We start from the raw sequence: 143821 nt of genomic DNA on the forward strand, positions 1-143821 counted from the left end.
TTATTAACTGCACTTTTACAGATGATTGTGGTGGAATGTTGGAAAATTATGGTAATTATCAGAACAATGATGCATCTATATCATGAAATAACTCAGTATGTCAAAGATCAAATGAGTGGGAAGCTCCAGAGAGGAAAAAGTGGTGAAAAATGACTCCATCATAAATCAAACTAACCCGGTCCTGCGTCACCTGTCACTTTATTTCCTGTTATATAATATAACCTGACTTATAGATGCACGGAGCATGTCGGGGTCTGGGGGTAGAAAGACACTTATATAACCTGACTTATAGATGCATGGAGCATGTCGGGGTCTGGGGGTAGAAAGACACTTATATAACCTGACTTATAGATGCATGGAGCATGTCGGGGTCTGGGGGTAGAAAGACACTTATATAACCTGACTTATAGATGCATGGAGCATGTCGGGGTCTGGGGGTAGAAAGACACTTATATAACCTGACTTATAGATGCATGGAGCATGTCGGGGTCTGGGGGTAGAAAGACACTTATATAACCTGACTTATAGATGCATGGAGCATGTCGGGGTCTGGGGGTAGAAAGACACTTATATAACCTGACTTATAGATGCATGGAGCATGTCGGGGTCTGGGGGTAGAAAGACACTTATATAACCTGACTTATAGATGCATGGAGCATGTCGGGGTCTGGGGGTAGAAAGACACTTATATAACCTGACTTATAGATGCATGGAGCATGTCGGGGTCTGGGGGTAGAAAGACACTTATATAACCTGACTTATAGATGCACGGAGCATGTCGGGGTCTGGGGGTAGAAAGACACTTATATAACCTGACTTATAGATGCATGGAGCATGTCGGGGTCTGGGGGTAGAAAGACACTTATATAACCTGACTTATAGATGCACGGAGCATGTCGAGGTCTGGGGGTAGAAAGACACTTATATAACCTGACTTATAGATGCATGGAGCATGTCGGGGTCTGGGGGTAGAAAGACACTTATATAACCTGACTTATAGATGCATGGAGCATGTCGGGGTCTGGGGGTAGAAAGACACTTATATAACCTGACTTATAGATGCACGGAGCATGTCGGGGTCTGGGGGTAGAAAGACACTTATATAACCTGACTTATAGATGCACGGAGCATGTCGGGGTCTGGGGGTAGAAAGACACTTATATAACCTGACTTATAGATGCATGGAGCATGTCGGGGTCTGGGGGTAGAAAGACACTTATATAACCTGACTTATAGATGCACGGAGCATGTCGGGGTCTGGGGGTAGAAAGACACTTATATAACCTGACTTATAGATGCATGGAGCATGTCGGGGTCTGGGGGTAGAAAGACACTTATATAACCTGACTTATAGATGCATGGAGCATGTCGGGGTCTGGGGGTAGAAAGACACTTATATAACCTGACTTATAGATGCACGGAGCATGTCGGGGTCTGGGGGTAGAAAGACACTTATATAACCTGACTTATAGATGCACGGAGCATGTCGGGGTCTGGGGGTAGAAAGACACTTATATAACCTGACTTATAGATGCATGGAGCATGTCGGGGTCTGGGGGTAGAAAGACACTTATATAACCTGACTTATAGATGCATGGAGCATGTCGGGGTCTGGGGGTAGAAAGACACTTATATAACCTGACTTATAGATGCATGGAGCATGTCGGGGTCTGGGGGTAGAAAGACACTTATATAACCTGACTTATAGATGCATGGAGCATGTCGGGGTCTGGGGGTAGAAAGACACTTATATAACCTGACTTATAGATGCACGGAGCATGTCGGGGTCTGGGGGTAGAAAGACACTTATATAACCTGACTTATAGATGCATGGAGCATGTCGGGGTCTGGGGGTAGAAAGACACTTATATAACCTGACTTATAGATGCATGGAGCATGTCGGGGTCTGGGGGTAGAAAGACACTTATATAACCTGACTTATAGATGCATGGAGCATGTCGGGGTCTGGGGGTAGAAAGACACTTATATAACCTGACTTATAGATGCATGGAGCATGTCGGGGTCTGGGGGTAGAAATACACTTATATAACCTGACTTATAGATGCATGGAGCATGTCGGGGTCTGGGGGTAGAAAGACACTTATATAACCTGACTTATAGATGCACGGAGCATGTCGGGGTCTGGGGGTAGAAAGACACTTATATAACCTGACTTATAGATGCACGGAGCATGTCGGGGTCTGGGGGTAGAAAGACACTTATATAACCTGACTTATAGATGCACGGAGCATGTCGGGGTCTGGGGGTAGAAAGACACTTATATAACCTGACTTATAGATGCATGGAGCATGTCGGGGTCTGGGGGTAGAAAGACACTTATATAACCTGACTTATAGATGCACGGAGCATGTCGGGGTCTGGGGGTAGAAAGACACTTATATAACCTGACTTATAGATGCACGGAGCATGTCGGGGTCTGGGGGTAGAAAGACACTTATATAACCTGACTTATAGATGCACGGAGCATGTCGGGGTCTGGGGGTAGAAAGACACTTATATAACCTGACTTATAGATGCATGGAGCATGTCGGGGTCTGGGGGTAGAAAGACACTTATATAACCTGACTTATAGATGCATGGAGCATGTCGGGGTCTGGGGGTAGAAAGACACTTATATAACCTGACTTATAGATGCATGGAGCATGTCGGGGTCTGGGGGTAGAAAGACACTTATATAACCTGACTTATAGATGCATGGAGCATGTCGGGGTCTGGGGGTAGAAAGACACTTATATAACCTGACTTATAGATGCATGGAGCATGTCGGGGTCTGGGGGTAGAAAGACACTTATATAACCTGACTTATAGATGCATGGAGCATGTCGGGGTCTGGGGGTAGAAAGACACTTATATAACCTGACTTATAGATGCATGGAGCATGTCGGGGTCTGGGGGTAGAAAGACACTTATATAACCTGACTTATAGATGCATGGAGCATGTCGGGGTCTGGGGGTAGAAAGACACTTATATAACCTGACTTATAGATGCACGGAGCATGTCGGGGTCTGGGGGTAGAAAGACACTTATATAACCTGACTTATAGATGCATGGAGCATGTCGGGGTCTGGGGGTAGAAAGACACTTATATAACCTGACTTATAGATGCATGGAGCATGTCGGGGTCTGGGGGTAGAAAGACACTTATATAACCTGACTTATAGATGCATGGAGCATGTCGGGGTCTGGGGGTAGAAAGACACTTATATAACCTGACTTATAGATGCACGGAGCATGTCGGGGTCTGGGGGTAGAAAGACACTTATATAACCTGACTTATAGATGCATGGAGCATGTCGGGGTCTGGGGGTAGAAAGACACTTATATAACCTGACTTATAGATGCATGGAGCATGTCGGGGTCTGGGGGTAGAAAGACACTTATATAACCTGACTTATAGATGCATGGAGCATGTCGAGGTCTGGGGGTAGAAAGACACTTATATAACCTGACTTATAGATGCATGGAGCATGTCGGGGTCTGGGGGTAGAAAGACACTTATATAACCTGACTTATAGATGCACGGAGCATGTCGGGGTCTGGGGGTAGAAAGACACTTATATAACCTGACTTATAGATGCACGGAGCATGTCGGGGTCTGGGGGTAGAAAGACACTTATATAACCTGACTTATAGATGCATGGAGCATGTCGGGGTCTGGGGGTAGAAAGACACTTATATAACCTGACTTATAGATGCATGGAGCATGTCGGGGTCTGGGGGTAGAAAGACACTTATATAACCTGACTTATAGATGCACGGAGCATGTCGGGGTCTGGGGGTAGAAAGACACTTATATAACCTGACTTATAGATGCATGGAGCATGTCGGGGTCTGGGGGTAGAAAGACACTTATATAACCTGACTTATAGATGCATGGAGCATGTCGGGGTCTGGGGGTAGAAAGACACTTATATAACCTGACTTATAGATGCATGGAGCATGTCGGGGTCTGGGGGTAGAAAGACACTTATATAACCTGACTTATAGATGCATGGAGCATGTCGAGGTCTGGGGGTAGAAAGACACTTATATAACCTGACTTATAGATGCACGGAGCATGTCGGGGTCTGGGGGTAGAAAGACACTTATATAACCTGACTTATAGATGCATGGAGCATGTCGGGGTCTGGGGGTAGAAAGACACTTATATAACCTGACTTATAGATGCATGGAGCATGTCGAGGTCTGGGGGTAGAAAGACACTTATATAACCTGACTTATAGATGCACGGAGCATGTCGAGGTCTGGGGGTAGAAAGACACTTATATAACCTGACTTATAGATGCATGGAGCATGTCGGGGTCTGGGGGTAGAAAGACACTTATATAACCTGACTTATAGATGCATGGAGCATGTCGAGGTCTGGGGGTAGAAAGACACTTATATAACCTGACTTATAGATGCACGGAGCATGTCGGGGTCTGGGGGTAGAAAGACACTTATATAACCTGACTTATAGATGCATGGAGCATGTCGGGGTCTGGGGGTAGAAAGACACTTATATAACCTGACTTATAGATGCATGGAGCATGTCGGGGTCTGGGGGTAGAAAGACACTTTCTTTTAATAACATAAAAAAGGGCTTTTTGTGTTAAACATAAGTACTGGATGAGACAAACTCCAGGAGCTGGTTAATTATACCTAACTAAACTAACTAGTTCTCTAGACTTGTTGTTACGTAATTCCATGATTGTAAAAACTTCCTGTAAACTTTCACATTATATGACATAATAAAGATGATACTATCATTACTATATTAGTATCATATTATTGTCAGAATGACTCCTATTATTATTTCCATAATAAAAAGAATCTATTAGGAGATATTGATTGTATGTAGTGAATGTGATAATTGATCATGTGAGGTCTGGTGATGATGATGTGATGATGATGTGTGAGGATTGTTGTCTTTACAGAAGTTTACACACTGCTTTGGAAGTTTTGTTTTTTATTTCTATTGTTTTTATTTTCATGTTGGACTGAAGGTTTTGATCCAATCAGCGTGATCAGAAAGATGTTGATGCAGATGAAGCCTCTGGTTTGATCCGACTTTGGAACTAATGATGCATTTTAGTTTTTGTTTGTAAACGTCTCAAAATCAAAGTTGTGACCAAATGAAGGAACTTTTTTTCATTTCCAAAGCTTTAGAACGTGTTTCTTTCCTCTGTTTACGGCCTTGTTTGGCTGTTTATTCATTCAGCTTGGAGTTACTGCATACGGATGATAAAACATGAGGGTTGTGTTAAATGTCCCGACAGCGAGCGGAGCTGTGGAACGTTCTGTTGGACTCCCTCCGGGCTTTAAAGGGTTAAATATTAACTCAGACTAACGGTGAAAACTGCTTCAGACAGCAGAAACGGCCGGACCTTAATGTGTGCACTGAGAAACCTCTGCAGGTCTCACGTCGGCTCTGATCCTGCTGCATGAATCATTTCTGCCCTTTATTCCCATGATCCAAAGCCTCCCCCACGTTGTCCCCCAGCACGGTTCCAGGGAATTCCAGGGAATTCCAGGGAATTCCAGGCTGTTTGCTGCCGCAGGCGGCCGCTCGGACAACGTCCCGGTTCAGCCCACGTTTCTCCACAGTTCCCCTCGTATCGTCCAGCTCCATCTGAAAACCAGCAAAGATCTGACACAGACCAGTAAGTCCACTGGGAACCCTGCAGGTCTCAGTCTAGAGGCAGAAACCGGACTACAGACGAGTCCGGGTTACAAAGCGGTCTTCAGCAGATCAGATCCAGCAAAGACCTGAACCAGGATCTGATGGATGCATCTGGATCTCCAGCTGATCCATCTGCTGCTCGAGGGTCTCCATGGAAACCAGGCTTCAAGAAGCCAGAAAAGGCTGAGGTCACATGACCCAAAACCGGACTGCAGATCAGTGGATCCTCCCAGAACCAGGACCTAAACGGGTCCGACAGGGACCGGATCCTCCCAGAACCAGGACCTAAACGGGTCAGACGGAAAGTCCTTGAGGGATCCCGGAGAACCTTTCCTGGAAAGTCCTTGAAGATCCTGGAAAACCTTCCTGGAAAGTCCTTGAAGATCCTGGAGAACCTTCCTGGAAAGTCCTTGAGGGATCCTGGAGAACCTGTCCTGGAAAGTCCTTGAAGGATCCTGGAGAACCTGTCCTGGAAAGTCCTTGAAGATCCTGGAGAACATGTCCTGGAAAGTCCTTGAGGGATCCTGGAGAACCTGTCCTGGAAAGTCCTTGAAGATCCCGGAGAACCTGTCCTGTAAAGTCCTTGAAGATCCTGGAGAACCTGTCCTGGAAAGTCCTTGACGATCACGGAGAACCTTTCCTGGAAAGTCCTTGAAGATCCTGGAGAACCTGTCCTGGAAAGTCCTTGAGGTATCCTGGAGAACCTTTCCTGGAAAGTCCTTGAAGATCCCGGAGAACCTTTCCTGGAAAGTCCTTGAAGATCCTGGAGAACCTTTCCTGGAAAGTCCTTGAAGATCCTGGAGAACCTTTCCTGGAAAGTCCTTGAAGATCCTGGAGAACCTTTCCTGGAAAGTCCTTGAAGGATCCTGGAGAACCTGTCCTGGAAAGTCCTTGAAGATCCTGGAGAACCTTTCCTGGAAAGTCCTTGAAGATCCTGGAGAACCTTTCCTGGAAAGTACTTGAAGATCCTGGAGAACCTTTCCTGGAAAGTCCTTGAGGGATCCTGGAGAACCTTTCCTGGAAAGTCCTTGAAGATCCTGGAGAACCTTTCCTGGAAAGTCCTTGAAGATCCTGGAGAACTTGTCCTGGAAAGTCCTTGAGGGATCCTGGAGAACCTGTCCTGGAAAGTCCTTGATGGATCCTGAAGAACCTTTCCTGGAAAGTCCTTGAAGATCCAGGAGAACCTTTCCTGGAAAGTCCTTGAGGGATCCTGGAGAACCTGTCCTGGAAAGTCCTTGAAGGATCCTGGAGAACCTGTCCTGGAAAGTCCTTGAAGATCCTGGAGAACCTGTCCTGGAAAGTCCTTGAGGGATCCTGGAGAACCTGTCCTGGAAAGTACTTGAAGATCCTGGAGAACCTTTCCTGGAAAGTCCTTGACGATCCTGGAGAACCTTTCCTGGAAAGTCCTTGAGGGATCCTGGAGAACCTTTCCTGGAAAGTCCTTGAGGGATCCTGGAGAATCTTTCCTGGAAAGTCCTTGAAGATCCCGGAGAACCTTCCCTGGAAAGTCCTTGAAGATCCTGGAGAACCTTTCCTGGAAAGTCCTTGAAGGATCCTGGAGAACCTGTCCTGGAAAGTCCTTGAAGATCCTGGAGAATCTTTCCTGGAAAGTCCTTGAGGGATCCTGGAGAACCTGTCCTGGAAAGTCCTTAAGGGGTCATGGAGAACCTGTCCTGGAATGTCCTTGAAGGATCCTGGAGAACCTGTCCTGGAAAGTCCTTGAAGATCCTAGAGAACCTTTCCTGGAAAGTCCTTGAAGATCCTGGAGAACCTTTCCTGGAAAGTCCTTGAAGATCCAGGAAAACCTTCCTGGAAAGTCCTTGAGGGATCCTGGAGAACCTGTCCTGGAAAGTCCATGAAGGATCCTGGAGAACCTGTCCTGGAAAGTCCTTGAAGATCCTGGAGAACCTGTCCTGGAAAGTCCTTGAGGTATCCTGGAGAACCTGTCCTGGAAAGTCCTTGAAGATCCTGGAGAACCTGTCCTGGAAAGTCCTTGAGGGATCCTGGAGAACCTGTCCTGGAAAATACTTGAAGATCCTGGAGAACCTTTCCTGGAAAGTCCTTGACGATCCTGGAGAACCTTTCCTGGAAAGTCCTTGAAGATCCTGGAGAATCTGTCCTGGAAAGTCCTTGAAGATCCTGGAGAACCTGTCCTGGAAAGTCCTTGAGGGATCCTGGAGAACATGTCCTGGAAAGTCCTTGAGGGATCCTGGAGAATTTTTCCTGGAAAGTCCTTGAAGATCCCGGAGAACCTTTCCTGGAAAGTCCTTGAAGATCCTGGAGAACCTTTCCTGGAAAGTCCTTGAAGATCCTGGAGAATCTTTCCTGGAAAGTCCTTGAGGGATCCTGGAGAACCTGTCCTGGAAAGTCCTTGAGGGGTCCTGGAGAACCTGTCCTGGAATGTCCTTGAAGGATCCTGGAGAACCTGTCCTGGAAAGTCCTTGAAGATCCTAGAGAACCTTTCCTGGAAAGTCCTTGAAGATCCTGGAGAACCTTCCCTGGAAAGTCCTTGAAGATCCTGGAGAACCTTTCCTGGAAAGTCCTTGAAGATCCTGGAGAACCTGTCCTGGAAAGTCCTTGAAGATCCTGGAGAACCTTTCCTGGAAAGTCCTTGAGGGATCCTGGAGAACCTGTCCTGGAAAGTCCTTGAAGATCCAGGAGAACCTGTCCTGGAAAGTCCTTGAAGATCCTGGAGAACTTGTCCTGGAAAGTCCTTGAGGGATCCTGGAGAACCTGTCCTGGAAAGTCCTTGAAGATTCTAGAGAACCTTTCCTGGAAAGTCCTTGAAGATCCTGGAGAACCTTCCCTGGAAAGTCCTTGAAGATCCTGGAGAACCTTCCTGGAAAGTCCTTGAGGGATCCTGGAGAACCTGTCCTGGAAAGTCCTTGAAGGATCCTGGAGAACCTGTCCTGGAAAGTCCTTGAAGATCCTGGAGAACATGTCCTGGAAAGTCCTTGAGGGATCCTGGAGAACCTGTCCTGGAAAGTCCTTGAAGATCCCGGAGAACCTGTCCTGTAAAGTCCTTGAAGATCCTGGAGAACCTGTCCTGGAAAGTCCTTGACGATCCTGGAGAACCTTTCCCGGAAAGTCCTTGAAGATCCTGGAGAACCTGTCCTGGAAAGTCCTTGAGGTATCCTGGAGAATCTTTCCTGGAAAGTCCTTGAAGATCCCGGAGAACCTTTCCTGGAAAGTCCTTGAAGATCCTGGAGAACCTGTCCTGGAAAGTCCTTGAAGATCCTGGAGAATCTTTCCTGGAAAGTCCTTGAAGATCCTGGAGAACCTTTCCTGGAAAGTCCTTGAAGGATCCTGGAGAACCTGTCCTGGAAAGTCCTTGAAGATCCTGGAGAACCTTTCCTGGAAAGTCCTTGAGGGATCCTGGAGAACCTTTCCTGGAAAGTCCTTGAAGATCCTGGAGAACCTTTCCTGGAAAGTCCTTGAAGATCCTGGAGAACTTGTTCTGGAAAGTCCTTGAGGGATCCTGGAGAACCTGTCCTGGAAAGTCCTTGATGGATCCTGGAGAACCTTCCCTGGAAAGTCCTTGAAGATCCAGGAGAACCTTCCTGGAAAGTCCTTGAGGGATCCTGGAGAACCTGTCCTGGAAAGTCCTTGAAGGATCCTGGAGAACCTGTCCTGGAAAGTCCTTGAAGATCCTGGAGAACCTGTCCTGGAAAGTCCTTGAAGGATCCTGGAGAACCTGTCCTGGAAAGTCCTTGAAGATCCTGGAGAACCTTTCCTGGAAAGTCCTTGACGATCCTGGAGAACCTTTCCTGGAAAGTCCTTGAAGATCCTGGAGAACCTTTCCTGGAAAGTCCTTGAGGGATCCTGGAGAACCTTTCCTGGAAAGTCCTTGAGGGATCCTGGAGAATCTTTCCTGGAAAGTCCTTGAAGATCCCGGAGAACCTTTCCTGGAAAGTCCTTGAAGATCCTGGAGAACCTGTCCTGGAAAGTCCTTGAAGATCCTGGAGAACCTGTCCTGGAAAGTCCTTGAAGATCCTGGAGAATCTTTACTGGAAAGTCCTTGAGGTATCCTGGAGAACCTGTCCTGGAAAGTCCTTAAGGGGTCCTGGAGAACCTGTCCTGGAATGTCCTTGAAAGATCCTGGAGAACCTGTCCTGGAAAGTCCTTGAAGATCCTAGAGAACCTTTCCTGGAAAGTCCTTGAAGATCCTGGAGAACCTTCCCTGGAAAGTCCTTGAAGATCCAGGAAAACCTTCCTGGAAAGTCCTTGAGGAATCCTGGAGAACCTGTCCTGGAAAGTCCTTGAAGGATCCTGGAGAACCTGTCCTGGAAAGTCCTTGAAGATCCTGGAGAACCTGTCCTGGAAAGTCCTTGAGGTATCCTGGAGAACCTGTCCTGGAAAGTCCTTGAAGATCCTAGAGAACCTGTCCTGGAAAGTCCTTGAGGGATCCTGGAGAACCTGTCCTGGAAAGTACTTGAAGATCCTGGAGAACCTTTCCTGGAAAGTCCTTGACGATCCTGGAGAACCTTTCCTGGAAAGTCCTTGAAGATCCTGGAGAACCTGTCCTGGAAAGTCCTTGAAGATCCTGGAGAACCTTTCCTGGAAAGTCCTTGAGGGATCCTGGAGAACCTTTCCTGGAAAGTCCTTGAGGGATCCTGGAGAATCTTTCCTGGAAAGTCCTTGAAGATCCCGGAGAACCTTTCCTGGAAAGTCCTTGAAGATCCTGGAGAACCTGTCCTGGAAAGTCCTTGAAGATCCTGGAGAATCTTTCCTGGAAAGTCCTTGAGGGATCCTGGAGAACCTGTCCTGGAAAGTCCTTGAGGGGTCCTGGAGAACCTTTCCTGGAATGTCCTTGAAGGATCCTGGAGAACCTGTCCTGGAAAGTCCTTGAAGATCCTAGAGAACCTTTCCTGGAAAGTCCTTGAAGATCCTGGAGAATCTTTCCTGGAAAGTCCTTGAAGATCCTGGAGAACCTTTCCTGGAAAGTCCTTGAAGGATCCTGGAGAACCTGTCCTGGAAAGTCCTTGAAGATCCTGGAGAACCTTTCCTGGAAAGTCCTTGAGGGATCCTGGAGAACCTTTCCTGGAAAGTCCTTGAAGATCCTGGAGAACCTTTCCTGGAAAGTCCTTGAAGATCCTGGAGAACTTGTTCTGGAAAGTCCTTGAGGGATCCTGGAGAACCTGTCCTGGAAAGTCCTTGATGGATCCTGGAGAACCTTCCCTGGAAAGTCCTTGAAGATCCAGGAGAACCTTCCTGGAAAGTCCTTGAGGGATCCTGGAGAACCTGTCCTGGAAAGTCCTTGAAGGATCCTGGAGAACCTGTCCTGGAAAGTCCTTGAAGATCCTGGAGAACCTGTCCTGGAAAGTCCTTGAAGGATCCTGGAGAACCTGTCCTGGAAAGTCCTTGAAGATCCTGGAGAACCTTTCCTGGAAAGTCCTTGACGATCCTGGAGAACCTTTCCTGGAAAGTCCTTGAAGATCCTGGAGAACCTTTCCTGGAAAGTCCTTGAGGGATCCTGGAGAACCTTTCCTGGAAAGTCCTTGAGGGATCCTGGAGAATCTTTCCTGGAAAGTCCTTGAAGATCCCGGAGAACCTTTCCTGGAAAGTCCTTGAAGATCCTGGAGAACCTGTCCTGGAAAGTCCTTGAAGATCCTGGAGAACCTGTCCTGGAAAGTCCTTGAAGATCCTGGAGAATCTTTACTGGAAAGTCCTTGAGGTATCCTGGAGAACCTGTCCTGGAAAGTCCTTAAGGGGTCCTGGAGAACCTGTCCTGGAATGTCCTTGAAAGATCCTGGAGAACCTGTCCTGGAAAGTCCTTGAAGATCCTAGAGAACCTTTCCTGGAAAGTCCTTGAAGATCCTGGAGAACCTTCCCTGGAAAGTCCTTGAAGATCCAGGAAAACCTTCCTGGAAAGTCCTTGAGGAATCCTGGAGAACCTGTCCTGGAAAGTCCTTGAAGGATCCTGGAGAACCTGTCCTGGAAAGTCCTTGAAGATCCTGGAGAACCTGTCCTGGAAAGTCCTTGAGGTATCCTGGAGAACCTGTCCTGGAAAGTCCTTGAAGATCCTAGAGAACCTGTCCTGGAAAGTCCTTGAGGGATCCTGGAGAACCTGTCCTGGAAAGTACTTGAAGATCCTGGAGAACCTTTCCTGGAAAGTCCTTGACGATCCTGGAGAACCTTTCCTGGAAAGTCCTTGAAGATCCTGGAGAACCTGTCCTGGAAAGTCCTTGAAGATCCTGGAGAACCTTTCCTGGAAAGTCCTTGAGGGATCCTGGAGAACCTTTCCTGGAAAGTCCTTGAGGGATCCTGGAGAATCTTTCCTGGAAAGTCCTTGAAGATCCCGGAGAACCTTTCCTGGAAAGTCCTTGAAGATCCTGGAGAACCTGTCCTGGAAAGTCCTTGAAGATCCTGGAGAATCTTTCCTGGAAAGTCCTTGAGGGATCCTGGAGAACCTGTCCTGGAAAGTCCTTGAGGGGTCCTGGAGAACCTTTCCTGGAATGTCCTTGAAGGATCCTGGAGAACCTGTCCTGGAAAGTCCTTGAAGATCCTAGAGAACCTTTCCTGGAAAGTCCTTGAAGATCCTGGAGAACCTTCCCTGGAAAGTCCTTGAAGATCCTGGAGAACCTTCCCTGGAAAGTCCTTGAAAATCCTGGAGAACCTGTCCTGGAAAGTCCTTGAAGATCCTGGAGAACCTTTCCTGGAAAGTCCTTGAGGGATCCTGGAGAACCTGTCCTGGAAAGTCCTTGAAGATCCAGGAGAACCTGTCCTGGAAAGTCCTTGAAGATCCTGGAGAACTTGTCCTGGAAAGTCCTTGAGGGATCCTGGAGAACCTGTCCTGGAAAGTCCTTGAAGATTCTAGAGAACCTTCCTGGAAAGTCCTTGAAGATCCTGGAGAACCTTCCCTGGAAAGTCCTTGAAGATCCTGGAGAACCTTCCCTGGAAAGTCCTTGAAGATCCTGGAGAACCTTTCCTGGAAAGTCCTTGAAGATCCTGGAGAACCTTTCCTGGAAAGTCCTTGAGGGATCCTGGAGAACCTGTCCTGGAAAGTCCTTGAGGGGTCCTGGAGAACCTGTCCTGGAAAGTCCTTGAAGATCCAGGAGAACCTGTCCTGGAAAGTCCTTGAAGATCCTGGAGAACTTGTTCTGGAAAGTCCTTGAGGGATCCTGGAAAACCTTTCCTGGAAAGTCCTTGAAGATCCTGGAGAACCTTTCCTGGAAAGTCCTTGAGGGATCCTGGAAAACCTTTCCTGGAAAGTCCTTGAAGATCCTGGAGAACCTTTCCTGGAAAGTCCTTGAAGATCCTGGAGAACCTGTCCTGGAAAGTCCTTGACAATCCTGGAGAACCTTTCCTGGAAAGTCCTTGAGGGATCCTGGAAAACCTTTCCTGGAAAGTCCTTGAAGATCCTGGAGAACCTGTCCTGGAAAGTCCTTGAAGATCCAGGAGATCCAGAATGAAGACGTGGTCCAGATCTCGAGGCTACGGGACCAGAATGAAGACGTGGTCCAGATCTCGAGGCTGCGGGACCAGAATGAAGACGTGGTCCAGATCTCGAGGCTGCGGGACCAGAATGAAGACGTGGTCCAGATCTCGAGGCTGCGGGACCAGAATGAAGACGTGGTCCAGATCTCGAGGCTGCGGGACCAGAATGAAGACGTGGTCCAGATCTCGAGGCTACGGGACCAGAATGAAGACGTGGTCCAGATCTCGAGGCTGCGGGACCAGAATGAAGACGTGGTCCAGATCTCGAGGCTGCGGGACCAGAATGAAGACGTGGTCCAGATCTCGAGGCTGCGGGACCAGAATGAAGACGTGGTCCAGATCTCGAGGCTGCGGGACCAGAATGAAGACGTGGTCCAGATCTCGAGGCTGCGGGACCAGAATGAAGACGTGGTCCAGATCTCGAGGCTGCGGGACCAGAATGAAGACGTGGTCCAGATCTCGAGGCTACGGGACCAGAATGAGGTTTTTCCTCGTGGACACCTGGCGGTTTGGTCTCGACACATCCACCAAGCAGAACTTTCTTCTCGTGCGACTCTGAGGAGTGTGGTGTGATTGGTCGGACGTGTGAGGTGGGCGTGGTTATTGTAGAAACGCGTGTAGCGGAAATTTGTCGCATTTTTCCAGATGCAGTTTGAACGGAGAGTTTTGATAAAGTAGGAAAAGGTTGCGTGTTTTTTATCGACAGGGACGAGTCGCCGCGCTACAGACGAAGTTTCCTATTTACTCTGAACAATGTTGTTTAAAAGCAAAGACTCCCCCTGGTCTAAAGCCTCCAGACCGGTCCATCTGGTCTACAGCCTCCAGACCGCTCCATCTGGTCTACAGCCTCCAGACCGGTCCATCTGGTCTACAGCCTCCAGACCGGTCCATCTGGTCTAAAGCCTCCAGACCGCTCCATCTGGTCTACAGCCTCCAGACCGCTCCATCTGGTCTACAGCCTCCAGACCGCTCCATCTGGTCTACAGCCTCCAGACCGGTCCATCTGGTCTAAAGCCTCCAGACCGCTCCATCTGGTCTACAGCCTCCAGACCGCTCCATCTGGTCTACAGCCTCCAGACCGCTCCATCTGGTCTAAAGCCTCCAGACCGGTCCATCTGGTCTACAGCCTCCAGACCGCTCCATCTGGTCTACAGCCTCCAGACCGCTCCATCTGGTCTAAAGCCTCCAGACCGGTCCATCTGGTCTACAGCCTCCAGACCGGTCCATCTGGTCTACAGCCTCCAGACCGCTCCATCTGGTCTACAGCCTCCAGACCGCTCCATCTGGTCTACAGCCTCCAGACCGCTCCATCTGGTCTACAGCCTCCAGACCGCTCCATCTGGTCTACAGCCTCCAGACCGCTCCATCTGGTCTACAGCCTCCAGACCGCTCCATCTGGTCTACAGCCTCCAGACCGCTCCATCTGGTCTACAGCCTCCAGACCGCTCCATCTGGTCTACAGCCTCCAGACCGCTCCATCTGGTCTAAAGCCTCCAGACCGCTCCATCTGGTCTACAGCCTCCAGACCGCTCCATCTGGTCTACAGCCTCCAGACCGCTCCATCTGGTCTACAGCCTCCAGACCGGTCCATCTGGTCTACAGCCTCCAGACCGCTCCATCTGGTCTAAAGCCTCCAGACCGCTCCATCTGGTCTACAGCCTCCAGACCGGTCCATCTGGTCTAAAGCCTCCAGACCGCTCCATCTGGTCTACAGCCTCCAGACCGCTCCATCTGGTCTACAGCCTCCAGACCGCTCCATCTGGTCTAAAGCCTCCAGACCGGTCCATCTGGTCTAAAGCCTCCAGACCGCTCCATCTGGTCTACAGCCTCCAGACCGCTCCATCTGGTCTAAAGCCTCCAGACCGCTCCATCTGGTCTAAAGCCTCCAGACCGCTCCATCTGGTCTAAAGCCTCCAGACCGCTCCATCTGGTCTACAGCCTCCAGACCGGTCCATCTGGTCTACAGCCTCCAGACCGGTCCATCTGGTCTACAGCCTCCAGACCGGTCCATCTGGTCTACAGCCTCCAGACCGGTCCATCTGGTCTACAGCCTCCAGACCGGTCCATCTGGTCTAAAGCCTCCAGACCGGTCCATCTGGTCTACAGCCTCCAGACCGCTCCATCTGGTCTACAGCCTCCAGACCGCTCCATCTGGTCTACAGCCTCCAGACCGCTCCATCTGGTCTACAGCCTCCAGACCGCTCCATCTGGTCTACAGCCTCCAGACCGCTCCATCTGGTCTAAAGCCTCCAGACCGGTCCATCTGGTCTACAGCCTCCAGACCGCTCCATCTGGTCTACAGCCTCCAGACCGCTCCATCTGGTCTACAGCCTCCAGACCGGTCCATCTGGTCTACAGCCTCCAGACCGGTCCATCTGGTCTACAGCCTCCAGACCGGTCCATCTGGTCTACAGCCTCCAGACCGGTCCATCTGGTCTAAAGCCTCCAGACCGCTCCATCTGGTCTACAGCCTCCAGACCGCTCCATCTGGTCTAAAGCCTCCAGACCGCTCCATCTGGTCTACAGCCTCCAGACCGGTCCATCTGGTCTACAGCCTCCAGACCGGTCCATCTGGTCTACAGCCTCCAGACCGGTCTGTCCGGTCTACAGCCTCCAGACCGGTCCGTCCGGTCTACAGCCTCCAGACCGGTCCATCTGGTCTACAGCCTCCAGACCGGTCCATCTGGTCTACAGCCTCCAGACCGGTCCATCTGGTCTACAGCCTCCAGACCGCTCCATCTGGTCTACAGCCTCCAGACCGGTCCATCTGGTCTACAGCCTCCAGACCGGTCCATCTGGTCTACAGCCTCCAGACCGGTCTGTCCGGTCTACAGCCTCCAGACCGGTCCATCTGGTCTACAGCCTCCAGACCGCTCCATCTGGTCTACAGCCTCCAGACCGCTCCATCTGGTCTACAGCCTCCAGACCGCTCCATCTGGTCTACAGCCTCCAGACCGGTCCGTCCGGTCTACAGCCTCCAGACCGGTCCATCTGGTCTACAGCCTCCAGACCGGTCCATCTGGTCTAAAGCCTCCAGACCGGTCCATCTGGTCTACAGCCTCCAGACTGGTCCATCTGGTCTACAGCCTCCAGACCGCTCCATCTGGTCTACAGCCTCCAGACCGCTCCATCTGGTCTACAGCCTCCAGACCGCTCCATCTGGTCTACAGCCTCCAGACCGGTCCATCTGGTCTAAAGCCTCCAGACCGGTCCATCTGGTCTAAAGCCTCCAGACCGGTCCATCTGGTCTACAGCCTCCAGACTGGTCCGTCCGGTCTACAGCCTCCAGACCGGTCCATCTGGTCTACAGCCTCCAGACTGGTCCGTCCGGTCTACAGCCTCCAGACCGGTCCATCTGGTCTACAGCCTCCAGACTGGTCCGTCCGGTCTACAGCCTCCAGACCGGTCCGTCCGGTCTACAGCCTCCAGACCGCTCCATCTGGTCTACAGCCTCCAGACCGCTCCATCTGGTCTAAAGCCTCCAGACTGGTCCGTCCGGTCTATCCGGTCTAAAGCCTCCAGATCGGAGCTTCATCAGATCTAGGGCTACAACTAACGATTATTTTACTGGTCGACTAATCTGTGAATAATTTTTTCGATTAGTCAGGATTATTTCTGTCACACCTGCCATCTGTGCTTCCAGTTGATGCAGCTTTTTATTTTTCCAAGCTCCAGGATGTTTCACCCCACTCTCTTCATTTGCATCATGTAAATATCACCCAGATTTCCAGTCCATCACAACATAATGCTCTTTGGTAAAGTAAAATGACTCCTGAACGAGTTGAATATCAAATATAAACTTAACAGCTTACTATGAATTTATTTTGAAACAAACGTATTTATCATGTCATATCTAAACTACAGAATTTACCTCAAACACAAAACAAAACAAATAAAATATTTTAATTGTAAAATCGTGTCGGTTTATTTTCTCCTTGTTTCATCATCCGGGAAATTTCCAGGAAAAAAACAAAAAACGACAGGAATGACAAAACTAGGTATCTACTCTGTAATACTAACTAACCCAGAAACCATGACTCCAGGGTGCTTTCTCTTCACATGGATAAGTGTCGTGCTGCCGCGGTACGTCAGCTCTGCGTGGCAGACGACACATTTCACCTGTTCAGACAGGTTGTTTAGCTGGAAAAACTCCCAAACTTTAGAGCACGAGGTCTAAAGCTGTTTTCACTTGACTGTTTCGGTTGTGCCGCCATCGGTCTTGAGTTGTTCTTCGTTGGTTAAGTAAATGACCATACTGCCCCCTGCCCTTCCTGTGGGGCTTTGAGTCATTTTACTTGATGTTTACAGTTCTTATACTGTCTGAAAAGTCGTGGCGTTAAGTTGCCTGGCGCAGCGTTTTATCAGCAAAGCCGTTGCGGCCGTTTAGAACACGACGCGTCGACATTTCGCGTCAATGAATTTTTATTGTCGACTTTGTCGACGAATCATTGGAGCTCACCGTGCCTGAAAGGCCAGATTATCCAATGGGCATTTTGGGTACAGGCCCAGGGGCCCACGTCCACTTAGGGCCCATGTGGGGCCCAAGTAGAGCATATACCGGCTGTTTGGACATAAAACAAAACGAACACAAAGGCCAGATAGTTCCACCACAGTGTCTAGCGTGTTGCTACTGGTACTGGAGGCTATTGGCTGAAAGATGTGAGAAATGCCGTTTCAGTGTATCATTAACAATTTTTACAATGTTGTGGTGGGGAAGGGGGCCCCTGGAATACTCTGGGCCCAGGGGCCTGTGCACTTTTAATCCGGCCCTGCACGCCTGAACCGCTCCCTCAGCGACACACCGAGCTCTCATGGCTGACGGACCGAATGGATTGTAGTCGGTTTGTTTGTTAAGGATATTTATCGTTGGTTTTAGCTGCATTTCTGACATTTTCTCACAAAATAAAAGTGATATTTATAAGTTTCAACAAACAATTGTGATTTGCAGGTGTTTCCACTGAACAGCGTTTCGCGCATTCGCCTCAAATCTCGTAAAATCTCTTTCGTCTCACCAGATTTTACGAGACTTGAGGCTAATACATGGGGTTTTTAACTTGTTACGACTTTTCTAAGCTGTTGTTTGTTCCACAACCCGCCCTCTTTACCGGATATGAACTGGTCGCATGACCCCATACATCACATCTGGGGACATGCAAATACTAAAAAGTGTTTCCATTACACCTTTGAGATACATTTCTGTATCCAAACGGGTAGAAAAACCTCCTCATGAGAGTGTAAAAACTTTTTTGTAATATTTGAGACTTTTTTCAGTGTTGGTGTTTCCATAAGCAGTTTTTTTCTTGCAATATTTAGTTTTTGTGAAATTAAAGGAAACGCGCCGATTGTCCAAATGTACCTTCATAAAGCTCCAAATGGTTCAAAACTCAGCAGCATGCATCATCACCAGGACTCCCTCTCTTCACCACATCAGCCCTGTCCGACAGCCGCTGGCCACCGGTTAAATCTAGAACAGAACTTACAATCCTCCTGCAGACCCTCCACAGCCTCCCCCCCCTTGTCTGTCTCACCTCTGACATATTGTCCCACCTCTAGGTCATCCTCCTCCATCCACCTCACTGCTCCCTCCTGCCGTCTCAGCACCATGGGGAGGCGAGCATTCAGTACCACCTCTGGAATCCCCCCCACCCCCCCCCCCACCACCACCACCACACATCTGTAACACTGACTGTTTACATCTGTTCAAATCCATCCTCAAAACACACCTGGCTGTCTGTAATCACCGTGGTTTTATGTTGTATTTTATTGCTTCTTATTGTTGTTTTAAGCAGCAGCCTGTTTTTACTGAACAGTGTCCTTGTGTGACCTGATACCATCTTCTACTTAATATTATTATTATTATTATTATTATTATTATTATTATTATTATTATTATTATTATTATTATTATTATACTTGCAGCAGGTACGTAGAATTGATCAACATGATTATAGCACCAAACCTGAATCTGAATTGAAAGAAAGTTTGTGAGTTTCTGCGTTCACGCAGCATCTGTTGGAGCTCATAAACAGACTTTTTTGGAGGAGTCTGTTTTTTCCGACTTTGTGCAACTGGAGCTCTGACTTCCTGGTAGTGACGTTACCTTTTCTAGGATGCTCAGAATTCCAAGAGAACTTGAACGCACCATAACACAAACCTGCTTTAGCAGTAATCGGTGGGTAATGGCGACCACGGCGTGTCTTATGACTGAAATGGAAACTCTCCAGGCAACAATCCACGAACTGTCTGTTTACACAAATTTGATTTCTTATGTCCATTTAGTTTTTTCTTATTGTAGTATTGTTACCACCCTTTTTATTTCCTTTTTCTGTAGTTTTGTTTTGACATAATTTAAAATAAATTCAGGCAATAAGGTGTTAAATGTAAATAAGTTAACAATAAAGCAGCCGTTTATAACTTATTTACACTGCAAAGTTAATTTAAAAAAATTTTTTTTTTAAAGTTTTATGTACTTTGGATGCTGTTTGTCTCCGGAGACATTCAGTGAACAGAAATACACATTTTAATATTTAACAGGTATTATTTTCAGCTTGGCACGCGGGACAGCAGCGATGGGACGGTCCTGATCATGCTGAATGCAGCAGTTCATCATTAAAATGGATTTCTGTACAGCATGAAGAAGCCTCCGACTGAACATGCTGATGGGTTTGCTGCTCATGTTCAGCAACTTGTGCTACCTTCTCTCTCACCTTCGTGGCTCAGCAGGAAGAAGAGTGCATTTTGACGTCATTTTGTCATGATTGACGTCACACCGCCGCAGGTACTCCGGCCTCGCGCAGCGGAGTCCCTGGAGGGACCGCAGAACCTGGACTGGAGCAGATGGAGGGTCGGGGGAAGGAACCTCCCCCAGGAGGAGTTTCTCTCCGTCAGACTTTATGACTCAACGCCGCTGATGAACGGAGCTGTTTCTGCGTTTCACCTCCAGCCGCTGGGTTGGAATCCCTCCGCCAGGATTTTCCCGTCAACTAGACCCTGAGTGCGGATCTCTCCAGGTCCTGATCCGGGGTGTGGAGACTCTTCTACCTCTTCTGCTCACCTGAATCTGTTTGATGAAGCTTAAAGCAGTCTGGGGAGACAGGGAAGTCCTCAGCTGGTGGTTTTTCAGGCCCGGGACGGACTGCGGCTCCAGGCGGACCGAGCAGCCGGCCAGACCTTCGCTCCTGTCGGACTCAGCGAGTCGTTCAGGTCCGTCTCTGCAACTTGTTCCATCAGGGTGAACTTTCTGTGTTTCAGGCTCCATACAGGACTTTAGTCTGTCCTGTCCAGGTTTCATGTCCTGCGCGTGCAGAAAGTCTGCAGAAATCACGCGCACATCTTTCTGTGCGCGTGATTTAAAGTGGATGCGAGTTTCAGAATTATCTCTAAAAAGCTGCAATTGTCTCTGAAAAGTACTTTTATTCTGAAATCTGGCTTCAGAAGCTGCACTCTGACGTACAGAAATATAGAAAATAAACTACATTTAAACAACTTTAAAGTTGTTTTTTTAGACAGAAGCTCCTAAAAGTTTTTAAAAAGTGATTTTACTACATTATGATGAGAGGAGTAATACTTTGTACCTGTCAGCCTAGAAAGCCTTTGCTGTAAATATTCTGTAAACAACTAAAGTACTTTAAACGACTCACATAGTTGAATAATTTGCTGATTTTAACTTCATTAGTCAGACTGAAGAAATCCACCTCAGTTTGGTCTGTTTATTATCAGATAAAAGGATTAAAAGCATCAGGTTTTATGGCTGGAAGCAGCAAATGTTCATGTTTCCTGACAGAAAATGGACGACTTACTCAATCCGTTCAGCTTGATTAACTTGTGAACATCTGGGAAAATTTTTGTGTGTCCAGGCTCGGTCGTCATTTCCCACCATCACCGTTCATGTTGCCGTGAGGAGAAACTGATATATGTGGAGTGTGTGTGAGGAGTGTGACTCATTTTTCTGGACGGTGTGCAGTCTTCTTGTCATCGTGCAGGACAAACAGCTGTGATTCTGTTTCACCGTCTACACTCCGGCCTTGTGTCGCCTGCTTTGTGCTTCATGATGAAACAAACTGTTGCAGGTTTACGGCCTCCTGCTGGCTCGCTGTGTTTCCCAGCTCTGATGGATGGAAGGCATCCACCAGGACATGGGAAGCAGGCAGGGCTGCCAGCAGGCTGCAGAATCTGGTGTGTGGGTGCTGCCTTCAACATGGAGGCTCTAAGATGTGTGAGATCAGGTTCAGCGTGTCGGGGTCCTGCAGACTCATCCAGGTCTGCTGCTTCCACTGGGAAGGAATTCATCCTGCTCGGGTCAGCAGAGGAGACGAGTGGCGGGTTTCCTGGAGCAGGGGTTCTCTGATCCAGGTTCCTGGTCTCAGAGAGGACTGTCCACATGTGTAGGGCTGTGATGATATGCTTTAGTCCCGATTCAATTACGATTTTTTTGGATGCCGATTCGCTTGAATTTGCTATTTTCACAATTCTTCGAAATTGCTGATTTTTCTAGACTAAAAAGTACAAAATTGTTCTTTTGCTCGTCATTTTCCTTGATTTCAGTCAGGAAAAAAAACAACACTCTAGCCAGACCATCATTCTGCCAAAGAAGAAAAGAAAAAGATAAAAAATGAAAAACAATAAAAAAAAAAAAAAAACAATAAAAATGACAAAAAAAAAAATATCATGGATTTTTTTTTTTTAATTTGGGGGGAAAAAAATTCACAAAAATCCATTTTAAATTTTGTATCAAAAAATTTCAATTTTCAATTTTTTGCTGGTCCCAGCATGGCGCCTTGAGGAACACCACTACTATTTTAGTTCATTGAGATTTATAGTTGTGTGTAGACACAAAGAAGAATAAATATGTTAAATATTTCAAGAGATATTTTACAGAATAAACATGAAAATAAAGAAATAAACAAAAGGAATAATAAAAAGTAAACATGTTAATAAATGTTTAAAGATAAAAAAAAAAAGTAAATTGTCAAATAGAAAAATGATTAAAAGAAGAATTAAAATATAGAAATAAATATGGTAAATAATGTTTAGTATATCAATAAAAATGCAAAAAAAATACAAAGGAAATGTCAATTACAAACTGTTATTACATCATGAATATCTAAAATGTACAAAAATGTTAAGCTAAATGAGAAATATGTGAAAATATGCAAATATTAAAATAAAAACTAAACTTAAAGAAACTAATCAATAATGTTTAACATTTACAGTTTTGGGTAAAATGATCATCCCGGTGTTTATTGTTTACTCGGCTTTCTGTGGTTGTAAACAGCAGTTTGTCAGTAAGGTTGGTGGAAACAGACATTGCTAATAGAGTAACAAACGGATTAACTTCCACTTGAGTCATGTGACCCCTCCTGTCTGTCTGATGACCCTTTAGAGGCCCCGGGCCATCGTTTGGGAACCTTGGTGAGCAGGTCCAACAGAACCGCTTCCTTTCTCTGCTCAGCTAAATGGAACTAAAGCTCCAACGTCGGCGTGTTTCCTGTGTTTTATCTCCAGATGTTCCACATCTGCAGCTGGAATGAGGGTGTGGTCACAGTTCTGTTGTGGAATATTTTATACTACTATACTATTCTATATTACTCTATACTATTCTATATTACTCTATACTATACTATTCTATATTACTCTATACTATACTATTCTATATTACTCTATACTATTCTATATTACTCTATACTATTCTCTATTACTCTATACCATTCTATATTACTCTATACTATACTATATTACTCTGTACTATTCTATATTACTCTATACTATACTATTCTATATTACTCTATACTATTCTATATTACTCTATACTATTCTATATTACTCTATACTATTCTATATTACTCTATACTATACTATATTACTCTATACTATTCTATATTACTCTATACTATACTATTCTATATTACTCTATACTATTCTATTTTACTCTATACCATACTATTCTATATTACTTTATACTATTCTATATTACTCTATACTATACTATTCTATATTACTCTATACTATTCTATATTACTCTATACTATACTATTCTATATTACTTTATACTATTCTATATTACTCTATACTATACTATTCTATATTACTCTATACTATTCTATTTTACTCTATACCATTCTATATTACTCTATACCATTCTATATTACTCTATACTGTACTATATTACTCTATACTATTCTATATTACTCTATACTATTCTATTTTACTCTATACTATACTATTCTATATTACTCTATACTATTCTATATTACTCTATACTATTCTATATTACTCTATACTATACTATTCTATATTACTCTATACTATTCTATATTACTCTATACTATTCTATATTATTCTATACTATACTATTCTATATTACTCTATACTATTCTATATTATTCTATACTATACTATTCTATATTACTCTATACTATTCTATATTACTTTATACTATACTATTCTATATTACTCTATACTATTCTATTTTACTCTATACCATTCTATATTACTCTATACTGTACTATATTACTCTATACTATTCTATATTACTCTATACTATTCTATTTTACTCTATACTATACTATTCTATATTACTCTATACTATACTATATTACTCTGTACTATTCTATATTACTCTATACTATACTATTCTATATTACTCTATACTATTCTATATTACTCTATACTATACTATATTACTCTATACTATTCTATATTACTCTATACTATTCTATATTACTCTATACTATACTATTCTATATTACTCTATACTATTCTATTTTACTCTATACCATACTATTCTATATTACTCTATACTATTCTATTTTACTCTATACTATACTATTCTATATTACTCTATACTATTCTATATTACTCTATACTATACTATTCTATATTACTCTATACTATTCTATATTATTCTATACTATACTATTCTATATTACTCTATACTATTCTATATTACTCTATACTATACTATTCTATATTACTCTATACTATTCTATATTATTCTATACTATACTATTCTATATTACTCTATACTATTCTATATTACTCTATACTATACTATTCTATATTACTCTATACTATTCTATATTATTCTATACTATACTATTCTATATTACTCTATACTATTCTATATTACTCTATGCTATACTATTCTATATTACTCTATACTATACTATTCTATATTACTCTATACTATACTATTCTATATTACTCTATACTATTCTATTTTACTCTATACCATTCTATATTACTCTATACCATTCTATATTACTCTATACTGTACTATATTATTCTATACTATACTATTCTATATTACTCTATACTATACTATTCTATATTACTCTATACTATTCTATATTATTCTATACTATACTATTCTATATTACTCTATACTATTCTATATTACTCTATACTATACTATTCTATATTACTCTATACTATACTATTCTATATTACTCTATACTATACTATTCTATATTACTCTATACTATTCTATATTACTCTATACTATACTATTCTATACTGCTTTTATACAGTTCATGCAGCGTGTGTGTGGAGGTTAAAGCAAGTCTGCAGCAGGAGGCCGTACTGTGTTCACAGCATTAATTAAAGAGGTGTGTGTGTGTGTGTGTGTGTGTGTGTGTGTGTGTGGCATCGTCTGCCGTGCTGCTCGTCATGCTGGACGACTCCACCCTCGACCACATGCACGTGCTGCGTGTGCACGGCGGCGCTGTGGAGCTGGAGGACGGACTGTAATGACAGGCTGGATGTGTTGGCAGCATGGCGGCGCTCAGCTGATCCCAGGCTGAGTGACGGGAAGGCTGTTCTGGATGTTTACGTCGTGTTTGTCTGGTGAACGTCAGCGCTGGGAACTTTTTAGGGTTTTGATAGAAGTTAGAGAAGATCTGATGATGCTGCAGCCGCTCCGTTTTACACTCAGGGATGGAATGGAGCTCCTGGAGCAGTGACCCAGTGTAACCAGTAAGTCCAGTTCCGCGCAGCGTGGACGGGAATATCTGATCCGACCAGCTGGAGTCTTCATCATGAGAACTTGGATGCTGGACGGAGCGAGACGTGATGTCCCAGACCTGCTGGACTGGATTCAGGTCTGGGACATGTGCAGGCCAGTCCAGTCAAACCATCATGCAGGAACTGGTGCTGGTGGTCCAGCTACATGAGGACGGTCCCACATGAGATCAGTCCAGGTCCCACTGCAGGATCTGGTCTCAGGATCAACATCCTGGTACCTTTGGCCAGCACATGGAGGTCTGGTTCAAGGAACCGGCTCCCCAGACCATCATGACCCATTGCCAAACTGGTCCTACTGAAGGCTGCTGGTCTCCATGAGAACCTGATCTCACCCATGGAGACCACCGGGAGCCAACCAGCCAATCAGGAGGCCCGGCGTTGGGATGTGAGAGACCCCCCCCCCCCCCCCCCCCCCCCCCCCCCGGCCCCCCCGGAGTCTGTCTGGACCACTATAGTCCAGCGTGTTGTCTGGACCACTACAGTCCAGCGTGGCGTCTAGACCACTACAGTCCAGCGTGGCGTCTAGACCACTACAGTCCAGCGTGTTGTCTGGACCACTACAGTCCAGCGTGTTGTCTGGACCACTACAGTCCAGCGTGTTGTCTGGACCACTACAGTCCAGCGTGGCGTCTAGACCACTACAGTCCAGCGTGTTGTCTGGACCACTACAGTCCAGCGTGGCGTCTAGACCACTACAGTCCAGCGTGTTGTCTGGACCACTACAGTCCAGCGTGGCGTCTAGACCACTACAGTCCAGCGTGTTGTCTGGACCACTACAGTCCAGCGTGTCGTCTAGACCACTACAGTCCAGCGTGTCGTCTAGACCACTACAGTCCAGCGTGTCGTCTAGACCACTACAGTCCAGCGTGTTGTCTGGACCAGTACAGGCCAGCGTGTCGTCTAGACCACTACAGTCCAGCGTGTTGTCTGGACCACTACAGTCCAGCGTGTCGTCTGGACCACTACAGTCCAGCGTGTTGTCTGGACCAGTACAGGCCAGCGTGTCGTCTAGACCACTACAGTCCAGCGTGTCGTCTAGACCACTACAGTCCAGCGTGTTGTCTGGACCACTACAGTCCAGCGTGTTGTCTGGACCAGTACAGGCCAGCGTGTCGTCTAGACCACTACAGTCCAGCGTGTCGTCTAGACCACTACAGTCCAGCGTGTTGTCTGGACCACTACAGTCCAGCGTGTTGTCTGGACCACTACAGTCCAGCGTGTCGTCTGGACCACTACAGTCCAGCGTGGCGTCTGGACCACTACAGTCCAGCGTGTCGTCTAGACCACTACAGTCCAGCGTGTTGTCTGGACCACTACAGTCCAGCGTGTTGTCTGGACCACTACAGTCCAGCGTGTCGTCTGGACCACTACAGTCCAGCGTGGCGTCTGGACCACTACAGTCCAGCGTGTTGTCTGGACCACTACAGTCCAGCGTGGCGTCTGGACCACTACAGTCCAGCGTGTTGTCTGGACCACTACAGTCCAGCGTGTTGTCTAGACCACTACAGTCCAGCGTGGCGTCTGGACCACTACAGTCCAGCGTGTCGTCTAGACCACTACAGTCCAGCGTGTCGTCTAGACCACTACAGTCCAGCGTGGCGTCTGGACCAGTACAGGCCAGCGTGTTGTCTGGACCACTACAGTCCAGCGTGTTGTCTAGACCACTACAGTCCAGCGTGTCGTCTAGACCACTACAGTCCAGCGTGTTGTCTGGACCACTACAGTCCAGCGTGTTGTCTGGACCACTACAGTCCAGCGTGTTGTCTAGACCACTACAGTCCAGCGTGGCGTCTGGACCACTACAGTCCAGCGTGTTGTCTAGACCACTACAGTCCAGCGTGGCGTCTGGACCACTACAGTCCAGCGTGGCGTCTGGACCACTACAGTCCAGCGTGTTGTCTGGACCACTACAGTCCAGCGTGTTGTCTAGACCACTACAGTCCAGCGTGTCGTCTGGACCACTACAGTCCAGCGTGGCGTCTGGACCACTACAGTCCAGCGTGGCGTCTAGACCACTACAGTCCAGCGTGGCGTCTGGACCACTACAGTCCAGCGTGGCGTCTGGACCACTACAGTCCAGCGTGTTGTCTGGACCACTACAGTCCAGCGTGTTGTCTAGACCACTACAGTCCAGCGTGTTGTCTGGACCACTACAGTCCAGCGTGTTGTCTAGACCACTACAGTCCAGCGTGTTGTCTGGACCACTACAGTCCAGCGTGTCGTCTAGACCACTACAGTCCAGCGTGGCGTCTAGACCACTACAGTCCAGCGTGTTGTCTGGACCACTACAGTCCAGCGTGTTGTCTGGACCACTGCAGTCCAGCGTGTTGTCTGGACCACTGCAGTCCAGCGTGGCGTCTGGACCACTACAGTCCAGCGTGGCGTCTGGACCACTACAGTCCAGCGTGGCGTCTGGACCACTACAGTCCAGCGTGTTGTCTGGACCACTACAGTCCAGCGTGTTGTCTGGACCACTACAGTCCAGCGTGGCGTCTGGACCACTGCAGTCCAGCGTGGCGTCTGGACCACTACAGTCCAGCGTGTTGTCTGGACCACTACAGTCCAGCGTGGCGTCTAGACCACTACAGTCCAGCGTGGCGTCTGGACCACTGCAGTCCAGCGTGGCGTCTGGACCACTACAGTCCAGCGTGGCGTCTGGACCACTACAGTCCAGCGTGGCGTCTGGACCACTACAGTCCAGCGTGGCGTCTAGACCACTACAGTCCAGCGTGTTGTCTGGACCACTACAGTCCAGCGTGTTGTCTGGACCACTACAGTCCAGCGTGGCGTCTGGACCACTGCAGTCCAGCGTGGCGTCTGGACCACTACAGTCCAGCGTGTTGTCTGGACCACTACAGTCCAGCGTGGCGTCTGGACCACTACAGTCCAGCGTGTTGTCTGGACCACTACAGTCCAGCGTGGCGTCTGGACCACTACAGTCCAGCGTGTTGTCTGGACCACTACAGTCCAGCGTGGCGTCTGGACCACTACAGTCCAGCGTGTTGTCTGGACCACTACAGTCCAGCGTGTTGTCTGGACCACTACAGTCCAGCGTGTTGTCTGGACCACTGCAGTCCAGCGTGTTGTCTGGACCACTACAGTCCAGCGTGGCGTCTGGACCACTACAGTCCAGCGTGGCGTCTGGACCACTACAGTCCAGCGTGGCGTCTGGACCACTACAGTCCAGCGTGTTGTCTGGACCACTACAGTCCAGCGTGGCGTCTGGACCACGACAGTCCAGTCTGGACGGAGACCACCACCATCACCGCCTGTTTGGGCTCAGCTGTAACTGGGAAAACTGGTCGCGGTGGTTTTATTTAACAGTTAACTGTGTTGCTGTGAGGTGGAAGCAGACGGTGTCCTCTCTGCAGCTCCTTTCTCCGTAGAGACAAATGGAGGACATGTGTGCTTGGGGCAGCGTGCTCGTCTGGCGCTGCAGCTTCATGTTTGTCCAGGTGGTGAAGGTGATGAGGAAGCAGGAGCAGGGAGGAAGATCAGCTGCTCTGAGTGAAGCTGGGAATGATCCTGGTTTTATTTCTCTGCAGCCTGAAAGAGGCAGGAAGCTCCTGCATGAAGACACGATGGGACCTCCACGCTCCATCCTCCTCCTCCTCCTGCTGCTGCTGGTCCAGCTCCAACAGGCCCAGTCCAGACCGGCCACCGAGGACCCAGACACAGGTAACACACTCCACAGGTGGCGGGAAGTACAGCTTGTGCTTTGCCTTCCTGACGCATGACAGATGTGCAACAAAGTTTACAAAGAAAAGACTAAAAAAGACTTTTAGATGTTTAGATCTGAACATATTATTTCTTGGATCATTTTTACTTAAAAACTTCAGAGGGAAGACCCAGCTTCTCCCCAGCAACACTCTGCAGATCCTCTTCGTGGATCCCGGGCTCTTCCCAAAAATCCAGGGTCTGACCCCAGTAGGATGCCCCAAATATTTCACCAGATCTCCCAGAATGCTCTCTCTTCTATCATCGTCGTCTCAGGACCAGCAGCGTGGAACTGTGATGGTCATGTGACCCTACAGCTGGTCTTTTCCAGCATTTCACCTGGACATGATGATGAAGACACTTCCTGTCAGACTTTCCACCAATCAGAGAGCTTAAACTGACGGTAACGTCCAATCAGGAGCAGCCAAAGATCAACAAGTGATGAGAAAAGCAGGAAAATAATGATCCTCTATGGCTGGAATAAAGCCAAGAAGACGTTTGGGATGCAGCTGAGGTGGAGGTGCTGCAGTGAGGAGAGCAGGTAGATAGTAGCAGGAAGACGTGTGGAAACATGGAAACAGTGTGTGTGTGTGTGTGTGTGTGTGTGTGTGTGTGTGTGTGTGTGTGTGTGTGTGTGTGTGTGTGTGTGTGTGTTTCAGACGTGAGGGAATGATGTGCAGATGAGAAAAGGCTTGATCACTGCTGATCTATGTGTGTTATTTCTACAAACTTCTGATTGCTCTTTATGCTGCTTTATCTGTTCATACATTCATTTTACATCATTTTAGCCTCAGAATCTGACAGCTGAGGCTGGAAACATCACGTTTCCATGGAAACGTCACATCTGTCGGCTGACTGGGGTTAACAGTGACTGGAGTTCTGGTTCTAAAGGATGAGATTATATATACATATATGTATGTATGTATATATATATAAAATCAGTTATATATACATACCTGATTTCAGCTTCTCATGATGATAAGTGATCCTTTTAAAGCTGATCTTTGCGGACAGTTTGTTGGTTTATTTTAATGTATTTTACAAGCTTAAAGTGAGGAAAATGGTGGATAAAAGCTTCACATGTAACAGAAAGGGCTGAAAAGCAGTTTTTCTGCTTGGAACAGCTGATGTTTGCGAAGCTGTCTGGCATCAGATGGAAGCAGGAGAACGAGCAGAAGTCAGTGGTGTTACTGGTGTTTCTGAACTGGTCTGTCTGGGACCTGTCCTGCTGACTTGTGTTTGATGACTGCTTGCCTGGATATTGTCTCAGTCTCTGCTGTTATGTAAAAATGCTGTAAAACTTTCCAGTGAGCGAAGTTCTTTTCGGGGAAAGTGGCATTTTCTTGGTTTGGCTGTTTTTGGTGGGGCGGCATGTGAAACTGGTTAAAGAGCTGGTTCCTGGTGTAACCATGGTGCTGGTTGCGGTCTGCATATCCTGTCCAGACGCAGTAATGGGGACACATGCACGCAGTCTGAGTGTGTTACGTCCACTCAGACACAAGCACGGCTCTTCACAGGACACGCAGCTTCCTCACCATCTTTGGGCAGACATGCGTGGAAATATCGTGACATCCTGCAACCATCTGGACTCCAGCTGACTCGGCATTCTGCCGTGACTGAGCTCATAAACTCTTGTTTTTGTCTCGGCTGAGAACACATCAGATTTAGCCTTTCTGCTGCAGCGTCCTCTCGTCAACAAGGCTGGCTTTCAGGACGTTTAAGCTCTCTGAAATCGCACCACTTCCCCCTGCGTTCCCCCTCCTCTCAGATCCGGACCAGACCAGATATTCCTGATCAGGTCCAGAGCTCACCATGTCTGCTGGATGTTCACCACAGTCTGCACATTCAGACCAGTCAAAGAGGATTTCTGCTCATTCTGATGCAACATCTTCTTTCCTGACTGAAATACTTCACAATGTGTGAAGCTTTCTGTATTGATCCAACAGATTGTAGTTCTGTCAGTTAAAATAGTTTGGATTAATCTCATCTGAAATATTAATCCAATAAAATACATAGAAGAAGGATGGAAGTGAAGGTTTAGCAGTGGAGAAAGTTTCTGCTTCGTGGCAGAGACAAGCTCGTGTTTGGGTTCGGAAACTCAGCATCAGCGTTCAGACTGTATATAAACAGGTGTGAATCTGGATTCTCTCCAGGGTTCAGTCAGTAAAAAAGTCTTGAAGTTACATCAGAGGTTTCAGCCGGCTTGATGTTCTTTCCGTTTGGTTTCATTGATCTGCCGTGTGACTGGCAGCAGAAGAAGACAAACCTCTTCTTTCCTCTCCTGTTGGAGGAAATAATCTGGTCCTTCTGACGTTTAAAGTAACCATGGAAACTCTCCGTCCGTGGACTTTGTCCTTATTTAATCGTGTCCGGTAACTTTCTGACTGGAAGGATGTTTGTGTTTCTGGAGTTAATGATGCAGGGCAGTGGGGAAGTCTTAGAAGTGGTTGGACGTAGCTCTGCTGTGGCGACAGCATTTCTGCTGCTTCCAGCGAGGTCAGAGGTCAGTCCTCTAACGCCATCCATCCTCTGAGACCTCTGATTCTCCTGCTAAACGTTCCTTCTGAACTTCTTTTTGACCAGATGCAGTGAAGTCGTCTGAAGACGAAGAAGACGACGAATCCTCGTCAGAGGAAAACAAACTGTCCAATGAGCTGTCCACCAGCAACGAGAAGCTGCAACGTGAGTCTCCGTCAGTCTGTCTGAGAGCAGAGCTAAATGACGATGTGATGTTCACGCCGTGCTGTTGCCTCGCTAGCGTTGGGGCCGCAGTGGGTGGCGCCAGAGAAGATGGAGAGGCAGCTCCTCGTCGTTCCCGCCAGCAAGACGGTCAGGTTTCGTTGCCAAGCAACTGGAAGTCCAGTCCCCAACCTGCGCTGGTACAAGAACGACAAAGAGGTCCAGAAAGACCAGCGAATCGGAGGGTTTAAGGTGTGTTTGATGCGGAGCGGAAACTTGTTTTCATGATTTCAATCAACTTCCACCACGTGTCCTCCATCTTTCAGATCCGGGACCACACCTGGACACTGATCATGGAGTCAGTGGTTCCCTCGGATAAAGGCAACTACACCTGTGTGGTGGAGAATGACCATGGGAGCCTCAGACATACCTACCTGCTGGATGTACTGGGTAAGACCTGGTTCAGGTGGAAGTAACGACATTAAAGAGGAGAAAACATTTTCTCCATCTACCACAGAGCAAACCGAAGATATCAGAAAGATAAAACACATCACATTCTCTCCTGGTACTTTTCCTAAATGCATCTCTTTGAAGGAACCAGTAATAACGCTTTCATTTGTCACATGACTCTCTGGAAGCCTGAAAACTGAAAAAAAAAACTTTATTCCAAACTTTTAGACTACCTGTTCTCACATGAATCACCTTTACACTGTGCTCCCTACAGCTTACTAATGTGAATCTCTACATGTTGTCACCTTCTCACATGGATCTGGACCGGACCAACGCAGAGCGGTCTCCTCACCGGCCTATCCTGCAGGCCGGGCCGCTGGCCAATCAGACAGCAGTTGTCGGTACCAATGTGCAGTTTGTGTGCAGAGTGTTCAGCGACACACAGCCTCACATCCAGTGGCTCAAACACGTCACCGTCAACGGCAGCAGAGTGTCACCGGACGGATCCCCCTACATCCTGATTCTCAAGGTAGCTACAGTTCACCCCACACTTACAGTCCGGTTTTAGTCCAGATCCAGTCCAGTCTCAGTCCAGCTACAGTCCAGTCACGGTCTATTTTCAGTCCAGTTCTAGTCCAATTTCAGTCCTATTCTACTAGTAAGTAAGTAAGTAAATTTTATTTATATAGCACCTTTCACAGACAGAAGTCACAAAGTGCTTCACAAAAAAGCAAAATACAAAAATAAAATACATATAAAAAGATACAACAAAAACACTGTATATAAAAATAGACAGAAACTGCTGGTCATAACACCCCTAATCTACACAGCTGGGTATGCCTGCCGAAACAAGAAGGTTTTAAGATTGCACTTAAACACATCAACAGACTCAAGCGAACGTAGGGAGGCTCTAAAAGTGAGCACCAGGATTTTGAAATTCACACGAAAAGAGACAGGGAGCCAATGGAGAGTTTTCAGAACTGGCGTGATATGAGCCCTTCGGTTGCAGCAGAATTTTGGACCTGCTGCAGACGAGACAACTCTTTTTTGTTTAGACAAGAAAACAAGTCGTTACAATAGTCTAAACGAGAAGACACAAAGGCGTGGATAATCATCTCGAGCTCACGTTTGGATACCATTGTTCTAAGTTTAGAGATTTTCCTCAGCTGAAAGAAACAATTTCGAGTGAGCTGCTTTGAGTGATGCTGTAATGACATTTCCTTGTCAAAAATTACTCCAAGATTTCTGAGACTTGACTTACAAGACAAGCCGTGAACACTCAAATACTGTTTGATCCCTGGAACAGCTTCATCAGGGGCGATCACCAACACCTCAGTTTTTTCTGAATTAAGTTGAAGGGAATTTGGGCCGAGCCATTGTTTAATTTGCACTAGACAGTTCATTAATGAGTTCAGTTTCTGAATCTCCGAAGCCTTAAAAGAACAGTACAGTTGAATGTCATCAGCAAATAAATGGTAGGAAACATCATCAAACTCCTGAATAATCCTTCCTAAAGGGAGGACATAGAGCAAAAACAAAATCGGACCCAAAACAGAGCCCTGTGGTACTCCACACAGAAGATCAGCAGAGTCAGATAGAATATGGTTAGCTGAGACACTAAAACTCCTGTCTGATAAATAAGATGAGAACCATGCTAGGACAGAGCCAGACAGTCCGACCAAGTCATGTAGTCTTGTTAGCAAAATCTGATGATCAACAGTATCAAATGCCTAGGAGAGATCTAACAAGACAAGTACCGTGCATTTCCCAGAATCTGCAGACATCATAATGTCACTAGACACTTTCAGCAGTGCAGTTTCCGTTGAATGATGTTTGCGGAAACCAGACTGGAAAGTGTCAAAAATGTCATATTTTTGCAAGAAATGCAGCAGCTGCTCGGAGACCACCTTCTCTAAGATTTTAGACATGAATGGAAGTTTTGATATTGGTCGGTAATTCTTAGGATCTGCGGCATCCAGATTTGATTTTTTAAGAAGTGGTTCAACAATGGCATGTTTAAAAGCACTGGGAAAAACACCAGTGGTGAGTGACAGATTGATCACTTTAGTAACCCAGGGGCCAATGACATCAAACACTTTTAAAAAGAGTTTAGATGGCAGCACATCAGATGAACTAGAAGACAGCTTCTAGTTACTCCAATTATAGTCCATTTTCAGTCCGGTTCTGGTCCAATTTCAGTCTTGCTCAAGTTCCAGTCTACTTCTTGTCCAATTATAGTTCAATTTCTGTGTAGTTTAAGTCCAATTTCAGTCCAGTCTCAGTCCAGTTTTAGTCCAGATCCAGGACCGTTTCAGTCCAGTTTTAATCCAGTTTTGATCCAGTTTCAGTCTATTGACAATCTAGTTTTAGTCCAGTTTCAGTCCAACATCAATCCTGTTTCAGTTCATTTCGGTCTAGTTCCAGTCCGAATTCAATCCAGTTAAAGTCCAGATCCAGGATGGTTTTATTCCAGTTTTAATCCTGTTTTGATCCAGTTTCAGTCTATTGACAATCTAGTTTTAGTCCAGTTTCAGTCCAATTTCACTCCACTTCGGCCAACATTGTTTCATATTTAGTGAGTTTCAGCAGCTTTTTTAACCGATGATGATGATGAAGCATCTTTAATTCAAACAAGTGAATAAAACCAGGGACGTTAAAATCAGAATCATGGTAGCAATAAAAAGTGGCGCGTTAGAATGGCAGCAGGTATCCAGACCTGCTCCCACCAAATTGGATGTGAGTTTGATCTTGTGTCGGTTGCAGGATCACACGGTGCTGACTGCCAGGAGCTTCATTCAGCCGTTCCCTCAGCAGAGTGACTCTGAGGGGATTGTTGGTCTTAACATTTCTCCTGTCAGACATCAGGTTTGGACACCACAGATGAAGAAGTGGAGGTTCTGACTCTGAGGAATGTAACTGTGGAGGATGCGGGACAGTACACCTGCCTGGCGGAGAACTCCTTCGGCGTGTCCTACTACTCTGCATGGCTCTCCATCCTGGACGGTGCGTTGGCTTTGAGCTCATTTTCTGACAGGTTTCTGCCTCTGCTCACGTCACCTGTCCCTCCTCAGACCTGCCGCCGTCACCGCTGCCCTCACCCAACTACCTGGAGATCTTCACCTACTGCCTCGGGTTTTCTGTCATCCTCATCCTCATCGTGACAGTTGTCATCTGCAGGCTCTGCTGCACCTCGAAGAAAAGTGGCTACCACAGGCAGCTGGCCGTCCAGAAGTTGGCTACTAGCATTCCTCTGAAGAGACAGGTGAGTCCTCTGTCTCTGCTTTGTCTGCTTACTTCTGTCCAATGATGCTAACCTTGTCTGTCGGTCTCTGCAGGTGTCAGGCGAGTCTTCGTCCTCCCTGCAGTCCGGGATGTGCCTGATGCGTCAGTCTGGTCTCTCCAGTGCAGCTAGCGCCACTCTGGCGGGAGTGTCGGAGTACGAACTTCCCTATGATCCTGCTTGGGAGCTGCCGCGTGAGCGGTACGACACCAGAAACACATCGTCTTCCTCACTTTTTAACCACATCAATCGGCTCCAGACGTATAACCACTCCAAAAGACGTGTTTGTAGGGCGATCTGCACAGGCAGAGGTGGACACTGATTGGTTAAAAAGCTGAGAGCCCCACCCTCCCACACAGCCTTCCTGACCAGTTTTCATCTGTTTCTCGCCGCCTGCTGGTGTCACAAGGAACTGTGCCTTCTGTTTCCAATATAAAATAACAAAACAGCAACAGGATTCACAAACATGTGAAACAGGTACCATTAAAACATGCATTTCAGTGGTGAAGCGTTTGCTTTTACATAACGTGTCTTTTACTGTGTGGAAAATGAAGCTGCTCTTGATGAGAACCCCGGTACAGGATGGAACATGAAGTACAGGGGATGTTTGCACACACTGGGAAGCAGTAATCCTTACAAGCTCCTGAATGAGCTTTGTTCCAGAGAAAACAGCGGTGTTTCTGGATCTTGTTCACAAATCGCTTCGCCTCAGTGTAATCGCGCTTGAACCTGCGTCTGTGGATTTCAGGGTGAACTGTGTTCACAGACTGATTTCTGGAAGCTTCCTGAGTCCATGCAGGGATTTCCAGGAGAGAATCACCTGCATCCAGCCTTTTCCCCAGAATACAAAGATTCCTTCTAATTCTCTAAATCCATTGTCATTGTATACTGTAGATGGTGAGATCTTCAGAGTATTTTCCACATTTCTAGGCATTTTGTCTCAGATCGGTGAATCTGTCTGTCGTTCCATCTTAAATGATTCTTTCATATCCAGTCGTGTGACTGAAATGTTGCCAGTTAACCTGATTAGTTGTAAAAAGCTCCTCCAGATGTTACTTTTCCAGCTTTTTGTTGCTCCTCTTGTAGCTTCTTACAGACGTGATGCTGCATCAGATTTTCAGTTGGCTCATAATTTCCATGGAACGATAAAATGTTTCATGGTGTGACGTGATGTTTATCTTCTACTGGGGATAAAATGTTCCCGGATGTTTGCCCTTCAGCCTGCTGACTGGTTGCTTTCTGCAGGCTGACGCTGGGGAAGCCTCTGGGCGAAGGCTGCTTCGGTCAGGTGGTGCTGGCCGAGGCCGTCGGCATCGACAGAAGCAAGCCCACTCGTCTCACCAAGGTGGCTGTGAAGATGCTGAAAGGTGAGCGGGAGGCTGGGATGCTGAGTGTGTTCCTGCAGAGGCTGCTGCAGACTGCTTGACTTACTATGATGAGCTGTTGTTGTCCAGCTGACGCCTCGGAGAAGGACCTGTCTGATCTCATCTCTGAAATGGAGATGATGAAGATGATCGGCAAACATAAGAACATCATCAACCTGCTGGGCGCCTGTACTCAGGACGGTGAGTGTTTGGCAGTCGCCACGCTGGCAGAACTGTGTGGGATGTGTTTTTCTCATTGCCATGGTAACCTGAAGCAGGCCCTCTGTACGTGGTGGTGGAGTATGCCTCGCAGGGGAATCTCAGGGAGTATCTGCGCTCTCGCCGGACAGCCGGGGTGGAGTACTGGAGCGGGTCTCGGCAGGCTTCGCTGGGCAGCGTGGAGATCAGGGACCTGGTGTCTGCTGCGTACCAGGTGGCCAGAGGAATGGCGTACCTCGCTTCTAAGAAGGTGAGCCGCTGCAGCATATGCCTTTCCGTGTTCAGGTGAAAAGGCGTCATGTCAGCAGGAATGTCACAGCTGTCCCCCCCGTCAGTGTATCCACAGAGACCTGGCAGCCAGAAACGTGCTGGTCACCGAGGACAACATGATGAAGATCGCTGACTTCGGTCTGGCCCGAGACATCCACCACATCGACTACTACAAGAAGACCACCAACGTGAGCCTGCAGGGTTAAACCAGACTGAACGTGATGAAATGAGGACATGCTGACGTGTTCTTGTTCCTGCAGGGCCGCCTGCCAGTGAAGTGGATGGCTCCTGAAGCGCTGTTTGATCGCATCTATACGCACCAGAGTGACGTGTGAGTTCCTCTGAACTTACTGCTTCCCTTCAACCCTTTAAACTCCAAGACGTTCATTCCTGTTTGCTCCACCTGGTTGTGATTAAACTAGATATTCTTTTTTTAAGCAGAAACACCTAAAAGACCCTTTTGGGTGTAAAAGTGTTGTCCAGAAGTTAAATCAGCATCTGTTTAGTTGTTAAACATGTCTCACTTGCAGCTGCAGCTGGAAATGTGCTGTTCCCAGCGCTGGACATCACAAATATCATGCTACTGCGAACACGCTGTCTCTCCAACACAAGCTTTCATAGTGTCTGATTTTCACATGTAAAACTGTTCAGGGATCCTCAGTCCTGGTCCTCGAGGGCCGGAGTCCTGTAGGTTTTACAAGTTTTCCTGCTGCAACACACCTGACTCAGATCAGTGGGGAATGAAACGACAAGAGAAGGAAAGCAGAAGGGTTCATTCTGGCAACGTGAGAGAAGGCGTATTCAGTCCTGCAGATCTGCTCTGGCAAACTGACTGACGAACTGACTGATTGGACTGACGGACAGACTGGTTGACTGACTGATGGACTGATGGACGGACAGACTGGCTGACTGACTAACGGACTAATGGACGGACAGACTGGCGGACTGACTAACGGACTAATGGACGGACAGACTGGCTGACTGACTAACGGACTAATGGACGGACAGACTGGCTGACTGACTAACGGACTTATGGACGGACAGACTGGCGGACTGACTAACGGACTAATGGACGGACAGACTGGCTGACTGACTGATGGACTAATGGACGGACAGACTGGCGGACTGACTAACGGACTAATGGACGGACAGACTGGCGGACTGACTAACGGACTAATGGACGGACAGACTGGCTGACTGACTAACGGACTAATGGACGGACAGACTGGCTGACTGACTAACGGACTAATGGACAGACAGACTGGCTGACTGACTAACGGACTAATGGACGGACAGACTGGCTGACTGACTAACGGACTAATGGACGGACAGACTGGCTGACTGACTAACGGACTAATGGACGGACAGACTGGCTGACTGACTAACGGACTAATGGACGGACAGACTGGCTGACTGACTAACGGACTAATAGACGGACAGACTGGCTGACTGACTAACGGACTAATGGACGGACAGACTGGCTGACTGACTAACGGACTAATAGACAGACAGACTGGCTGACTGACTAACGGACTAATGGACGGACAGACTGGCTGACTGACTAACGGACTTATGAACGGACAGACTGGCTGACTGACTAACGGACTAATGGACGGACAGACTGGCTGACTGACTAACGGACTAATGGACGGACAGACTGGCTGACTGACTAACGGACTAATAGACAGACAGACTGGCTGACTGACTAACGGACTAATGGACGGACAGACTGGCTGACTGACTAACGGACTAATGGACGGACAGACTGGCTGACTGACTAACGGACTAATGGACGGACAGACTGGCTGACTGACTAACGGACTAATGGACGGACAGACTGGCTGACTGACTAACGGACTAATAGACGGACAGACTGGCTGACGGACTAATGGACGGACAGACTGGCTGACTGACTAACGGACTAATAGACAGACAGACTGGCTGACTGACTAACGGACTAATGGACGGACAGACTGGCTGACTGACTAACGGACTTATGAACGGACAGACTGGCTGACTGACTAACGGACTAATGGACGGACAGACTGGCTGACTGACTAACGGACTAATGGACGGACAGACTGGCTGACTGACTAACAGACTAATGGACGGACAGACTGGCTGACTGACTAACAGACTTATGGACGGACAGACTGGCTGACTGACTAACGGACTAATGGACAGACAGACTGGCTGACTGACTAACGGACTAATAGACAGACAGACTGGCTGACTGACTAACGGACTAATGGACGGACAGACTGGCTGACTGACTAACGGACTTATGAACGGACAGACTGGCTGACTGACTAACGGACTAATGGACGGACAGACTGGCTGACTGACTAACGGACTAATGGACGGACAGACTGGCTGACTGACTAACGGACTAATGGACGGACAGACTGGCTGACTGACTAACGGACTAATGGACGGACAGACTTGCTGACTGACTAACGGACTAATGGACGGACAGACTGGCTGATTGACTAACGGACTAATGGACAGACAGACTGGCTGACTGACTAACGGACTAATGGACGGACAGACTGGCTGACTGACTAACGGACTAATGGACGGACAGACTTGCTGACTGACTAACGGACTAATGGACGGACAGACTGGCTGACTGACTAACGGACTTATGGACGGACAGACTGGCTGACTGACTAACGGACTTATGGACGGACAGACTGGCTGACTGACTAACGGACTAATGGACGGACAGACTGGCTGACTGACTGATGGACTAATAGACGGACAGACTTGCTGACTGACTAACGGACTTATGGACGGACAGACTTGCTGACTGACTAACGGACTAATAGACGGACAGACTTGCTGACTGACTAACGGACTTATGGACGGACAGACTTGCTGACTGACTAACGGACTAATGGACGGACAGACTGGCTGACTGACTAACGGACTAATGGACGGACAGACTTGCTGACTGACTAACGGACTTATGGACGGACAGACTGGCGGACTGACTAACGGACTAATGGACGGACAGACTTGCTGACTGACTAACGGACTTATGGACGGACAGACTGGCTGACTGACTAACGGACTTATGGACGGACAGACTGGCTGACTGACTAACGGACTAATGGACGGACAGACTTGCTGACTGACTAACGGACTTATGGACGGACAGACTGGCGGACTGACTAACGGACTAATGGACGGACAGACTGGCTGACTGACTAACGGACTAATGGACGGACAGACTGGCTGACTGACTAACGGACTAATGGACGGACAGACTGGCTGACTGACTAACGGACTAATGGACGGACAGACTGGCTGACTGACTAACGGACTAATGGACGGACAGACTGGCTGATTGACTAACGGACTTATGGACGGACAGACTGGCTGACTGACTAACGGACTAATGGACGGACAGACTGGCTGATTGACTAACGGACTTATGGACGGACAGACTGGCTGACTGACTAACGGACTAATGGACGGACAGACTGGCTGATTGACTAACGGACTTATGGACGGACAGACTGGCGGACTGACTAACGGACTAATGGACGGACAGACTGGCTGATTGACTAACGGACTTATGGACGGACAGACTTGCTGACTGACTAACGGACTAATGGACGGACAGACTGGCTGACTGACTAACGGACTTATGGACGGACAGACTGGCTGACTGACTAACGGACTAATGGACGGACAGACTGGCTGACTGACTAACGGACTTATGGACGGACAGACTGGCTGACTGACTAACGGACTTATGGACGGACAGACTGGCTGACTGACTAACGGACTAATAGACGGACAGACTGGCTGACTGACTAACGGACTAATGGACGGACAGACTGGCTGACTGACTAACGGACTAATAGACGGACAGACTGGCTGACTGACTGATGGACTGATGGATGGACTGGCGGACTGATTGACTAACGGACTAATGGACGGACAGACTGGCTGACTCACTAACGGACTAATGGACGGACAGACTGGCTGACTGACTGATGGACTGATGGATGGACTGGCGGACTGATTGACTAACGGACTAATGGACGGACAGACTGGCTGACTGACTGATGGACTGATGGATGGACTGGCGGACTGACTAACGGACTAATGGACGGACAGACTGGCTGATTGACTAACGGACTAATGGACGGACAGACTGGCTGACTGACTGATGGACTGATGGATGGACTGGCGGACTGATTGACTAACGGACTAATGGACGGACAGACTTGCTGACTGACTGATGGACTGATGGATGGACTGGCGGACTGATTGGACTTACTGAGTGAGAGAGTGGGCAATAGGATGTTTGATGAAACAGGCTCAGAAACGATGCATCACAATAAAGACATATCCTGCTGGTGAAAATGTCTGCAGGACACCCAGTTAGGCCAACATTTTGCCCTTGTCTCCGTCTGCTGCTGCAGGTGGTCATTTGGAGTTCTGCTGTGGGAGATTTTCACCCTCGGGGGGTCTCCTTACCCAGGCGTCCCTGTGGAGGAGCTCTTCAAGCTGCTGAAGGAGGGACACCGCATGGAGAAACCCTCAGCGTGCACTCAGGAGCTGTGAGTTCTGGTTCAGCAGCAAACAGCGGGTCTGATTGGTCCGAATTCAGAAAAAAAGTGTTGGCATAAGGTTAAAGAAGGAGAGGAGGAACCGAAGGAGGCAGGTGAGAGAGTGAATGGTTGAAGGAGAGAAAGTGAGCAGAGAAAGATGAATAAAGAAATAAATTAGAGGAGGTAGAGGATGGAAGGATTGATGAAGGAAAGAGGTAGAGGATGGAAGGATTGGTGAAGGAAAGAGGTAGAGGATGGAAGGATGATGAAGGAAGGAGGTAGAGGATGGAGGGATGATGAAGGAAGGAGGTAGAGGACGGAAGGATGATGAAGGAAGGAGGTAGAGGATGGAAGGATGATGAAGGGAGGAGGTAGAGGATGGAAGGATGATGAAGGAAGGAGGTAGAGGATGGAAGGATGATGAAGGAAGGAGGTAGAGGATGGAAGGATGATGAAGGAAGGAGGTAGAGGACGGAAGGATGATGAAGGAAGGAGGTAGAGGATGGAGGGATGATGAAGGAAGGAGGTAGAGGATGGAAAGATGATGAAGGAAGGAGGTAGAGGATGGAAGGATTGGTGAAGGAAAGAGGTAGAGGATGGAAGGATGATGAAGGAAGGAGGTAGAGGATGGAGGGATGATGAAGGAAGGAGGTAGAGGATGGAAGGATGATGAAGGAAGGAGGTAGAGGATGGAAGGATGATGAAGGGAGGAGGTAGAGGATGGAAGGATGATGAAGGAAGGAGGTAGAGGATGGAAGGATGATGAAGGAAGGAGGTAGAGGATGGAAGGATGATGAAGGAAGGAGGTAGAGGATGGAAGGATGATGAAGGAAGGAGGTAGAGGATGGAGGGATGATGAAGGAAGGAGGTAGAGGATGGAAGGATGATGAAGGAAAGAGGTAGAGGATGGAAGGATGATGAAGGAAAGAGGTAGAGGATGGAAGGATGATGAAGGAAGGAGGTAGAGGATGGAAGGATGATGAAGGAAGGAGGTAGAGGATGGAAGGATGATGAAGGAAGGAGGTAGAGGATGGAAGGATGATGAAGGAAGGAGGTAGAGGATGGAAGGATGATGAAGGAAGGAGGTAGAGGATGGAAGGATGATGAAGGAAGGAGGTAGAGGATGGAAGGATGATGAAGGAAGGAGGTAGAGGATGGAAGGATGATGAAGGAAGGAGGTAGAGGATGGAAGGATGATGAAGGAAGGGGGTAGAGGATGGAAGGATGATGAAGGAAGGAGGTAGAGGATGGAAGGATGATGAAGGAAGGAGGTAGAGGATGGAAGGATGATGAAGGAAGGAGGTAGAGGATGGAGGGATGATGAAGGAAGGAGGTAGAGGATGGAAGGATGATGAAGGAAGGAGGTAGAGGATGGAGGGATGATGAAGGAAGGAGGTAGAGGATGGAAGGATGACGAAGGAAAGAGGTAGAGGATGGAAGGATGATGAAGGAAGGAGGTAGAGGATGGAAGGATGATGAAGGAAAGAGGTAGAGGATGGAGGGATGATGAAGGAAAGAGGTAGAGGATGGAAGGATGATGAAGGAAGGAGGTAGAGGATGGAAGGATGATGAAGGAAGGAGGTAGAGGATGGAGGGATGATGAAGGAAAGAGGTAGAGGATGGAAGGATGATGAAGGAAGGAGGTAGAGGATGGAAGGATGATGAAGGAAGGAGGTAGAGGATGGAGGGATGATGAAGGAAAGAGGTAGAGGATGGAAGGATGATGAAGGAAGGAGGTAGAGGATGGAGGGATGATGAAGGAAGGAGGTAGAGGATGGAGGGATGAATGGAGGGAGGAGGACAGGAAGGGTGTATTTGATGGAAGCTGAACAAAGCAGAGTGTGTAAAAGCAGAAACAGGCGAAGAGAGGTGGAGGCCTGAACCGGACCTGATCCTGATCTGGACCCGGACCCTGATCCTGATCTGGACCCTGATCCTGATGCAGATCCAGCAGGCTTGACGTTTTGCATGTTTTTCCAGGTATGTGATGATGAGGGACTGCTGGCATCCGGTTCCATACCGCAGACCGACGTTCCAGCAGCTGGTGGAGGACTTGGACCGGACTCTGTCCCTCATGGCCAACCAGGTACCGTCCTGAGGATTCGTTCAGCACAGCAGAAAAACCAGAAAGGATCAGTTAAATCAGCTGCTCCGTTCTGACTCTTCTTCCTCAGGAGTACCTGGACCTGTCCGTCTCTCTGGTCCAGTACTCCCCGGTCCAGTACTCCCCGATCAGAGGGTCTGATTCCTGCACCTCCACATAGTCGCCATGGAAACATTCCCCTTCATCCCCAGACGAGGCTGCCGGGTGGACGAAGGGGAGGATCTTAGATGAGCTGCTTCACTGCAGCTGATGTGAGGAACATCTGGACTGAAGTGGACTGAGCTGGACTCCCTCTGGAAGCACGCCATCCTGCCGTAAACGGTGGAGAGACTGAGCAGGACTGTGTTTCCTGTGTTCATCGTGACTTCAGTGTGAATAATGTAAATAATATTTGATGTTTTATTTCAGAACCAAGAAAGGAAATCCGTCATGAACACAGATATTCATGAAAATCTAGCGTCAGGTTTTAGTTTCCTTCCTTCAGCTGCCTGCAGGAAGAACTCCTCACTCATTAACACACCTCCAGCTTGATTTCTTCTTCTTGTGTCTGCATTTCACGTTTGTTTTCAGCGATGTTGCTGCTCAACCTGCTTTCAGCCAAGTCTGGAAAACAACCGATTAACTGCATTAAAACACTCCGATTTTTTTAGCTTTTTCTCATTTCACTCATGGTGGTGTGAAAATAAAACTACTTGATTCTTTTCCACCATTTTCCTCAAAGACTGATCAGATTTCAGGGTTTGGGGGTCTAATCTGTTCCCTCTGAGTGTCTCCGGAGTCGGAGAAAGAAGGAGATGTATGTCTCTGGAACACGTTAGGACTCCGGGCATGTAGAGATGCTGTTGAGATGTCAGCAAGGTCACATGTTCTTCAGAGTCACAGGAGAGGGATGAATGGATGGATGGATGGATGGATGATGAATAAATGGATAGATGGATGGATGGATGGATGGATGGATGATGAATAAATGGATGGATGGATGGATAGATGGATGATAAATGGATGGATGGATGGATGATGAATAAATGGATGGATGGATGGATAAATGGATGGATGGATGGATAGATGGATGATAAATGGATGGATGGATGGATAGATGGATGATAAATGGATGGATGGATGGATAGATGGATGATAAATGGATGGATGGATGACAACAGCTGTCACATTCTACGTAGTATGGAAGTCAAACGTGTTTCCTGGTCGGCTTTGTGTGAAAATGTTTCATGTTGATTTCATGAATTCAAAAAAGAAGAAAAAGGGAAAAAACAAATGGAAGCAGGTCAGAAGAAGTTCCGGAGCAGAGTCCTCCGTAGGGAAGATCAACTCTCTTTGTATCGACCTTTAAAGGTGCAGCACGTAGCAAAATCAAAATGCTAAAATACATTTCCTGTTTTTATTGCAGCATTTGCATCTCTCCTGACATACACTGCCGCTGCCACCGTTTTCACTACGGTGTCTCTGAATGGACAAACAACTCTGTTTGGGAAGCGTTAAAACGGCAGGACCGGCTTTCTTTGATAGGTGCAAAAACATCGTTTGTAATTAGTTACGTCTTACAAGAACCACAGAAGAAGACAGTAACTGAGTAGTAGTCCTGTGCATAAAAAGATAAAAATATCTTTATGTCTGGGAGAATTTTGGCCACTGAAGGCTACCATCCATTCACAACCACACTTGACACCTTAAAGTGGAACTATTCTGTGCATTTCAGGCTAATTTATTTTTATTTCTGAAACCAGAAGGGCTGGGATTGATGGAGTTATTGTCACAAATGGCTTCATTTACTTCAGACCGACCCTCTCCGTAGGCTGTCAGATCAGCCTGCGGGCAAAACGAGTGGATTGAGACTCTTCCGCATTAAGCCCCGCCTCCCGCCCCTGCACTACATCGGGAGCGCGCACCGCACCTGCTTTCACCGTCATTGTAACGTCTCATAAACAGAAGGATTAGGCTCATATGAACTCAATAAAACAAAACAAAATACAATGTCAACACATAGCATACAGCCCTACATGTTGGAACCTGAATCAGAGCCTGAAAACGAAGTGGAAAACAGCAACCCACAGCAACGAATGCAGCAGGATGTCTCTCTTTGGTAAACTCACCAGCCATCGTTGGAAATAACTTTATCCCACGTTTTCCACCCGCCTGATGTATTTGTACATGCCCTTGTTAACCAGTAGAAGGTAACCAATCACCGAACCTTATCCCCCGGGACGTCACAAGGATTTCCAAGTAGAAAAAAACTCTGTAAAACCACGCGTTTTTCATTGCCATGGAAACCGAACGGATAGCATGCTGCAACTCAAACATGCGTTTAGGTGATAAAAAACAGTGCCGTTCACATGTTTCATGAGGATTCAACACTGTAACACTGTAGAAAGCTCAGAAAACTCCAAATACCAGAATAGCACCCCTTTAAGTCATTTCTTTTCCCATCTTTACCACTGGATGTCAGCAGTCACTGGAACTTTGCTAATATTTGTAGCACCTAGTGGCTGTTTTTGGTACTGCACGTAAAGCATCTTCTTTTGGCATCAGACTGTAGATTTTTGTTTGTGTGTGATGGCCTCTGAAATGGAGATAAGGCCTCTAACAGGAAGCAGCGAATGTGTGAACTGGACAAACAGAGATGAATTGAGGAGCTTTGCTTCATCATTTATCACAGGAACAGCTCGTCCTCTGACTGCTTTCCCTGTTTTCCCTGCAGAGCCTGATGGAACGTTGTTTCCTCCCACTGAGAGCAAATGCTTGTCATCGTACATCATGTGTTCTGACATCTTCCTCCCTCTGTAGCTTCTGGCTGACAGGATTCCGATCAGTTCATTCGGAACGCCGTCCATGTAAGTCTGAGTCCTTGCAGAGAAAGCTGCCTGCAGAGAACCGGCGTTCACCTCTAGAGTATCAGAACAAAATGCTACAAAAAGGATTTTAATGCAGGAAAAACCTGCTTCTGGTCAGCTGAGAGACTTGATGAGGCTAGCCTGGTCCAGAGTGCAGAGCCGCTGATCAGGATCGTAAAGAAGAGCGAAACGGAAAAAGACGAACAGGAAAGTCTGGAATTTCAGGAGTTTCAACCTTTCAGACACCTTTAAAAAATCCACAACTTTTACGCTGACGTACTGAGATCATGCCGCTCATCAGATCTTTCCAGCAACTTCAGACCTAGCCGTAGATTCACAACATAAGTACTGACTTTGTTTTTATTTGAGATATTATCGGCCGATAGAGTACATCAGAAATTATCTTTATCAGTTTTTACTATTTTAATGATGCAAGTTTTACACAACATGAACATTTCACCATCTTCAGCTATGGCTCCTCTCGCTCAAAATGCCAAAATATGACTCATTTAAGATGTTTTCTCGGGAAAACTCATTCAGGAGCGTCACACAGTTGATGACCTCATCAAACCAAGTCGTCGTTTGCAGCACAAGAAGCTTGTAAGTAAACTCGACCACATGTCTTAGGTTTGGAGTTTTTTCTAAGTGCCTCCAGAAAAAGTTTTTACGAGGAGGAACCCAGACGTCTAAACTGGCCTCAACCGTTAACGTCTTAGGCTAAGTTCAGACTGCAGGGCTTGCTGCTCATATCCAACTTTTTGAAAGTCCGTTCACATTTCCGATCAAACCTGACTTGTATGTGATCTCCTGTATGAACCTCATGCGCACCAGAAGCGTCCCGCATGCGTAGAAGACATGGCGACGTGCTGAGAGCGTGCGTATGACGTCTTTGTGTTTGTAGAAGTAAACATGGATGGCAGCATTTGCTATTTTAAAAGTTTTGTCCAGCCGTAGCCACAACGTTGTGAATGGGTTCGTTTTAAGGAGACGTTTACGGAAGAGGAAAGTAAAAGTTTTGGTCGAGGCCTTTTGTGGAGCTGTGGCAGCAACAACTGTAGAGAGAAACGTTTGGGTACAGAGTCGCAGTCAGGATCGGTGGGAGAGTGATGTGAGCACATTTACCGATAAAGAGTTCATAAACAACAGACGCAGAATAATGACGTTTGTCGCGTGTCGGATTAATGCGACCTGACCGTTCAGACTGAAGTCGCATGGCTAAAGATCAGATACATATCGGATTTAGGACCACATATCCAAGCAGCCTGGGTCGCATTTTAAAATATCAGACCTGTGTCGTTCAGAAGTTTTAAGAAAAGATCGGTTGCAGGTCGCATAGGGGCTCAAACACCGGATTGAAGTCACTTCAGCCTGTAGTGTGAACGCAGCCCGAGTTACCTGGAATTATTTAGTTTTTTCCACACATACAACATATATCCTATAAAACCGGTACACTGGATGTCGGTAAAACAGCTCATATGAAACGTCCCCACCAGCACAAGAAAGACATTTATGTCCTAAAGCAGCTCCTGCTGATGCATCCTCAAAGTTTGCATTGCTGCGACAGCTTCATCAACGTGTTGCATCAGTATCGACAACGCTAGTCCTTTATTTACATGGTTAACAGATTGATCATAGTATCGCATATCTCTGATAAATATACATAAAAACACTGAAGTAAAGGCTGAAGTCTGAACCTGAACAGGTGGACCGTCCCCTCTGGGTCAGAGTCTTGAACCCAGACCTGAGGTGCACGGCTCTGCATCGTCACCACAGTTCATCTCTTCCTTCCAGTGAAGAACATTTTAACCCCTGAAAGGTTCCATGAAGTCAACATGCAGACCAGCGCTGCTGTGATTCCTGGAAACCGCCTGCCTGCTGTTAGCCAACACCACTCTGCAGGATGGAAAGGCCGGCAGCCTGATGCCGGTTAATGGGCCGTGACACCGAGGTGAGAAGACATTACGGATCAGCTGTTGCCTTCAGGAACAGATGGCTGAGTGGGAACTTGGCAGCTTGAGCCAACAAGCCTGGACAAACACCTGCAGACAGATGTGTGCCAGAGGTGTCACATTTCACTGTGTCTGCAGCTGCTGTTCCTCATCATGTCACACCTGCTGCATATGTTCCCGTCTAACCCGGTCTGTCCTCCCAGGACGACTCGTTTGGTCGAATCTCACATTTCTGCATGTCTTTTAGTCATGTACTCCTCCATCATGCATCCACCACATCACGTGTTAATTCAGTTAATTCATACAGCAAGAGATTATTTTAACTAAAGTGCTTCACATAAAACATCTGCAGATAAAACCGTCTCAATGAAACACAGAGACGTGTTTAAATCCGGTCAAACGACGATGAAACTTTTCCTCTACTCCCTGATCCTTCACATCGTGTTGCAGCACCTGACAGAGCTTCTCGCCTTTTTTCTGACACCTGATTTTTAGATGATGCTGAATAATTTACAGCCATCTGGTGACAAAAACTGCTATAAAATCCTCACATATCACTTTTATTTAGATTTTTTCATCAGTAATTTAAACCACTTGAAGCGACAGCTTGAGCAATTGAATTACAGCCTAACTGATTACAAAACAGACTGAAACTGCATGTAGAATTATTACAGGGATGAGTCTGGTGGTGACTGGACGCTTCCATATGTCAAATAAAAGCAACAAAACTGATTGGAATGTGTTTGTATAGTTATGTAGTGTCAGAAACTCCCTCTGGGGCCTCCTGAAGATATGCATCCACACAAAAACTGCTATAAATCATCATACATGTTTTTCTGTCTGTGATGTGTGTGTGTGTGTGTGTGTGTGTGTGGTCGGGGGTCAAACTGAAGGGATAAAACTGGACTTTCTGTCAGAATAGAACACCTGCCTTGTGGATTAAAGTCATTTGGAGTATTTTTCCAGGGAGAAGATTTAGATCTCTGTGGATTTTACGGGACTTCTGGATCATTTTTCATCCCTGACACAACGGGGTGAAAGGACGCCTTAGGAAACATTGTGTTTTTGAAACGGGTAAAAAATAGTCAACACTATGTCCACTTTAACAACATGTGCAATAAGGAGCTCATTGTTGCCCACAACTTCTGTTCCTTCCCAACATATTGTCTTTTATTTTTCATCTGTTTCTGTCGGTCTACCTCTTTCTGTTGTGCAGTTTGCCTTGAACAGAATCTTCCTTCTCCACAGTTATTTATACATTTGATATATTTTAGACTTAACTTTAGTCCTGGTTTACCTTACTGACTTTTTAACTTTCTTTCCTGTAACTGAGGACCGTGAGAGCTATGCAGAAGATTTCCAGTGTCCTTCAGTTTATGCACAAATAGCACAATAAAAACCTTGAACCATGAAAATGGGGGTAAAAGCGGTTCTGTGTCAATGTGAGGAGGTTAAAAGCGCTTGGATCTGTGGAACATGTACATGCTTCAGGACTGGATGAATCAGAATTATTTTGACCAGTTTGAATCTAAGTTCTTATTTTTATCCTGATTTTAGCTTTGATCAGTTAATTCAGTTGATTTCTGATATATTTACATTTATTAATGCGAAGCTGCTGTAAAACAGATTTAATCGCTGTTGGAGTCTGCACAGGCGTTGTTGCAGCAGTGACCTGGAGACATTTCACATGGAAGCACACCCCCAGGTGGCAGATGTTGGTAGTGCAAGAAGAACTGAAGGAAAAAGAAAAGTTTGTTGAAATTATTCATCTGATATGCACATAGAACTATTCAGGTGTTGGTACGGAGGTTTGATGTTCACCTTGGAGTGTCGGTCAGAAGGCTAACTATCTTTACTGTCACTCATAACAACACAACAGCACAGTATTGTACATAACAGGCTTCCAGGTGTGGAGTTCTGGGACTGGCTCGGGTGGATGAGTATGATAATGTGGTCTATAACAGAGAAATCAAAGAAAAATAATATAAAACCATTCTTTCCAGGATTAGATACAGATCAGAAACTACACATGCCGTCTGCACATTATACATGACCTCTCACTATGTAATTAGCACCAAAGCTAACAATTAACTTGAATATAAAAACGTTAGCTAGCTTCGGTGACGTACAGTGAGGTTCAAGGCTGGTGAGGCGCTGACTTCACAAGAGTCAGATTTACAATTGTAAGAACTGGAAAAAAACAGCACCTTTCCACACAGCCAGTCTTTTCGCTTGCACCACTCAGTTTGAAAAGAACGACTCTTTGACTCGGTTTGAAGCAAACCTTTCAGCTCCGACGTTGCTCTTCCATCACGTATCACCTTCTGTTTGGACTGGAAATCAAGTTTTCACACATTTTTTAGTGTTGAAATATAATCCTCCATAATGAGATGGATCAGGCAGAGTATTAAATAGCCGCTGGCTTCAGCTTGGCGCCAACTTTCGGTTCCCTCTGCTGAAGCCGCTGCAGATAGAAAGTACCTGCCAGATCGCCTACGCCCCCTTGAGGTGAGGCAGAGTACTGCGTGCCTCACCGGCTGACTTTTCTCTGCACTTTATTGTACACTGCACTTTATCCCTCTCACATACATAGAAGACATTACACAGACTGTAGAAAGTCATGGTGTATAATTAATATTCATGTAAAGTTCATGTTAGCAACAGGCCGAGGAACAGAAAGGGGCACCGCTCCCCACTGCCTCACCCAGGGTTTCTGCCATCGGCGATAACTCAAAGTTGGCTCATTTTTTTGTGATAAAATGTCAGAAATATGTATGTAGTAAGACTGAAAATGTATTTTAAATACAGATTAATGGAAAATATCAACATTTATTGTATGTACTTTTTTCTGTTTTTAAATTCATGACAGGTGAGGCACTGCCTCCCCTGACCGCACGTCACTAGCTAGCTTCATAGCATGAACAAGCCACATGGTGAGGAGATGAACAGTTTTACATAAGCACAATAACCAAATAACATTAAAAGTAAGAAACATCCTCTTTAGGTAGAAATACAAATATTTACTCACAAGTCCTCACAACTCAAACGTTTGGTTGCCCAGAAGTCCACCGCCCAGTCGGCTCTCCATGTGCTTATTTCTGCTCAGAAGTTTCACTTCTAAGAACCTGCCCGTGTGCAGTTGCACATCTTCACCCAAAGGGGGCACTCGCGCCTTACCCACAGTCTTTCCAACAGAAATAGTTTTTCTTTTTTAACTTCTTGGGTTCATTTACTTTAATGTTCTGTTTGTTCAGGCTTCTTCTAAAAACTGCTGTTACCTTATAGATTTAGGATGTTTGTATTTTTTTCACATTTTATCTGATGTTTTATTCATTTATTGTTTGGTTTGTTTTGGGGATTTGGGGTTTTTGAAGTGATAGATTTATGTTGTACTATCCTTCTGGGGTCATTAGTGGACAGAAAAAGAAAAATTCCCCACAAATAAGGTTGTAAAAAAAAAATTCCGCCAATTTTGCTCAAATTATTAACTCAACCTCAGTCCTACCAAAGACTACAAGATATTGATGATTTTATCTTTTTAAATGCCAGTTTAAAGATGTTTCTGTTCTTTACGAAAATAAAACACCAAAAGTTATCTTCTGTGAAATAATTTTTTAGGATTTTTAATCGACAGATTGTTATTAAACATCCTAGAAATAGAAAAATTTATTTTGATTTAATATTGATTTGCTTTGTTTTTGTCTTGTTTGTTATTTTGGCATCTGAGATTTATAATGTTCAACCTTTCAGGTCATCAGTGGATGAAAAAAGAAAAACTCATTTCCTGAAATCTGCTGTAAAAAGCTTCAGATGAATTTTTCCAGTGTTTATATTCCAATCTTTTTGTAAATTTCAGTAAAAACTGCTAAAAATGTGATTATTCTAAACATTTTAAACTTAAATGCCAGTGTGATGTCACTGTGTTGTGAAGAGAGGAAAATAAGAATTTCATTTAAATATCAGTTTTAAATATACTACAAATTAGTAACTAAACAGCTTTAGATGCATTATTAGTTTATTATTCTTGCAGAAACAGATTAATTGTGTAAAACGCTCTCAGATCATCAGTCGACAGGAGCTTCTGGATAAGAAAAGTTTTTTAAAATACTGGTTTTGTTTTTTCAGAGCTCATTAAATCCACCTCAGTCTTCATAAAAACACCAACTTTATTTAAATGCCAGTTTGATGATACTTCTCATTTTTATTAAAAAAAAAAAAAAAAAAAAGGTTAAAATAATTTTAATAAATGCAGAGATGGTATTTTTTTTATTAAGACTAAAGTGTATTTGGAAAACTGAGCACATAAAAGTGAAAATAAATATTAATCTGTCCTGTTTTTATAGAAGATTCTTTTGTTGGACCTGAAAGTCTTGAAAGTTTCTTCCTTTCACCTTTAAGAAAAAATTAATTTCAAAGTTCTTCCAGAGTAAAACTCTCCTGCAAATCATCCTTCTATGTGGGAAAAAGCAGAATGGTTTGTAAAGAATGAGGTAAAAATACCTGAAAGGACAAAAATAATCTCAAACGGCCTTCATGTCAGAAATGTCTGACAGATGAGCTGCTTCACATGAATTCTACACTGTTGTAGTTCTTGAAGTGAGATTAACTAAATATTTTATGTGTAATTTTTCCCACAACGACCTGCCGTCTCAGGTCTTGTCCCTGTTTCCTCTCGGCACATATCAGCTGATAAACTGCTGCAACTGATCGATTCTCATGAATCTTCAGCAGAAATAAATCAGACTCATGTTTCATATCACAGCATTTATTTAGCAAACACCAGCCATGTTGGCTCCCAGAGTCCGGTTCCGCCTCACAACGTAGAGCATGTGAAGTGGTCCCAAGTCAGCAGAGAGGCGCTGGGAGCTCCACGGCCAGCATCGAAGCATCCCAAACGCCTCCTGCTAATTTAAATAAACCCTCAAGATGGCCTCATAAATTACTTTAAGAAAATAAATATCAATCATAATCAGAGAAAGTTAAAGCTTCTTTTAACATGTTTGGATTTTCAGATCAGCTTCATGTCAGATAATCAGTGGATGGACTGAGAAAATCATCTAAAGCTCTCTGCTGCTGCAGGCGTGTCAGTGTGCACAGTGTCGACATTCATGATGGTGTGTGTGTTTATTTCATCTACTGGTGGGTTTTATCTGCGTCCTCCCTCTCCAGGTTGTCCACAGATCTCTTCCTGGCGAACAGGTGGGTGGGGTCCCGGCCTCTAAAGCCAGGCTGGATGTTGAACACGGGCATGTTCCTCCAGTTGGACGGGTTGCTGAGGGCAGAGGAGTCGGAGCTGGGGGTGCAAGGTTTGTTCTGGATGAGCTGGAGGAAAGTCTCCATGTCTTGGCCCAGACGGGCGACAATGCCGACCCTCACCGCCTCCACGGTCTGCTCATCGCAGGTCTGCAGGGTCTGCAGCAGGGTGCTGTAATACCTGCAGTTTGAGCAGAGGTCACAGTCAGCTGTGGTTGGAGCTTCTTTATGTTGAAAAGCTGTAAAATACTGACACCTACCGACCAAAGTCAGAATGACAGGCAAAGTTTTGTCATCAGTTTGATCAATTAGCTCTTCTTCGGCTCCATATTTGATCTATAAAACCCTCTGCCAATATGTTATAAGCTGCTGCACATTTACAAACCTATTTCAGTGTAGCGGTGTCATGTTGGTGCCAAATGTGCTGAAACGTAACCTCACAGAGCTGTTAGTAGTTCTGTTTCAGCTGTGTGTCCTTCGTACTCACCTGTTGGGGAAGTGAGCTGGCACCTGTACCACCTCCCCGATGGAGTCAGGGTTGGTGCGAGCCACGGTGCAGATGTCCAGACTGGTGTAACACTCCTCTTGCACCTTTAATTCAACAGAAAAGAAGAATCATTGAGTATTTCTCTTCAAGAGTGAGTTTAGAGCACGATATTAAACCTTTAAACATGGTTTCAGAACATGTAATCATGCTATCAGACAAAGTTCTGAACTAACAGATTAAGTTTCAGCTACAAGCTTTTGGAGTAAATCTATTCATTTGGAGCCACTATGCAGCTATAATTTGATCACAGCAAGAGGATGTGCAAACATTTTCTCTTTTTCTTTCATGTGCACACATTTACAAGGAAGCTAATTAATTACGGTATTTTTATCTTTATAGTTTATTGTATGTTTTGATAGTATTGCATGTCTGATTCTATTTTCTGTTTTTCTATTACATGTGTAATGTTTTTGTATTATATTTTTTTCAAATGTAAAGATGAAATATCTCAAAACCCTATAAGGTGTTTCTCACCCGCACCATCGGTTTTCTTGTGTTTTTCCTTTTTCTTAGATCTATGGTTTTATATTCTGCAAACAAATAAATAAATAAAGCTAGCTGATGAAACGTCTGGAAAATAGAGCTAATGGACAAACGCTAACACAAACCCAAAGCCAAAATGAAAATCTGCTGCTAAAGCTAAAAAAAAAGTCTTCTTGCAGAAATGTTAGTATGCTAGCATTCTTCACTTTAGCCTGAACCTAAAGCTAAGCTAATGGTAAAGCTAACAAATATCAAATCATTTTATCATCCAGACATACTTTCACCAAAGCAAACAACCTAAGGCTAAATCTAGCTACATTAAAGCTAATGTACTACAGTTTTTGCTAACAAACTAAACCTAAAATTAACATTCTCCAGGCCTGATATAATGCTTATGCACTTTAACTACAGCTAGATATAAGTCGCTCATGCTAATAGGCTGTGCTACTTGACTAGGGCTACTATCATGCTAACAGACTTTAGCCAAAGCTAAAAGTACATGAAGGTGGCAAAATGAGGCTACAGCTATCAGATTTAAAACAAAGCTAACTTCTTACAGCTAATGCTAGCATTCGAATACAATGATGATATTATGCTAACTTTCTTCAGCTAAAACTAACAGTCTGAGGCTAAATCTGACAGAATGAGGTTACAGCTATCAGATTTAAAGCAAAGCTAACCTCTTACAGCTAATGCTAGCATTTGAATACAAAGATGATATTATGCTAACTTTCTTCAGCTAAAACTAACAGTCTACGGCTAAATCTGACAGAATGAGGCCACAGCAATCAGACTAAAAATAGAGCTCATCCTGTCATACTTGTACAGTTCAGCTTCAGCTAATAAACTGAATTTATGGACTGGCTCCTGAAAGGGCCAACCAGTGACACAAGTACTGATTATCTTGTGTAAATCTGGAATATAAATGCAGTTCCTCCTTTTAACCTTTGCACTTGTATTATCATTAGCCTCATGTTTAGGTCAAATTTAACCGTATCATGATGAAAATTTTTAAATGTGGATTTGGAGATTGTGAAGAACCCTTACAGGCATGCAGAACCAGATAGCTGCACAATATATCAGAACCAGTGGAGTTAGTGGTAGTCTAGAATTTTTTTATTTCTGATTCAACAAACCTCAGCGATCATCCTCTGAAAGATGTTGCAACGGCGAATTGTTTGGAAAACTTTGCTGGAGATTCCCTGAGAGATGCAATGCAGACTCTTCTTCACAAAGGTTTTACCCTGAGGAGCAAACACAGAGGTCAGACTGATGGACAGGTGGGTCAGGGACACAGAGGTCAGCCTGATGGACAGGTGGGTCAGGGACACAGAGGTCAGCCTGATGGACAGGTGGGTCAGGGACACAGAGGTCAGACTGATGGACAGGTGGGTCAGACTGATGGACAGGTGGGTCAGGGACACAGAGGTCAGACTGATGGACAGGTGGGTCAGACTGATGGACAGGTGGGTCAGGGACACAGAGGTCAGACCGATGGACAGGTGGGTCAGGGACACAGAGGTCAGACTGATGGACAGGTGGGTCAGACTGATGGACAGATGGGTCAGACCGATGGACAGGTGGGTCAGGGACACAGAGGTCAGACTGATGGACAGGTGGGTCAGGGACACAGAGGTCAGACCGATGGACAGGTGGGTCAGGGACACAGAGGTCAGACTGATGGACAGGTGGGTCAGGGACACAGAGGTCAGACTGATGGACAGGTGGGTCAGACTGATGGACAGATGGGTCAGACCGATGGACAGGTGGGTCAGGGACACAGAGGTCAGACTGATGGACAGGTGGGTCAGGGACACAGAGGTCAGACTGATGGACAGGTGGGTCAGGGACACAGAGGTCAGACTGATGGACAGGTGGGTCAGACCGATGGACAGGTGGGTCAGACCGATGGACAGGTGGGTCAGACTGATGGACAGGTGGGTCAGACTGATGGACAGGTGGGTCAGACCGATGGACAGGTGGGTCAGGGACACAGAGGTCAGACCGATGGACAGGTGGGTCAGGGACACAGAGGTCAGACTGATGGACAGGTGGGTCAGACCGATGGACAGGTGGGTCAGACCGATGGACAGGTGGGTCAGACCGATGGACAGGTGGGTCAGACTGATGGACAGGTGGGTCAGACCGATGGACAGGTGGGTCAGGGACACAGAGGTCAGACTGATGGACAGGTGGGTCAGACCGATGGACAGGTGGGTCAGGGACACAGAGGTCAGACTGATGGACAGGTGGGTCAGACCGATGGACAGGTGGGTCAGACCGATGGACAGGTGGGTCAGACTGATGGACAGGTGGGTCAGACCGATGGACAGGTGGGTCAGGGACACAGAGGTCAGACCGATGGACAGGTGGGTCAGGGACACAGAGGTCAGACTGATGGACAGGTGGGTCAGACCGATGGACAGGTGGGTCAGACTGATGGACAGGTGGGTCAGACTGATGGACAGGTGGGTCAGACCGATGGACAGGTGGGTCAGGGACACAGAGGTCAGACTGATGGACAGGTGGGTCAGACTGATGGACAGGTGGGTCAGACCGATGGACAGGTGGGTCAGGGACACAGAGGTCAGACTGATGGACAGGTGGGTCAGACTGATGGACAGGTGGGTCAGGGACACAGAGGTCAGACTGATGGACAGGTGGGTCAGACTGATGGACAGCAGGTGGACAGACTCACCTCTGTGTTGAAGCTGGCAGCTGTGTGGAGGAACAGTTCACAGAGCTCGTGCATCCCGTCGGTGTCGCAGGTGGAGTTTTCAAGGCAGGAGAAGAATCCACAACCCACACCGACAGCTTCGCTCAAACATCTGGCTACATCAGCTGGAAACACATCCACACAAGCTCCTGTTATTTTTCCTCCCCACTTTGAGCTTTTCTTCATAAAACCATGAAGCAGCTGATGTGAGCAGGAAGAGCAACGATGGAAGAACAGCCTGATCACAAACCAGCCCTGAAACCTCTTTAAAATCCCTGACCCATGAAACAATGGTAAGATGTGCCACATTTTTACATCAGGTCCTTATTTAGCCCATAAACAAAATGTTGCAACATTTACATTTTTGGGGAAGATATTTACCATTATATCCCAGATATATATATATATATCAGATATCATACATTTGGTTTTATAAGACTGATGGTCAGAAAAATATTCTATTTAAAACAAATTAGAAATATTTAGAATTTTGAACCTTCTATAAAGTTAAAACTTCCTTTTGAAATGAAATCTTGTTCCATTATTTGGAGAATTGCAGCTTTAAAGATGCACTTTATGGCTTTATATTATCGGTTTTTACAATATTTAAATATTTCACATCTAAACTGATATTATAAAGACTTCTACGTTGTTTTCTTGGCTTTAAGTTTCATTTCAATGCAGGAAGGCTGTATTTACTGGTACTGTAGTACCGTATAGGTATTTTTACCATGCAGTCTGATTTTTACTGATACTGAATGGAAATCAGGTTATACTAAAGTTTTTTCCTCTTTAATGACGAATTAAATTATTAAATGATTAAATTATTTTCCAGCTGATTTATCTGTGCTGAAAATGTTCTTTTGTTTGATCTTAAAATAAATGAAAAGAATGAAAATGGTCCTGGCAGTCTGCTCTGCATCCTGCAGAAACCAGAACCAGGACTCACAGGGGCTGTTTGCGGAGAACCGGGCCCGGCGGGGAGCGGCCTCCTCCGGCAGCAGCTCGAAGCTGAAGGAGGAGCTGAGCGCGAGGAGGAGGAGGAGGAGGAGGAGAGCGGAGCCGCGCAGCATCGTGTCCGACGGGGAGGATGAGGTGCTGTTTCTGTCTTCAGATCCGGACTCTGGGTCTTCTTGTTGCTTCTGCTGGTTCCTCAGCTGCATTTATAGACCCCCCTCCTCTAACGGACCAATCAGAGGGCGCCGCTCCAGCAGGGGTCAGTTAATGGTTTATTCTCAGCTGTAATTAACCCACACAGATAATTGGACATTTCCACACACATCAGAAAACACGGAGGAATTTCCAGCAGGGGGTAATTATAGACTCTGGCTTTTGTTTCCCACACGGTTTGCTGCAACACGAGCACTAAAGATGCCTTTTCCTGCCTTTAACACTGCAGGGCACGTTACTGACACAAAATAAACTAAGTTTAGACCCTCACTGGCCAGCAGATCTGTAATTTAAAACCACTGAAGGAAACAACAACAACTTAGTCACACTCAGGCTGCGACTTCCAAACGGATTTTTAATTCCCTGAAAATAGTCAGAAAAATGCCAAAAACATTCTTCAGCTTCTAACAGTGACTTATGCAGCCAGACAGTCACTGTAACGTGCATTTTCCCACGTTTCCAGCAGCTTTCTGTTTACTATCAACTGGAGGAGAAAAGATCTGGAAGCATGGGTTTCTGGTTCCAGTCACGTTTACTGGTTTTTCTGCAAACTGGTTCAGAGGCTGGAGACTGCATGACGTCACCGTGACCTGCAGCAAAACTGATCAATATGCATTCAGAAACATAAATCAATCAATAACAACAACAAGCTTCACATGAACACAAGTTTAGTTTGTTAATCATTTAAATAATCTGCTCATTTATCCATGAAAAACATGAAAAATTCCATTTTAGCTCCAGTTCTGTCCAAACTCGTCCGTTAAAGAAAAGGTTGAAAAGAATAATAAAACCCAAACTGTTCCGGACACGAGCAGAAGTCTGACTGGGACGTCGTCTAGCCTGCAGGAAACTCTCCCAGCGCCTCAACTGTTCCTTTACTGGGGATGGAAACCAGTTTACCATGTTTGTTTTACTGTTTGTAAAACGGTTTCTACTGAACCACACGTCAAAACCATGTCATGGTTTTTATTTCTTCAGTTTATTCTACTTCTTTCAGTCACACTTCTTCTTTTCCTTCTTCACTGGGAGGGTCGGCATGCATGTTGGGACGACTGGGGGGACGAAGCCTGGACATGCACCAGAAACACGGGACCACGTGGACAACAAAAAGCTCTGGTTTGAGAAAATAATTAACTGATTGTTGTTATTAATGTGGTCATCAGTTGTAGAAAGGTAAACAAAAAATGTTGACGCAAACAAGCAAGTTGTTTACTAAAGATGATGGTTTTTGTTTGTCTTAAATCACTTTTTCACCATTAAATCTCCATGGCAACATCCACTACCTCGGGGGAGGGGTTATTTCCCTTTGTGAGGTCACAAAAGGAAACATTTCAGACTCACACATCTGAGAACACATTCACTGAAAATGATTGTATTTTTTGGCCTTAAACTCAGGATGTGGAGACACATGTGACTGTTAGAAAGTTCAGAAAGGAAATTTTACATCATAATGTCAGTTTGGGTTGAGAAAAGGCTGAACAAGCAGCTCCATTGTGTGTTGACCCGTTCCTGTCCACTAGGGGGCGCCTCAGAGAGCTCAGACCAAGTGATGACAACAAAGAAGGTTGGCGTTTAGTTCATGTTAAGGTCACGGCTGAGAAAAACAGCAGCAGCGGCATCGTAGATGGTGTATAAGACCTCTAAACCACCATGCCAAGACCTCATTTCCACCGTGACCTTTCGTGTGGTCAAACTGGTAACTGCACTGCCCCTACTGGTTGCTCACATACTGCAGGTTGCAAATGTGTTAAATTAAATTCTGCACAACGATTCCAACAAACAGGAAGAGTGTGAAGCCGCCATTACAGTCACACATGATTAAACGTATTCTAAACTTTTTCGCTGAATATTTGGTAGAATTTGATTGTCGTGTTTGTCCCTAAAGGTCCAGTCAGGTTCTAGGGGTTGTCGCTCAAACTGTGACTGGAAATAACCAAAAAACTGACCTGAAGCCGGAGTTACAGCAATAATACGAGAACATGTGATGTTCTAACCCACCACTTCTTACAGATATGAGTCAAATGACATGATAAGCCTTCGCTGTTTGAGCTTCTCAACTTCATCAAGGAGGCAGTCAGTCGTTGACCTCAAAAAACTGAAACTCATCTCCATGTTTTACAGATAACTTTTCTAAGATGACCCTAAAAAGTGGGGTAGAAAATGAATGAATGAAGATGTAACTTTCTTCAGTAAATCCTCTCCATGCAACACGACTCACGAGTTGCATGGATAGAATAAAGCAGAATAAATGTTATTAAAATAATAAAATGAGCTTCTACAAGCTACTGCTTTCAGCTGTCCAGCTTGTTTTGGTTGTTGTGCTCCTCGTTATGTCTTTACCATTGTCCACATCTAGTTTGGAAGCTCTATGTATCTGGGATATTTGGTTGATGCGAACAAGCCCCCCCTCGCCCGCCCCTCCCTCCACATTTCCGATGCAACGTGGCTGTTTTAGGGTGGAAAACTGTGTGTGTGTGTCTTATCTGAGAGTCTGTTATCAAGGAGTCGTTACCGGAGGCGGTCGCGTTTCCATCACGGCTTGACTGACCGCAGGAAGCCTGGAGGTCAGCGGCTGCTGATAAACATCTCCCACCTGTCATGCTTTCATTCATTCAGCCCCTCCAGCACTCTGGGCTCCACAGCTGGAGCCATGTGGAAAAATCCGAACTTTCAGACCCCTGCAAGTTTTCCCACGTTGTTCAGTTTAAATGTGGAGCATCCTGGTCATTTGCTTCTACTGATCTCTCTCCTCATCCATCTATCTCATGTAATATTTAATATCATTTAAAAACCTTTTTTCTTGTTGATCATACTTAAAATCTTTGTCAAATTTACATAAAATTACAACTTTATTGTTGATATTTTTAATATTTTAAAATCATGTACTTTTTTTCATATATTTGTTTTATATGAAAATACAACTACTTTTTGGTTTATTAAGTATTTAACAAGTAAAATAAACTTCAGTTTTAATTTAAACATTCTACCTTTGCTGTTAATGAAACATTCTAATTATAACAATATAATAATAATATTCATATTTCCTTAATAATAAGAATAATAATAATAAAAGTGACTATTTTCTTCTTCTTCATAATAATAATAATAATTATCGTAATATTATTAAAAGTGACTATTTTCTTCATAATAATAATAATAATAACAATAATAATAATAATAATTTCAAGAACATTTTAATTCATGTTACATGTTTCAGATCAACATCAAACTTCTTGAATTTCATTTTTTAATTATATTTCAAGAAAAAAAAAAACTCCAACAATATTTCTGAGTTTGTTTCTTTCTCTCATTGAAAACCGTGGAGTTCAGTTTTTGCGGACCGGTGTCTCCGCCGCTGGACGCTCCTCATCCCGTCGTGTTAAAAGTCGACGTCCCAGCCGGACTCCTCATCAGGAGGAGGTTCCCCTTTGTCCTGTGGGAAGTAGTCGAAGTTGCTGCTATCTAACGGTCCGTCCACCTGCGGGGAGAATCGTAGGACGTTAACACTCCCATTGGCACACCGCCACCTTGCCAACACCCTGATGGATACCCACCGACGGTGTGAATGGAGGCTCTATGCTTCCGTGCCGCAGACCATCCCAGTTGAACCCCTCAAACCACCTGAAGCACAAACACAAGTTGCCATGACAACAGCTTTAACGACAAAGCACAGCAGACGATCTGGCTCACTTGTGTTTCTGGACGTCTTTCACTCCATTCTTCTGGTTGCCGAGCCTCTCTGACGGATTGTCCCTGAGACACAAACACACCATTAGCAACGGAGAACAACATTGGACAGAACCTGCACAGCTCAGGAGAACCTGCAGAGCCGCTTGATGAGGTTGGTGGCGCTCTTGGTGATCTTCTTGGGGAATTCGATCATGTCGATGCCCCTCAGGATGCTGTTGTAGGTCTTCATGGGATCGGAGCCTGAAAACGGAGGACTGCAGACCGAAAGAGGCCAAAAAGTTTTACCTGGAAAGGCTCAGAGATAGGTAACCAACAGCAACACATCATTCCGTCATTCCGGCTCCAAACTGTCCATAAATTAAGTTTAATTGTCGTACCTTCCACTGAGCAGCTCAAACACCAGAATTCCCATCGACCAGCAGTCGGCCGAACTGTCGTGGCCTTTGTTCAGGATAATCTCAGGGGCGACGTACTCAGGTGTCCCGCAAAACGTCCAAGTTTTCTTACCCAGACCAACCTTCTTAGCAAAGCCAAAGTCAGCCTACAGAGAGGAAGCAACGCCACATTTAAGGTTTGGTTTCCAACATTTCCACCTTTTCATGTATCTGGAGGAGACATCTGCACCAGCTTGGCGTATCCTCTGTGGTCCAGGATGATGTTCTCAGGCTTGAGGTCTCTGTAGATGATTCCTTTGGAGTGAAGGTAGGCCAGAGCCTCGATAACACAGGCCGTGTAGAAGCGAGTGGTGCCGTCATCAAACGAGCCCCTGAAACAGGGAGACTTAGAGCTTCTTGTACAATCCAACCCCCAGATGTTTACTGGTCTGACATGATGTGTGTCATCGAGTGAAAAGCTGCAAAACCACTTCAGTTCTGATAAATATATATAACATTATTGATCCAATCGCATGAAGCAGGTAACACACCTGTCTCACACACCTGCCTCACACACCTGTCTCGAAGAAGCGACCACAGTTCACCTCCAAGGCAAGCCTCCAACAGCATGAAGAGATACTTGGAGTCTCTGAAAGTTCGATACAACCTACAAGAAAAGCCAGAAAGAACCCAATGACATAAACAATGCACCCAGATTTCTGGCCTGGTTGGTGGTTTTTAGGTCTTAATCTATGATCACACCCAGATTTCTGGCCCGGTTGGTGGTTTTTAGGTCTTAATCTATGATCACACCCAGATTTCTGGCCCGGTTGGTGGTTTTTAGGTCCAAATCCATGATCACACCCAGATTTCTGGCCTGGTTGGTGTTTTTTTTTTGGTACAAACCCATGACTACACCCAGATGTCTGACCTGGTTGGTGGTTTTTAGGTCTGAATCCATGACTACACCCAGATTTCTGGCTTGGTTGGTGGTTTTTAGGTAAGACTCCATGATTACACCCAGATTTCTAGCCTGGTTGGTGGTTTTTAGGTGCAAAGAATGAAGCTGGTGACCTTTATCGTTTCTCTTTGGCTCCAATGACGATCACCTCAGTTGTGTTTTTGTTTAGCTGAAGAAAGTGTAGACACATTGAGTCATTAATCTACTCAATGTATTTACTAAGATCCTGGACAGGTCCTCGGTCTCCTGGGGACATTGTAATATAAGTCTGTGTGTCATCAGCATAGCTGTGCTAACTACGGTGGTTGTTTATGAGTTGTGTCGGTGGAAACATGTCAACGTTAAACAGCAGAGTCTCCAGGAACAAATATTAAAATATTTTGAGGTATTTTAACCCTTTAAATTCACTAAAATCATCTCCATGACTCACCTGAGCATTGGCCATGTAAGTGCTTTTTTACAGTAGTGAACCAAATCCACCAGAAACCATGTTATCCTCTGTATGTAAAGATTCAGATATTTTCACATCCAATATTTAGAATTTTTATGCTCATAAACCATGGTGCGTGACCAGAACTGACCTGATAATGAAAGGGCTGTGAACCTCCATCATGATGCTGCGCTCAGACAGGATGTGGCCCTGCTGGCTGGTGTTCACGATGTGTTGCTTCTTCAACACCTTCAGAGCAAATGAGCGACTGGGATCACTCCTTAACTGAACCTAAAAACACACACAGACACACACACACTGCAGTTATCCATCAGAAACATCTTCAGATGGTGGTGTAGACGCTCACCAGCTCCACACGACTGAAGCCACCCAGCCCGAGAGTGGAGACGATCCTCAAGTCGCTGAGCGAAATGCTGGAGACTAAATCTGCTTCTGCTTGTCGTCTGCTGAGAGAAAGAAAGACGCCAAATAAGTTTGTTTTAGTCAGGGTGGAAATAATGTTGACATGGTTTACTGAGGCATCCACATCTGGGACTATTTCTTCATGGAAAGTAGTTCCAGTTGTAACGTGTTGGTTGAACTTGTCATCAGATGGCCTTTGATTGGATTCAGTTCATCTTATTCTGCAATAGCTCCCCCTAGTGGTGAAACCAGTTAACTGAGTGAGTGACATGTTGCCGGGGAAACGTTTCAGCAGACACGTTGTTTGAACAATTTTCAGTATGTCTGCATGAAACTCCATGCAGACATAGTGAGAACATGGTGCGAAAATCCAGGAGTTCCCAACAGGTTTTCCAAGATATCAAAGATAAATGATGATCCCGCCAAAATTCTGGATACTACCATCCAGAACAGGAACAACATTCTGGATACTACCATCCAGAACAGGAAGAACGTTCTGGATACTACCATCCAGAACAGGAACAACATTCTGGATACTACCATCCAGAACAGGAACAACATTCTGGATACTACCATCCAGAACAGGAACAACATTCTGGATACTACCGTCCAGAACAGGAACAACGTTATGGATACTACCATCCAGAACAGGAACAACATTCTGGATACTACCATCCAGAACAGGAACAACATTCTGGATACTACCGTCCAGAACAGGAACAACATTCTGGATACTACCATCCAGAACAGGAACAACATTCTGGATACTACCATCCAGAACAGGAACAACATTCTGGATACTACCATCCAGAACAGGAACAACATTCTGGATACTACCGTCCAGAACAGGAACAACGTTATGGATACTACCATCCAGAACAGGAACAACATTCTGGATACTACCATCCAGAACAGGAACAACATTCTGGATACTACCATCCAGAACAGGAACAACATTCTGGATACTACCGTCCAGAACAGGAACAACGTTATGGATACTACCATCCAGAACAGGAACAACATTCTGGATACTACTATCCAGAACAGGAACAAAATTCTGGATACTACCATCCAGAACAGGAACAACATTCTGGATACTACCATCCAGAACAGGAACAACATTCTGGATACTACCGTCCAGAACAGGAACAACGTTATGGATACTACCATCCAGAACAGGAACAACATTCTGGATACTACTATCCAGAACAGGAACAACATTCTGGATACTACCATCCAGAACAGGAACAACATTCTGGATACTACTATCCAGAACAGGAACAACGTTCTGGATACTACCATCCAGAACAGGAACAACATTCTGGATACTACTATCCAGAACAGGAACAAAATTCTGGATACTACCATCCAGAACAGGAACAACATTCTGGATACTCCCATCCAGAATGGGAACAACATTCTGGATGCCACTACTCAGAACAGGAGAAACTTTACATCACTACAAGAGACAGAGGTCGGCGCTCTGCGTTTTTCTCTTTCACATATCTGGGCTTATTCAGAGTTGCTGTTGTCCATTCCTGTAAACAGCCTGATGATCTCCATGGCAACGCCTTACAAACTGAGGTCAACTTTCTTGATGCATTCATCTGCAGCAGCTCTTGCATGAACCTCCTGAATGTGAAGCACAGTCCTCTCAACTCACGTGGCGTTGACGTCATTGGCGTGCAGCTGCGCGTCGCTTCCTCCATCCAGTCCTCCAATCAGCTGTTTGAAGGACCTGAGACACACAGAAGCCTCTTTGAGGAAGAATCAGCGTTTCAAATTGAAGATTCACGCTGAACAAAGATCCTGACTCACTCTCGGTCGATGACCAGACATGTGACGTCTCCCACAGCCGTGATGCTGGCGGTGCGGACGTCCTCGCTGCAGCACAGGAAACAAGCACTGAATCCTCTTTTACTCCTTTTAGACATATTTACTTGTTTTTTTTTGTGCACATGATCAATTAACTTGTTATACATGCAGAGAAGTATTGATTATTGTTGTGTTTCACCCTTTCAGTGCCTGCTCTCCAAACCAGTCCCCTTTGGAAAGCGTCTTCACCGTCACCTGCTCGTCACTGCTCCACACCTGCTGAAAAACTCTGACCTGTGGGTGGGGTCACACAGACTACTTCATTTATAAGGCCAATTAAACAGCGACTCGGCCAGGGCCGCTGCCAGGCATTTGGGGGCCCTAAGCCCAACTGCTTTGTGGTGGTGCCCACCCCATCCTTTCTTTTAGTTTTTCTTTATTAAATCAACAGCAAATGCAAAACATAACTTTATATTATGGGATGTATGAAGTTTAATTTTTAGAAAATATATGCTTACTATCCACCACTAAAATCAGCTCTGTGACAGACCGATGCATTCATTGCTCGTCGATTAAAATAAACATTGAAATCTTACATTTAGGACAAGACAAACATTTTTTTTTTTTTTTTAAAAACAGATTTAGTCAAAAATTTGAGTGATTCATGGTTCAATGGTCTCATAATGTCTGAAAGTAAAGCTCCAGTTGGATCGCCAGTACCACAGAACTGTGAGATGCAAAGAAAAAATCTTAATATACCCACAAACCTGCTTTTCCATGAACAAAGCAACCAAATATCAAACAGATAAATGAAATAAACATAAATTAACCATAACCCTAATTGTATATTCAGGTTTGTGTAACATCTGAGCACCTTTCTGTCTGTCCAACTCAAGCTTGTCGCTAAATTAAACACGACACCTGAAGATTGGGTGGTTGGACAGTTTGAATCATCAGGGAATCAAAATCAATAATCTACTAAAAGTTTTGCATTGTTTATATGGTTCAACATAGGTTATGTTGAAACAGAATGGGACATATTATAACAGGGGTGGGAAAAATGAATAATTGGAAATCCAGATTTTATTTCTTCACAATTTTAAAATAGATTTTTTTTGTAAATTGATTTTTTTTTTCAAATAAAATTAATCCACCATAAATTTTTGTCATTTTTATTGTCTCTATTGATTTTTTTTACTTGTCTTCTCGGACATTATAAAATGATGGTCTGTGTTGTTTTTTTATAATCACTGAAATAAAGAAAAACAACAAGCAAAAAACTGTTTTTTACTTTTTTTTTGTTTTTAATCTACAAAAATCAGCAACATGGAAGAATTGTGAGAATCGTAATTGAAATCAAATCGTCACCCAAAAAAATAGGAATTGAATCAAATCAGGAAAAAAGCATATCGTCACAACTTCATTATAATATGTCTCATATGTATGTAAATGTATGTGTATGTATGTCCCACATGTATCTGAATTAAAATATGATTTAAAAAATCTGTTACAGCAGTTTTGACACGTCATTAGACACGTCAGAAGACCAGATAATGCTGCGTCTTCTGCTCGTGTTTGTTGGAGAGTCTGAATCACATGAATTATCAAGGCCAAAAAGGCGTGACAGAGGAGGAATCCTTTGATTTATTTTTATTCAATATCTTTTTTTAATCTGCTTTTGTATTTTTTAGGGAGAAATACTTGACCTTATCTCTGAGCTTGAGCAACGACCAACAAGGAGCGACTCAGTTCAGCTCTGCAGTTTGCAGATTCGCACCCAAACGTGTTTGACTGGAATGTTTTCTGCAGGATTTTATTTATGTACAAGTTAAACTGCATTTCATCCATCATGATGGTCGATCACAGTGTATCAGTTTTTTCTGCATTGATTCTCTTTTCCAGCTTCATTTTCAGCTCGATTTGCAGAATTTATTTTCATGTTTAGATATTTTTGGCTAACTTCTCGTAAGCGCTCATGCTTTTGGTCAGTGTGGAGAGACTCGCCTGCCCTTCGCTGATGATGAAGAATGTGTCTCCAGAAGCTCCCTGACGGATGATGTACTCTCCGTCTCTGTAAAGAGTCTGGCAGGCAGAAGAGGAGAGTTAATTTGATTCCTGAACGCTCAGAGGGAGGACCTGAAGAGCAGGAAAATGAAGTTCTCACCTCTTCCAAAGCGTCGGCTAGCTTACTGAGGACGTCCTCAGGTAGCGTCTGGAAGGAAGGAACGCTGCGAGGAGGGTTCAGAGTGAGAGATGTGATACAATCTCCTGAAGACAGCTGGAAACTGCGATGTGACGAGGTGATACCTGCGCAGGAAGTCTGTGTACTGGGACAGCTTGATGAGACCAGTTCTCATCATGATGGTCTGGAAGCACTGGCGGTCAATGGCCCAGAGCTTGATGTCCGTCAATGCTGAAGATGATCAGAAAATGTTTATCTTCACCAGCAGCATTGATCTGAATATTTAAATCATAATTCACTCATCTTTACCCAGCAGATAAGAGGATTTTTTAAATCTATATTACAGGTTTCAGGATGTCAGCGATGCGCCTGAGGCCCCTGGATCCACTCACACATGAAAACATCTGTGTCTGGAAGAATTTTGGCCACTGACGGCCACCATACATTTAAAACATGCAATGTCCATCTTTACCACGAGGTGTCAGTAATTTTTGCACCCTATGATGTTGGTATAACCCAGTGTTTCTCAGTTCCAGTCCTCAGGCCCCCCTGCCCTGCATGTTTTAAAGGCAACCCTACTTTAACACACCTGAATGAAATAAAAGATTGTTAACAGGCTGCAAAGAACTGGATGAGGAAGTTCAATAATCTGACTCAGGTGCTTTGGAGGATATCATGAAACAGGCAGGGCAGGGGGGCCTGAGAACTGGAGCTGAGAAACACTGGTATAACCTAACGGCAACCTCTGCCGGGTACAAGTGAGGCCAAAAATTGCAGTTCCCTCCTCATCCACTAGGGGCCCCCAAAGAGTTTACAGCTTGCTATCCAATTTTAGGTTTAATAGGTTTGGTTTACCTTCATGTCAACTGTGGGGGAGTGAATTTATTTTTATAACTCATCCGTATAGAAATAATTTAATCTCAAAATTGGTCATGATTAGGGCGTGTCCTTTTGATTGACAGGTACCCAATCTCCTGCTGCAAAAAGGCAGAGTGTAGCAGTGGTTTTAAGTCAACAGTAGGGCTCAGCTTTAGCCTGCCTACCTCTGTTAGCTGGTTTACTAGCTTTTAGCAACAAGCAGCCTTCCACCCCACGCTAACGACCCACCTTTCAGCTCCACCTCTTTGCCCAGATTTTCCGGAAGAGATGGCACGCATAAGATGGCGACAGTGGGAACCACCCTATGAGCTTCAATTCAGCTTTTCAGAAACCTGCAGGTGACATTGCGGAAGCTCGGCCCATCTTTAACACAGTCTACGGGTATTAGTCATCATATGACGTTGTTGGGTCAAAATGTCCAGTCTCAGTAGAAACTGGTCGTCATGACAAAGCGGTTCATGTGCACGCCCACCCGCGGCTTTATCAGAGAGAAATATTTGGAAAAAGTCCATCAAATCTTTAATTTGCCGGCCAGCTTCATCCTGCTGCGGTCGTCCAGCATCAGCTCTTTGGATCGCTCAGATATTATAACAAACAATCCAACAGGTGACCGCTTACTGCTTCACTCCGCTTCACTGTCTTGCCTCTGTGTTGCCACAGCAACATCTGGCGTCAACCCACATCTATCATGCTTATTTACATGTTTACTATCGCTTTCTACAGCCTGGCTGACCTTCCCTCCCACACACACACACACACACACACACACACACACACGTATACACCAATTCTCCACTCGGCATTATCCCACGCTGGGACCACGATGAATATTTGAACAACCTCGATCTGCTCTGATTGGTCAAAACAAAGGGAGCTCATTTTACATAATGGGAGCAGCTGTCTTTGGACTGGACTGGAGTCTTTATGGAAGGAAAATAACATGATTAAAATGAGTTTTCAGAGTTTATACGGTCAGCACACACATTTATAAAAGCCCTTCATCAGAACAGACCTCTTTCACTGGTTTTCTGCGTTAAACTTCAGCTGCTTAATTTTTTACTTTGCTTTTGTTGCTTTGCTCTTCTCCTGAATCGACCATTGACTGATTTACAAAGCGCATGTCTGCAGCTTTTAGAAACATCTCCTTTCACTGGCATGAAGGACACTGAGCAGCACAAAGGCAGACTGAAAGCAGCAGACGGAGGCGAGAGAAGGTGCAGAAGGGACAGCAACTAAAGAAATGCTCTTCACTGGCAAAGATGTGAACGTTGTACAAAAATGACTGGAGAAAAAAACGACAGAAATCACTTAGAAACATTTTTTTATGTGAAGATCTGCTTTCAGCAGGAAAAGTAAATCTCATGGGGGGGCAGAGAGGTGAAGGAAACTGCATCAACAGGGACAAACCTGACATGTTGAAGAGGTTTGCTATTAAATCTTTTCTCTTGGACGCAGCTTATTCTGCACTGAATTGTCGCAAAGGGCTGCACATGTCATTCCAACTGTTGTGGAATTTATCTGATGGAAAATAAATTTAGAAATCAACTGTGTTCGGTCCAGTTTATTGACAATACACAGTAGTTGCAAACGAGAGGTCTGGAGAGCTCTGCTCCCTGCTTCGCGTGTTACAGCGTTCTTTAGCCAAACACAAACAACCTCTGCCTGGCAGCACTAGTCACAACTGCCAGCCTGAAGATAACAACAGTCGAAGGCTGAAAACAGGCCTTGAACAGAACATTTAGTTTTATGCATGAATCTCCTAAACTACTCTAAACGATGCAGAATATATTTATTATTATATTTTGTACTCCATAAAAGAACCTTAATAAATGAGTAACACATTAAAACTATGCTATGTGTATAATTTCCACCACACTAACTCAATCTGATGAGTCCTTATGAAGAAAAATGTGCATTTTCAGATGTTTGGACTTTCTCTGACCGACTCCGTGTGTCTGACATCAGATCAGAATTTTTTCTTCACATTTATACAATAAATTTTCATCTTGCAGCATCTTTCCTCGCTGTGTGGATTAAAATAATACTCCTCTCACAGCGCAGAAGCCAGTATTTATTAGAGCCAAGAACATTTTCTAACCAGCTTTGATCATTTTCTAACCCCACTTTGTCCAAAGTAAATCAGATTTTATTGTGAAACAGTTTAAATTGTTTTAGAAAAGTGACCCATTTAGCTGATTTTCAAAGAAGTAATTATTTGAATGCTCTTTGTTTTCTGATATTGTCTCAGAACATCAGATTTACCATCTCCTGGCTGGGTTTGCTGCAGGGCATGTAGAAAACACAATGAAACTGTTCGGTAGCATCCAGATCCGTCCATAACCAGAATAAAGATGATAAAATGATTTATTACACATTCCAGGTTGAGTCAGGTTCAGCTTGAAACATTTCTGGTTGTTCTCTGTGATTAAACTGCAGAAAGACACACCGTGCTGCTGAGGTGTGAGTGTGAAGCCACATGGAGCAGACTCTCCAGGTTTTCCTGTGTTCACGTGAAGCAGGATGCTGCTGAGATTCCCGTCATGAAGACGGAGGTGACCTTCACCGATGGGACGGCCGCTCGGTAATAACAGGCATTTATTTTGATACTCCGGTGACGTGAACGATCACACTGTGGTGAGAAAACGGTAAGCCTTCCAGAGTGATGGGCTTGTCGGTGAGGACACCTGCGTTGCTGGATGAGGTGTGTAAAAGCGTGTGTGTGTGTGTGTGTGTGTGTGTGTGTGTGTGTGTGTGTGTGTGTGTGTGTGTGTGTGTGTACCTGTTACACTCGCTGTGCGGGTGCAGTTGTACAGGATGGCGAGCTCTCCAAACACCTTTCCTGGTCCGATCGTGCACACTTTGTTTCCCTGTTTAGTCACATCCACCAAACCCTCTGCAGACACACACACACACACACACACACACACACACGAACACACACTCTGATCAATAATGAATTAATGTGATGAAACACATATTTACCTTCATAACTTCACATATAATCAGAGCCGAGGATGATGGTCTGAATCCATAACAAAGACATTTATAAGAAACAGTACTTTGACATTTTTGTCAAGTACAACTTTACACTTAAAACTGACCATGTTTTCATTCACCATCCTCTTCATCAGGTCCAGCTTCTGGTACCGAGACGGATTCCCAGGTTCCCCAAAATCTGTCTTTACTCTTCAAGTGATCGATTCAAAGATGTGGAAACATTCCTCAGAGATTTTCTCCAATAGGACATGGAGCATCACACAGTTGCTGTACATCACCATGAGAATCTCCCATTCCACCTCATCATGATGAGAATCTCTCGTTCCACCTCATCACCATGAGAATCTCCCGTTCCACCTCATCATGATGAGAATCTCCCGTTCCACCTCATCATGATGAGAATCTCTCGTTCCACCTCATCACCATGAGAATCTCCTGTTCCACCTCATCACCATGAGAATCTCCCGTTCCACCTCATCACCATGAGAATCTCCCGTTCCACTTCATCACCATGAGAATCTCCCGTTCCACCACATCACCATGAGAATCTCCCATTCCACCTCATCACCATGAGAATCTCCCGTTCCACCTCATCACCATGAGAATCTCCCGTTCCACCTCATCACCATGAGAATCTCCCGTTCCACCTCATCACCATGAGAATCTCCCGTTCCACTTCATCACCATGAGAATCTCCCGTTCCACCTCATCACCATGAGAATCTCTTGTTCCACTTCATCACCATGAGAATCTCCCGTTCCACCTCATCACCATGAGAATCTCCCGTTCCACCTCATCACCATGAGAATCTCCCATTCCACCTCATCACCATGAGAATCTCCCGTTCCACCTCATCACCATGAGAATCTCCCGTTCCACCTCATCACCATGAGAATCTCCCGTTCCACTTCATCACCATGAGAATCTCCCGTTCCACCTCATCACCATGAGAATCTCTTGTTCCACTTCATCACCATGAGAATCTCCCGTTCCACCTCATCACCATGAGAATCTCCTGTTCCACTTCATCACCATGAGAATCTCCCGTTTCACCTCATCACCATGAGAATCTCCTGTTCCACTTCATCACCATGAGAATCTCCTGTTCCACTTCATCACCATGAGAATCTCCCGTTTCACCTCATCATGATGAGAATCTCCCGTTCCACTTCATCACCATGAGAATCTCCCGTTTCACCTCATCATGATGAGAATCTCCCGTTCCACCTCATCACCATGAGAATCTCCTGTTCCACTTCATCACCATGAGAATCTCCCGTTTCACCTCATCACCATGAGAATCTCCTGTTCCACTTCATCACCATGAGAATCTCCCGTTCCACCTCATCACCATGAGAATCTCCCGTTCCACCTCATCACCATGAGAATCTCCCATTCCACCTCATCACCATGAGAATCTCCCGTTCCACCTCATCACCATGAGAATCTCCCGTTCCACCTCATCACCATGAGAATCTCCCGTTCCACTTCATCACCATGAGAATCTCCCGTTCCACCTCATCACCATGAGAATCTCTTGTTCCACTTCATCACCATGAGAATCTCCCGTTCCACCTCTTCACCATGAGAATCTCCTGTTCCACTTCATCACCATGAGAATCTCCCGTTTCACCTCATCACCATGAGAATCTCCTGTTCCACTTCATCACCATGAGAATCTCCTGTTCCACTTCATCACCATGAGAATCTCCCGTTTCACCTCATCATGATGAGAATCTCCCGTTCCACTTCATCACCATGAGAATCTCCCGTTTCACCTCATCATGATGAGAATCTCCCGTTCCACCTCATCACCATGAGAATCTCCTGTTCCACTTCATCACCATGAGAATCTCCCGTTTCACCTCATCACCATGAGAATCTCCTGTTCCACTTCATCACCATGAGAATCTCCTGTTCCACTTCATCACCATGAGAATCTCCCGTTTCACCTCATCATGATGAGAATCTCCCGTTCCACTTCATCACCATGAGAATCTCCCGTTTCACCTCATCACCATGAGAATCTCCCGTTTCACTTCATCACCATGAGAATCTCCCGTTTCACCTCATCACCATGAGAATCTCCCGTTCCACTTCATCACCATGAGAATCTCCCGTTCCACTTCATCACCATGAGAATCTCCCGTTTCACCTCATCACCATGAGAATCTCCCGTTTCACCTCATCATGATGAGAATCTCCCGTTTCACCTCATCACCATGAGAATCTCCCGTTCCACCTCATCACCATGAGAATCTCTTGTTCCACTTCATCACCATGAGAATCTCTTGTTCCACTTCATCACCATGAGAATCTCTTGTTCCACCTCATCACCATGAGAATCTCCCGTTCCACTTCATCACCATGAGAATCTCCCTTTTCACCTCATCACCATGAGAATCTCCCGTTCCACTTCATCACCATGAGAATCTCCCGTTCCACCTCATCACCATGAGAATCTCCCGTTCCACCTCATCATGATGAGAATCTCTTGTTCCACCTCATCACCATGAGAATCTCCTGTTCCACTTCATCACCATGAGAATCTCCCGTTCCACCTCATCATGATGAGAATCTCCCGTTCCACCTCATCACCATGAGAATCTCTCGTTCCACCTCATCACCATGAGAATCTCCCGTTCCACCTCATCACCATGAGAATCTCCTGTTCCACCACATCACCATGAGAATCTCCCGTTCCACCTCATCACCATGAGAATCTCCCGTTCCACCTCATCATGATGAGAATCTCTTGTTCCACCTCATCACCATGAGAATCTCCCGTTCCACCTCATCACCATGAGAATCTCCCGTTCCACCTCATCACCATGAGAATCTCCTGTTCCACCTCATCACCATGAGAATCTCCTGTTCCACCTCAACATGATGAGAATCTCCCGTTCCACCACATCATGATGAGAATCTCCCGTTCCACCACATCATGATGAGAATCTCCTAAAGCTGCTCTGCTGGATGTAGATCTGGTGACTGTGGAGCCGTTGGAGGACAGTGAACTCATCATCATGGTGGAGATGATGTGAGCTTTGTGACATGGTGCATCATCCTGCTGGAAGTTTCCATCAGAAGATGCTACATTGTGCTCAGAAAGGGATGGACATGGTCAGCAGCAGGACTCAGGTAGGCTGTGGAGGTTAAACCATGTTTTATCAACAAAGTATAAAGTCGAGGAGTCATGGAGCGAAGGATGCATTCCCACTGATCAAATGTATTCCAGCTCTCCATCTGGGCATCATGAGTGTGTTACTTAAACTTCATGTCACTCCATTCAGATGCTGCCAGGATAAAAATAAACATGCAACTCTTCATCCCCTGTCGAGGGCAGTGCTCTACTTCACAGTTTTAAAACAAACCATCCAGATCCACATCAGAGTTCAGCCGGTGCTCCACTTCTCCAGCCGGTCACATGAAGCTGCTCCATCCTGTAGTCAGCCAATCAGCAAAAAGTGTTTCATTAAGAGCTGAGATGTTAGATTGATCAACGTGACTATTTTCCTTCATACTTGTTGGTTTTGACTTTGTCTACATATAAAAACCAGACTGAAGCTTCAAACCAACAGCTTTTCTTTCTCCACGCAGGAATCCCAGACCAGACAATGACCTCCCAGTAAAGACGCCTCGCTCCTGGCATAAAATGTGCTCTCCATTTTCCCTTCTGCAGACGCTCCCCGCCATCCTCCGGTTACTTTGCTTGACTGTTTTATCTTGTGCAGCTCAGACAAATGGGCTGTCAGTCCATATCAGTCCAATTCCCCGTTTCACTTTGGTTCCTGTGAGCTGAACATGCCTCGCAGTGCTGACTGGAAATCAGAATTCCTTCTTCTTCCTCTTAGTTTGGAGGTTTTAATCCTTTTTCTCATCAAATGAAACATTTAGGGGCAAAACTCAAAGAAAATGGAGAAGTGTATGTGATTTTAATCACATCTGCGCCTCTGCTCATGCATTCACTCAGAGAGCCTCACCCTCCAGAACGTAGACCGTCGAGCCCACGTCGCCCTCCTGGATCACACAGCAGCCTTTTTCCAAACCGGTGGGATACATGCAGTCCGTGATGGTGAGGATCTGCACACGGCAGGGGACGGTCACGTCAGGACATCGTATGATGAATGAAAGGCAGCATTCATGTTGGGGTTACCTGTCCGTGTTCCAGATGTTTCATGTAGTCATTGTCCATCAGAGCCCTCTGGATCAGCTCAGTGGACCTGAACAAGCAGAAAAACATTGTTCCTGATCAGAAATGACCAAATGCAGCTGAGAAAGGACGCCGCGCACACGTCGGGTCACCTTCTCTATGAATCTGAACAAACATGAAACACAAACATGAGACGGTATGATCACATTCGTCCCATGAGAGACCTGAACATCCAGCTAGTTTGGTGTGAAGTCTGACTAAAGAAGAGGGTTGACTAAAGAAGAGGGTTGACGGTCCGACTGAGACTGTGGCTTCTAGATTAATCTAAACGGGGTTTAGTCTTACATGAGATTTGAAGACTTTTTGGGTGTTTTCCCGCAGAATGTTCACAGTAGAGTACAATCATATATTAAATCTTTATCCTGAGAAATGTTAAGGTATTTCCTACTTTCATGCTTACAATTTTTTACTTTTACACAGTAAAATAACCGTAAAAAACACGTGAGTCCAGTCTAAAATTCAGCCACACCTTTCAGGAATTGTTGCACAGCGAGTGCTTTTTGTCTACTGCTGCTTTTCTTATCAAATCTCACATTACATAGGATCTTTCTCTGGAACAATCTCAGTTTCCTGGTTTTTCTACTTGTTTTATTTAGTTTGTGGAGATTAAAAATTCTTCCAGCCAAGTTTTGGTGCAGTAAAAGATGAACAAGTCAACACCAACAGGCATAAAATCAGGATTGTTTTGGAGGATCTTTTAAGAAATGACAGTTTTGTAATAGTTTCTCTTGTTTCCTCCACTGTGCTGATGCTGTGTTGCTGCTTCCATCAGTCTTCTGGTAACATCTCATGAATTAGCAGGTTAAAACAGGTTGGCTAAAAGTGTCCTACAGCTGAATCTAATCAGAGAAGCTGAAGGTTGAAGCTCGAGTTTGTGAGGGATGCTGTGCTCACGCTTTGCTCTTGCGATAGCTGGCGAGGGTGACGTCAGTCAGCTGGGAGGGGTCCAGCTGGGTGGGTTCTGCAGAGATGGCCTGTCTCTTGGTGCGTTGAGGCTCACCGGCAGTTGCTGGAGTCTGGATTGCAGATCCTTAGAAACCACAGTTAACATGCAGACATATCATCACTGACAGGCAACAAAACTCACATGGTGTTTTCTGTTGGTTCTGTTCAACTTTCTAAGGGTGGATTCCCATCAGGAGAGTCCGCTAGACTCGCCCCGGTTGGGGACTCAGCCCGGTCGGGGACTCGGTCCGGTCGGGGACTCGGTCTGGTCGGAGACTAGGTCCAGCTGTAGGGGGGTGTATCCATGGGGACCGTGTTCACGCTGCACTTTGGTGAAACCAGCCAAACCATTAGAATAATATCTCCCCATTCCCACCAGAGGTGGCGCTGCACTAGTATTTATCAGAAGAGAGGACCAGACCGGCGGGAAGAAGAAAACTCTGTTTCCTCCACCTGCCAGTTAAACATGGAGACCAAACTATGGCTGTTTTGGGTTTTTATTGTGTCTTATGCAAGTATACTGCAGAAATCCACTGCAACAATGGACGCAGTATGAACACCAGACGAGGCAGAGGACCCTTAACGCCATCGCTATGGATTTACCCACAATGCAACGCTACGCCACATGCAGGAAGGGACTTGGTTTGTAGTCCACTTCCTGGATTTGGTCCGATTGAAACGGGCCGAGACCTGCGTTTGTAGGCGGATCGAGTCGCTTCTTTGGTCCAAATCAGAATTCGTTTGGCGCATTTACATTTCCCCAAACGAAGCGTCTTTCCAAGCAAACGGACTCGGTTTCGGATCAGAAAGGCTGATGTGGACATGGTCTAAAGCCTGAGGCACCGGGTCGGGTGGGGAGTCATGAAAACACAAATGCTTCATTTTAAACATGTTAAGACTAAAATGACTCAATAAATCAACCAAGAAAGTTTGACAAAACAGAATTCTTAACATTTAAACAGACTGTTGTTTCTGCTGGTGACGTGTTTATCACCAATTGGAGAATGAACCTGAACCAGACGTGTGAATTTTAATTATTTAGATATAAAAAACTGGATTAGTGTAACATTTATAACTGGTATAATGAAAAACACGAATTAATATTACTCTTTTGGATGCTTTGTGCACCCGTTGGAACATTTAGGTCACATTTAATTCGTTTTATTTCTGATATATGTTCTCTGCAGAGCGTCGGAGATCTACACCAGATTATACGACATGAAGATGAAAAGACTTTTTCCTAAATATTTTTTTATTTAAACAGATTTTAGCCTTAAACTAATCACTGCATGTAATTACCGACTTGTTTTTAATTATAATCCGTTTCTATGCTGATGATCTTTAATTATATCTACATATTGACACTGAAGGAAATAGATTATTTTTTTCTCATCTGACATTAGATTGATCAGGATATTATGGCTCAGACACACCTGTGTTTTCCGTCTCACTGGAGCTGGCCGTAGCGTTCTGAGCAACGTTACGATGTCTGTCCAGCTTGATCTGCAGCTGCCGGATTAGATCATCCTTGGCGTCCAGCTCCAGTTCCAGCTCATCGATGAGAGCATCTCTCTGTCGGAGCTCCTCGATCTTCAGCTGCAGAGCCAGCTGCAGGTCTCGCAGTGTGCCGATACCCTTGGACATGGCCATGGACACATCCGTTAACCAGTAAGACAAACTGGAGAAGACAAGATGTAGAAGGTAACAAAGGTGATACGGTGGCTGAAGGTGTTACACTACTCAGAAAACAATGGAACATCGGTTCTAAAGGAGAAAACGTTCTGCAGAGACTCGATGGAACATCTGAGAACAGCAGCGAAAGAATCCATCCACACAACTGGTTGCTCGAAAACAGCTGATGATGAATAACTGTCTGTGTGTTCTGACAGAACCTGATCCGATCCCACAGAACCCTGATCCGATCCCACAAAACCCTGATCCGATCCCACAGAACCCTGATCCGATGCCACAGAACCCTGACCCAGTACCACACAACCCAATCCAGACCCACAGAACACTGACCAGATCCCACAGAACCCTGATCCGGTCCCACAGAACCCTGATCCAGACCCACAGAACCTGATCCGGTCCCACAGAACCCTGAACCAGTCCCACAGAACCCTGATCCGATGCCACAGAACCCTGATCCGATGCCACAGAACCCTGACCCAGTACCACACAACCCGATCCAGACCCACAGAACACTGACCAGATCCCACAAAACCCTAATCCAGTCCCACACAACCTGATCCGGTCCCACAGAACCCTGATCCAGACCCACTGAACCTGATTCAGTCCCACAGAACCCTAACCTGATCCCACAGAACCCTGATCTGATCCCACAGAACCACGATCCGATCCCACAGAACCATGATCTGGTCCCACAGAAACCTGATCCAAACCAACAGAACCTGATCCGGTCCCACAGAACATGATCCAGTCCTCGACCATCACAGAACCGTTGTCCATTTCCTCCAGCAAAGGTCTTCAGTCTTTGTTCCGAGATCTTCAGTCTTTGTTCCGAGATCTTCCGTCTTTGTTTCTGTGATCTTCGGTCTTTGTTCCGAGATCTTCCGTCTTTGTACTGAGATATTCCGTCTTTGTTCTGAGATCTTCAGTCTTTTTTTCTGTGATCTTCCGTCTTTGTTCCAAGATCTTCCGTCTTTGTACTGAGATATTCCGTCTTTGTTCTGAGATCTTCAGTCTTTGTTCCGAGATATTCCGTCTTTGTACTGAGATCTTCAGTCTTTGTTCTGAGATCTTCAGTCTTTGTTCCGAGATATTCCGTCTTTGTTCTGAGATCTTCCGTCTTTGTACTGAGATATTCCGTCTTTGTACTGAGATCTTCAGTCTTTTTTTCTGTGATCTTCCGTCTTTGTTCCAATATCTTCCGTCTTTGTACTGAGATATTCCATCTTTGTACTGAGATCTTCCGCCTTTGTTCCGAGATCTTCCATATTTGTTCCGAGATCTTCCGTCTTTGTACTGAGATCTTCAGTCTTTGTTCCGAGATCTTCCGTCTTTGTTCCGAGATCTTCCGTCTTTGTTTCTGTGATCTTCGGTCTTTGTTCCGAGATCTTCCGTCTTTGTTCCGAGATCTTCCGTCTTTGTTTCTGTGATCTTCGTCTTTGTTCTGACATCTTCAGTCTTTGTTCTGAGATATTCCGTCTTTGTTCTGAGATCTTCCGTCTTTGTTCTGAGATATTCCGTCTTTGTACTGAGATCTTCCGTCTTTGTTCCGAGATCTTCCGTCTTTGTACTGAGATCTTCCGTCTTTGTACTGAGATCTTCCGTCTTTGTTCCGAGATCTTCCGTCTTTGTACTGAGATATTCCGTCTTTGTACTGAGCTCTTCCGCCTTTGTTCCGAGATCTTCCATATTTGTTCCGAGACCTACCGTCTTTGTTCCGACATATTCCGTCTTTGTTCCGAGATCTTCCGTCTTTGTTCCAAGATCTGTCTTTGTTCCAAGATCTGTCTTTGTTCCGAGATCTTCCGTCTTTGTTCCGAGATCTTCCGTCTTTGTTTCTGTGATTTTCCGTCTTTGTTCTGAGATCTTCAGTCTTTGTTCTGAGATATTCCGTCTTTGTTCTGAGATCTTCCGTCTTTGTTCCGAGATATTCCGTCTTTGTTCCGAGATCTTCCGTCCTTGTTTCTGTGATCTTCCATATTTGTTCCGAGATCTTCCGTCTTTGTTCCGAGATCTTCCGTCTTTGTTCCGAGATCTTCCGTCTTTGTACTGAGATCTTCCGTCTTTGTACTGAGATCTTCCGTCTTTGTACTGAGATCTTCAGTCTTTGTTCCGAGATCTTCCGTCTTTGTACTGAGATATTCCGTCTTTGTACTGAGATATTCCGTCTTTGTACTGAGATCTTCCGCCTTTGTTCCGAGACCTACCGTCTTTGTTCCGACATATTCCGTCTTTGTTCCGAGATCTTCCGTCTTTGTTCCAAGATCTGTCTTTGTTCCAAGATCTGTCTTTGTTCCGAGATCTTCCGTCTTTGTTCCGAGATCTTCCGTCTTTGTTTCTGTGATTTTCCGTCTTTGTTCTGAGATCTTCAGTCTTTGTTCTGAGATATTCCGTCTTTGTTCTGAGATCTTCCGTCTTTGTTCCGAGATATTCCGTCTTTGTTCCGAGATCTTCCGTCCTTGTTTCTGTGATCTTCCATATTTGTTCCGAGATCTTCCGTCTTTGTTCCGAGATCTTCTGTCTTTGTTCCGAGATCTTCCGTCTTTGTTTCTGTGATCTTCAGTCTTTGTTCCGAGATCTTCCGTCTTTGTTCTGAGATCTTCCGTCTTTGTTCTGAGATATTCCGTCTTTGTTCTGAGATATTCCGTCTTTGTACTGAGATATTCAGTCTTTGTTCTGAGATCTTCAGTCTTTGTTCCGAGATCTTCAGTCTTTGTTCTGAGATCTTCCGTCTTTGTTCCGAGATCTTCCGTCTTTGTTTCGAGATCTTCCGTCTTTGTACTGAGATATTCCGTCATTGTTCTGAGATCTTCAGTCTTTGTTCCGAGATCTTCCGTCTTTGTTCCGAGATCTTCCGTCTTTGTTTCTGTGATCTTCCGTCTTTGTTCTGAGATCTTCAGTCTTTGTTCCGAGATCTTCCGTCTTTGTTCCGAGATCTTCCGTCTTTGTTTCTGTGATCTTCCGTCTTTGTTCTGAGATCTTCCGTCTTTGTTCCGAGATCTTCCGTCTTTGTTCCGAGATCTTCCGTCTTTGTTTCTGTGATCTTCCGTCTTTGTTTCTGTGATCTTCGGTCTTTGTTCCGAGATCTTCCGTCTTTGTTCTGAGATCTTCTGTCTTTGTTCTGAGATCTTCTGTCTTTGTTCCGAGATCTTCCGTCTTTGTTCCGAGATCTTCCGTCTTTGTTCTGAGATCTTCCGTCTTTGTACTGAGATATTCCGTCTTTGTTCCGAGATCTTCCGTCTTTGTTCCGAGATCTTCCGTCTTTGTTTCTGTGATCTTCGGTCTTTGTTCCGAGATCTTCCGTCTTTGTTCCGAGATCTTCCGTCTTTGTTTCTGTGATCTTCGTCTTTGTTCTGACATCTTCAGTCTTTGTTCTGAGATATTCCGTCTTTGTTCTGAGATCTTCCGTCTTTGTTCTGAGATATTCCGTCTTTGTACTGAGATCTTCCGTCTTTGTTCCGAGATCTTCCGTCTTTGTACTGAGATCTTCCGTCTTTGTACTGAGATCTTCCGTCTTTGTTCCGAGATCTTCCGTCTTTGTACTGAGATATTCCGTCTTTGTACTGAGCTCTTCCGCCTTTGTTCCGAGATCTTCCATATTTGTTCCGAGACCTACCGTCTTTGTTCCGACATATTCCGTCTTTGTTCCGAGATCTTCCGTCTTTGTTCCAAGATCTGTCTTTGTTCCAAGATCTGTCTTTGTTCCGAGATCTTCCGTCTTTGTTCCGAGATCTTCCGTCTTTGTTTCTGTGATTTTCCGTCTTTGTTCTGAGATCTTCAGTCTTTGTTCTGAGATATTCCGTCTTTGTTCTGAGATCTTCCGTCTTTGTTCCGAGATATTCCGTCTTTGTTCCGAGATCTTCCGTCCTTGTTTCTGTGATCTTCCATATTTGTTCCGAGATCTTCCGTCTTTGTTCCGAGATCTTCCGTCTTTGTTCCGAGATCTTCCGTCTTTGTACTGAGATCTTCCGTCTTTGTACTGAGATCTTCCGTCTTTGTACTGAGATCTTCCGTCTTTGTTCCGAGATCTTCCGTCTTTGTACTGAGATATTCCGTCTTTGTACTGAGATCTTCCGCCTTTGTTCCGAGATCTTCCATATTTGTTCCGAGACCTACCGTCTTTGTTCCGACATATTCCGTCTTTGTTCCGAGATCTTCCGTCTTTGTTCCAAGATCTGTCTTTGTTCCAAGATCTGTCTTTGTTCCGAGATCTTCCGTCTTTGTTCCGAGATCTTCCGTCTTTGTTTCTGTGATTTTCCGTCTTTGTTCTGAGATCTTCAGTCTTTGTTCTGAGATATTCCGTCTTTGTTCTGAGATCTTCCGTCTTTGTTCCGAGATATTCCGTCTTTGTTCCGAGATCTTCCGTCCTTGTTTCTGTGATCTTCCATATTTGTTCCGAGATCTTCCGTCTTTGTTCCGAGATCTTCTGTCTTTGTTCCGAGATCTTCCGTCTTTGTTTCTGTGATCTTCAGTCTTTGTTCCGAGATCTTCCGTCTTTGTTCTGAGATCTTCCGTCTTTGTTCTGAGATATTCCGTCTTTGTTCTGAGATATTCCGTCTTTGTACTGAGATATTCCGTCTTTGTTCTGAGATATTCCGTCTTTGTTCTGAGATATTCCGTCTTTGTACTGAGATATTCCGTCTTTGTTCTGAGATCTTCAGTCTTTGTTCCGAGATCTTCAGTCTTTGTTCTGAGATCTTCCGTCTTTGTTCCGAGATCTTCCGTCTTTGTTTCGAGATCTTCCGTCTTTGTACTGAGATATTCCGTCATTGTTCTGAGATCTTCAGTCTTTGTTCCGAGATCTTCCGTCTTTGTTCCGAGATCTTCCGTCTTTGTTTCTGTGATCTTCCGTCTTTGTTCTGAGATCTTCAGTCTTTGTTCCGAGATCTTCCGTCTTTGTTCCGAGATCTTCCGTCTTTGTTTCTGTGATCTTCCGTCTTTGTTCTGAGATCTTCCGTCTTTGTTCCGAGATCTTCCGTCTTTGTTCCGAGATCTTCCGTCTTTGTTTCTGTGATCTTCCGTCTTTGTTTCTGTGATCTTCGGTCTTTGTTCCGAGATCTTCCGTCTTTGTTCCGAGATCTTCTGTCTTTGTTCTGAGATCTTCTGTCTTTGTTTCTGTGATCTTCCGTCTTTGTTCTGAGATCTTCCGTCTTTGTTCCGAGATCTTCCGTCTTTGTTCCGAGATCTTCCGTCTTTGTTTCTGTGATCTTCCGTCTTTGTTTCTGTGATCTTCGGTCTTTGTTCCGAGATCTTCCGTCTTTGTTCTGAGATCTTCTGTCTTTGTTCTGAGATCTTCTGTCTTTGTTCCGAGATCTTCCGTCTTTGTTCCGAGATCTTCCGTCTTTGTTCCGAGATCTTCCGTCTTTGTTCTGAGATCTTCCGTCTTTGTACTGAGATATTCCGTCTTTGTTCCGAGATCTTCCGTCTTTGTTCCGAGATCTTCCGTCTTTGTTTCTGTGATCTTCGGTCTTTGTTCCGAGATCTTCCGTCTTTGTTCCGAGATCTTCCGTCTTTGTTTCTGTGATCTTCGTCTTTGTTCTGACATCTTCAGTCTTTGTTCTGAGATATTCCGTCTTTGTTCTGAGATCTTCCGTCTTTGTTCTGAGATATTCCGTCTTTGTACTGAGATCTTCCGTCTTTGTTCCGAGATCTTCCGTCTTTGTACTGAGATCTTCCGTCTTTGTACTGAGATCTTCCGTCTTTGTTCCGAGATCTTCCGTCTTTGTACTGAGATATTCCGTCTTTGTACTGAGCTCTTCCGCCTTTGTTCCGAGATCTTCCATATTTGTTCCGAGACCTACCGTCTTTGTTCCGACATATTCCGTCTTTGTTCCGAGATCTTCCGTCTTTGTTCCAAGATCTGTCTTTGTTCCAAGATCTGTCTTTGTTCCGAGATCTTCCGTCTTTGTTCCGAGATCTTCCGTCTTTGTTTCTGTGATTTTCCGTCTTTGTTCTGAGATCTTCAGTCTTTGTTCTGAGATATTCCGTCTTTGTTCTGAGATCTTCCGTCTTTGTTCCGAGATATTCCGTCTTTGTTCCGAGATCTTCCGTCCTTGTTTCTGTGATCTTCCATATTTGTTCCGAGATCTTCCGTCTTTGTTCCGAGATCTTCCGTCTTTGTTCCGAGATCTTCCGTCTTTGTACTGAGATCTTCCGTCTTTGTACTGAGATCTTCCGTCTTTGTACTGAGATCTTCCGTCTTTGTTCCGAGATCTTCCGTCTTTGTACTGAGATATTCCGTCTTTGTACTGAGATCTTCCGCCTTTGTTCCGAGATCTTCCATATTTGTTCCGAGACCTACCGTCTTTGTTCCGACATATTCCGTCTTTGTTCCGAGATCTTCCGTCTTTGTTCCAAGATCTGTCTTTGTTCCAAGATCTGTCTTTGTTCCGAGATCTTCCGTCTTTGTTCCGAGATCTTCCGTCTTTGTTTCTGTGATTTTCCGTCTTTGTTCTGAGATCTTCAGTCTTTGTTCTGAGATATTCCGTCTTTGTTCTGAGATCTTCCGTCTTTGTTCCGAGATATTCCGTCTTTGTTCCGAGATCTTCCGTCCTTGTTTCTGTGATCTTCCATATTTGTTCCGAGATCTTCCGTCTTTGTTCCGAGATCTTCTGTCTTTGTTCCGAGATCTTCCGTCTTTGTTTCTGTGATCTTCAGTCTTTGTTCCGAGATCTTCCGTCTTTGTTCTGAGATCTTCCGTCTTTGTTCTGAGATATTCCGTCTTTGTTCTGAGATATTCCGTCTTTGTACTGAGATATTCCGTCTTTGTTCTGAGATATTCCGTCTTTGTTCTGAGATATTCCGTCTTTGTACTGAGATATTCCGTCTTTGTTCTGAGATCTTCAGTCTTTGTTCCGAGATCTTCAGTCTTTGTTCTGAGATCTTCCGTCTTTGTTCCGAGATCTTCCGTCTTTGTTTCGAGATCTTCCGTCTTTGTACTGAGATATTCCGTCATTGTTCTGAGATCTTCAGTCTTTGTTCCGAGATCTTCCGTCTTTGTTCCGAGATCTTCCGTCTTTGTTTCTGTGATCTTCCGTCTTTGTTCTGAGATCTTCAGTCTTTGTTCCGAGATCTTCCGTCTTTGTTCCGAGATCTTCCGTCTTTGTTTCTGTGATCTTCCGTCTTTGTTCTGAGATCTTCCGTCTTTGTTCCGAGATCTTCCGTCTTTGTTCCGAGATCTTCCGTCTTTGTTTCTGTGATCTTCCGTCTTTGTTTCTGTGATCTTCGGTCTTTGTTCCGAGATCTTCCGTCTTTGTTCCGAGATCTTCTGTCTTTGTTCTGAGATCTTCTGTCTTTGTTCCGAGATCTTCCGTCTTTGTTCTGAGATCTTCCGTCTTTGTACTGAGATATTCCGTCTTTGTTCTGAGATCTTCAGTCTTTGTTCTGAGATCTTCAGTCTTTTTTTCCGAGATCTTCCGTCTTTGTTCCAAGATCTTCCGTCTTTGTACTGAGATATTCCGTCTTTGTTCTGAGATATTCCGTCTTTGTACTGAGATCTTCAGTCTTTGTTCTGAGATCTTCAGTCTTTGTTCCGAGATCTTCCGTCTTTCTTCTGAGATCTTCTGTCTTTGTACTGAGATATTCCGTCTTTGTACTGAGATCTTCAGTCTTTTTTTCTGTGATCTTCCGTCTTTGTTCCAAGATCTTCCGTCTTTGTACTGAGATATTCCGTCTTTGTATTGAGATATTCCGTCTTTGTTCTGAGATCTTCAGTCTTTGTTCCGAGATATTCCGTCTTTGTACTGAGATCTTCAGTCTTTGTTCTGAGATCTTCAGTCTTTGTTCCGAGATCTTCCGTCTTTGTTCTGAGATCTTCCGTCTTTGTACTGAGATATTCCGTCTTTGTACTGAGATCTTCAGTCCTTTTTTCTGTGATCTTCCGTCTTTGTTCCAAGATCTTCCGTCTTTGTACTGAGATATTCCGTCTTTGTACTGAGATCTTCCGCCTTTGTTCCGAGATCTTCCATATTTGTTCCGAGATCTACCGTCTTTGTTCCGAGATATTTCGTCTTTGTTCCGAGATCTTCCGTCTTTGTTCCAAGATCTGTCTTTGTTCCGAGATCTTCCGTCTTTGTTCCGAGATCTTCCGTCTTTGTTTCTGTGATCTTCCGTCTTTGTTCTGAGATCTTCAGTCTTTGTTCTGAGATATTCCGTCTTTGTTCTGAGATCTTCCGTCTTTGTTCTGAGATATTCCGTCTTTGTACTGAGATCTTCCGTCTTTGTTCCGAGATCTTCCGTCTTTGTTCCGAGATCTTCCGTCTTTGTTCCGAGATCTTCCGTCTTTGTTCCGAGATCTTCCGTCTTTGTTCCGAGATCTTCCGTCTTTGTACTGAGATCTTCCGTCTTTGTACTGAGATCTTCCGTCTTTGTTCTGAGATCTTCCGTCTTTGTTTCTGTGATCTTCTGTCTTTGTTCCGAGATCTTCCGTCTTTGTTTCTGTGATCTTCGGTCTTTGTTCCGAGATCTTCCGTCTTTGTTCTGAGATCTTCTGTCTTTGTTCCGAGATCTTCCGTCTTTGTACTGAGATCTTCCGTCTTTGTTCTGAGATCTTCAGTCTTTGTTCTGAGATATTCCGTCTTTGTACTGAGATATTCCGTCTTTGTTCTGAGATCTTCAGTCTTTGTTCTGAGATATTCCGTCTTTGTACTGAGATCTTCAGTCTTTGTTCTGAGATCTTCAGTCTTTGTTCCGAGATCTTCCGTCTTTGTACTGAGATCTTCCGTCTTTGTACTGAGATATTCCGTCTTTGTTCCGAGATCTTCCGTCTTTGTTTCTGTGATCTTCCGTCTTTGTTCCGATATCTTCCGTCTTTGTTTCTGTGATCTTCGGTCTTTGTTCCGAGATCTTCCGTCTTTGTTCTGAGATCTTCTGTCTTTGTTCTGAGATCTTCTGTCTTTGTTCCGAGATCTTCCGTCTTGGTACTGAGATCTTCCGTCTTTGTTCTGAGATCTTCAGTCTTTGTTCTGAGATATTCCGTCTTTGTACTGAGATCTTCCGTCTTTGTTCTGAGATCTTCAGTCTTTGTTCTGAGATATTCCGTCTTTGTACTGAGATCTTCAGTCTTTTTTTCTGTGATCTTCCGTCTTTGTTCCAAGATCTTCCGTCTTTGTACTGAGATATTCCGTCTTTGTTCTGAGATATTCCGTCTTTGTACTGAGGTCTTCAGTCATTGTTCTGAGATCTTCCGTCTTTGTTCTGAGATCTTCAGTCTTTGTTCCAAGATCTTCCGTCTTTGTACTGAGATATTCCGTCTTTGTACTGAGATCTTCAGTCTTTGTTCTGAGATATTCCGTCTTTGTTCCAAGATCTTCCGTCTTTGTTCTGAGATCTTCCGTCTTTGTTCTGAGATATTCCGTCTTTGTACTGAGATCTTCCGTCTTTGTACTGAGATCTTCCGTCTTTGTTCCGAGATCTTCCGTCTTTGTACCGAGATCTTCCGTCTTTGTACTGAGATCTTCCGTCTTTGTACTGAGATCTTCCGTCTTTGTTCCGAGATCTTCCGTCTTTGTACTGAGATATTCCGTCTTTGTTCCGAGATCTTCCATATTTGTTCCGAGATCTACCGTCTTTGTTCCGAGATCTTCCGTCTTTGTTCTGAGATCTTCCGTCTTTGTTCTGAGATATTCCGTCTTTGTTCTGAGATATTCCGTCTTTGTACTGAGATATTCCGTCTTTGTACTGAGATCTTCCGTCTTTGTTCCGAGATATTCCGTCTTTGTTCCGAGATCTTCCGTCTTTGTTCCGAGATCTTCCGTCTTTGTTTCTGTGATCTTCAGTCTTTGTTCCGAGATCTTCCGTCTTTGTTCTGAGATCTTCCGTCTTTGTTCTGAGATCTTCAGTCTTTGTTCTGAGATATTCCGTCTTTGTACTGAGATATTCCGTCTTTGTTCTGAGATCTTCCGTCTTTGTTCTGAGATATTCCGTCTTTGTACTGAGATATTCCGTCTTTGTTCTGAGATCTTCAGTCTTTGTTCCGAGATCTTCAGTCTTTGTTCTGAGATCTTCAGTCTTTGTTCCGAGATCTTCAGTCTTTGTTCTGAGATCTTCCGTCTTTGTTCTGAGATCTTCCGTCTTTGTTCCGAGATCTTCCGTCTTTGTTCCGAGATATTCCGTCTTTGTACTGAGATCTTCCGCCTTTGTTCCGAGATCTTCCATATTTGTTCCGAGATCTACCGTCTTTGTTCCGAGATATTCCGTCTTTGTTCCGAGATCTTCCGTCTTTGTTCCGAGATCTTCCGTCTTTGTTCCGAGATCTTCCGTCTTTGTTTCTGTGATCTTCAGTCTTTGTTCCGAGATATTCCGTCTTTGTTCTGAGATCTTCCGTCTTTGTTCTGAGATATTCCGTCTTTGTTCTGAGATATTCCGTCTTTGTACTGAGATCTTCCATCTTTGTTTCTGTGATTTTCCGTCTTTGTTCTGAGATCTTCAGTCTTTGTTCTGAGATATTCCGTCTTTGTTCTGAGATCTTCCGTCTTTGTTCCGAGATATTCCGTCTTTGTTCCGAGATCTTCCGTCTTTGTTTCTGTGATCTTCCATATTTGTTCCGAGATCTTCCGTCTTTGTTCCGAGATCTTCTGTCTTTGTTCCGAGATCTTCCGTCTTTGTTCTGAGATATTCCGTCTTTGTTCTGAGATATTCCGTCTTTGTACTGAGATATTCCGTCTTTGTTCTGAGATCTTCAGTCTTTGTTCCGAGATCTTCAGTCTTTGTTCTGAGATCTTCAGTCTTTGTTCCGAGATCTTCCGTCTTTGTTCTGAGATATTCCGTCTTTGTACTGCGATATTCCGTCTTTGTACTGAGATCTTCCGTCTTTGTTCCGAGATATTCCGTCTTTGTTCCGAGATCTTCCGTCTTTGTTTCTGTGATCTTCCATATTTGTTCCGAGATCTTCCGTCTTTGTTCCGAGATCTTCCGTCTTTGTTCCGAGATCTTCCGTCTTTGTTCCGAGATCTTCCGTCTTTGTTTCTGTGATCTTCAGTCTTTGTTTCTGTGATCTTCAGTCTTTGTTCTGAGATCTTCCGTCTTTGTTCTGAGATATTCCGTCTTTGTTCTGAGATATTCCGTCTTTGTACTGAGATATTCCGTCTTTGTTCTGAGATCTTCAGTCTTTGTTCCGAGATCTTCAGTCTTTGTTCTGAGATCTTCAGTCTTTGTTCCGAGATCTTCCGTCTTTGTTCTGAGATATTCCGTCTTTGTACTGAGATCTTCCGTCTTTGTACTGAGATCTTCCGTCTTTGTTCCGAGATCTTCCGTCTTTGTTTCTGTGATCTTCCGTCTTTGTTCCGAGATCTTCCGTCTTTGTTTCTGTGATCTTCCGTCTTTGTTCCGAGATCTTCCGTCTTTGTTCTGAGATCTTCTGTCTTTGTTCCGAGATCTTCAGTCTTTGTTCTGAGATATTCCGTCTTTGTACTGAGATATTCCGTCTTTGTTCTGAGATCTTCAGTCTTTGTTCTGAGATATTCCGTCTTTGTACTGATATCTTCAGTCTTTGTTCTGAGATCTTCAGTCTTTGTTCCGAGATCTTCCGTCTTTGTTCTGAGATCTTCCGTCTTTGTACTGAGATATTCCGTCTTTGTTCTGAGATCTTCAGTCTTTTTTTCTGTGATCTTCCGTCTTTGTTCCAAGATCTTCCGTCTATCACGAATAAGCACAGAGACCCAAATGCGTGGCTCCAATTTAATAGTCTTCACAGAAAAACACAGGCAGGCTGAACCTGAACACGAACAAAGGCAGAAGTCAAAAACCCCCAAAATGCACACAGACAAGAAGACACATAAAATACACGGAGCAAGTGTGATTACCTGAACACGAACAAAGACAATCTGGCAAGGACAGAGGAAACACACAGACACTAAATACTAACGAGGGCGGGAAGGACAAGTAGACACAGGTGGGACATGAGGGGCGGAGCAGGTAATCACACAGGCAAAGACACAGTGAGCAGGGTAGGGATCTGAAACGAGAAACCGGTAAGTGATACAAAATAAAACAGGAAGTGCTTGGAAAATAAGACTTAAGTGCCACCAGACATGACACCGTCTTTGTACTGAGATATTCAGTCTTTGTTCTGAGATATTCCGTCTTTGTACTGAGATCTTCAGTCTTTGTTCTGAGATCTTCAGTCTTTGTTCCGAGATCTTCCGTCTTTGTTCTGAGATCTTCCGTCTTTGTACTGAGATATTCCGTCTTTGTACTGAGATCTTCAGTCTTTTTTTCTGTGATCTTCCGTCTTTGTTCCAAGATCTTCCGTCTTTGTACTGAGATATTCCGTCTTTGTATTGAGATATTCCGTCTTTGTTCTGAGATCTTCAGTCTTTGTTCCGAGATATTCCGTCTTTGTACTGAGATCTTCAGTCTTTGTTCTGAGATCTTCAGTCTTTGTTCCGAGATCTTCCGTCTTTGTACTGAGATCTTCAGTCTTTGTTCTGTGATCTTCCGTCTTTGTACTGAGATATTCCGTCTTTGTACTGAGATATTCCGTCTTTGTTCTGAGATATTCCGTCTTTGTACTGAGATCTTCAGTCTTTTTTTCTGTGATCTTCCGTCTTTGTTCTGAGATCTTCCGTCTTTGTACTGAGATATTCCGTCTTTGTACTGAGATATTCCGTCTTTGTTCTGAGATCTTCAGTCTTTGTTCCGAGATATTCCGTCTTTGTACTGAGATCTTCAGTCTTTGTTCTGAGATCTTCCGTCTTTGTTCCGAGATCTTCCGTCTTTGTTCTGAGATCTTCCGTCTTTGTACTGAGATATTCCGTCTTTGTACTGAGATATTCCGTCTTTGTACTGTGATCTTCCGTCTTTGTTCCAAGATCTTCCGTCTTTGTACTGAGATATTCCGTCTTTGTACTGAGATCTTCCGCCTTTGTTCCGAGATCTTCCATATTTGTTCCGAGATCTACCGTCTTTGTTCCGAGATATTCCATCTTTGTTCCGAGATCTTCCGTCTTTGTTCCAAGATCTGTCTTTGTTCCGAGATCTTCCGTCTTTGTTTCTGTGATCTTCTGTCTTTGTTCCGATCTTCCGTCTTTGTTCTGAGATCTTCTGTCTTTGTACTGAGATATTCCGTCTTTGCTTCTGCAGGATCTCCTTCTTTATTCCATTTTTAAAAGAACTGCATGATTAGTCTTTTTATTCAAACTTTTACATGTTTTATTTCATTTGGTTATATTTTAATAAATTACAGGAGACCAGTTGTTAAATGTTCGACAGTCGGACCTTAAATTCTATTTATTCATAAATAAAAAAAATTGAATTGATTATTGACAAGTTAAATGAGAATGATGAGAAATATTCATATTTCTATTTTCCCTTTGTCTCTGTTTGGGCTTGAAATGTTTAAACTGCATCCAAGTAAAAACCGGAAATAAATCAGATCAATAAATGACCACTTTGATTACTTTTGGTACAAGCTGATCCCTTTTCCTGCAGAAGAAAGTAAATATTTCACTCTTCTGCAGCAGCAGCAGATCTCAGCATGAAGCCTACTCACTGTTTCTGTCAGATCATTGAAACTGGTCCAGGGTCCAGTCCCGAGAAGGAAGTCCAGTTCTGAGATCCAGTTTATGGCCCGGTTCTGCAGATCCGAGCAGGAAAGATCATAAAATAACAGGGAAAAGGTCTAATTCAAAGGAAAGGAGGAAACCCTGCCCAGTGGAGTCTGATGAACCTGCAGCAGCGATCCGACGTGAGGAGCTGCGCGCGGACTGAAGCACGCGCAGCTGAGTTTGACATCTGCTGCAGAATTACAGAAACGCCTCGTTTTCATTTGCCTTGTGCAGAGAAAATCTAACAAACAGAATAATCCATCTGCTGAAGAACTTTCACATCTGCCTGATGACACGTGACAAACGTGCAGGACAGCTTCGACGCGATTTTTTGTGCGATTTGACGTAAATGTTACATATAACATACACACATTATATTAGACATTCTCATTCAAAAATACTTTAAGTCTCAAATAATTCTGGTTATTTTTAGGTTGCATAATAAAGTTTTTTCCTTCTTTAAAGGGGGGGGGGGGGGGGCAGCAAACTCATGGTAAATTTACCATAAACTTATGGTAAATTTTGCAGAATATGGCGATCATTTCATACCATTTTCTAAACCACTTAATCCAGTTAGAGGTCGCAGGGAGGCTGGAGTCCATCCCAGCAGTCACTGGGCGAGAAACAGGTCAGCAGGTGCACCTGAACAGGTTGCCAGTCCATCACAGGGTAGGGATCATTTTCAGTAAAAAAAAAAAAAAAAAAAAAAAAAATTAAAAGTGAAACGGTGTTTTTAAAAAAAGGAAAAAACATATTTGAAATAAAATATTTATAAGTATAAAAATGAGTGATATAACATTGATCCATCTCGTTTGGATTAATATACATGCTTATTTATAAAAACTCCATTTTCCCAACCCATTCTCATTAGATTTTAATGTTCAATATAATTAACATTCATGACAATTGGTTGAAATTTGCAAATAGATGCTTGTTTTTGTTTGTTTCTTTCTTTTTATGTTTATTTCAAAGGTTCACCAGTCAGATTAAAAAGTTACATAAAAGAAAATCCATCTATCCATTTGTTTAACTGCTTCATCCAATTTAGGGTTGCGGGAAGCTGAAGTCTATTACAGCAATGTAAAAAAAAAATTATATTTAATATATCATTTAAACAAAGCCAAAAATAAAATCTAAAGCATGTGATTTTTAAAAGTTATTTACTCTATTGACACCAGATTGTTTCACTATTTTATCACAAAATCTGTTCAGATGATTTAATGAAACAAACATCTGAATGAAGATTTCTGAGTCAAGGTTTCTTTAAATGTAGTTTTAAGATAACTTAAAGTTCAAAGAATATCTATGCATCTTGTCATAGGATTTTACGTTATTTTATATGTATTTTGGAATTGTTTTTTGTTTGTTTTGTGTTTTTCCTGACGGTGTTCCTCCGTTGTCCGCCGCTGGGGGGCAGCAGCGCGCTCAGAGAAAACCTTTCCTCTTCCGGTTCAGTCGCTTCACCACCATAGACATCCACAACAACAATGTCGGCCAACGGAGAGCAGAACTCACATGCTGGCAAGCTGGAGTTGTATCCTTCAGGTTCAGCTGCAGGAAAAAGAGAAACATGAGAACAGAGAGAGGATGTTCGCTGAACCGGGTTCGGTTCAAGCCGGACTCGGTTCTGGTCCTGCTTCACTGTCATGAGTTTAATTCTGGGTTAAAGGTTCGGTTTTGGTTCTGAAACAGAAATTATTCTGTTTTCATTTAACATTTAACTCCGACAGGTTTAGCTCGTATCTCTACTGATGATTAAACAAGGTATTAATATTAAACAAGATATTAATGTTTTTCATGTGTGTCTTCACACACTAATCCCCCTTTTTATTATTATTATAATCATTATTATTATAATTATTATCATTATTATTATTGTTTTTATTTATATTATTATTATTGTTATTGTGCAACAAAAGTTGCCTTTTAAAATATTTACAAGAAATGAATAAGGTGTGGCAAAAAGGAAAATATGTAAGATACAATAAGTTTATAAAATACAACGACCAGTTCAGTGAACGGGATGTAAAGGATGAATAGTGCAGATGGAGAGATTGCAGACAGAAGTTTGGACACTTCTGTCTTTTGGGAGTTTTATTGTTGTAGTTTTAAATCCATTCATTCATCCATCACCCGAACCGCTTTGTTTAATTCAGGGTGGCGGGAAGCTGGAGCCTATCCCAGCAGGCTGCGGGTGGAAGGCAGGGTACACCCTGGACAGCTCGCCGGTCCATCACCGGACCACACAGAGACACACAACCACTCACTCCTAGGGGCAATTTAGAGTAACCAGTTAACCTAACATCATGTCTTTGGACGGTGAGAGGAAGTCGGAGAACCCGGAGAGAACCCACGAATACATGGGGAGAACATGCAAACTCCACACAGAAAGGCCACTGACCAAACCCCTCCCCAGCTGAGGATCGAACCAGCGACCTTCTTGCTGTGAGGCCACAGTGCTAACCACCCTAGTTTTAAATTGTTTAATGTTTTTATTTCTGTGTCTTATGATGGAGGAACTGCATCTCATCCTCATGTTGGTTAAACATTTTATTTTCTACCTTGGTAAAAAAAAAAACCATAAAAGTGGTTTTATTCTCCCAGAAGAGTTTTAGTGCTGCGATGGACCGGCGAGCTGTCCAGGGTGTACCCTGGCTTTCATCCAAAGCCTGCAGGGATAGGCTCCAGCTTCCCCGCAACCCTGAATTGTATAAAGCGGTTAGAAAAATGAATGAAGCGTTTTGGTGGCACGCTGCAGATCTTTCCTCCTCCAGACCTCCTTGACGGTCCTGCAGCTCTCTGGACGTCCCGTTCCCATCGTCCCATGAGGCTGTCATCGCCCTGCGGTCCCTGTCACCGGATCAGGAGCCACGGAAAGGCGGCATCAGCAAACAGCTGAGCGTGTCCGGCAGCACGTTGTCCGTGTGAGCGTCTCCTCCTCCCTGTGAGTGGCTCTGACCGCTGCGGCTTTCATCTGAAGCTGTGTGTCGCTGTGTTTCAGGAGGTGGAGCGCGGACGAAGCTCGAGTCCTGCGCGTGTCCGTCAACTCCTTCCTGGATCATCTGTCGCTCGTGATGGAGACCATGGAGGCGTTCGGTCCACCCGTCGCCCTGTGATGGACCAGGACTCAGGGTTCAGTCCGCTCCTCGTCCTCACATGGAAAACTAAACAAGTCGCAGCTTTAACTGTAAAAGTTGGTTCTTATGATATCTGTCATTCTGTTGAAATGTTTCCTTTTTCAGTTTTTATAAAACTTGTCCTAAAAAATCCCACAAAGACTGTTTATTTAAAAGACACTGACTGGAAATCTTGGAGATATTTCACTGTAGGATGTTATTTTATATGAATTAGATCATCACCTGTATTCATTGTTTACAAAAAAAATGGTTGAATTTTCTTTAAAATAAAGAAATGTAACAGTCAGAGGTCTGGTTTTTATTCCAGGATAATTAAAATTCTCTGCAGGAGAAGTTTGTAAACCAGTTTTCTGGAGAATGTTTTGCCTCATGTTATTAAAAAAAGGGAAAAAAAATCTCACCATTCATAATTTCATATTTACAGAAGTTTTTCTGCCTCAGTGAGTGAAAACGATCCTGATTTCTGTCCTGGTGAGTAAACAGATGTCCTCCTACAGCTGCATAGTGTCGGCACATCTGTCGTCTGTTCTATGTTTGTTTTATCAGAGGAAAACCAGAAGCTGGAGCTCTTCAGACTGACTAGCAGGATTCCTCTTGTCCAGCAGACGGCGCCGTGGTGTAACGCTGACCTCATGGGGACTGCTCAGTGAAATAAACTCGCTGTAATCTGCAGGAAAGCCTCACTCAGAGCAGAAACCAGAAATGAAGTTTCACTCCAGCTTTGTTTATTTTCTGCAGCATCAGATCAGTTATTTAAAGGGATGTTCCACCAGTTTATACGTTCTGCACAGTGGCGCTCAATAAACAGGATTTATTTACTATTTTACACACAAACACTGACTGTCCCTGGGTCTGCACCATTTACAACCCGAGTCTGCCTGCGGCAAGCAGGCGGGCGGAGCTTGAGCTCCAAAAATACAGACCATCAACCAGGTGACCTGCTCTGATCTGATGGTTTGCTGGCAGAAAACGGCAGCTGTCATAAATAATATTCTGCTTTTCTGTAAGTTTAACAGATAGGTTCACGTTAATATGATTCTGAAAGCAACTTCTGCAGATTTTATGACGTTTTTCAGCTGCTTTACGCATTAAAGCGATGTTTCAGTCTAAATAGTTGTCTGTCTGCGATGGACCGGCGAGCTGTCCAGGGTGTACCGCGCCTTTCGCCCAAAGCCAGCTGGGATAGGCTCCAGCTTCCCGAGACCCTTCATCGGATCAAGCTGTTAGGATAGTGAATGAATGATTGTCCGTATTTCTCCACTAACGAACACCATTGTGATTTACAAGCAGCAACCAGAAAGAAATACGTGTAAAATTTTGGTTTTTATTTTTGAATTTTTTATTTTGGTAATTTTTGCCCCGAAAAGATCCAAGATTTGTTTTGGTAAAGCCTCTTTCCACCATCAGTCACACTTCCTCTGCCTCATCGCCCGGCTGATGGGAAAGGAGCGGACCCAGATGACCCAGATGATGATTCTCAGCTCCTAGTGAGGCTGTCGGATGTTTCACATGAGTTTCTTTACATCCATAGCAGCTGGCTTTTTGTCCTTTTTCTTCTCCTCGGCCTCCATTATCAGCATAAAGCTCAGCTGGAAGAACAGAGAGGCTCTAATGTGCATAAAACTCTGCTTGGCAAAGTAAATCTGTTTGCCAAGATGCTGGACAGAAACAAGTTAAACATTAAGATAAATTATGAGATTTTCAGTCGGTGATCTGATAAAAACATCACGTTAGCTTTAGCATTTTAGCTCGTGTCTTTCTTCTGTTCAGTAAATAACAGAAACAGTTGATGGATTTAGTAAAATCATTCTCTAAACGACTAAATCCAAGCAACTCGACATCTTATTGGGACCTTGGAAAGACATTTTAGTAACGTGACAGTCCTCAGACTTCAGAGGCCGACGCCTGCATGAATAAGTACAGAATAAACTAAGTCCAGGTCTTAATGTGTGTATATTTGTTCACATTCTGCAGATAGAACCGACACGTCATGAAGCCAGCTGCAGCACTGAGTCCATTATCCCCGTCTCCTCCTGTCCGCCGTGCTTCCTCCTCGCGATCAGAAGTCGTCATCGTCACATATGTCCAGATACACGTCGAAGGCCTCTCGGTTGCAGTTCCCATCCGGGGTGAACACGTACTTGTGGAAGGTGCCGTCCACACAGATGGCTGCAGAAGAGACCAAACACTTCCAATGAAAGGCTGCTCATTAACCTGTTTGCATGATTTCAGAGGATTTAAACATCCAGATCATCTTTTTCTTCTGGATTCAGGTCAGACATCTTTAAAGCTCTGAAACGTCAGATGCATTTCCTACGGTGGCCCTGAAGTACAAACCACAACAACAAACCAAAAAACACAAACTACAAAACAAAAAAACGCAACAAATTAACAAACAGCAACAAATGAAATGAAAATGACAACAACTATTAAAAAATACACAATGACAAATTAAAAAACATGACAAATTTCATTCACACTCCAAAAAATTCTAAAAAAAAAGCACACAAACACAGGTAGTTTGTACCTGGTTCAGTTTGGAGTCGAACGGCTGAAGCAGGACTAAATTCATTGTGTTAAATTCGACAGAAGTGTTGGAAGTGGTTTTAGTGTGCTGACTGAGACACATTTTGTGTTCAGTGTGTAAGAATCTAAATATTCTTGGATAGCAGCAGTGATGTCTGGACTCCGGCTCTAAAGCCGCCTGGCGCCATCGTCCAATCAGCGGTTTCTCCTGTTGCCTGCTGGTACCTCCCGCTTCCGGTTTGCTCATGTCGCCCTGCTTTTTCTGAGTTTGTTGTTGTTTTTTATTTGTCATTGTGTTTTATCATTTTCTTCATGTTTTTTTTTATTTCTTGTGCTTTTCAGAATGTTTTGGTAGAGCTAATTTAATTTATTGTATTTTTTTTTTTAATTTTGTTGTCATTTTCAATTTGTTGCTGTTTTTTTTAATTTTGTGTTGCGTTTTTTTGTTTTGTAATTGTGGTTTGCACTTCAGGGCCACCGTAATTTCCTCACCGATCACAGAGTTGACGTTCTTGGACGTGTTCTTTCCAAAGGCGCAGATGCAGGCGCACTCTGCCGGCACCGTGAAGCTGGCCAGCGACCACTGGCTGTCCACGTACTGGCCAATCACAGGGCCCACCTTCCCAACGCGAGCCAGCCTGAGGGGAAGGAGACACCTTTAGTCCTTCAGAACAGGGCGGGGCGTGAAAGGACGCGACGGGCCGCTGCACTCACGCTGAGCGGCGGTTGAGCTTGGTGTCTTTCAGAGCGAAGATGTGGACGGTGCCTTTGTCGCTGGAGGCGCAGAGGAAGGACGAGTCGTGGCTGAAGTTGATGCTGAAAGAATGAAGCGTGAAGGTGAAGGCGGCTCGTCTGACTAATCCTTCTCTGTGTCCACAGAGAAGCCGGACTGCAACTCCATGCCTGGCGGTCCCAGCGGCTGCTGCAGTCTGCAGAGTCCTGAACGGACCGTACAATGTGTCTGACTCGTCTACACCGCGTCAATGTGGAGGGAAAACCCCTCACCACGCTCACATACCGTCGCAGGAGCGTGCACGGCGAACACCTGAAACACAGAGATGCCTGAAACAGCGTACCAGTAGAGGGTGGCCGGGTCGGTTCCTCTGCGCAGCTCCACCAGCTTGTCTCTGCTGGTGGTATCAAACAGCCGGATCAGAGTTCCCTTCCGCGAGGCGGAGGCTGCGACGCTGCCGGGCTGGTTCAGCGCCACGCAGGCGATCTCGCTCTGGTGGGCGTTGATGGTGAACGGCGCGGAGGATGTGCCGGGTTTGGTGTTGGACAGGTCCTGAAAGGAAACGGGTTTATCTTGGGTTTTCCTGCCGAGACGTTCTGATCAGAGCTGAACGGGTTTGTTTCTGAGTGGACTCACCACCAGCTGCAGGCTGCCGCATTTATGACCCGGGAAGACCAGCAGCTGCTTCTCAAGGCTGGGACACAAGTCACAGAGACCTGCAGGAGGAAGCTCAGCGTCAGCAGCAGGCAGACTCCACACAACAAGGAGGCTTCCTCACCTTTGGGATTATCTCTGGTGTCAAACTCAAAAAGTTTCACAGGCTTGTCTGGGAAACTGTACACGTAGATCCTGTTCTTCAGTACGATGATGATCCTGCAACACAAGGAGGTGAAGTGGTTTCACCTTGTTCTCAACCAGAGAGGAAGTCTAACTATGTAAGATAAATAAAACTCACTTGTCGTGCCGCATGCAGACAGCCAGAACTGGTTTGGTGAAGGTGAACTCCAGGACCAGCTTGTCTTTGGGGTCCCGGGACTCCCGAGCGTCGTCCCAGACCAGAACTGAAATATGAGGGGTTTTTTAAAAAAGGCATGAAAAAGACAAAAGACAGGTGGATAAAAGCCAGCTAAACCTGCAGCGTTCCAATGAAAGAGATGCTCCCAGTTCTTACTGGTTAATCCGACTCACCGGATATTTCTGAGAATCTGGGATTGACTCCGCCTCCAACTATGGCCAGCAGGTTGGAGCGATGCAGCATGGAGCAGAGGGCCACGCTGCCCACCTGCTCGTGGTCTGGAAAACACAGCTTCAATGCTCAACATTTCCCTCATCGTCCCACATGACTACCAGCTCAGATACACACTAAACATCCAAACTGTTTGACTTTTCATGGAACGATACAAGACATGAACTGATAGGGTTTATTAGTTTTACTCAGTAATCCGTTGTGAAAAACAGAACATAATCGTTATCTTGCATGTCTCTATTCTCTTTAACTAAGTGTTGCAACACTGGAATTTCCCCGCTGTGGGACGAATAAAGGCTTATCGTATCGTATCTAAGACTCACCCAGATGACCTTTCTCCATCAGAGGCTCCACATTGTAGATCCTCACCCCGGTCTCCATCGCACAGCAGAAACAGCCTGGTGGAGAGAAGGAGAAAAAGCATTTGTTCATTCTTTCTGTGGCTTATATGTGAGAAGATGCTAAAAATGTCCCAAACATTATAGATGATGTTTTCCATCATGATTAGTTGTTCTGGGCAACAACTCAGTTTTATGGATAAATCAAGGTTAGGTTAACCTGAACAGCAGTGTGTAATTTATGAAAAAAACCATAGGAGGGGTGCATTTAAAAAAATCTTTTTTTTTATAAAAGAACTGGCAACATGTTATCTTTCACACAAGTTTCCTCATTCCAAACTGGAAGAAAAATCTGGAAAATAAAAATGAAAGTCAGAATAATGTTCCCAAAGTTTTGGCCTATTTAAAAGATTCTTATTATTTTTAATGCCCTTACAGATAAACTTAGCAGAACAGTCTGGTATGGGGGTCGCAGCTTTGTTTGACCTTTCACCCCTGCATATAGCTTCTTATATAGCTTCTGACTGCCTCGAACAAAGACTGGAACATTAGTGTATCCCGCAGAAAGAAGGTTTACAGAAATGTCTGTAAACCTGTCTTCACCAGGTCAAGCTCTTCTTTAAAGGTAGAGTATGTAAGAGTTTCAATATTTTCTAAATCAATGAACTAATAAAATAACTACAATCATAATTAGATAGTTTTTTTTTAACTTGTAGGTTCCAGTCTGTCCATATTTGATGTGTTATTAAATTACAAGTTTATTAATGACAAATGACAAAAAACACTTTTTTTTTTAGTTAGGCAAACATTTAAGAAGGGTCTTTGTCATTAATTAAACTTGTAATTTAATAACATCAAATATGGACAGACTGGAACCTTCATGTTTTTAAAAAAAAAACTATCTAATTATGATTGTAGTTATTTTTTTTAGTTAATTTATTTTGAAAATATTGAACATCTTACAGACTCCACGTTTAATGTAAACATGAGACTATATAAATATTAAAATGTGCAGAATCTTACTCTGGTCCTGGTTGAACCGCAGGCTGTTGACTCCTCTCTGCTGGGCCATGGCTGCCGGTTCTCCGGTACCGGGTAGTTACCGGCCAGCTACAGCTCCAGGAAGAGCAACGGGACGACCTGGGACAGAGACACAAACACAACCCGGCTGTTCAGAGACCAGCAGCCTGCCGGAGCTGGGTCCACTAAACACAACCCGGCTGTTCAGAGACCAGCAGCCTGTTGGAGCTGGGTCCACTAAACACAACCCGGCTGTTCAGAGACCAGCAGCCTGTTGGAGCTGGGTCCACTAAACACAACCCGGCTGTTCAGAGACCAGCAGCCTGCTGGAGCTGGGTCCACTAAACACAACCCGGCTGTTCAGAGACCAGCAGCCTGCCGGAGCTGGGTCCACTAAACACAACCCGGCTGTTCAGAGACCAGCAGCCTGCTGGAGCTGGGTCCACTAAACACAACCCGGCTGTTCAGAGACCAGCAGCCTGCCGGAGCTGGGTCCACTAAACACAACCCGGCTGTTCAGAGACCAGCAGCCTGTTGGAGCTGGGTCCACTAAACACAACCCGGCTGTTCAGAGACCAGCAGCCTGCCGGAGCTGGGTCCACTAAACACAACCCGGCTGTTCAGAGACCAGCAGCCTGCCGGAGCTGGGTCCACTAAACACAACCCGGCTGTTCAGAGACCAGCAGCCTGCTGGAGCTGGGTCCACTAAACACAACCCGGCTGTTCAGAGACCAGTAGCCTGCTGGAGCTGGGTCCACTAAACACAACCCGGCTGTTCAGAGACCAGCAGCCTGTTGGAGCTGGGTCCACTAAACACAACCCGGCTGTTCAGAGACCAGCAGCCTGCTGGAGCTGGGTCCACTAAACACAACCCGGCTGTTCAGAGACCAGCAGCCTGCTGGAGCTGGGTCCACTAAACGCAACCCGGCTGTTCAGAGACCAGCAGCCTGTTGGAGCTGGGTCCACTAAACGCAACCCGGCTGTTCAGAGACCAGCAGCCTGCTGGAGCTGGGTCCACTAAACGCAACCCGGCTGTTCAGAGACCAGTAGCCTGTTGGAGCTGGGTCCACTAAACGCAACCCGGCTGTTCAGAGACCAGCAGCCTGCTGGAGCTGGGTCCACTAAACACAACCCGGCTGTTCAGAGACCAGCAGCCTGCTGGAGCTGGGTCCACTAAACACAACCCGGCTGTTCAGAGACCAGCAGCCTGTTGGAGCTGGGTCCACTAAACACAACCCGGCTGTTCAGAGACCAGCAGCCTGTTGGAGCTGGGTCCACTAAACACAACCCGGCTGTTCAGAGACCAGCAGCCTGCCGGAGCTGGGTCCACTAAACACAACCCGGCTGTTCAGAGACCAGCAGCCTGCTGGAGCTGGGTCCACTAAACACAACCCGGCTGTTCAGAGACCAGCAGCCTGCTGGAGCTGGGTCCACTAAACACAACCCGGCTGTTCAGAGACCAGCAGCCTGCTGGAGCTGGGTCCACTAAACACAACCCGGCTGTTCAGAGACCAGCAGCCTGTTGGAGCTGGGTCCACTAAACACAACCCGGCTGTTCAGAGACCAGCAGCCTGCTGGAGCTGGGTCCACTAAACACAACCCGGCTGTTCAGAGACCAGCAGCCTGTTGGAGCTGGGTCCACTAAACGCAACCCGGCTGTTCAGAGACCAGCAGCCTGTTGGAGCTGGGTCCACTAAACGCAACCCGGCTGTTCAGAGACCAGCAGCCTGCTGGAGCTGGGTCCACTAAACGCAACCCGGCTGTTCAGAGACCAGCAGCCTGCTGGAGCTGGGTCCACTAAACGCAACCCGGCTGTTCAGAGACCAGTAGCCTGTTGGAGCTGGGTCCACTAAACGCAACCCGGCTGTTCAGAGACCAGCAGCCTGTTGGAGCTGGGTCCACTAAACGCAACCCGGCTGTTCAGAGACCAGCAGCCTGTTGGAGCTGGGTCCACTAAACACAACCCGGCTGTTCAGAGACCAGCAGCCTGCTGGAGCTGGGTCCACTAAACACAACCCGGCTGTTCAGAGACCAGCAGCCTGCTGGAGCTGGGTCCACTAAACACAACCCGGCTGTTCAGAGACCAGCAGCCTGCTGGAGCTGGGTCCACTAAACACAACCCGGCTGTTCAGAGACCAGCAGCCTGCTGGAGCTGGGTCCACTAAACACAACCCGGCTGTTCAGAGACCAGCAGCCTGTTGGAGCTGGGTCCACTAAACACAACCCGGCTGTTCAGAGACCAGCAGCCTGTTGGAGCTGGGTCCACTAAACACAACCCGGCTGTTCAGAGACCAGCAGCCTGTTGGAGCTGGGTCCACTAAACACAACCCGGCTGTTCAGAGACCAGCAGCCTGTTGGAGCTGGGTCCACTAAACACAACCCGGCTGTTCAGAGACCAGCAGCCTGTTGGAGCTGGGTCCACTAAACACAACCCGGCTGTTCAGAGACCAGCAGCCTGCTGGAGCTGGGTCCACTAAACACAACCCGGCTGTTCAGAGACCAGCAGCCTGTTGGAGCTGGGTCCACTAAACACAACCCGGCTGTTCAGAGACCAGCAGCCTGCTGGAGCTGGGTCCACTAAACAACAACCCGGCTGTTCAGAGACCAGCAGCCTGCCGGAGCTGGGTCCACTAAACAACAACCCGGCTGTTCAGAGACCAGCAGCCTGCCGGAGCTGGGTCCACTAAACACAACCCGGCTGTTCAGAGACCAGCAGCCTGCCGGAGCTGGGTCCACTAAACACAACCCGGCTGTTCAGAGACCAGCAGCCTGTTGGAGCTGGGTCCACTAAACACAACCCGGCTGTTCAGAGACCAGCAGCCTGCTGGAGCTGGGTCCACTAAACACAACCCGGCTGTTCAGAGACCAGCAGCCTGCCGGAGCTGGGTCCACTAAACACAACCCGGCTGTTCAGAGACCAGTAGCCTGCCGGAGCTGGGTCCACTAAACACAACCCGGCTGTTCAGAGACCAGCAGCCTGCTGGAGCTGGGTCCACTAAACACAACCTGGCTGTTCAGAGACCAGCAGCCTGTTGGAGCTGGGTCCACTAAACACAACCCGGCTGTTCAGAGACCAGCAGCCTGTTGGAGCTGGGTCCACTAAACACAACCCGGCTGTTCAGAGACCAGCAGCCTGTTGGAGCTGGGTCCACTAAACACAACCCGGCTGTTCAGAGACCAGCAGCCTGTTGGAGCTGGGTCCACTAAACACAACCCGGCTGTTCAGAGACCAGCAGCCTGCTGGAGCTGGGTCCACTAAACAACAACAAGGCTAACCAGTATTAGCATCAGAATGCTAATGCGTCAGAAGCAACAAACAAACGGCGGCTTTTAATCCGCCATGACGGACCATAAAGACTCACCATGTAGACGCAGAAACGAGACGAAATGAACGTTTTCCAACAGTTTTTAGGAGAAAAACAGTGGTGACGTTGCAAGACAGATTTTTGTTTTTGTTTTCCAGCTATTACGTCACTGACACGTGCTTCCGGTTTGAAGTTGAATTGAATTGAAATTGTATATACATATATATATATATATATATATATATATATATATATTCAATTTCAATTCAATTCAACTTTATTTATATAGCGTCAAATCACGGCAATGCCATCTCAAGACGCTTTACAGACAGAGAAGAAAACATAATATAGGCCAATTCATAACAGCCTATATAAGGAAACCAACAGATTGAGTTGAGTCCAACTCAATCTCCCATCCTGAGCAAGCATACTGGCGACAGTGGGAAGGAAAAAACTCCCTTTTAACAGGAAGGAAACCTCCGGCAGAACCCGGCTCAGGACAGGCAGCCATCTGCCTCTGCTGTGTGGGGGGAAGAGGACAGAAAGACAACAGACAACAGGAACTGCTACTCCCGGCCAGGGAGACCTGCTGAGACAGGAGACATACATGTTAATGATGCAACACTGTTATGGGGGGGGGTAAAAGAAAGAGATAAAGAGAAAAAGAAAGAAGCTCAGTGTATCAGGAAATGTCCCTCAGCAGTCTACACCTATAGCAGCATAACTAAGGGATGCTAACCATCCCTAGCTATAGGACTTATCAAAAAGATAAGTCTTCAGCCTAGTCTTAAAGGTGGGGAGGGTGTCTGCTTCCCTAACACTAACTGGGAGCTTATTCCATAAGAGAGGGGCCTGATAACCAAAGGCTCTGCCTCCTGCTCGGCTCTTTGAGACTCTAGGAACCACAAGTAAGCCTGCAGTCTGCGAACAAAGTACTCTGCTTGGTATATAAGGAACTATGAGGTCTTTGATATATAGTGGTGCCTGGTTGTGGAGGGCTTTATATGTAAGGAGAAGGATTTTAAATTCTATTCTAGATTCAACAGGCAGCCAATGAAGAGAGTCTAAAACTGGAGAAATATGATCTCTCCTGCTGGTTCTGGTCAGGACTCTGGCTGCAGAATTCTGGATCAGCTGAAGGCTTTTCAGGGCATATTTAGGACAGCCCAGTAATAGAGAGTTACAGTAATCTAGTCTCGAAGTAACAAAAGCGTGAACCAGTTTTTCTGCATCACTCCGAGACAGAATGTCCCTAATTTTGGCTATATTACGTAAATGAAAGAAGGCTGTTTTAGTAACCTGCTTAATATGTGGGCCAAAGGACAGGTCAGGGTCAAATATTACTCCAAGGTTTCTCACTGTAGCACTGGAAGCTAAAGTAATGCCATCCAGGTTCATTACAAAACTGGAAAATTTAGCTCTGAGTTTTTCAGATCCAACGAGAATTACTTCAGTCTTATCTGAGTTTAAGAGGAGAAAATTTCTAGACATCCAAGTCTTTATGTCTATGAGACAATTTTGTAGCCTATTGGGCTGATTTGTTTCATCTGGTTTAAAGGATAAGTATATTTGAGTATCATCTGCATAACAATGAAAGTTTATTCCATGCTGTCTAATAATTTTGCCTAAAGGGAGCATATATAGCGTGAAGAGTATTGGTCCAAGTACAGAACCTTGAGGAACTCCATGACTTACTGTAGTTTGGGAGGAGGACTTGTCATTTACATGAACAAACTGAAGTCTATCAGATAAATATGATTTAAACCAGCTTAACGCTGTACCTGTAATTCCAACCACCTGTTCTAGTCTCTGTAACAGAATGTTATGATCGACTGTATCAAATGCAGCACTAAGATCAAGCAAGATAAGTACGGACACAAGTCCTTTGTCTGAGGCCTTAAGAAGGTCATTAGTAACTTTCACCAATGCCGTCTCAGTGCTATGATGAGCTCTAAATCCTGACTGAAACTCCTTGCATAAATTATTTCTGCTATAAATTATATATATATATATATATATATATATATATATATATATATATATATATATATATATATATATATATATATATATATATGTGTATATATATATATATATATATATATATATATATATATATATATATATATATATAATAAAGGAACTATACAAGATTATATCCGACACTATACAAAATAATGTCTGATCCTCAGCATCCCATGTTGACTAAATTTGGGCATCCTCCCTAACTCCTGACCTCCCCGTGTGTTATTGTGAAGGAGAATCTGTTAAAACAGTTTGCTCAGGTTCCAACTTCACCAGGAGTCTCATTTACATTTTTTTTAATGATCCCAGTTTCTCTGCTGATCCTTTTTTTTCATAGTTTGATTGATGAACCAGCTTAATTCAGCATTTCCATGTTTTTTTCCCCCAACATTACACACTTTAAAGTCATCATGTTAATCAACAAACTTATTTCATTTCATGAAAACAAACATAATAATCATAGTAATGATCTTTTCTAAATGATGAGCCTTTAACTTTCAGCTTTAGGCTACTTTAGTTTCGTCATTATTGTTTATGTGTGTGTTCTTTCATTTTCATTTTGTGTTTGTAATCTTTGATCCCTGATTTGAAATTCTTAGAAATCACGTGGTAGGCAGGAACAAGCTAAAAGTGAAATTGAAAGTAAATCACAGCCTATAAAAGACTGACTGCACTATGAGACAGCTATTATTCCTGAAGCCACACAAGAAGAGGTAAGAAACTACTTTCACATTTTCAGTGTGGGATTCTGGAATACATTCTGATTTTAGATTGTGTATGTGCTATAAAAGTGTGCTGTATAAAAGAATACTTATTATTAGTTTTATCATTTTATTATTATTATTTTTGAAGTGTTAAACTTGACAAAATATGTTCAAAAGATTATATATAAATATATATATATATATATATATATATATATATATATATATATATATATATATATATATATATATATATATATATATGCATGCATGCATGTGTGTGTGTGATGTGGACACTTTAACAAGTAGCGTGGCATGTATGTGTTATTCATGGACATAAACTTTCCTTTTTCCACAGATATGGGAGGAAATTCATGTAAGTCTGATATATTTTACTTGTTCAAGATGCTTAATATGCTTTTTTCACATTCACTGTAAATAATCCATGAAAATACTTTCAAAACAGTTTTATTTTAATATTTCATGTAAATATATGTGTAATTTTCCCTTAGCAACTCCGAGTTCACGTAAGTCCAGATCTCTTCCACATTTATCTCTTTAATATGCTGCATCATCCTCCTTTTGTATTTGGACTGTAAGTAATGGATGAAGATAAATCGCAGTGTTATTTTCATAAATAAACATGTAATTTTTTCTACAGCACCTCCCCCTGTGAGAAAAGAACCAAGTGAGTCTTGACTTATTACATTTACATTGTTCAAGATGTTACATGACAAAAAAACATATCTTTAAGCTGTTTCATATTTTCTCTTTTAGCGTGTTTGGAGCAGCCATGGAGGAAATTACCAGAGTGAGTCTAACTGACATCAACTCATCATCATCATCTTCATTATTATTATAATTATTATTATTATTATTATTATTATTATTATTATTATTATTATTATTATTATTATTATTCAGAACCAATCATCCCACTGGTTTAGTTTTTTAGTGGTTCCAAAGCCTGAATCTAAATGTATGATCAGACCTTGTTCCATGTTCCACTAACGTTCCTTGTCTGTGGAAAATCCTGCATTAGAACCTCAGACCTGAAAAGTCTGTTTACATGAAGAGTTTCATAATCTTTTTAGTTTGTCGCTGAATCTCATGTGATTTAGTTTGTCTTATTTATTTCATCATCAGTTTTATAGATTTTTACTGATTTTTTTGTTTTAAGTGTATTTAATCTTGATTTTACACTTTAGCTCCAGTTTTTTTCCTCCTGGTGATTCTCCACACCAGGGGCTTTGCATGCTTGGTCTGACGGGTTGTTGCCATCATGACGGCACTGGTCTGGACGGTTTTGGTGTTTATGCACTGCAACCCTGTGGCTGTTGTGTGGACACTGGTCTGCCCTGGTCTGGATGGTTTTGGGGTTCATGCACTGCAACCCTGTGGCTGTGGTGTGGACCCTGGTCTGCCCTGGTCTGGATGGTTTTGGGATTCCTCCACTGCAACCCTGTGGCTGTGGTGTGAACACTGGTCTGCCCTGTTCTGGATGGTTTTGGGGTTCATGCACTGCAACCCTGTGGCTGTGGTGTGGACACTAGTCTGTCCAGGCTTTGGTTTTGGGGTTCCTGCACTGCAGCCTTGTGGCTGTGGTGTGGACCCTGGTCTGCCCTGGTTTTGGTTGTTTTGGGATTCCTGCACTGCAATCCTGTGGCTGTTGTGTGAACACTGCTCTGCCCTGGTCTGGATGGTTTTTGGGTTCATTCACTGCAACCCTGTGGCTGTGGTGTGGACCCTGGTCTTCCCTGGTCTAAATGGTTTTGGGGTTCATGCACTGCAACCCTGTGGCTGTGGTGCAAACCTTGGTCTATCCAGGCTTTGGTTTTGGGATTCCTGCACTGCAACCCTGTGGCTGTGGTGTGGACGCTGGTCTGCCCTGGTCTGGATGGTTTTGGGGTTCCTCCATTGCAACCCTGTGGCTGTGGTGTGGACGCTGGTCTGCCCTGGTCTGGATGGTTTTGGGGTTCATGCACTGCAACCCTGTGGCTGTGGTGTGGACCCTGGTCTGCCCTGGTCTGGCAGGCTGGCTTCTGGTGTGAATGGATCCCCAAGCAGCAGATGCAGACCACTGGTCCACCAGGATTAGGCCAGATGTTTTCATTCTATTGATACATGCAGAGGGACATGGAGGAGGGAGTTTGTGGAGAAACGAGATTCGGTTGGGGGAGTGCACATGTAGTTTGTGTGTGAGTGTGTGTGAGTGTGTCTGAAAGAAACTATAATGAGCTGTGTGTGTTTGAAATTGTTGTCTACTTTGGTGTGTAAAGGCTGTTTACGTTTTCTTTTTAATGTGTACAAACTGTTTTTACCATGTAAATCACCTTATGTTGCTTTTAACATAAAAATGGCTTCATGACTGATCTCTTTTCATTTTTATTGGACAGGAAAGATCAGGACAGTCTTGATTTCATCAGATCATATAAACCTCATGATGAGTATGTGAAACATCTCAGAATCCTGCTCCATGGACCAGTTGGTGCTGGTAAATCCAGTTTCATAAACTCCGTGGAGAGCGCCATCCTGGGCAGGATTTGTGGTCGCGCTTTGACAGACGCTAATTCAGGAGTCAGCTTTACTAGAAAGGTTTGAACATTTGTTCATTTCCAACTAGTTGTATCTGTCATTGCAAATAATGCTGATGTCAGTAAGTCTCTCCTCTTCCTTTAGTACAAAACATTTAAGATCTCCAAGGATGAATCTCCTGGAACACATTGCGATTTTGTTTTCAACGACATCATGGGGTTGGAGAAAGAGAAGAGCGGCATCCCAGTGGAAGATATCAAACTCGCTCTGAGGGGACGAGTAAAGGAAGGTTACGAGGTCTGAACTTTACACATTTCACAATATTCTGCCGTCATTCAGAGTTTGTCAGCTAAATATCAGATTTAACCATTTTCTAGTTCATTCCTAATCGGCCGTTGATGGAGGAGGATGCTGGCTACAACACAAGCCCGTCTCTGGACGACAAAATCCACGTCCTGGTTTGTGTTGTTCCTGCTGACAGTGTGGCTAGAATGAGTGATGAAGTGGTGAAGATGATGAGGGATGTCAGAATGGAAGCCAGCAGGCTGGGTAGGGAAAAAAAACATGTTGATAGTTCATGTGATACAAGATGTGAACACAATTCATTCTGTTAACAAATATATCTGGATAAATAAAATCAAAGAGTTGATCTCAATACTGATGATGCTTCTTGTTCAACAGACATTCCTCAACTGGCCATCATCACCAAGGTTGACGAAGCCTGTCCTGAGGCCAGAAAGGACGTCAAGAACGTATACAAGAGCAAGGCCCTGAAGATGATGGTGAATTTCCACCTGCAATTCATCACTTTTATCTGAAATTCAAACCATAAAAGTTTATTTAGTCATTTTAATTATAACCTACACCGCCCCCTAGTGGTCGTAAATAACCTACACCGCCCCCTAGTGGTCGTAAATAACCTACACCGCCCCCTAGTGGTCGTAAATAACCTACACCGCCCCCTAGTGGTCGTAAATAACCTACACCGCCCCCCAGTGGTCGTAAATAACCTACACCGCCCCCTAGTGGTCGTAAACGTCCCCCAGTGGTCGTAAATAACCTACACCGTCCCCTAGTGGTCGTAAATAACCTACACCGCCCCCTAGTGGTCGTAAAGGGGAAAACACCCTCACATTGTGATTCGTACATCGGTGTCATTTTATTCTCCTGTTTCCCATCTGAACATCGTATTCCTTTTAAAATGAATAGTTTTACTTTCACCAGAGCGACCTCTCTTACAGTCAGCAGGGTAGAGGCTGACCCTGGCTCACCTCCACTCCGTTTGACGTTTCAGGTTGAGCAGTTCCACCAGATGCTGGGTATTCCAGTGAACTGCATCTTTCTCATGAAGAACTACAGCTCAGAAGTGGAAACAAGCACTGAAATGAATGTTCAGATCCTGCATCCACTCAAACAGATCATCACCTTTGGAAAAGACTTCCTCAACAACCAGTAAAATAATCCTGCTCGGCTCGTGGACAACATCCGGGGTGGAACCAAGTCATTGTTCTCTGATACTCTAGAAATGTTTATTTCTGCCTGCAGCTTCTGTTTAGCTTCATGTGGAATGTTAATATAGTTCAGCTTTTACTGTGCCAAGAAAAAGCTTTTGCTTGTGTGCTGTGGTGTCCCTTAATAAAACCCAGTCCAACCAGTTATCCTCAGATGTTGCCCGACGGGTTCATCAAGTCCACCTGTGTGTGAATTATTCCTAGAATAAATGAGGCTGTTCTGTGAAGGCTTCAGACGTCTGTTAGGGAACATCAGTAAAACCAACGGCATCATGGAGAGCAGGAGTGCCCGTATCAGGGGCCTCATCTATCAAACTGTGCGTAGCAACGATGACTACAGGTGGTGTATGCACGGAAAACAGGAGATGCAGCAAAAAAAAAAACTTCACGATTTACGAAGCAGTGCGCACGTCCCACGCCTGTTTCGCTTCATAAATCAGGATCAACTCTAAATGCTGCGCACGTGAGGGAGCATCTTGTCACGCCCACATGTTGGCCATAAAAGGTCAGGTGAACACCCTGGTAAATATTAATCCATCTCATTTCCATAACGGTTCTGCAGGGGGAATAGCAAAAAAGAGGAATTTTCTGAAAAATGAGGAAGAAATTCTAATAGATAATGTTGTAAAATGGGGGGGGTGGGGGGGGGCGCTGCCCACTCCCACAGATTAGAAGCTGGCGGGAAAATGAAGGAGTCCAGAGATACGCTGGAACAAAATGCTCCAGATGATGCTGGAAGTGCTTCATTCCTTTGTTTCAGATTATAAAATGAACGGACATAAATGAGACGTCTCTGACTCCAGTTTATTTACTGGGAACATACTGGTGTTCCTGTGTGTCCCAGCTGGGTTGCAGCGCTGCAGATGTGGTCGGAGAGGGGGGGCAGTGGTTCCACCTTGTATCCTAGCTGCGGTGTCCTCGCAGAGGAACCAATATCTGCCATGAAGGAGGAGGTGCAGGAGATGGAGAGGAATAAACACCACCCTGACAGAAACCACACTAAAGATAAACTTGTGCAGAAACGAGAATTCTCCACGTCTTCTAGACGTAAAGCAGCAGCGTTTGGTTTCCACACCACTGCGTGTCTGGTTGTGGGGAACATACTTCTGCTCTGCACTCTGGGTTGGGAAAAGGAGCGGACCCGACCTGTCAGTCCCTTCCCTTTGGAAGGTGCTGGACTGGAGTCCAGAGTCTCCATGTTCCATGTCCACCAGCAGGGACAGATAAGCCACATTGGGGAGCATTTTATCTCCAACCATCACTTCATGTTCTGTATCTGCAGGTGGAGGAAACACCTGATCAGCCTGATGATGGGCGACCATGTCATTTTAATGTCATTTCAAGCTTTATTAGTACAGCAGCTTCTGTACGACTTATTAACTGTGTGAAATGACATTTATAACATGTAGAACTGCTTCGTTTCAGAACAGATTTTACTGGTTGATGTTTTCGGTGGTGGAGGAACAATATCAAATACGCATTTCTTTCTTTTTTTTTTTTGGCAAATGCTGTGAATGTCCAACATTCTGCGTCAAAGTTTGTATTTGATTTTGAACAAATGTATCAAATTTCCCACCATTTCTTTGTTTTATTTTCTGCCTTTGGTGTCGCTGTTTCCCGTTTCTCCAGATGTTGTCGTACGCCAGGGTCAGAGTTGGCGTGGAGGTCGGGACGTTTTACCGCCAAGTCTTGTTTTGATAAATCCCAAAAGCTGACTATAATTGGCGTACGCCGGGTTTTGTGCGACAGCTTCGTAAATGAGGCCCCAGGTCCTGGAGAGCAACTATCCTGCAACTTTCACATGCAGCTCCTCTCCAGCACTCCTGAATCATGTAACGTCTCGTTACCGGGCTCTGCAGAGTGGACTGAGATGCACATTCCACTCTGGTGTTGGAATTGATCCATCAGGGGCTCCAACTCCCATCCTGATAAGCTACCATCCTGCAGGTTCTAGTGTTTCCCTGCTGCAACATACTTGATTCAAATGGAAATGTTCTCCAACAACTTATCTTCTGCCTGTTAATGAGTCAGGTGTGTCACAGCTGCTCAGCAGATGGATTTTCTCCAGGATTCTCGATCAAAGTTCACTTTACCGCAGCTGAGAGAAGCCAAACGTGGTACGCTGAGGGCTTGAAGTTCTTTTTATTTACTCTGATTGATAATAAAAAATCTATCAATTCTTTAGCTGTTGACACGAATGTTAAGAAACTTTAATTAATTCAGTTTTCATGCACAGAAAACACATAAACAGATCAAAACAGAGCTGAAGGAGACCCACTATCACTTGTTGGAAACTTGTTTTCAGAGTTTGTTGTTAATTAAAATCACATTTAAACATCTGATGAAGGTTGGTGATTTTAGAGTCAGTTTTCATTCATTTTGCTCCAAATGAAATGTTTGCAGATCATTTTTCATCCTGATAAACTCCTCAGCGACATGTTTATACTCATCAGCTTCTTCTTTAACGGAGGACATGATTGTGGACGTTCTGAGTTTTGCTGAGATGAAGAAAAGTTCCAGGATGTTAATTTCCAGTCTGATGTATTTTAAGGACCCTGGTCCGTCCAGCTCTTTGTGAAGACTTCCACATGCAACTTTTACACGTTCCAGCTCACCCTTCAGAGGTTTAACAGTCAACCTGAACTCTGCTGTTAGTTTGTCCATTTCTGAAGCACTTCTTTGTTCCAAGTACATCTGCTTTAAAAGTAAAGCAAAAGCCCAAATAAATCCAGCAACAAGCAGCCAGCAACCCATACATGATGAGAGTCAAACCATTTGTCACAACTGCTCCTGCTATTGCAAACACAGCTCCAACTGCTGCAATAAATACACCAAAAATAAGAATCCTCTCCATCTCAGCCTGTTTTATTTTTATTTCGTCTGAGATGCATTGAAGCTCGCCAACAATCTGTCTCAGCCTGGCTTCGCTGTTTTCACACAGACGGATAAATGAATCTACATGTTGAAACATATTTCGTCTTAAACCAGGAAGTCTTTCAGTTGGAGACGAAAACACCTTCATAAAACCTCCAGAAGGCTGAAGTAGTTTTCTTCTGCAGATTCTGCAGAACAGGTTTCACAGTCTGAAGGATAAAGAGGTAATGATCACATTTTCATCAATGATCTGTTCTCAGATCAGCATTTTCACAAAGACGGGGACTTTAACTTACCTTTCGATAAAAGTATTTTCCTCTTGATGTCTGTGTTGGTTGGACAGAGCTGAAGATCCGCAGGTTTACAGAACAACTGTGTGGTTTTTACTTGCTTGCTAGTAGATCAGCTCTTACTTGAATTCTCTCCTGTTGTATCTGTCATCGGAAATCCTTCAAAAGCAGCATTTACACACTGAATCCATCACATTCATGTTAGTTTTTGCTTTTTAAATGTTTCCGTCTCCTGTCTGAACGAACCCTCCTTTGTGTTCACGTCACACCTTGTTACTGTGATCATGTGATCAGACTTGGTGTTTTGCAGGCTGTGGGGCACAGCACTGTCCCACTTCTATTTGTTTTTCTCATTACTTGTATATTTTCCATTTTTAGTCTTTTTGCTTTGAGTTTACTCTTACGATACTTCAGCTTTTTTACCATTTATGCACCACCAGACAACCAGCTGCTGAGCAAAGTCAACTAGAAAAGCGCTCTTCTTGCAGAATAGCAAACGTGAATGCCCTTTTATGCTGAATGATTGATATGCAATTGAATAACCTTTTGGAGAAGCAGCACAACTATGCAACTTAATATATTGTGGTAATGCATCGGGATTCAGACCCATGAACATGTAGCACACATGTCCTGAAGGAGCTGCACAGTTTAAGATCTGAATGATTGAGGTGACTAAAACAGTGCAGGAGTAGTAGCACGGCAAAATTTGGCGGAATAATATATAATAACTAGAACCAGCTATTATTGAAATAATAGCAACTGTGAATGCCCATTTATTGAACTATGCTGCATGATTGAAATGAAATTGCATCAGTATAAGAAATTGAAGAAAAAAAAAAAGCAAAACTGACATTTTTTCAAATTGCCTGACATCGGGAATGAACCCATGAACTTCTGTATTGAAGCACACTGATTTACACAGAAAGGCAACTGATTGAACCCCCCCACTTTGCCAAAAATCGAACCAGCAACCTTCTTGCTGTGAGGCAGGATAAAAATGTAAAAGAAAATATGCAAAAAACAGAAGACATCACACATTTAAAAAAAAAAAAAAGGCTGTAAAAAAACCTGAAATAAATAATACAGAGCTGAAGGAGACCCAATATCTCTTGTTGGAGACTTGTTTTCAGAGTTTGTGGTTAGATGTGTTAATTATAATCACATTTAAACATCTGATGAAGGTTGGTGATTTTAGAGTCAGTTTTCATTCATTTTGCTCCAAATAAAATGTTTGCAGATCATTTTTCATCCTGATAAACTCCTCAGCGACATGTTTGTACTCATCAGCTTCTTCTTTAACGGAGGACATGATTGTGGACGTTCTGAGTTTTGCTGAGATGAAGAAAAGTTCCAGGATGTTAATTTCCAGTCTGATGTATTTTAAGGACCCTGGTCCGTCCAGCTCTTTGTGAAGACTTCCACATGCAACTTTTACACGTTCCAGCTCACCCTTCAGAGGTTTAACAGTCAACCTGAACTCTGCTGTTAGTTTGTCCATTTCTGAAGCACTTCTTTGTTCCAAGTACATCTGCTTTAAAAGTAAAGCAAAAGCCCAAATAAATCCAGCAACAAGCAGCAATCTATGCACAATGAGAGTCAAACCTGTAGCAGATGCAGCTGACCCCACAAACACAGCTCCAACTAGAAAAGCACCTGTCATAAGAATCTTCTTCACCTCAGCTTGTTTTACTTTTATTTCGTCTGAGATGCATTGAAGCTCGCCAACAATCTGTCTCAGCCTGGCTTCATTGTTTTCACACAGGCGGATAAATGAATCTGCAGGTCGAGAAACATTTCGTCTTAAACCAGGAAGTCTTTCAGCTGGAGACAAAAACATCTTCATAAAACCTCCAGAAGGCTGAAGTAGTTTTCTTCTGCAGATTCTGTAGAACAGGTTTCACAGTCTGAAGGATAAAGAGGTAATGATCACATTTTCATCAATGATCTGTTCTCAGATCAGCATTTTCACAAAGACGAGTACTTTAACTTACCTTCAGACAGGAATGTTCTTGGACTTTAGACCTCCTTGTCACAGCGACGCGAGGACAGAGCGACAATGGAGTGAGCATAGACTGTTTCTGTTTTCCTGGTTCAGACCTGCAGCTGCTTGAGTGCAGATCAGAGTGAAGCTTCTGCCATCAGAAAGCAACGTTTCTGCCCTAAAAGACACCTGCAAGTTCATTTTCCTTTTGATTCTCTCATGTTTTAGGTTTGAACTGATCACCACCTGGTGGTGAGTTGGCTCAGATGGTGGGGGAGGAAGCCGGTCAGATCTGGCAGGCTCAAACGTGTTGTGAGGGTCTGCTGGGAACGTCTGGCTGAGTCCCCCGTCAGAGCGAGCTTCAACTCCCACCTTCAGCAGAGCTTCAACCATGTCCCGAATGAGGCGGGGGACATTGAGTCCGAATGGGCTGTGTTCCGTGCCTCTATTGCTGTGGCTGTAAGGTCGTTGGTGCCTGTCGTGGCGGTAATCCCAGGACTCGTTGGTGGACACCAGCAGTGAGGGATGCCGTCAAGCTGAAGAAGGAGTCCTATCGGGCCTTCTTGGCCTGTGGGACTCTGGAGGCAGCTGATGGGTACCGGCGGGCTAAGCGGCATGTGGCTTCGGCTGTCACCGAGGCAAAAACTCGGGCATGGGAGGAGTTCGGCGAGGCCATGGAGAAAGACTTCCAGACGGCTTCGAGGAGATTCTGGTCTACCATCCGGCGGCTCAGGAGGGGGAAGCAGTGCTCCATCAACACTGTGTACAGTGGAGATGGGGTGCTGCTGACCTCAACTCGGGACTTTGTGGGTCGGTGGAAGGAATACTTCGAAGACCTCCTCAATCCTACCAACACGTCTTCCGATGAGGAAGCAGAGCTGGTGGACTCAGGGGTGGACTCTCCTATCTCTGGGGCTGAAGTCGCTGAGGTGGTCAAAAAGCTCCTTGGCGGCAAGGCCCCGGGGGTGGATGAGATCCGCCCGGAGTTCCTTAAGGCTCTGGATGCTGTGGGGCTGTCCTGGCTGACACGCCTCTGCAGCATCGCGTGGACATCGGGGGCAGTGCCGCTGGACTGGCAGACTGGGGTGGTGGTCTCCTTTTTAAGAAGGGGGACCGGAGGGTGTGTTCCAATTACAGGGGAATCACACTCCTCAGCCTCCCTGGTAAGGTCTATTCAGGGGTCCTGGAGAGGAGGGTCCGTCGGATCATCGAATCTCAGATTGAGGAGGAGCAGTGTGGTTTTCGTCCTGGTCGCGGAACAGTGGACCAGCTCTATACCCTCTTTGGGGTCCTGGAGGGGGCATGGGAGTTTGCCCAACCAGTCTACATGTGCTTTGTGGACCTGGAGAAGGCATTCGACCGTGTCCCCCGGGGGCTCCTGTGGGGGGTACTCCGGGAGTATGGGGTACAGGACCCCCTTGTACGAGCTGTCCGGTCCCTGTACGACAGGTGTCAGAGCTTGGTCCGCATTGCCGGTAGTAAGTCGGATTCATTTCCGGTGAGGGTTGGACTCTGCCAAGGCTGCCCTTTATCACCGATTCTGTTCATAACTTATATGGACAGAATTTCTAGGTGCAGCCGAGGTGTTGAGGGGATCCGACTTGGTGGCCATAGGATTGAGTGTCTGGTTTTTGCAGATGACGTGGTCCTGTTGGCTTCATCTGGTCGTGATCTCCAGCTCCCACTTGAGCGATTTGCAGCCGAGTGTGAAGCGGCTGGGATGAGAATCAGCATCTCCAAATCTGAGACCATGGTCCTCAGCCGGAATACGTTGGATTGCCCTCTCCGGGTCGGGAGTCAGGTCCTGCCTCAAGTGGAGGAGTTTAAATATCTCGGGGTCTTGTTCACGGGTGAGGGAAGGATGGAGCGTGAGATCAACAGACGGATCGGTGCAGCGTCTGCAGTAATGCGGACTCTGCGCCGGTCTGTCGTGGTGAAGAAGGAGCTGAGCCAGAAGGCGAAGCTCTCCATTTACCAGTCGATCTACGTTCCTACCCTCACCTATGGTCATGAGCTGTGGGTCGTGACCGAAAGAAGGAGATCTCGTGGCTGAAATGGGTTTCCTCCGCAGGGTGGCCGGGCTCTCCCTTAGAGATAGGGTGAGGAGCTCGGTCATCCGGGAGGAAATCAGAGTAGAGCCGCTGCTCCTCCGCATCAAGAGGAACCAGTTGAGGTGGCTCGGGCATCTGGTCAGGATGCCTCCTGGACCTCCCTGGTGAGGTGTTCCAGGCACGTCCCTCTGGGAGGAGACCCCGGGGAAGACCCAGGACATGCTGGACATCCCTCCGCAGAGTTGGCAAATGTGGAGAGGGAAGTCTGGGCTTCCCTGCTGAGGCTGCTGAGGCTGCTGCCCCCGCGACCCGACCCTGGATTAGCAGCTGAAATGAAAATGAAGATGTTTTAGGTTTGAAAAGTTTCACACTGTTCTCAGCCTCCACTGGTGTTTCTACTTAAACATGTTTATGTGATGAGGGAACATGATAGTGTCTACGTCTCCGTACATTTTGGGATAAATTCTAAATTTTTTCACTTTTTCAGACTCTTTCTGGGAGTTCAGCTGCTTCTGCTCTGCGTTCACAGCTGCTCAGCAGATGGATTTTCTCTGGGATGCTCGCTCAAAGTTCACTTTACAACAGCTGAGAGAAGCCAGACATGGGGCTTGAAGTTGTCTTTATTTACTCTGACTGATAATAAAATAATATATCAATACTTCAGCTTTGAACATGAATGTTAAGAAACTTGAATCAATTTAGTTTTAATCCACAGAAAAAAAACCAACCTGAGATCAATACAGAGCTGAAGGAGACCCAATATCACTTGTTGGAAACTTGTTTTCAGAGTTTGTGTCAGATGTTTTATTTAAACACCTGATAAAGGTTGGTGATATGAGAGTCATTTTTCATCCATTTTGTTCCAAATAAAACATTTGCAATAATTTATAATCCTGATAAACTCATCCGCAACTTTTTCTACTCGTCGTCTTCATCAGCTGATTCAGAAGAAAACCCTCAGAAGCTGCTTTTTCATGCGGAATCCATCATGTTACTTTTTGCTTTGAAAAGGTTTCTGTCTCCTGTCTGGAGGGAGGATTGAAAATAAATTAGAGAATTAATATGTCCATTACAGCAACAGTCCTTCTCAAACAAACTCTTCAGATCCGCATTTTTTGTTTATGTTGAAGATGATCATTATCTAGATTATTTTATTCAATTCAATGTAGTTTTTGTTTTGTTTGTTTTTCGAGTTAGAGACTAAAATAAAAAGTTACAAAGAAAAACGGACATCTGAAGCTAAACAAGAAAACAAAGTGATTCAGATTGCACACGCTTTCTTTCTCCACAGACTTGTTGCCTACATTTCCCACAATGCTTTGTTCTACCTGCCACCTACTGGTCACAGGTGGGAAAAGTGAATACACAGTGTTAGTTCACACAAAGCTAAAATTCAGAAAATATTTTTCTGTACGAAAAAAAAAATATTGTTGGCGGTCTTTAGAGCCTTTTCTGAAACAAACAAAAGTAATTTTAAAAGCTGACCCAAAATGTAGTTCGAAAAAATTGTAAATTCGATACTGCGCATGCCCAGTAATAGGGTGCCGTGTTACATCCCGCCCAGCAGGGGGCGGTGTGGTAGGGATGTGCCACATGAATGGAAAACAGCGGAAGCTGCTGGTGAGAGGTGTACAGCAAGTTAAGGTTAGAGAGGTTGTGATTTCATTAATTTTCATATTAACTTTATTTCGTTTCATATAAAGTCTATGGTTTCAGAGAGGTTTTCCAGTTATGAATAGCAGAGTTAACTCAGTTTATTGTGGGTGTTGAGTTTTCTCTTTTAAATAAGGGTTTATTTAGCAACGAAGCTTGTCTCCACGTGGAAAGGCTGTTTGTTCATCTGGAAGCTATAATGTTAGTTAAAATAGAAGTATTTCACATTTTAGCACGTAACCATTTCTGCATGTGGTTAGAAATGGTTGCAGTTGAGGTGAAACACGTGGTTTGCATGCTGGTCTGAGGAAAAAACATAACCTAACGCTTGTTTTCTGCACATTTATCTGGATTATGTGAACATTTAAATGTCTTGCATCCACATGTTGTGATAACATCTGTACCTGATACTGTCTTCCATTCTAAACCTACGTTTCTTTGACAGATTCACTGCGACTCCTGGTTAATCTGAGCTGACGTTTGTACGTATTTAAGTTTTATTCTTAATTCTTATGAAGTCGGATCATTTGCCTTCCCCATGATGAAACCAATCACTACCCATCTGACCCGCTCATGTGTCCGGGGACGATTAGTCATGAATCTACTGAGGGTTTTGGCGTGTATCTAAAGAAATGTTGCTCCCAGTCGCATGTTCAGTGGATCTAAATGATGTTGTTCTTTCAGGGTCGATCTGCTGATGTGGATCCAGGACTCTGGACGACGTGATTCTAATGCATTTATATCTTCTCATTTATGACACAGACATCTGCAACACAGCTCATCACTTTCCTGTCTGATCTTTCTTTAAATAAACTGTCAAGTAAAAGTGGTGTTTTTGTTTTCTTTGTACAGTAAATTACTTTTATACCACATTTGATACCTGTAGTGGGAATAAAAATGAATAAACAAAAAGTTGGAAAGAAGAGAAATCCACATGTTCAAATATTAAATTTATCTATTCTATTCTGCAGTTATTCAGCAGATGCTTATATCCAAAGTGACTCGCAGGTCCTTCCATGAAGTACTACAGGCTTTTTTTTTGTTTACTCCCTTCCCACCCCATAATACCTATGTTATAATACAAAGAATTAATACCATAAAGTTTGTTGCAAAGAAGTGGTCTAAGTTCTCCAACTTTCCAACACATATAGCTATATTAAGTGTGGAAGTGCTCCTTGAAGAGCTGAGTCTTCAGCTTGCTCCTAAAAGTAGACAGGGACTCTTAATTTAACCTGTATTAGTTAATGATCATCTATCGAGGGCAGTTCCAGGATACATTTAGGTTTGGAAATGAAAACATCACTGCTAATATTCTGCAGTGGTGTTTTATTTGTTTACCACAATGCTGAACAAAACTGACTTTCTGTCACATTTAAGACATGGAAAACCTTAAAATGTTTTTCAAATGAGAATTCACTGATTTTACGGTCTGAATAAATAATACATAAAATGTTAGTGAAACATGCAAATCCATAATTTATATCAGGCATTTTAACAATCTCTTCATGTGTAAAGGTTTAATATTAAAGGCTAGAACAGGTAAACTGTAGAAGTGTTGCACATACGATGTGACAAAGTTTTGTAACAATTCCAGTTCAATAGAAACTTGCAAAACATTTAATAAACCTTTCATAATGTTTCAAGACCTCGTGACCTTTGAGAAGAGTTCACATGTACATCCTGCAGGACTGACATATTCTGTTGGTTTATTCCTGCTTGCATCCTAAATATACCCCCAAATATTTTTATTTTATGAAAATTCATCCTGACAAAGAAAGTTTTCAAGAAACTATCTAATTGGTGAATTAAAAACAAACACAAAATTACTTAGGTTTGATTTGATTTATTGTGAACGCCTTAAAATACTTATGATAGTCGAACTATATATATGTATATATATATATATATATATATATATATATATATATATATATATATATATATATATATATATATATATATATATATATATATATATATATACATATACATATATATATATATATAGATAGATAGATAGATAGATAGATAGATAGATAGATATGAATTGGAATTTAAAAGGTTTAAACTTAAATTAGATCGCAGTTAGCATGTCAGCTAACAGAAAGGGGGGGCAGGTCATCCCCCGGAAGTTGGCGTTCTTCTTCGTGGAAGGAGGAGATTGTTGCTGAGTGCCACGTTGATGGAGACCAGTGGGGACGTGGAAATCTATCTTGAGTCGGCAGCCGGGTCCCGGTAGCCTGTTCTTCTGTGAATCAGCGAGCAGAACCGAGACGGAACCTTTGTCTGGCGGAACGTGTCTGTGTTAGTCTGTGTTTTATGTCCGGGTTCATGTGAGAAGCAGCAGAGAGAGGAAGGTAAGCCGCTTTGGAGAAGTGATCAGCTGTGTGTGTGTCTCAGGGAGGAACTGTCTCCTGTCTGCTGGTTCTGGCTGACGGACAGCCAGCAGGCTGGATCAGAACCGGGACAACACGTCCTGCTTCCTCCACTGATGCTGCATGTTAAACTCCACGTGCTGTTTCCTGAAGTAAAGACTTAAAAAAGAGGGAAATGTTGGACATGTCACGTCCTGGCTGGAAACTACAGCTGATCAGGCCTTGGTCAGTTATTCTGGAACTAGTCTGTAGATCTGATCAGCAGGGGAAAATGGTTCAAAGTGAGAAAAATAGTGTAGGGACATGGTTATAAACCACCTGCCATGCACACTGCTTTGTCTCTTACCTTCAATTCAACTTTATTTATATAGCGTCAAATCACGGCAATGCCATCTCAAGACGCTTTACAGACAGAGGGGAAAACATAATGAAGGCCAATTCATAACAGCCTATATAAGGAAACCAACAGATTGAGTTGAGTCCAACTCAATCTCCCATCCTGAGCAAGCACACTGGCAACAGTGGGAAGGAAAAAACTCCCTTTTAACAGGAAGGAAACCTCCGGCAGAACCCGGCTCAGGACAGGCAGCCATCTGCCTCTGCTGTGTGGGGGGAAGAGGACAGAAAGACAACAGACAACAGGAACTGCTGCTCCCGGCCAGGGAGACCTGCTGAGACAGGAGACATACATGTTAATGATGCAACACTGTTATTGGGGGGGGGGGGTAAGAGAGAGAGAGAAAGAAGCTCAGTGTATCAGGAAATGTCCCTCAGCAGCCTAAACCTATAGCAGCATAACTAAGGGATGCTAACCATCCCTAGCTATAGGACTTATCAAAAAGATAAGTCTTCAGCCTAGTCTTAAAGGTGGGGAGGGTGTCTGCTTCCCTAACACTAACTGGGAGCTTATTCCATAAGAAAGGGGCCTGATAACCAAAGGCTCTGCCTCCTGCTCGGCTCTTTGAGACTCTAGGAACCACAAGTAAGCCTGCAGTCTGCGAACGAAGTACTCTGCTTGGTATATAAGGAACTATGAGGTCTTTGGTTTATAGTGGTGCCTGGCTGTGGAATGAGACACATTTAATCTTGATATCGCAGCAAAAGACTCAGTCCAGACCTCATTTTTATTATTTTTTATAAGTCAGAGTTTTATTACCAGATAACTTCACAGAGAACCACTTTAAAATGGGATGTAAATGCTGATTGTAGATGAAGACGAATCATTTAGTCCTGTTTGTTCATCAAACCGTCCGACAGACAGAAAACAGGATTTTAGCAGCAAGAGCTGGAAACTCTGCTCGTCTCAGCCTGCTGGTGGAAACTGGACACACGGAGGACAACAGGAGGAGAGTCGGGACTGGAACACAACAGCAGGAAGACCTGAACCCGACCTGAGACGGTCTCCATGGAAACGGGGCTTCAAGAAGCCAGAAAAGGCTCCGGTCACATGACCGAAGAACTGGACTGAAGATCAGTGGAAGCAGGTTGGAGGGAGGGATCCTCCCCAGAACCAGGACCTCTACGGGTCAGACGGATCCTCCCCAGAACCAGGACCTCTACGGGTCAGACGGATCCTCCCCAGAACCAGGACCTCTACGGGTCAGACGGATCCTCCCCAGAACCAGGACCTCTACGGGTCAGACGGATCCTCCCCAGAACCAGGACCTCTACGGGTCAGACGGATCCTCCCCAGAACCAGGACCTCTACGGGTCAGATGGATCCTCCCCAGAACCGTCGCTCCATCTGACCCGTTCAGGTCAGGTTCTGAGGAGTTTCCTCAACATCACAGAAGCCGTGTGGGGTCGGAGAACGGAACAAGAAGCAGAAACATCTAAAGAAGAACTTCTGGAAGTTCTTTCAGGATCCAGGAGGATCGTTCATGGAGACAGAAACTTCGTCTCTGACTTTCAGCTTCAATCTGTGGAGAAATAAAAGCGCTGCAGCTGCAAACTTTGTGGAGATGGAAAAGTTTCCTCTCTGGTGGAAGATAAAACTACTGTTTCTGTAATTTCTTGTTTCTGTTTAGATGCTGCAGATGAAACCGGATAAAACCAGATAAAAACCAGATGAAACCAGATGAAACCAGATAAAAACCAAATGAAACCAGATGAAACAAGATAAAAACCAGATGAAACCAGATAAAAACCAAATGAAACCAGATTGAAACCAGATAAAAACCAGACGAAACCAGATAAAAACCAAATGAAACCAGATGAAACCAGATTGAAACCAGATTGAAACCAGATGAAAACCAGATGAAAACCAGATAAAAACCAGATAAAAACCAGATGAAACCAGATAAAAACCAAATGAAACCAAATGAAACCAAATGAAACCAGATAGAAACCAGATAGAAACCAGATGAAACCAGATAAAAACCAAATGAAACCAGATAAAAACCAGATGAAACCAGATAAAAACCAAATGAAACCAAATGAAACCAGATAAAAACCAGATGAAACCAGATTAAACCAAGATAAAAACCAGATGAAACCAGATAAAAACCAGATAAAAACCAGATGAAACCAGATAAAAAACCAGATGAAACCAGATAAAAACCAGATGAAACCAGATAAAAACCAGATGAAACCAGATAAAAACCAAATGAAACCAGATAAAAACCAGATGAAACCAGATAAAAACCAAATGAAACCAGATAGAAACCAGATAAAACCAAATGAAACCAGATAGAAACCAGATAAAAACCAAATGAAACCAGATAAAAACAAGATAAAAACCAAATGAAACCAGATAAAAACCAAATGAAACCAGATGAAACCAAATGAAAACCAGATGAAACCAGATGAAACCAGATAAAAACCAGATGAAACCAGATAGAAACCAGATAGAAACCAGATAGAAACCAGATGAAACCAGATAAAAACAAGATAAAAACAAGATAAAAACCAGATGAAACCAGATAAAAACAAGATAAAAACCAGATGAAACCAGATAGAAACCAGATAGAAACCAGATAAAAACCAGATGAAACCAGATGAAACCAGATGAAACCAGATAAAACCAGATAAAAACCAGATGAAACCAGATGAAACCAGATGAAACCAGATGAAAACCAGATGAAACCAGATAAAACCAGATAAAAACCAGATGAAACCAGATAAAAACCAGATGAAACCAGATAAAAACCAAATGAAACCAGATAAAAACCAGACGAAACCAGATAAAAACCAGACGAAACCAGATAAAAACCAAATGAAACCAGATGAAACCAGATGAAACCAGATTGAAACCAGATTGAAACCAGATTGAAACCAGATGAAAACCAAATGAAACCAGATAAAAACCAGATGAAACCAGATAAAAACCAAATGAAACCAAATGACACCAGATAGAAACCAGATAGAAACCAGATGAAACCAGATAGAAACCAGATGAAACCAGATAAAAACCAAATGAAACCAGATAAAAACCAAATGAAACCAGATAAAAACCAGATGAAACCAGATAAAAACCAGATGAAACCAGATAAAAACCAAATGAAACCAAACGAAACCAGATTAAACCAAGATAAAAACCAGATGAAACCAGATAAAAACCAGATAAAAACCAGATGAAACCAGATAAAAACCAGATGAAACCAGATAAAAACCAGATGAAACCAGATAAAAACCAGATGAAACCAGATAAAAACCAAATGAAACCAGATGAAACCAGATAAAAACCAGATGAAACCAGATAAAAACCAGATGAAACCAGATAAAAACCAAATGAAACCAGATAGAAACCAGATAAAAACCAGATAAAAACCAAATGAAACCAGATAAAAACCAAATGAAACCAGATGAAACCAAATGAAAACCAGATGAAACCAGATAAAAACCAGATGAAACCAGATAGAAACCAGATAAAAACCAGATAGAAACCAGATAAAAACCAGATGAAACCAGATAAAAACAAGATAAAAACCAGATGAAACCAGATAAAAACAAGATAAAAACCAGATGAAACCAGATAAAAACAAGATAAAAACCAGATGAAACCAGATAGAAACCAGATAAAAACCAAATGAAACCAGATGAAACCAGATAAAAACCAGATGAAACCAGATAAAAACCAAATGAAACCAGATGAAAACCAGATGAAAACCAGATGAAACCAGATGAAACCAGATAAAAACCAGATGAAACCAGATAAAAACCTGATAAAAACCAGATGAAACCAGATAAAAACAAGATAAAAACCAGATGAAACCAGATAAAAACCAGATGAAACCAGATAAAAACCAGATGAAACCAGATAAAAACCAGATAGAAACCAGATAAAAACCAGATGAAACCAGATGAAACCAGATGAAAACCAGATGAAACCAGATACAAACAAGATAAAAACCAGATGAAACCAGATAAAAACCTGATAAAAACCAGATGAAACCAGATAAAAACAAGATAAAAACCAGATGAAACCAGATAAAAACCAGATAAAAACCAGATAAAAACCAGATAAAAACCAGATGAAACCAGATAAAAACCAGATAAAAACCAGATGAAACCAGATAAAAACAAGATAAAAAACAGATGAAACCAGATAAAAACAAGATAAAAACCAGATGAAACCAGATAGAAACCAGATAAAAACCAAATGAAACCAGATAAAAACCAGATGAAACCAGATAAAAACCAAATGAAACCAGATGAAAACCAGATGAAAACCAGATGAAACCAGATGAAACCAGATGAAACCAGATGAAACCAGATAAAAACCAGATGAAACCAGATAAAAACCTGATAAAAACCTGATAAAAACCAGATGAAACCAGATAAAAACCAGATGAAACCAGATAAAAACCAGATGAAACCAGATAAAAACCAGATGAAACCAGATAAAAACCAGATAGAAACCAGATAAAAACCAGATGAAACCAGATGAAACCAGATAAAAACCAGATGAAACCAGATACAAACAAGATAAAAACCAGATGAAACCAGATAAAAACCTGATAAAAACCAGATGAAACCAGATAAAAACAAGATAAAAACCAGATGAAACCAGATAAAAACCAGATGAAACCAGATAAAAACCAGATGAAACCAGATAAAAACCAGATAAAAACCAGATGAAACCAGATAGAAACCAGATAAAAACCAGATAAAAACCAGATAAAAACCAGATGAAACCAGATGAAACCAGATGAAACCAGATAAAAACCAGATGAAACCAGATAAAAACCAGATGAAACCAGATAAAAACCAGATGAAACCAGATGAAACCAGATGAAACCAGATAAAAACCAGATAGAAACCAGATAGAAACCAGATAAAAACCAGATGAAACCAGATAAAAACAAGATGAAACCAGATGAAACCAGATAGAAACCAGATAAATACCAGATAAAAACCAGATGAAACCAGATGAAACCAGATGAAACCAGATGAAACCAGATAAAAACCAGATAGAAACCAGATAGAAACCAGATAAAAACCAGATGAAACCAGATGAAACCAGATAAAAACCAGATGAAACCAGATACAAACAAGATAAAAACCAGATGAAACCAGATACAAACAAGATAAAAACCAGATGAAACCAGATACAAACAAGATAAAAACCAGATGAAACCAGATAAAAACCTGATAAAAACCAGATGAAACCAGATAAAAACAAGATAAAAACCAGATGAAACCAGATAAAAACCAGATGAAACCAGATAAAAACCAGATGAAACCAGATAAAAACCAGATAAAAACCAGATGAAACCAGATAGAAACCAGATAAAAACCAGATAAAAACCAGATAAAAACCAGATAAAAACCAGATAAAAACCAGATGAAACCAGATGAAACCAGATGAAACCAGATAAAAACCAGATGAAACCAGATAAAAACCAGATGAAACCAGATAAAAACCAGATGAAACCAGATGAAACCAGATGAAACCAGATGAAACCAGATAAAAACCAGATAGAAACCAGATAGAAACCAGATAAAAACCAGATGAAACCAGATAAAAACAAGATGAAACCAGATGAAACCAGATAGAAACCAGATAAATACCAGATAAAAACCAGATGAAACCAGATGAAACCAGATAGAAACCAGATAGAAACCAGATAAAAACCAGATAAAAACCAGATGAAACCAGATGAAACCAGATAAAAACCAGATGAAACCAGATACAAACAAGATAAAAACCAGATGAAACCAGATACAAACAAGATAAAAACCAGATGAAACCAGATACAAACAAGATAAAAACCAGATGAAACCAGATAAAAACCAGATAAAAACCAGATAGAAACCAGATGAAACCAGATAAAACCAGATAAAACCAGAAAGAAACCAGAAAGAAACCAGAAAGAAACCAGATGAAACCAGATAAAAACCAGATAGAAACCAGATAGAAACCAGATAAAAACCAGATAAAAACCAGATGAAACCAGATACAAACAAGATAAAAACAAGATAAAAACAAGATAAAAACCAGATAGAAACAAGATAAAAACCAGATGAAACCAGATAAAAACCAGATGAAACCAGATAAAAACCAGATGAAACCAGATAAAAACCAGATGAAACCAGATGAAACCAGATAAAAACAAGATAAAAACCAGATGAAACCAGATGAAACCAGATGAAACAAGATAGAAACCAGATAGAAACCAGATAGAAACCAGATAGAAACCAGATAAAAACCAGATGAAACCAGATAAAAACAAGATAAAAACCAGATGAAACCAGATAAAAACCAGATGAAACCAGATACAAACAAGATAAAAACCAGATGAAACCAGATACAAACAAGATAAAAACCAGATGAAACCAGATAGAAACAAGATAAAAACCAGATGAAACCAGATAAAAACCAGATAAAAACAAGATAAAAACCAGATGAAACCAGATAGAAACCAGATGAAACCAGATAAAAACCAGATGAAACCAGATACAAACAAGATAAAAACCAGATAGAAACAAGATAAAAACCAGATGAAACCAGATAGAAACCAGATAAATACCAGATGAAACCAGATGAAACCAGATGAAACCAGATAAAAACCAGATGAAACCAGATACAAACAAGATAAAAACCAGATAGAAACAAGATAAAAACCAGATGAAACCAGATAAAAACCAGATAGAAACCAGATAAAAACCAGATGAAACCAGATACAAACAAGATAAAAACCAGATGAAACCAGATACAAACAAGATAAAAACCAGATGAAACCAGATAGAAACAAGATAAAAACCAGATGAAACCAGATAAAAACCAGATAGAAACAAGATAAAAACCAGATGAAACCAGATAAAAACCAGATAGAAACCAGATAAAAACCAGATGAAACCAGATAAAAACAAGATAAAAACCAGATGAAACCAGATAAAAACCAGATGAAACCAGATACAAACAAGATAAAAACCAGATGAAACCAGATACAAACAAGATAAAAACCAGATGAAACCAGATAGAAACAAGATAAAAACCAGATGAAACCAGATAAAAACCAGATAAAAACAAGATAAAAACCAGATGAAACCAGATAGAAACCAGATAGAAACCAGATAGAAACCAGATGAAACCAGATAAAAACCAGATGAAACCAGATAAAAACCAGATGAAACCAGATACAAACAAGATAAAAACCAGATAGAAACAAGATAAAAACCAGATGAAACCAGATAGAAACCAGATAAATACCAGATGAAACCAGATGAAACCAGATAAAAACAAGATAAAAACCAGATGAAACCAGATGAAACCAGATGAAACCAGATGAAACCAGATAAAAACCAGATAGAAACCAGATAGAAACCAGATAAAAACCAGATGAAACCAGATGAAACCAGATAAAAACCAGATGAAACCAGATACAAACTAGATAAAAACCAGATGAAACCAGATACAAACAAGATAAAAACCAGATGAAACCAGATACAAACAAGATAAAAACCAGATGAAACCAGATAAAAACCAGATAAAAACCAGATAGAAACCAGATGAAACCAGATAAAACCAGATAAAACCAGAAAGAAACCAGAAAGAAACCAGAAAGAAACCAGAAAGAAACCAGATGAAACCAGATGAAACCAGATAAAAACCAGATAGAAACCAGATAGAAACCAGATAAAAACCAGATGAAACCAGATAAAAACCAGATGAAACCAGATACAAACAAGATAAAAACAAGATAAAAACCAGATAGAAACAAGATAAAAACCAGATAGAAACAAGATAAAAACCAGATGAAACCAGATAAAAACCAGATAAAAACAAGATAAAAACCAGATGAAACCAGATAGAAACCAGATAGAAACCAGATAGAAACCAGATAAAACCAGATAAAACCAGATGAAACCAGATGAAACCAGATAGAAACCAGATAGAAACCAGATAGAAACCAGATGAAACCAGATGAAACCAGATGAAACCAGATAGAAACCAGATGAAACCAGATAAAACCAGATAGAAACCAGATGAAACCAGATGAAACCAGATAGAAACCAGATAGAAACCAGATAAAAACCAGATGAAACCAGATAAAAACAAGATAAAAACCAGATGAAACCAGATAAAAACCAGATGAAACCAGATAAAAACCAGATGAAACCAGATACAAACAAGATAAAAACCAGATGAAACAAGATAAAAACCAGATAGAAACCAGATAAAAACCAGATAGAAACCAGATAAAAACCAGATGAAACCAGATGAAACCAGATAAAAACCAGATAAAAACAAGATAAAAACAAGATAAAAACCAGATAAAACCAGATAGAAACCAGATAGAAACCAGATAGAAACCAGATAAAAACCAGATGAAACCAGATAAAAACCAGATGAAACCAGATAAAAACCAGATGAAACCAGATAAAAACCAGATGAAACCAGATAAAAACCAGATGAAACCAGATGAAACCAGATAAAAACAAGATAAAAACCAGATGAAACCAGATGAAACAAGATAGAAACCAGATAGAAACCAGATAGAAACCAGATAAAAACCAGATAGAAACCAGATAAAAACCAGATGAAACCAGATAAAAACAAGATAAAAACCAGATGAAACCAGATAAAAACCAGATGAAACCAGATAAAAACCAGATGAAACCAGATACAAACAAGATAAAAACCAGATGAAACCAGATGAAACCAGATAAAAACCAGATAAAAACCAGATGAAACCAGATGAAACCAGATAGAAACCAGATAGAAACCAGATAAAAACCAGATGAAAACAAGATAAAAACCAGATGAAACCAGATAAAAACCAGATGAAGCCAAGATAAAAACCAGATAAAAACCAGATGAAACCAGATGAAACCAGATAAAAACAAGATAAAAACCAGATGAAACCAGATAAAAATCAGATACAAACAAGATAAAAACCAGATGAAACCAGATAGAAACCAGATAAAAACCAGATGAAACCAGATAAAAACAAGATAAAAACCAGATGAAACCAGATAAAAACCAGATGAAACCAGATAAAAACAAGATAAAAACCAGATGAAACCAGATAGAAACCAGATAGAAACCAGATGAAAACCAGATGAAAACCAGATGAAACCAGATGAAACCAGATAAAAACCAGATGAAACCAGATAAAAACCAGATGAAACCAGATACAAACAAGATAAAAACCAGATGAAACCAGATAGAAACCAGATAAAAACCAGATAAAAACCAGATAAAAACCAGATGAAACCAGATGAAACCAGATAGAAACCAGTCGGTAGCTAGGTCATTAGTAGAAACAGCAGCGATGAAACATGTCAGCAGGTCTTAGGAAGCTCCTTTATTAAACATGTTTATTTTAACCCCGTTTGTATGAAAATAAAGCTGGAAATGTTGCAATAAAGCTTTGTTTGAACGGTGTGAAACTGGTTCCCATGGAAGCGTTCTGGCTCCTGTATGGATGTGAAACTGGTCTGGTGGTTCCAGTAGGAGAAAAGACTCGTTATAAACAGGTTAATGCTGCTTTATGAATATTCTGTTGTATTTACTGCATCTGTGTCTCCAGGATGAAACTCAAGGAGATAAACCGCACTGCCATCCAGAGCTGGAGTCCCGCCCAGCACCACCCCATCTACCTGGCCACAGGTACCAACCTGCCGCAGCCTGCTGCTCTTATTCCTGCTTCACACACGTCGATATTCCCCGAAGAAAAAAAAACTGGCAAAACGTCGGGAAACGGCAGTTTGAGGATGTACCTGCCATGTTTAGTGTTGCATCCTTTAGATGTTCAGGTGTTAAATCTGAGATTTGTTTCATGATTTCTGGAAGCAGTGAAGTGACGATCCTGCCAGTTACGTAACGTTTTGCCAGAGGTTGTATTTGTGAAAAGCTGCAGCCGTTCGAAGAGGAATTTGCACTAATCGGAGGCGTGGAGAGCCGTTGCAACGCCACTGATTCTTCTTTCAGTTCAGAGAATGATGGTGTTGCAGAGAAGAGAAAACAAACCACACAAATGTGATTTCCTACACGCTGCGAAACACACACACTCTGGTTTATTAACCCTTCAAACTCCACTAGATCCTCCAGAGTGTCGTCGTCGTCTCAGGACCAGCATTGTGTAACTGTGATGGTCATGTGACCCTCCAGCTGGTCTACGGAGGTTTTCCAGCGTTTCTATCCGTCCAGGAGGTTTACAATCCAGATGTAGTGTTTATTCAGAGACTCTAGATGGTAAATCCACCATTATTTATCACATCTTCATCACCATCACTACCATGTTGCTAAGAGACCTCTATTTTCACCTGGACATGATGATGAAGACACTTCCTGTCAGACTTTCCACCAATCAGAGAGCTTAAACTGACGGTAACGTCCAATCAGGAGCAGCCAAAGATCAACAAGTGATGAGAAAAGCAGGAAAATAATGATCCTCTATGGCTGGAATAAAGCCAGGAAGACATTTGGGATGCAGCTGAGGTGGAGGTGCTGCAGTGAGGACAGCAGGTAGATAGTAGCAGGAAGATGTTTGGGATGTAAAAAGGAGCTGAGTTTAGTGAGGAAGATGTAAAACAGAAGCAGAAATAACTTTTCTTCTTCTGGTTGCTCTTTATGCTGCTTTATCTGTTCATACATTCATTTTACATCATTTTAGCCTCAGAATCTGACAGCTGAGGCTGAAAACATCACGTTTCCATGGAAACGTCACGTCTGCGTGGAGTCTTCATGTAGTTTTATCTAAAAAAAAAAAGTTATAATAAAATGACAAAAACATCTTTTGATGCAGAAGTTTTAAAAATCTTTTCTGTTTGAGTAAAATATTGCGTTAGACGAGCTGAGTAATGAGTAAAGGTGATCGCCGTTCCTCCTGTGGCGTGTCTGCAGGAACTTCAGCCCAGCAGCTGGACGCCTCCTTCAGCACCAAGGCGTCTCTGGAGTTCTTTGAGCTGGACTTGGCCGAGCCGTCTCTGGACATGAAGTCATGCGGCAGCTTCAGCTCCAGCCACAGGTCGACACCTCTTCACTCCCTCTGTTCCCCGCGGCTCTTCATCTCTCACACGTTGCCTCTGCTCCTGCAGATACCACAAGCTGGTGTGGGGTCCTTTTGGGATGGAGACTGGCGCTCGCCAGTCCGGCGTCCTCATCGCAGGAGGCGAGAACGGCAACATCATCCTCTACGACCCTGGAAAGATCATGGCGGGGGAGAGCGACGTCATCATCGCTGAGAGCGACAGACACACGGGGCCAGTCAGAGCTCTGGACATCAACCCGTTCCAGGTACCGGAGGTTTCACGCCGTCTCAACCCTCTCCGTGTGAAACACAGCAGCTCACTGGGCCTGTTTGGCTTCCACAGACCAACCTGGTGGCGTCAGGCGGCAACGAGTCTGAAATTTACATCTGGGACATGAATAACTTGGGCTCTCCGATGACCCCGGGACCTAAAACACAGGTATGTTCTGAGATCCTGCTGGTAGAGGCGTGGAAACGTCTGCTGATGGATGCATGAAGCCTGACCTCGTTCAACGTGTGTGTTTTGTGTGGAAGCCTCTGGAGGACATCAGCTGTGTGGCGTGGAACAGGCAGGTCCAGCACATCCTGGCGTCCGCCAGCCCGGGGGGCCGGGCGTCGGTGTGGGACCTCCGCAAGAACGACCTCATCATCAAAGTCAGCGACCACAGCAACAGGGTGCGCGGCTGGTTGTGAAGCTTTTCCTGCCGCTTTGGGACGGGTCTAATTCCTGCTCTTGCTTTCAGATGCATTGTTCTGGGTTGGCCTGGAACCCTGAGGTGGCCACGCAGATGGTGCTGGCCTCGGAGGACGACCGCATGCCCGTCATCCAGATGTGGGACCTGCGTTTTGCTACCTCTCCTCTAAAGATCCTGGAGCATCACACACGGTAAACGCAGCAGTGTGTGGAAGGAGTGTGTGACACGGTGGTGTCAGAACAAACCGGAACACAGGCCGGGTTTTAACTCCAGACCAGAGGATCAGAAAGGAAACAAAAACAAGGAGATGAAACCAAAACATGGCGAAATTCCAACAAACTAATGCATATTTTATCTCTTCACAACCCTGACATCATCATCATCATCATCACCACCAGGAAACATGGTCACATCCTGCATCAGCAGAAGCTGCAGGGAACCCCCCACATGTAGAATAAAGATAATAATATGACTAAATACAGAAACACTAACATGACCTGAAACATGTTTGTCATGGAGCCGTGCAGAAATAAACATAGTAATAACAGTAACGTTATGTTATTAATAAGAATAATTAGTAAACAGTCTTTATCTGATCTAAACAGTGGTGCAGCGTTCAGTAATATCAGAGTTAATAATAATGCTTTAATGCTTTTTTTATGGATCTGTTCAGCCTCCGTTGAATTTCAGTTTGTTTTTTGTCATATTTTGTATCAGTTTGTGCTCCTGTTACATTTCTCTCCCCGTTCTGCTGCTTCAGTTTGAGCTGCAGAGCAGGAGATCAGAAAATGCATTTTATTTTATTTTAAATTTTATTTTTTCTTTATCATCTTATTTTATCTTTATTTTTATTTAATCATATTTCCCTATTTTATTTAATTTTATGTTTTGCTATTTTATTTAATCTTATTTTGTTTTGTTTAATTTTTCTTGTTTTTGTTATTTAATTTTTTTCTTAATTTATTTGATCATATTTTCTTGTTTTATTGAATGTAATTGAATTTTATTTTCTATTTTATTTAATCTTATTTAATTTAATCTTTTTTATTTTGTTTAATATTATTTTTTTATTTTTTATTCTGTAATCTTATTTTATTTTGTCATTTTTTTTATCGTTATTTTCTTTTTTTTTTTATCTTATTTTATTAAATATAATTTGATTTTATTTTTATCTTTTATCTTATTTTATTTTACATTATTTTATTTTTTTATTTTGTAATCTTATTGCATTTTGTCTTATTTTATTTAACCTTTTTTTTTCCATTTTATTTGATCTTCTTTTCTTGTTTTATTAAATGTAATTTGATTTTATTTTGTTGTCTGTATATAAAACCTGTAGTTTTAGCTGGAAACCAGTTTACTGTTTTTGTCTTTGTTCCTCATTCATGCAAACACCATCGTTTTTGACTAAATGTTTAATAGTGCAGAAAAGAGGAAAGTTTTTATCAGGAGTGAGTTCTTTTTTCCTCCAGAAAATTCTTATTTTTCTCTATTCCTTGTCCCTCCCAGCGGTGTCCTGGCCATCGCCTGGAGTCTGGCGGATCCTGAGCTGCTGCTGAGTTGTGGGAAGGACAGCAGGATCCTGTGCTGGAATCCGAACACAGGCGAGGTGAGTTCTGAACTTCATTTCATGGGGATGCGCTGTCTGAGCTTTTCATGTCAGAAGATGAGTAACGGTAACTTCCAGGTGCTGTACGAGTTGCCCACCAGCAGCCAGTGGTGCTTCGACATCCAGTGGTGTCCCAGAAACCCTGCAGTTCTCTCAGCTGCCGGCTTTGACGGACACATCGACATTTACTCCATCATGGGGGGCAGCAGCCAGGCCCAGAGCCAGAGGCACGCCGACCAGGTGAGATTTAACTTTGGGAAACCAGTTAGTGTTGCTGTTCTCCAGCTGGTTCCTGCAAACACATGAGGAGACGTTTCCTTCAGCTGCATGACTCCTTTCTGTCGTTGGTTTGTGTCTCAGTTTGCTCCCGGTGTCTGTTTCAGATCAGTCACTCGTTTGGGAACATTGATCCGTTTGGGACGGGGCAGGCGTTGCCTCCTCTCCAGCTGCCGCAGACCGCCGCCCCTCCAGCCACAGTCAACCCCTTGAAGAAGCCCCCGAAGTGGATCCGCAGGCCTGTGGGAGCGACGTTCGCAGTGAGTCGCTTCTCCTTCCGTTTCACCGGGTCTGCAGAGCCGCCGTCTCTGAACTGAGATGTTGTTGCAGTTCGGAGGGAAGCTGGTCTCTCTGGAGAACCCGAAGCCGCAGCAGCCCGCCTCGCACGCGGTGCACATCAGTCAGGTTGTCACGGAAACGGCTTTTCTGAGGCGCTCCGATCAGCTGCAGGCCACTCTGAGCTCTGGCGGCTTCGTGGACTTCTGCCAGGAGAAGACGGATGCAGCTGAGAATGAGTTTGAGAAGACGGTTTGGTCGTTCCTCAAGGTGTGTCCTTCAGCATTAAAACACTTCAGAGTTTCTTCATTTCAATAAAACGTTTAACTTTCAGTCTTTTGGGTTTCCAGGCTAATTTTGAGAGCGACGTTCGCAGCAAGTATCTGCAGCTTCTGGGTTACAACAAGGAGGAGCTGGCCTTGAAGGTTCTTCTCTGTCCTCACACTCACACACACTCACACACACGTCTGTTTCATTACCTTTCTGCAGTGTGTCTCGGTACATCCACTGATGTTTGTCTGTTTGTTACCAGATTTCTGCAGCTTTGGAGGAAAGACCTGCAGAGCTTCCAGCGGTAAGTTCAGTCAGAGCTTTCTGTGTCAAACAGAGACGGACGGACGGACGGCAGAGCAGAGAGACGGACGGACGGACGGCAGAGCAGAGAGACGGACGGCAGAGCAGAGAGACGGACGGACGGACGGCAGAGCAGAGAGACAGACGGACGGACGGCAGAGCAGAGAGACGGACGGACGGACGGCAGAGCAGAGAGACGGACGGACGGACGGCAGAGCAGAGAGACGGACGGACGGCAGAGCAGAGAGACGGACGGACGGCAGAGCAGAGAGACGGACGGACGGCAGAGCAGAGAGACGGACGGACGGCAGAGCAGAGAGACGGACGGACGGCAGAGCAGAGAGACGGACGGACGGCAGAGCAGAGAGACGGACGGACGGCAGAGCAGAGAGACGGACGGACGGCAGAGCAGAGAGACGGACGGACGGACGGCAGAGCAGAGAGACGGACGGACGGACGGCAGAGCAGAGAGACGGACGGACGGCAGAGCAGAGAGACGGACGGACGGACGGCAGAGCAGAGAGACGGACGGACGGACGGACGGCAGTGCAGAGAGACGGACGGACGGACGGCAGTGCAGAGAGACGGACGGACGGACGGCAGTGCAGAGAGACGGACGGACGGACGGACGGCAGTGCAGAGAGACGGACGGACGGACGGCAGAGCAGAGAGACGGACGGACGGACGGCAGAGCAGAGAGACGGACGGACGGACGGCAGAGCAGAGAGACGGACGGACGGACGGCAGAGCAGAGAGACGGACGGACGGACGGCAGAGCAGAGAGACGGACGGACGGACGGACGGCAGAGCAGAGAGACGGACGGACGGACGGCAGAGCAGAGAGACGGACGGACGGACGGACGGCAGAGCAGAGAGACGGACGGACGGACGGCAGAGCAGAGAGACGGACGGACGGACGGCAGAGCAGAGAGACGGACGGACGGATGGACGGCAGAGCAGAGAGACGGACGGACGGACGGACGGCAGAGCAGAGAGACGGACGGACGGACGGCAGAGCAGAGAGACGGACGGACGGACGGCAGAGCAGAGAGACGGACGGACGGACGGACGGCAGAGCAGAGAGACGGACGGACGGACGGACGGCAGTGCAGAGAGACGGACGGACGGACGGACGGCAGAGCAGAGAGACGGACGGACGGACGGCAGAGCAGAGAGACGGACGGACGGCAGTGCAGAGAGACGGACGGACGGACGGCAGAGCAGAGAGACGGACGGACGGCAGTGCAGAGAGACGGACGGACGGACGGCAGAGCAGAGAGACGGACGGACGGACGGACGGCAGAGCAGAGAGACGGACGGACGGACGGACGGCAGAGCAGAGAGACGGACGGCAGAGCAGAGAGACGGACGGCAGAGCAGAGAGACGGACGGACGGACGGACGGCAGAGCAGAGAGACGGACGGACGGACGGCAGAGCAGAGAGACGGACGGACGGCAGTGCAGAGAGACGGACGGACGGCAGAGCAGAGAGACGGACGGACGGACGGACGGCAGAGCAGAGAGACGGACGGACGGACGGCAGAGCAGAGAGACGGACGGACGGACGGCAGAGCAGAGAGACGGACGGACGGACGGACGGCAGAGCAGAGAGACGGACGGACGGACGGACGGCAGTGCAGAGAGACGGACGGACGGACGGACGGCAGAGCAGAGAGACGGACGGACGGACGGCAGAGCAGAGAGACGGACGGACGGCAGTGCAGAGAGACGGACGGACGGACGGCAGAGCAGAGAGACGGACGGACGGCAGTGCAGAGAGACGGACGGACGGACGGCAGAGCAGAGAGACGGACGGACGGACGGACGGCAGAGCAGAGAGACGGACGGACGGACGGACGGCAGAGCAGAGAGACGGACGGCAGAGCAGAGAGACGGACGGCAGAGCAGAGAGACGGACGGACGGACGGACGGCAGAGCAGAGAGACGGACGGACGGACGGCAGAGCAGAGAGACGGACGGACGGCAGTGCAGAGAGACGGACGGACGGCAGAGCAGAGAGACGGACGGACGGACGGACGGCAGAGCAGAGAGACGGACGGACGGACGGACGGCAGAGCAGAGAGACGGACGGCAGAGCAGAGAGACGGACGGACGGACGGACGGCAGAGCAGAGAGACGGACCTCCGTCCATCAGAAGGACTTTAATGCAGCTGAATGCTGCTGAACCAGCAGCTGTTTGCTGATTCAGGTTGAAATGAGTTGTGTTGCAGGTTTACGGTCCGTCTCTCTGCTTCATGTGTTTTTTATCTGCTCTGATTGGAGAGGAGGTTTCTGCTGCTCTTAGACTGAGCAGGTGCAGATGATCAGATCCATCAAACAGCACCAACTTGGTGAAACAAGCAGACTTTCTGAGTGAAGCGCCGCCTGCTGACTCATCATCTTCATCCTGCCTGGACTCTCAGATCTCTCCAGGCTGTAAAAGTTTCTTATTTCTGTCTGCTCCTCTGATCATCCTGCATTTTTTTGCTGAATCGGCCACGGTGAGCGTAAGAGCGGCCGCTGTGTTCATGTCCGCCTGCTAGTGTGTGACGCAGCGGTGTTTCAGCCTCAGGAAGCTGATAAATGTCGCTGTGGGATCTAATAGATCAGGAATCCAGAGTTTGAAGGTCAGGAAGCTACGATAAGGATCGTCCTGCTTGTGTGACGCTGCAGAATGACGCCATGCAGAGTTAACTGGGACAGAACAGCAACCATCTTATTTTTCATCCTCAGCATCCTTCCACCGATACGTCGACTGTCCCTCCTGGTCTGTCCACACCTGCTCAGTCTAATGTCCGGTTCCTCTCATGTCCCATCGTCCTCGTCCGTCCATGTCGACTTTAAAAAAACAGCAACTTCTCAGTCAGACATTAAGATCAGTCATGCTGTAAACTCTCAAAGTTGCACAAAAATCCTTCAGAGTGAGGCGTCTTTACTTCATACAATCTTTGGCAGACCAGAAACCAGACACAAACCGACGGTTCAAGTTTTCTTTGTCCTCAAAGTGACTTCTGGAGCTGCTCTGAGTGGAAACAGCTGCATTCAGCTACAGAGAAACAATCCTGAGTTTTATACATAATCATTTTAGAAATGGTTTTGAGGAGAGTTAAAAGTTAATTAATTGTATTTTAGCTGAAATAAATCCATCAGAATCATCCCCGGACTGCTTGTGTCTTCTCTCCTTTTACAGTTGGAAGTTCCAGCATCCCTGCAGCCGTTGGCGGACCTCAGTTTGATGCCGGATGCTGACCATCCGGAGGCGGCGTTCGACCTGATCGCGGCTGCAGACCTCCGGCCTGCTGCTGCAGACCCCCGACCTGCTGCTGCAGACCTCCGACCTGCTGCTGCAGACCTCCGACCTGCTGCTGCAGACCTCCGACCTGCTGCTGCAGACCCCCGACCTGCTGCTGCAGACCCCCGACCTGCTGCTGCAGACCTCCAACCTGCTGCTGCAGACCCCCGACCTGCTGCTGCAGACCCCCGACCTGCTGCTGCAGACCTCCGACCTGCTGCTGCAGACCCCCGACCTGCTGCTGCAGACCCCCGACCTGCTGCTGCAGACCCCCGACCTGCTGCTGCAGACCTCCAACCTGCTGCTGCAGACCCCCGACCTGCTGCTGCAGACCCCCGACCTGCTGCTGCAGACCTCCGACCTGCTGCTGCAGACCCCCGACCTGCTTCTGCAGACCCCCAACCTGCTGCTGCAGACCTTCGGCCTCCGGACAGTCTGGAAGAGGCAGTAGACTTGTTGGCTCCTGCAACCCTCCCACCTGCTGCCACTCTGGAGCTGAACTCCACTCCTGGGGCAGAGACGGAGGAACCAGCAGAACCAGAAGCTCAGCTAGAATATGTTCCGAGCAGTGAAGCAGATGTGGACGAGGTTCTCCCAGAGGATGCTGAGGAAAAGGAGGAGGAGGACGAGGAGATTCCTCTGAATGAGGTAATGTACACACATGAAGTCCTGCAAGTGTTCAGGCGTGTTGCAGCAGCTTGATGTGAAGCTCTGCACCAGTCTGCTCATAAAGTCTGACACACGAGAGGACCGGAGTCGGTCACCACGTTGATGACTGGATCGACCGATGACAACATGAAGGGAGTTAACGTCTGGTTGCAGCTGCTGACAGAGACCAAATCCTGGTCATGCTAATATCCTTGCACCGACATCGTCATGGCATGTCCCAGTGCATCATTTGACGTCTCCCAGTGCATCATGGGACGTCTCCCAGTGCATCATGGGACGTCTCCCAGTGCATCATGGGACGTCTCCCAGTGCATCATGGGACGTCTCCCAGTGCATCATGGGACGTCTCCCAGTGTATCATGGGACGTCTCCCAGTACAAGGTGGAGGCATGATGAGGTGTTTCTGTCGTGTTTCAGGAGACGATGGCGCCGCTGGAGGTGGAGGTGGAGGAGAGCAGTCCTGTTGATACTCCGGTTGACATCCGAACTCCTCTTCCGACTCCTGCAGGAGGAGTCGCTCTCAGCATCAGTCAAGGTAACGCTCAGCTCCACCTGGCAGGCGGAGGGGGGGGATGACTCGGCTCCACCTGGCAGGCGGAGGGGGGGGATGACTCGGCTCCACCTGGCAGGCGGAGGGGGGGGATGACTCGGCTCCACCTGGCAGGCGGAGGGGGGGGATGACTCGGCTCCACCTGGCAGGCGGAGGGGGGGGATGACTCGGCTCCACCTGGCAGGCGGAGGGGGGGGATGACTCGGCTCCACCTGGCAGGCGGAGGGGGGGGATGACTCGGCTCCACCTGGCAGGCGGAGGGGAGGGATGAAATGTCTGGCCGCAGCAGCAGTCCGTGTAAAATCCGTGTTTTTCCTGCCAGATGTGGACGGGCTGATCACGCAGGCGCTGCTGACGGGGGACTTTGCGGGGGCAGTGGAGCTCTGTCTCCATGACAACCGGATGGCGGACAGCATCATCCTGGCGATCACCGGAGGAGCCGAGCTCTTAGAGAAAACCCAGAAGAAGTATTTCACAAAAACACACAGCAAGATAACCAAGGTAACACCCAGGACTTCCTGCAGGGATTAGAAAAGCTGATCACTGATTTATCGGTTATTGATGATGCTCTGTGTGTGTGTGTGTGTGTGTGTGTGTGTGTGTGTGTGTGTGTGTGTGTGTCAGCTGATCAGCGCCGTGGTGATGAAAGACTGGCATGACATCCTGCAGACGTGTGAGCTGCAGAGCTGGAAGGAGGCTCTGGCTGCCGTCATGACCTACGCTCAGCCTGAGGAGTTCTCCTCCCTCTGTGGTGAGTTCACTGGCAGCTCGGTGTTTTCTGCGTCCTCGACTCTCCGTTGGGAATTGAATGGAAGTCGTGTCCTTTCAGACCTTCTGGGAGGCAGACTGGAGGCAGCGGAGGACGCTCGGCTGCAGTCTCAAGCCTGTCTGTGTTACATCTGCGCCGGCAACGTGGAGAAGCTGGTGTCGTGCTGGAGCCGAGCGCAGGACGGACGTTCTCCTATGTCCCTGCAGGTGAGACGGCTCCTGCAGCATGTCTGCAAACGGCTTCTTCTCCTCATCATGCCGCTACCGTTACGCTTCTTGTGTCGTATCTTTGGACGGAAATCCATCATTTTCTGTGTTTTAGTTTTCATGCCAAGCCTTTAAAACACACAAACTGTGTGAAAATGGGTGTTTCTGTCCTCTGCAGCTGTTTATTTTTCGCCCTTTTCCATCAGTATCGGCTCGTCTCAACTTAACTCGGCTCATTTTGGAGGGTTTTCCACTTGGAAAGCTTATTTCGATTTGTCCAATACAA

The 143821-nt window shown here is 44.8% G+C and overlaps 7 protein-coding genes across 8 annotated transcripts in view; 4 read left to right on the forward strand and 3 right to left on the reverse strand.

Annotated features, from left to right (window-relative positions):
- Window positions 1–20063: 20063 nt before the first annotated feature.
- On the forward strand, window positions 20064–44490 carry fgfr1b (fibroblast growth factor receptor 1b). The gene is made up of 17 exons (XM_079256425.1): window positions 20064–20324; window positions 28688–28820; window positions 31443–31541; window positions 31618–31790; window positions 31865–31988; window positions 32327–32517; window positions 34847–34991; window positions 35060–35250; window positions 35324–35469; window positions 36514–36635; window positions 36723–36833; window positions 36911–37101; window positions 37187–37309; window positions 37382–37452; window positions 41558–41695; window positions 43667–43772; window positions 43861–44490. Exons 2-17 carry the CDS (start codon window positions 28724–28726, stop codon window positions 43948–43950), a joined length of 2118 nt encoding a protein of 705 aa, XP_079112551.1. The 5' UTR covers window positions 20064–20324; window positions 28688–28723; the 3' UTR covers window positions 43951–44490.
- A 9228-nt stretch (window positions 44491–53718) lies between these two features.
- Window positions 53719–58657, reverse strand: stc1l (stanniocalcin 1, like; the record flags this gene model as incomplete). The annotated part of the gene is made up of 5 exons (XM_079256982.1): window positions 53719–54019; window positions 54326–54429; window positions 56005–56112; window positions 57567–57709; window positions 58534–58657. 5 exons carry the CDS (start codon window positions 58655–58657, stop codon window positions 53719–53721), a joined length of 780 nt encoding a protein of 259 aa, XP_079113108.1.
- Window positions 58658–62117: 3460 nt separating this feature from the next.
- LOC306768719 (cGMP-dependent protein kinase 1-like) lies at window positions 62118–79313 on the reverse strand (the record flags this gene model as incomplete). The annotated part of the gene is made up of 20 exons (XM_079257136.1): window positions 62118–62232; window positions 62309–62375; window positions 62445–62507; window positions 62576–62698; window positions 62822–62985; window positions 63069–63210; window positions 63396–63485; window positions 64361–64500; window positions 64577–64673; window positions 66296–66370; window positions 66451–66516; window positions 66647–66741; window positions 68452–68529; window positions 68612–68675; window positions 68755–68860; window positions 72288–72401; window positions 76489–76588; window positions 76662–76728; window positions 77613–77727; window positions 79097–79313. The coding sequence occupies 20 exons, from the start codon at window positions 79311–79313 to the stop codon at window positions 62134–62136; spliced, it is 2082 nt and encodes a 693-aa protein (XP_079113262.1). The 3' UTR covers window positions 62118–62133.
- A 15047-nt stretch (window positions 79314–94360) lies between these two features.
- lage3 (L antigen family member 3) lies at window positions 94361–96299 on the forward strand. Its single transcript, XM_079256820.1, has 3 exons — window positions 94361–94430; window positions 95692–95820; window positions 95898–96299. Exons 1-3 carry the CDS (start codon window positions 94384–94386, stop codon window positions 96010–96012), a joined length of 291 nt encoding a protein of 96 aa, XP_079112946.1. The 5' UTR covers window positions 94361–94383; the 3' UTR covers window positions 96013–96299.
- Window positions 96300–97956: 1657 nt separating this feature from the next.
- wdr45 (WD repeat domain 45) lies at window positions 97957–105380 on the reverse strand. Its single transcript, XM_079257080.1, has 11 exons — window positions 105259–105380; window positions 101900–102016; window positions 100862–100936; window positions 100481–100585; window positions 100248–100353; window positions 100071–100165; window positions 99929–100008; window positions 99636–99844; window positions 99274–99375; window positions 99052–99197; window positions 97957–98202 (listed from the first exon to the last, which is right to left on the reverse strand). Exons 2-11 carry the CDS (start codon window positions 101946–101948, stop codon window positions 98093–98095), a joined length of 1077 nt encoding a protein of 358 aa, XP_079113206.1. The 5' UTR covers window positions 101949–102016; window positions 105259–105380; the 3' UTR covers window positions 97957–98092.
- Window positions 105381–108290: 2910 nt separating this feature from the next.
- ifi44d (interferon-induced protein 44d) lies at window positions 108291–112129 on the forward strand (the record flags this gene model as incomplete). Its single annotated transcript, XM_079256964.1, has 9 exons — window positions 108291–108306; window positions 108443–108457; window positions 108592–108618; window positions 108708–108741; window positions 110327–110525; window positions 110610–110762; window positions 110843–111014; window positions 111147–111247; window positions 111760–112129. 9 exons carry the CDS (start codon window positions 108291–108293, stop codon window positions 111919–111921), a joined length of 879 nt encoding a protein of 292 aa, XP_079113090.1. The 3' UTR covers window positions 111922–112129.
- Window positions 112130–123013: 10884 nt separating this feature from the next.
- The window catches only part of sec31a (SEC31 homolog A, COPII coat complex component), a 31967-nt gene continuing 11159 nt past the window's right edge, over window positions 123014–143821 (forward strand). For both annotated transcript variants that reach the window (XM_079256443.1, XM_079256442.1), the window contains exons 1-18: window positions 123014–123182; window positions 133178–133257; window positions 134494–134617; window positions 134688–134886; window positions 134964–135059; window positions 135155–135295; window positions 135364–135506; window positions 136825–136924; window positions 137003–137164; window positions 137308–137460; window positions 137531–137746; window positions 137827–137901; window positions 138009–138050; window positions 141240–141989; window positions 142428–142545; window positions 142883–143061; window positions 143185–143311; window positions 143390–143535. In XM_079256443.1, the coding sequence (XP_079112569.1) occupies window positions 133179–133257; window positions 134494–134617; window positions 134688–134886; window positions 134964–135059; window positions 135155–135295; window positions 135364–135506; window positions 136825–136924; window positions 137003–137164; window positions 137308–137460; window positions 137531–137746; window positions 137827–137901; window positions 138009–138050; window positions 141240–141989; window positions 142428–142545; window positions 142883–143061; window positions 143185–143311; window positions 143390–143535 (2850 nt within the window). In that variant the 5' untranslated portion in view covers window positions 123014–123182; window position 133178. The remainder of the gene's footprint in view (window positions 123183–133177; window positions 133258–134493; window positions 134618–134687; window positions 134887–134963; window positions 135060–135154; window positions 135296–135363; window positions 135507–136824; window positions 136925–137002; window positions 137165–137307; window positions 137461–137530; window positions 137747–137826; window positions 137902–138008; window positions 138051–141239; window positions 141990–142427; window positions 142546–142882; window positions 143062–143184; window positions 143312–143389; window positions 143536–143821) is intronic.

Source organism: Telmatherina bonti (genome assembly GCF_933228915.1).
Source record: "Telmatherina bonti genome assembly, chromosome: 17".
Classification (NCBI taxonomy): Eukaryota; Metazoa; Chordata; class Actinopteri; order Atheriniformes; family Telmatherinidae; genus Telmatherina; species Telmatherina bonti.

Bases quoted from the DNA above. Each gene is read 5' to 3' on its own strand.
- wdr45 (XM_079257080.1), bottom strand. From the start codon at position 101,948: ATGGCCCAGCAGAGAGGAGTCAACAGCCTGCGGTTCAACCAGGACCAG. The intron at 100,009-100,070 runs GTGAGGAAGCCT...TTCCTCCTGCAG, and splicing joins CACCAGAGATAATCCCAAAG to GTCTCTGTGACTTGTGTCCC. The intron at 99,845-99,928 runs GTGAGTCCACTC...GTTTCCTTTCAG, and splicing joins GCGGCAGCCTGCAGCTGGTG to GACCTGTCCAACACCAAACC.
- lage3 (XM_079256820.1), top strand. From the start codon at position 94,384: ATGTCGGCCAACGGAGAGCAGAACTCACATGCTGGCAAGCTGGAGTT. The intron at 94,431-95,691 runs GTATCCTTCAGG...ACGGTCCTGCAG, and splicing joins CATGCTGGCAAGCTGGAGTT to CTCTCTGGACGTCCCGTTCC. The intron at 95,821-95,897 runs GTGAGCGTCTCC...GCTGTGTTTCAG, and splicing joins TCCGGCAGCACGTTGTCCGT to GAGGTGGAGCGCGGACGAAG.
- fgfr1b (XM_079256425.1), top strand. From the start codon at position 28,724: ATGGGACCTCCACGCTCCATCCTCCTCCTCCTCCTGCTGCTGCTGGTC. The intron at 28,821-31,442 runs GTAACACACTCC...CTTTTTGACCAG, and splicing joins CACCGAGGACCCAGACACAG to ATGCAGTGAAGTCGTCTGAA. The intron at 36,636-36,722 runs GTGAGCGGGAGG...GTTGTTGTCCAG, and splicing joins GGCTGTGAAGATGCTGAAAG to CTGACGCCTCGGAGAAGGAC.